The 132,274-nt window shown below is 40.4% G+C and overlaps 19 protein-coding genes and 1 long non-coding RNA gene across 24 annotated transcripts in view; 2 read left to right on the top strand and 18 right to left on the bottom strand.

Moving 5' to 3' along the window:
* Positions 1-2,733: 2,733 nt before the first annotated feature.
* On the bottom strand, positions 2,734-13,556 carry TSPAN14 (tetraspanin 14). 3 transcript variants are annotated; one of them, XM_053449867.1, is made up of 9 exons: positions 13,449-13,556; positions 7,161-7,258; positions 6,637-6,687; positions 5,356-5,502; positions 4,734-4,904; positions 4,525-4,650; positions 4,077-4,121; positions 3,573-3,692; positions 2,734-2,994 (listed from the first exon to the last, which is right to left on the bottom strand). In XM_053449867.1, the coding sequence occupies exons 2-9, from the start codon at positions 7,239-7,241 to the stop codon at positions 2,920-2,922; spliced, it is 816 nt and encodes a 271-aa protein (XP_053305842.1). In that variant the 5' UTR covers positions 7,242-7,258; positions 13,449-13,556; the 3' UTR covers positions 2,734-2,919. The 3 variants fall into 3 exon arrangements, with proteins under 3 accessions (XP_053305842.1, XP_053305843.1, XP_053305841.1); XM_053449868.1 differs by having other exon boundaries at positions 7,161-7,247; positions 13,449-13,554; XM_053449866.1 differs by lacking the exon at positions 13,449-13,556 and having other exon boundaries at positions 7,161-7,383.
* A 7,395-nt stretch (positions 13,557-20,951) lies between these two features.
* On the bottom strand, positions 20,952-24,553 carry PRXL2A (peroxiredoxin like 2A). The gene is made up of 5 exons (XM_053449880.1): positions 24,374-24,553; positions 23,456-23,547; positions 22,274-22,414; positions 21,737-21,901; positions 20,952-21,141 (listed from the first exon to the last, which is right to left on the bottom strand). Exons 1-5 carry the CDS (start codon positions 24,549-24,551, stop codon positions 21,037-21,039), a joined length of 681 nt encoding a protein of 226 aa, XP_053305855.1. The 5' UTR covers positions 24,552-24,553; the 3' UTR covers positions 20,952-21,036.
* An 8,318-nt stretch (positions 24,554-32,871) lies between these two features.
* Positions 32,872-35,972, bottom strand: LOC128468186 (DPY30 domain-containing protein 1-like). Its single transcript, XM_053449881.1, has 5 exons — positions 35,828-35,972; positions 34,650-34,813; positions 34,383-34,505; positions 33,778-33,885; positions 32,872-33,570 (listed from the first exon to the last, which is right to left on the bottom strand). The coding sequence occupies exons 2-5, from the start codon at positions 34,794-34,796 to the stop codon at positions 33,295-33,297; spliced, it is 654 nt and encodes a 217-aa protein (XP_053305856.1). The 5' UTR covers positions 34,797-34,813; positions 35,828-35,972; the 3' UTR covers positions 32,872-33,294.
* Positions 35,973-38,686: 2,714 nt separating this feature from the next.
* Positions 38,687-44,221, top strand: MAT1A (methionine adenosyltransferase 1A). The gene is made up of 9 exons (XM_053449859.1): positions 38,687-38,934; positions 41,190-41,267; positions 41,461-41,583; positions 41,940-42,052; positions 42,174-42,317; positions 42,446-42,664; positions 42,772-42,954; positions 43,051-43,184; positions 43,722-44,221. The coding sequence occupies exons 1-9, from the start codon at positions 38,841-38,843 to the stop codon at positions 43,822-43,824; spliced, it is 1,191 nt and encodes a 396-aa protein (XP_053305834.1). The 5' UTR covers positions 38,687-38,840; the 3' UTR covers positions 43,825-44,221.
* Positions 44,222-46,131: 1,910 nt separating this feature from the next.
* On the top strand, positions 46,132-50,839 carry LOC128468187 (uncharacterized). Its single transcript, XM_053449882.1, has 6 exons — positions 46,132-46,247; positions 47,510-47,574; positions 48,195-48,306; positions 48,412-48,530; positions 49,409-49,523; positions 50,129-50,839. Exons 1-6 carry the CDS (start codon positions 46,184-46,186, stop codon positions 50,302-50,304), a joined length of 651 nt encoding a protein of 216 aa, XP_053305857.1. The 5' UTR covers positions 46,132-46,183; the 3' UTR covers positions 50,305-50,839.
* LOC128468191 (uncharacterized) lies at positions 50,516-56,082 on the bottom strand. The gene is made up of 2 exons (XR_008345819.1): positions 55,686-56,082; positions 50,516-51,726 (listed from the first exon to the last, which is right to left on the bottom strand). It is a non-coding gene; the product is annotated as an uncharacterized LOC128468191 (long non-coding RNA).
* Positions 56,083-60,101: 4,019 nt separating this feature from the next.
* Positions 60,102-62,293, bottom strand: LOC128468182 (pulmonary surfactant-associated protein A-like). The gene is made up of 5 exons (XM_053449877.1): positions 62,266-62,293; positions 61,933-62,102; positions 61,545-61,664; positions 60,978-61,055; positions 60,102-60,706 (listed from the first exon to the last, which is right to left on the bottom strand). The coding sequence occupies exons 2-5, from the start codon at positions 62,090-62,092 to the stop codon at positions 60,330-60,332; spliced, it is 735 nt and encodes a 244-aa protein (XP_053305852.1). The 5' UTR covers positions 62,093-62,102; positions 62,266-62,293; the 3' UTR covers positions 60,102-60,329.
* A 3,759-nt stretch (positions 62,294-66,052) lies between these two features.
* On the bottom strand, positions 66,053-68,623 carry LOC128468181 (pulmonary surfactant-associated protein A-like). Its single transcript, XM_053449875.1, has 4 exons — positions 68,445-68,623; positions 68,219-68,338; positions 67,065-67,142; positions 66,053-66,679 (listed from the first exon to the last, which is right to left on the bottom strand). The coding sequence occupies exons 1-4, from the start codon at positions 68,611-68,613 to the stop codon at positions 66,303-66,305; spliced, it is 744 nt and encodes a 247-aa protein (XP_053305850.1). The 5' UTR covers positions 68,614-68,623; the 3' UTR covers positions 66,053-66,302.
* A 2,894-nt stretch (positions 68,624-71,517) lies between these two features.
* Positions 71,518-73,731, bottom strand: LOC128468170 (pulmonary surfactant-associated protein D-like). The gene is made up of 6 exons (XM_053449861.1): positions 73,684-73,731; positions 73,357-73,535; positions 72,550-72,666; positions 72,330-72,428; positions 72,026-72,106; positions 71,518-71,909 (listed from the first exon to the last, which is right to left on the bottom strand). Exons 2-6 carry the CDS (start codon positions 73,517-73,519, stop codon positions 71,533-71,535), a joined length of 837 nt encoding a protein of 278 aa, XP_053305836.1. The 5' UTR covers positions 73,520-73,535; positions 73,684-73,731; the 3' UTR covers positions 71,518-71,532.
* A 2,947-nt stretch (positions 73,732-76,678) lies between these two features.
* LOC128468171 (pulmonary surfactant-associated protein A-like) lies at positions 76,679-79,886 on the bottom strand. The gene is made up of 5 exons (XM_053449862.1): positions 79,713-79,886; positions 79,287-79,394; positions 79,004-79,084; positions 77,560-77,634; positions 76,679-77,161 (listed from the first exon to the last, which is right to left on the bottom strand). Exons 1-5 carry the CDS (start codon positions 79,873-79,875, stop codon positions 76,755-76,757), a joined length of 834 nt encoding a protein of 277 aa, XP_053305837.1. The 5' UTR covers positions 79,876-79,886; the 3' UTR covers positions 76,679-76,754.
* A 1,306-nt stretch (positions 79,887-81,192) lies between these two features.
* On the bottom strand, positions 81,193-85,159 carry LOC128468174 (pulmonary surfactant-associated protein A-like). The gene is made up of 6 exons (XM_053449869.1): positions 85,023-85,159; positions 84,752-84,929; positions 84,152-84,268; positions 82,617-82,697; positions 82,083-82,157; positions 81,193-81,733 (listed from the first exon to the last, which is right to left on the bottom strand). Exons 2-6 carry the CDS (start codon positions 84,909-84,911, stop codon positions 81,357-81,359), a joined length of 810 nt encoding a protein of 269 aa, XP_053305844.1. The 5' UTR covers positions 84,912-84,929; positions 85,023-85,159; the 3' UTR covers positions 81,193-81,356.
* Positions 85,160-86,925: 1,766 nt separating this feature from the next.
* On the bottom strand, positions 86,926-89,908 carry LOC128468168 (pulmonary surfactant-associated protein D-like). The gene is made up of 6 exons (XM_053449860.1): positions 89,730-89,908; positions 89,346-89,462; positions 88,807-88,941; positions 88,403-88,537; positions 87,940-88,020; positions 86,926-87,336 (listed from the first exon to the last, which is right to left on the bottom strand). The coding sequence occupies exons 1-6, from the start codon at positions 89,893-89,895 to the stop codon at positions 86,954-86,956; spliced, it is 1,017 nt and encodes a 338-aa protein (XP_053305835.1). The 5' UTR covers positions 89,896-89,908; the 3' UTR covers positions 86,926-86,953.
* A 3,511-nt stretch (positions 89,909-93,419) lies between these two features.
* LOC128468176 (mannose-binding protein A-like) lies at positions 93,420-97,223 on the bottom strand. 3 transcript variants are annotated; one of them, XR_008345818.1, is made up of 7 exons: positions 97,082-97,223; positions 96,796-96,995; positions 96,527-96,634; positions 96,285-96,311; positions 95,905-95,970; positions 95,352-95,781; positions 94,473-94,674 (listed from the first exon to the last, which is right to left on the bottom strand). XR_008345818.1 is itself a non-coding variant. In XM_053449871.1 (6 exons), exons 2-6 carry the CDS (start codon positions 96,983-96,985, stop codon positions 94,289-94,291), a joined length of 777 nt encoding a protein of 258 aa, XP_053305846.1. In that variant the 5' UTR covers positions 96,986-96,995; positions 97,082-97,217; the 3' UTR covers positions 93,420-94,288. The 3 variants fall into 3 exon arrangements, 1 of the variants encoding a protein (XP_053305846.1); XR_008345817.1 differs by having other exon boundaries at positions 95,381-95,781; XM_053449871.1 differs by lacking the exon at positions 95,352-95,781 and having other exon boundaries at positions 93,420-94,674; positions 97,082-97,217.
* Positions 97,224-98,777: 1,554 nt separating this feature from the next.
* Positions 98,778-100,762, bottom strand: LOC128468175 (pulmonary surfactant-associated protein D-like). Its single transcript, XM_053449870.1, has 4 exons — positions 100,522-100,762; positions 100,127-100,243; positions 99,682-99,765; positions 98,778-99,179 (listed from the first exon to the last, which is right to left on the bottom strand). The coding sequence occupies exons 1-4, from the start codon at positions 100,715-100,717 to the stop codon at positions 98,794-98,796; spliced, it is 783 nt and encodes a 260-aa protein (XP_053305845.1). The 5' UTR covers positions 100,718-100,762; the 3' UTR covers positions 98,778-98,793.
* A 2,160-nt stretch (positions 100,763-102,922) lies between these two features.
* Positions 102,923-104,853, bottom strand: LOC128469283 (pulmonary surfactant-associated protein D-like). Its single transcript, XM_053451104.1, has 4 exons — positions 104,673-104,853; positions 104,322-104,438; positions 103,817-103,900; positions 102,923-103,302 (listed from the first exon to the last, which is right to left on the bottom strand). The coding sequence occupies exons 1-4, from the start codon at positions 104,851-104,853 to the stop codon at positions 102,923-102,925; spliced, it is 762 nt and encodes a 253-aa protein (XP_053307079.1).
* Positions 104,854-111,208: 6,355 nt separating this feature from the next.
* On the bottom strand, positions 111,209-113,676 carry LOC128468180 (pulmonary surfactant-associated protein D-like). The gene is made up of 4 exons (XM_053449874.1): positions 113,478-113,676; positions 113,161-113,277; positions 112,966-113,040; positions 111,209-112,043 (listed from the first exon to the last, which is right to left on the bottom strand). The coding sequence occupies exons 1-4, from the start codon at positions 113,656-113,658 to the stop codon at positions 111,664-111,666; spliced, it is 753 nt and encodes a 250-aa protein (XP_053305849.1). The 5' UTR covers positions 113,659-113,676; the 3' UTR covers positions 111,209-111,663.
* Positions 111,209-129,199, bottom strand: LOC128468179 (pulmonary surfactant-associated protein D-like). Its single transcript, XM_053449873.1, has 6 exons — positions 129,162-129,199; positions 128,878-129,077; positions 128,561-128,677; positions 128,380-128,454; positions 126,904-127,427; positions 111,209-111,491 (listed from the first exon to the last, which is right to left on the bottom strand). The coding sequence occupies exons 2-5, from the start codon at positions 129,056-129,058 to the stop codon at positions 127,048-127,050; spliced, it is 753 nt and encodes a 250-aa protein (XP_053305848.1). The 5' UTR covers positions 129,059-129,077; positions 129,162-129,199; the 3' UTR covers positions 111,209-111,491; positions 126,904-127,047.
* LOC128469282 (collectin-46-like) lies at positions 116,500-118,200 on the bottom strand. The gene is made up of 4 exons (XM_053451103.1): positions 118,020-118,200; positions 117,736-117,852; positions 117,416-117,490; positions 116,500-116,888 (listed from the first exon to the last, which is right to left on the bottom strand). Exons 1-4 carry the CDS (start codon positions 118,198-118,200, stop codon positions 116,500-116,502), a joined length of 762 nt encoding a protein of 253 aa, XP_053307078.1.
* LOC128469281 (pulmonary surfactant-associated protein D-like) lies at positions 122,156-123,615 on the bottom strand. The gene is made up of 4 exons (XM_053451102.1): positions 123,435-123,615; positions 123,261-123,305; positions 123,051-123,143; positions 122,156-122,556 (listed from the first exon to the last, which is right to left on the bottom strand). The coding sequence occupies exons 1-4, from the start codon at positions 123,613-123,615 to the stop codon at positions 122,156-122,158; spliced, it is 720 nt and encodes a 239-aa protein (XP_053307077.1).
* Positions 129,200-131,678: 2,479 nt separating the features above from the next.
* Positions 131,679-132,274, bottom strand: part of LOC128468177 (pulmonary surfactant-associated protein D-like) — a 2,146-nt gene continuing 1,550 nt past the window's right edge. The window contains exon 5 of the mRNA XM_053449872.1: positions 131,679-132,274. This exon is cut by the window's right edge and continues 122 nt beyond it. Coding sequence (XP_053305847.1) covers positions 132,020-132,274 — 255 coding nt within the window. The 3' untranslated portion in view covers positions 131,679-132,019.

The raw sequence follows: 132,274 nt of genomic DNA, 5'->3' as shown, positions 1-132,274 counted from the left end.
TGGACACGGGCAGAGCTGGCCAAAGCCATCTCATTCCATCTGAATGTCCACTTTCCGCCATCTACAAACCTTAGGGGGTGGTAGACATGGTAGTAATCTCGTCAAGAGTCCACCAAGTTCCATTTTAGAGACATTGCCACCAAAAACAATACAATGGTGAAATATTGATAATTTGGCATAGAGACAATCAAATTAGACGCAGTGGGGGTTATGTATTAAAAAGTAATCTTGTTACTATAGCAACCGGTTGAATCTGCAGCAACATTCCTGTGGTTGCTATGGTAATAAGACCACTTCCCAAATCATAAAATTGATACCAGCAATCACAGTCATACATAAAAACAGACTTTATTAAAAAATATTTAGAAGGCATTTATTTTATAAAACAAAAACAAAAACACTCATATGTAGTACGTCGACTTCAGAAAACAAGTGCCTGCACCGGAGGGGGTACGCGTTACAATTTAGCAGGACTGGCACTCCAAAGAGCAGGAGGAAAGGGGTATTGAAGCCAGATTACAAGCAATTATACAGTGCGGTTTAAAGGGTTAAGTATTTTTTTATTTTTATTTTACTTTGTCCGCATATGCAAATGATTTGCATATAATACCAGCCAATATTATGTGTAAATGAATGTTTTTATTTCCTTTTGATCTATACAATCGGTTTGCGATTTGGTGAAATTTTGAAAAAAAGGTGCCAGCCGGCACTTCAACGTGAAAGGATTGGGTTAATCATGATGACATAAACGCTCCCTTCTGATGTCACAAACGTAAAAAAAAAATTGTAAACAGTTCTATAGAACACCTACATTTTCTATGTAGAAAAAAAAAAAAACTATACAAAAAGTCAAAAGGACTATAGCAACATTCACCGTTTTAGTAGAAAAACAAAAAAAAAAAACATAAAAAACACATTTACCTATAAGTTAGTCTATACTTTGCAGTAGAAAACATAAAGGACTTGCCATTATTTAACACACAGCAGCACTCCAAATTTTCATTTGGGTCTACATAAAAAAAAAAAAAAAAAATAAAAAAAAATTAAAAAAAAAAAAATGAAACGTTCAAATATTATTTGGGAAAAAAAAATTAAAAAATACATAAAAAAAATGAAATGTTTTAAGTGGTGTTCAAAGATTATTGCTTCGAAAAAAAAATAATAATCTTTAATTATCTCTTTTTTCAAGAAATTAGCATAGTTAAGGAAGTGATAACCAATATTATATATTCATTTCTTATGAATTTTGTCATCGCGCACAAGGAGAAAATCTAACCCGCTGGCAGTATTATCCAATGTGGGCCAAAAGGGGCAAAAAAACGAGTCGTCCTTGGTGGGATCCATTGAGCATTTGTCCTCGTGTAAAATGGCGAAAGAACGCGATGATAGGATGTCCTTAGACCCTGTGGGCTCCAGCTAGAACCTTCATGATCTACAATTAAAGCCTTGTCACGTTGTTAAAGATGGCTGCCATGGAGTCGGCAATCCCACCAACACGTTCATGAGTCAACAGACCCTCGGCTCATCGATCCAATTTCCGTAGAAGTCAAGTTGGCCATCGAGGCTCTTCTTTAAATGGGTCTCCCTCCAAATCTTAATCTAATACTGTTCAGTGAAGGTTGGCATGCATTGGTACCGCGTCCCGAGCCTCACCATCACGAGTAGACGAGGACTCATGGGAGACACGGAAATAAGTGATACATTTAGTATTTTGGGGAATTTGTGACCAATATCTCATGCATGTTCCTCACAACCACAGAAGAATAACTGAAAGGTGTGGTGGGAGCCCCCCCCCCTTTAACTGAAAATATTTTCTTTAGCTAATTAGTGACCTATACTGGAGAGGGAAAAAATAAGTGGATAAAAAGGTCTATCACTTGACCTGAAACGTTTTATTATTTTATTTTATTTTTTTCTTTTTTTTCTTTGTTTAGCAGTCTTTTCAAAAATCAAAAACATTTTTGGTAACAGTTATTTCATTATTTCACTTATTTTTAAGTTTTGTTTTTTTTTGTTTATGGAATAATAAAAAAAAATAGAAATAAATGTTACCAAAAATATTTCGATTTTGAAAAAGGTTGCTTAGGTTTCATTTAATTTAATTTTTTTATATATTCTTAAGAAAGTGACTCAATTAAACCAACTGATAGTAAAAAGGTAAGATTTTCAGAAATTTCTTGAATAAAAAAAAAATAATAAAAAAAAAAAAAAATTGGTTGTCTCCAAAAATACTATTCATAAAAGAGATCAATTCTGGGGCAAAACTCAACAATATGGAGGGGGGTCATGGAATGGAATCCGGCCGGATGCTACAGAACTGGTAGACTCCTTTTGGATTATAAACGCTTTCAAAAACAAATTGAAATTGTAGGTTCGGATTTGGTTCAACTAAAGGCTGCTTCTGCTCTACCAGATATAACATTTAGCTCGTTAACTATTATTTTACTTCTATAGGGAGCACAGCGGCCTCCATATCAATACGGAGACCGACCTCCCTTAAAGTTCCAAAAAGTCATCATCATTAACCAAAAAAACAGGGAAATACTGTCCATGGTCAACCCAGGGCACAGCCCGGAATACCATGCGGACAACAGAACAAGGCAGTTTCACAAAGAAAAGAAACTATAAAAAACCATAAGTTTCCATTCCTTTCCTGGCAGGAAAGACATTAAAACGAAGAGGACTACCGGAACCCCTTAACAGTCCAAAAGGGTACAAAAAAAAAAAAACATGTTTTGGAGTGTGTGCTTCTTCACAGGTACTTTGATAGTCCATCGGCGGCCCGTCTTAAGGTTTCTATCACACTATGGGTTCGCCATTGATGATGGCGGAGGCTCAGAGTCTTCAGTAGGGAATGATTCTAGAGGACCGAAATATACAACACAAGGGAAGGTGGCCTTCAAAAACCCCTCGAGGTTCTTAAGTGAAACGGTAGCCGCTCTTTACGGCGTCGATATCCGCCATCAGCGTCCGAGCGAGGTAAATGCCAAAGATCTGTTGGGAGGAACGAGACACGTTAACGAGTAAGCGTTGGGACACAAGTTTCGCGATGTGGTCTCCAGGGATGTCCACCTATCTTATACTTATGAAGACCACCTACTCTGCGAAGCTCCATCTTTTTATTTTCAGGGCTTTTACGTAAATGTTAACATTTTCCTAGAATCTCATTATTTCTTCTGCCATTAATATGTTATTCGAGTTAAATTGGTCATTTTAGTTGTTAAATTAAACATGAAATAAATAAATCAAACTTATATTAAAAAAAATTTTTTTTAAATGTATAAATCAATTAAATTAAAAATGAAATAAATTAATCAAATTTATATTACAAATGTTTTTGAAAAATTTTATATATTTCGCACAATGTGTCTTCTATATTTGAGTCTTTGGTTTTCTCATTAAAATCTTGGGAAAGGACTATTTTTTTTTTACATTGTAATAATCATAAAATCACATTTTTTTCCCCCATTTACGTTATAATTTTTATTTTATTTTTATGTAAATTTTATTTATTTTTTTATATATTAAAAAAAATTAAAAAAAAAAAAAAAAAAAAAAAAAAATCAACCTACCTGTAAAATTGAAATGACCAAGAAAACGCCAGCTACAATGTATATGTTCCTGGGTAGCCACGCCTCCAGCGCCAAAATACAGCCTTTCATATACGTCACGTTGACTCTTTCAGCCGCTGGCTAGAGAAAACAGAAAGTCTAACATATAGTGTTTGTAATATATTTCCATACAATCCCCTTTTTCTATTCATTTCATTTTTTAAATTGCGTTTTATGTTAATTTGCAAGTATTTTTGTCAAAAGGAGGCAGCCACTCCATTTAATAAAGCTTACCCCCCCCAGTTCTCTATGGAACAATCGATGATAGGAATATTTAGTACAACATATATAAAATCTAATAATGGCATGATACGATTAATATTAATGGCTTAAATATATATATGAAAAATTATGCAAAAAAAAAACCAAATTATTCCATTAAAACCATAAAAACATACCGCCTCTTTAAGAGATGTACCCAAACACCACCTTGCCCAACAGAAACGTGAAGTCCTGACCACTCACCTTTTTACGGACGTCGTATCCGCACTGCGTGTTTATGACCGTTTGCTGCGAAAAGAAATTTGACAATTCTGAAAATAGGCTTTAAAAAAAAAAAAAAAAAAAATTTAAAAAAATATGTAAAAATAAAATAAAAATTCAAAAAATTTTAAAAGTTTAAGGACCCCTTTTTGTTCTTTCCACGTTTGTACTGGAACATGAAGGATGTTTTTTTCTGCTGATATGGCAACAACCTTTTCCAACCTATGGGTCTCTTCTACTTCCGTCACATGACTAAAATTAAGGGACCTTTCAGAACATACGAATGGGTGAATATGTCGCGAAATTACAGAACCATAGACAAGGCGTCCCTGTATCTTAGACGTTCAAATGTTGTAAGGTAGGTGGAACGACACCCTTAAAGAATTGCCTATCGTCTGCCGTTATGGGAAGTGTGAATGATCGTACTCACAGCTGGATCAGCCACGCAGCAGGAGAAGGGGACACCGCATCGCTCCCGGCTGGGGTTGTCCATGGTGCAGTTGAAATATTGATTCAGGTTCCAGTCATCCGGACCTTGGGCCCCGCAGCACTGGTTCTGCGATCGAAACACAAGCAATGATGGCACGTGCAACGAGGACAGCAAAGGGTTAAACACCGCTACGGCGGGGCGCCGCTTACCGCTTTCTGTAGAGAGTCAATCAGGTTCTGAAGGTCGATATCATCCCGGTAGGACTTGATGTTGTTCTCGAAGAACTCCTTGGCTCTGTCCCTCACCCAATCTTGAAAGAGGAAGGCCAAGACGGCGACAGCCAGCTCCATGAAGAATATCAAGACTATGGCGCCGCAGAACTGTGCGGGGGGGGGGGGAGCGGGGGGGGGAGAAGAGAACTTGGTGAATTCAACAAAATCTTCCCCAAACTTTAGTAGAAAGCAGTTGTTTTGGTGCTTGGAAAACATCCGTTAAGTTGGTTGGAGGACAAAAAAAAATAAAAGTAAATTCTAGTTTACTTGACCTCACATTTATCAACCTTGTCCTTGAGGGCCCCTCACTCAATTAAAAAAAATATATATATATAAAAATATTTTTTTTTAATCCTTCAATTACGGTTTTACTAGAATAGGTGGACTTTGATTAAATTGTCTGAACCAGGGGCAAGGAGATACCAAGGAACAGGAGGAACCTTGAGGTCCACAGATGGTCCATGAGGACCATGACACTTCTATACATGGTGTGTATGTATACGTCTATGTCTTGTATGCTCCGTCACATCGATAGTAAATACAGTAGAGTCTCACTCACAAACTTCAAGAGGCAGATGTTCTCCCTTAGAGCACCAACGCAACCGGCGAAGCCCAGGGTGAACATGACGACGCCGACCAACAGGACCAGCCACACCGGGTCAAACCCGTGGAGTCTCGTCACTTTGGTGATATCCGACAAGGTCCCCTAGGAAGGAAGCAAAGCTTGAACATATATATCTGTCGACCAAGGGTTCCTCATACTTAGTACCCATACGTTCCAAATTCTATGACGTTATTAACCCTTTAATAGCCCGATCACCCAGACCCCATCGCGGTGAATCAAAGGATTCTTTGATTTTTCTCCATGGTATGAATCTTCAATGTCTTCTCGCGGGGGGGGGGGATGGGGGTGTTTGGGGGGTAGGCAGGGAGAGTCATACATACAGTGACTATGGTAAGTTGGGGGGAACAGAGGGACTGGCCAAACAAAACAGACACTTGGCAGGCAACTCAGAGGACGTATCCATTGCATATGTTATGTTTATTATAATAAATGTTATCGCATCCTAGAACCTTGCCTACAAGAGTGTGAATTCCTTCCTTCCTATACTGGCAGCAATCTGGGTAAATAACGATCGGTCAGCGGGTTCCTTGGCTTGGCTATAATAATCACCTTTTTTGATTTATTTACGGAGAAGCCGGTTACAAGAAACCAAAGCGCAGGAAACCAAAGAAGCGTAAATTTAGATTTCGTGTAACACAGGAAGCGCAAGGGTGTCAGCGAGTCAGGCTCTACACAACATTTTAGTAGGGAGGTCAAAAAAAGGGTAATGAACTAAGATTTTTTTCTGATGATTAGGGAAAAAAGGTTATTTACATTTTTATGTATATTTATTTTTGATTCTGACTTTTTTTTTTGATTCAATGTTTTAAACTGTTGGATTTGGGGTTCATATCAGTTAAGTCAGCGTTAAGTCCAGCAGGTTGGGCTAAATCCTCCACTGCTTTGCGGTGAGTAATAGAATGGCTCAGTCTTAATCACCAAGTCGGACTCTTTGGCTAATGAAAGTCTATGGAGGGACGGACTTCATTAGCATAGCCATAAAGCATCAGCTCAGTGCGGTTCTTATGCAGGGAAAGTCTAAATATCACATGACCGACAACAATGGCGGCCTTCAGGTTCGGTAGATAAAAAGGAGCGCCGGGGGGGGTATTATTGTGCACAGCGCCGGGGGGGGGGTTATTTTGATGATCTTTTGATCCACGTCAGTTCCAATTACATGACTGCACTTGTTGTTCCTCCCCTTTTATTCTACTGTAAAGAGACAGAATTACTCACTTTTTCACTCCATGCCCAAAGGCCGACTCCCAGAAGAACCATACCAGACAGCTGCATAAAAATAAAAAATAAAATTAAAAAAATTAAAAATAAAATGAATAATTTTGAGATTGCTGATTAATTTTAAAATTATAAAGTCCTCTGCCGTTAAGCTTTACAGAAAAAGGAGAAAAATTTACAAATTGCCTATTTTTCTATTTGTTCCTAAAGTTTTAATGAGAAATCAAACAAGATTTTTTTTTTTATAAATATTTTTTTTATTATTTTTATTTTCCACTATTTTTTTTTTAAAATTTACTTATTTTTGTATTTTTTTTTGAGAAACGGAATATCTTCCCTGCTTAGTCTACGGCACCAGTTACAGAAATATAATACAGAAAACGTTGGGTATGAAACCCAAGTTTTATTTAGAAATATGGGAGGCTGTTCCACTTTTTTTTTTCTTTTTTAAAGTAAAATTTCCTTATATTTCAAAACAATTAAAAAAAAAATAAATATGTACACAAAAAAACGGGGGAACTTACCCAGAAAATGATGTTGTAACTGAACAGTAGATATTTGTAGCAACAGCTGACCTCAGCCGTGCTGTACCGGTAATAGTGCATCTTGGCCTCCAATTGAACTATTTGGGGGAGAAAAATAAAATTTTAATTAAAAATTAACGCCTCCATGTTGCAACTTTTCACATAGTTTACGTATAATTAACCGCATCTTTACTGTATGTGTTTTGTGCCCCAAAAACCTGAGGCTTTTTCAGCATTTTGTTTTTAAGTATTTTTCATTGGAAATTTAGACCACTGCTTAGCGGCACTAATTCGGACGAACACCCTGTCTCTTCATCATACAATAGAATGGCTCGGCCTTAATCACCCAGTCGGACTCCCTGACTAATGGGAGTCTATGGAGGAACGGACTTCATTAGCATTGCCATAAAGCATCAGCTCAGTGTGGTGCATGGAATGTAACGCAAACATCACATGATCCCGAGAACAGGAAGTTAAGATGGGCCACTTCCATGGGACACACATAATGGGGGGATTCTAATTCATCTATATCGCTTAGTTTACCAGAATATCAGAATTATAGGACTGTTTGGGAAATGTGACAGCTCATTAAAAGGATGTTGACCAATTTTTGACAAGGGGCCCCATCCCTTTTATTTGGGCGCGTGCTCAACAGATATACAGAAAAGAGGAAGTTTATACCGGGGCAACAGGAAGTGGCACAACGTGTTAAAGCAGTGCGCCCCTTATCACAAAAAGGATGTGTTTTTTCTGTTCATTGAACCCATTATGGGGGGGAGGCTTTATTTTATTTAAGAGGATCCAAGAGATATAGGAACGTAGATCCCCGCCGGCCCAATCCGGCCCGTCCGGTCTGTCCGTTTCCCCTGCTGTAAAGACTCAATGTAATCGGTCGTCTTAGATTCAGGAGCCCTATGCCTATCTCACGCATGTTTAAATCCCCTCGCGGTGTTACCCTCTACCACCTCTGCTGGGAGGCCGCTCCACTTATCTATCAACAAGCTAAAAAAATATATAAGTTTAGCACCCTTAAACGAAATTAAATTCTACCGGTTGCCGACACATAAGTCTTCTTGCCCAAGACACCCTTCTTCTACAGAAAAAAAACAGGTCTGGTTACGCAACAAATGACTGGTAAGATGTGTAGCAACTGTTCTTGCGGCTACAAAATCAGCAGATAAAACCTTTTGGGCGCTGCTACAGCCTGCGTCATGGATTATACGTTATACATTATACAGGGGGCCGGCTCGCTGATTTATCTATACATTATACAGGGGCCGGTCGCTGATTTAACTATACATTATACAGGGGGCCCGTCACTGATTTATCTATACATTATACAGGGGCCGGTCACTGATTTATCTATACATTATACAGGGGGCCGGTCACTGATTTAACTATACATTATACAGGGGGCCGGTCACTGATTTATCTATACATTATACAGGGGGCCGGTCACTGATTTATCTATACATTATACAGGGGCCGGTCACTGATTTATCTATACATTATACAGGGGGTCGGTCACTGATTTATCTATACATTATACAGGGGGCCGGTCACTGATTTATCTATACATTATACAGGGGGCCGGCTCGCTGATTTATCTATACATTATACAGGGGGCCGGTCACTGATTTATCTATACATTATACAGGGGGCCGGCTCGCTGATTTATCTATACATTGTACAGGGGGCCGGCTCGCTGATTTATCTATACATTATACAGGGGAGGCTCACTGATTTATCTATACATTATACAGGAAAGCGCATAGTAAATATCAAGGCTATCCAAGTGTCCAAACATTCCCATTCTTCTTAATTTCTAACTCCCCCCCTCCCCCATCACGAATATAGGTTACAGGAAGTCCATTTCCTGCACAACACACACGCGCACTCTTACTTTAAGACACAGAATTCCCTCTTTTACCTTCACTGTCAGGAAACCCTTCACTTCCAACAATTGTCTGCCGTGAATTATTTATAATGGAAGATTGGCGGCTGTGAAGCCAAACCAAAAATAAAAAAAAATAAAAAAAAACACCAAAAAAAAGTCAACAAAAACAATTTAAAAAAATGAAGGCGTCTCAAAAAAAATGCTGAGTATTCAAAAATTTCTAATCTTTGGTTTAAAGATTTAAAACGCTCCAAAAAAACAAATATATATACAGCAACGTATGGAACGGCTGAATTAAGCCATCACATTCGGTTGGTTGCTATGGTGATAAGTCAGCTTTGGGGGGGGGGCGAATGCTGTGGTCCGAGTGAATGGTGAATGAATGTTGTGGTCCGGCACGCGGAAGGAGAGTAGCTTAAGTGTGAAGGACCACATCAAACGTCTTCCTGGGTCAGGATTTGGAGGAGACCCCCAAAACCTCCTAAAAAACAGCAAAGTGAAGGCGACCACTTTGGGAGTGGATCCACGGCGCGGCATGACCGGACAGTCTAACTCTCTGTAAGACAACCTCTCAATAAGCCATGACCTCTCTTGGAAGACCTCCGACCATGGACACGTTTAATGGCTTCTCTAGAACCTTTAGAAGACCCGATTGGTGACTTTCCTGTCCGACGTCACAAAACATTTAGAAGGTTCTGGTAGCGGATGCATAATCTCCAATCGGGTTTTAAGTCTGTGTAAAAGTCTGTGTTGTGAAAGCCTTCCTCGTAAAGCTCCTCAGGCTTCAGTAAGGAGGTCCACATGGTGATGCCAAGAAACGTCATGGAATGGAATCGCAAATCGGTCAAGAAGAACTCTACTCTGGTGTCCAGCGCTGATAAAATCCCAAAGAGATGGGGAGTCAACGCCTCAAAAGATTCTACTTTTAACCACAAACGTGTCATTTTACGCTGGTGCCTGTCACCTTATCTAATCCTGGTTCTCGAAACGTTCCTACTGGCTCGTAGCTAGAAGGTTAGATTTGCCCAGCCCCACCAGAGGTCTTTCATAATCTGAACCTAAACCTTTATGAACTTGGTTTATGAGCAACAGGCCTCTTCAACGCCCAAGCCTAACACCGAATAAAAGGATGGTTAGCGGGGGAGGGGTGAATGTGACAAATGTGTGTTATTGTGTTGGCCACCGAATGGCAGTGAATCTCTGCGGTGGGGGCTATTGTCCTGTGTGAATAGACGTTCTCAGTTCCAGAATCTTAAGGGGTGACCTCATCACAATCTACAGATACATTTAAGGTCAGTAAGAGGCCACTCATACTCAAATAAACTTAACAGCAGATAACAAGGGGCCACCTATGAACATTAAAGGAGATGTGGTTGCAACACTAACCCCAACATTTTTTTTTACACCAAGGACAGTAAACTTCTACGAACATTTTATAATCACTCGTTAGATCGCCCAGGTCCCCCTCTTATGTTGCTGCTGATAGAACAGGGTCTGCTTTTGTGTTTTCGCCTCCCAAGTGCATCATTTCACACTTATCAACGTTGAACTGCAGCTGTCGCACTCGCGACCATTCTTCTGACTGACCTAGATCTTCAGCCATTCGGCTTGTTCCACCAGGAATATCTACCCTACTGCAGATCTTTCTATGGCCTTCAAAGACGTAGGGGCTTACCGTCGAGACTTTTTGGAGATAGTTTGCGCTTTTACACCCGTTTTGAGCACGGCCCGTTAAACTTTTAAGTCTAAACAATGAGTTACTGTTGTGGTTTTCATGTCGCTGAGGCGAGTCACTCAACAGCTTTTCATACCATGAGACCGACCCACCAGCGTACTGGACAGCGCGTCTAGACAAATTAGGGACTTTCTATTGGTTGCTATGGTGCACCAATATTTCTCTATATAAACTCCATTATCTAAAAAAAGAAAAAAAACAATAAATTTGGTGAAGCGACCACAATTTCAGATTATGAGGAAAGTGTGGTTTGAGTCGGTTTTCTCCCTTTTTTTTTTGCACATTTTTGTAGGGTTCAGTAGTTTTTTTTGGTGCCAGGCATGGGAAGCAGAAGTTTCTTAAAAATGATAAGGATTAGCATGTCTAAGAGAACAAGATACGGGAACCACGCGTAGAAACATAAAATAAGTGAAACTGGGAGAAGTCTTACGAAACTTGAGGCTTTTTTGCCCGAAACATTGAGTTATTCACACCATTTACGTGGTGACTGCAGATGATATTAACCGATGATTACATTAATCCATCTCACGCGTATATCACAGGGGCAGCCATCTTACACCCCACCCAGTGGCATATTTTGGGCAGGTGTAAGTGTGAGGGTGGCCGTGTATATGTATAAGTGTATGGTGTGTGTGTGTGTGTGTGTGTGTGTGTATATGTATAAGTGAATAGTGTGTGTGTGTGTGTGTGTGTGTGTATAAATGTATGGTGCGAGGGTGTATATGTATAAGTGTATGGTGTGAGGATGTATATGTATAAGTGTGTGGTGCGGGGGTGTATGCGTATAAGTGTATGGTGTGAGGGTGTATGCGTATAAGTGTATGGTGTGAGGGTGTATGCGTATAAGTGTATGGTGTGAGGGTGTGTATGTATAAGTGTATGGTGTGAGGGTGTATGCGTATAAGTGTATGGTGTGAGGATGTATATGTATAAGTGTATGGTGTGAGGGTGTGTGTGTATAAGTGTATGGTGCGAGGGTGTGTATGTATTAGTGTATGGTGCGGGGGGGGGTGTATACGTATAAGTGTATAGTGTGAGGGTGTGTATGCGTATACATTTAGGGTGCAAGGGTGGCCGGATATGCGTATGTATGTGTGTATGCATGCATGCATGTATGTGATGGTAGAGGGAGTGTGCGCATGTTTGTGTATATGTGTAAGTATGGTGTTAGAGTGGCTGCGCAAGTATGTTTGTAAGTAGAGAGCGGCCCCGGACCATCATATCATACAAACCAACCCACCTTCCTAACATTCGATATACCCCAACCCCCATAGTCACCCCCCCACACCCCATCATTTCCATCCCACACTGCACCACAATCATCCTCCTCCATCTTCTCGCCTCCCCGTTCTTGGCCTCCAGGTTTTGCTCTGCAAGTCAGCCACCGGCCGGTTAACAGGGCAACCGCTGAGCTCCCCCAACGTGCCCATTAACACCACGGAGGGCTGTTTTCCGAGTCAGCGCTGCCCTCCGTAGTTTCCTTCCGCACCACGCTTCCATTAAATTTGGAGCGCCGGGATATGACATCATACCCCAACGCCCACTAGAAAGGACAGCAGCGCGGTGGGGTTAGGCCTGGGGCAGCGACACATATGCAGCCATATTGACGTGACAGGTCCAATTTAACTTTATGTTCTACAGGATCTGCTCGATTATTCCTCCCCTTTAAGTTATCTCTCCTATGTTGTAATGATGCGGAGTACAGGCCACATAACGGCAATGTTTCAGAAACCTAGAATTAAGGCCTGTTGGGCCCTCTCTGATCACCTGTACTGCCTGCTGTAAAGACAAGAGCCGTATGTCTAAATTCCCTCACTGTATTACCCTCTACCACTTCTGCTGGGAGGCTGTTCCACTCATCTACCACCCTCTGTAAAGTAACACTTCCTTACACCGAAGCTTCTGAACCCTCTGCTATCCCTTACAGGGTGACTGTCTGACTGGCATGTAAGAGGTTAAAGATAATTCTTTATTATTTCCCAGAACTAAAGATACCTGCAAACTGTCTGTGTGACATCACATTAACCCCTCAAGCCTACACACTGCCTGTGTGACATCACATTAACCCTTCAAGCCTACACTGCCTGTGTGACATCACATTAACCCCTGAAGCCTACACACTGCCTGTGTGACATCACATTAACCCTTCAAGCCTACACTGCCTGTGTGACATCACATTAACCCCACAAGCCTACACACTGCCTGTGTGACATCACATTAACCCCACAAGCCTACACACTGCCTGTGTGACATCACATTAACCCCACAAGACTACACACTGCCTGTGTGACATCACATTAACCCCACAAGCCTACACACTGCCTGTGTGACATCACATTAACCCCTCAAGCCTACACACTGCCTGTGTGACATCACATTAACCCCACAAGCCTACACACTGCCTGTGTGACATCACATTAACCCCACAAGCCTACACACTGCCTGTGTGACATCACATTAACCCCACAAGACTACACACTGCCTGTGTGACATCACATTAACCCCACAAGCCTACAAACTGCCTGTGTGACATCACATTAACCCTAAAAGCCTACAAACTGCCTGTGTGACATCACATTAACCCCAAAAGCCTACAAACTGCCTGTGTGACATTAAACTGCCCCCCACCCTGTCACATGATGCCCCAGGGACTTACCCCTCAGATGCAGGACACAGAGTGGGCCCAGGAGCCGGGGTCTGTGTCTGATCCACGCAGATGCCCCACTCCCACAGCAAACTTAGCTTTCAGTCCCTGGGACTCCTCCTCCACAGCAGCAGCACAGGAAGTAAATGCCCCAGCCCTGTGCAGCATGTCATAGCTGCACCTCCCAAAACAACCCCCCCCTCTGCCCCCACCCTATGTGTGTGTATGTATGTATGCGCGTGTATGCGTGTGCATGTGTGCATGTGTGCATGTGTGTATGCGTGTATGCGTGTGTGCTGGGGGCATGTAACACTACAGTGCCTCTCGCCGCACAAAAACAACCAATTCTATTACGCCGTCAACTAACATTTCTGGAAAAAAATTTCATTCCAAAAAGTTCCAGGCAGGAAGGATACAATGTATCAGCGGGGAGGAAAAAAAAAAAGGAAATGTATCCATAACAAACAGATACAAAGAGAATTTAACCCCCTTCAGGCCCCGGGAGTCGTTTTTCCATATTCGACGGACCCGCAAGAATTAAAATAAAATAAAAAAAATATAATAATTTGTAATAATATGTGAAAAAATTGTATTATTTTTAAATTTCAAAATAGGTGCCCATCTGCGTTATATATAAATACACTTATTTTTCACAATTTTTAAAAAATGTCATTTTTAAATTACATTTTTTTATTTATTTTTATTCATTACATTTTTTTGTTTTTTTGTATATATATATCCACCAGAATGCTAATCTATAGGCTGGTCTCTAGGGGGCAGGAAGGGGTTAAATGAACCATTCTCATTACCCAGTAGGGCGAACACAATAGGTTTAGGCACCCTGCGATCCCCTCCCCCACCTCACCCCCCCACACACACACGTGCACACACACAAGTATTGCTTTAATGTCTCTCTGCTGCTTGGCATGTAAGAGGTTAACTATATTATTTATTAAATATATACTATATTATAATTATTATATAAAAGCACTTTATATATTGGGTATCAATAAAATAACTCATTGTACAGCGCGGCGGAGTACGGCGGCGCTATAGAAATCAATAAATTATAAATAAATTATAATATATTGGGATTTTTTATCCTTTTATTAAATTTGGCAAATTCCTTTAATTGCATTCAAATATATATATATTTTTTTAAAATATCTAATTGATCTTTAGATGTTAGAAGTTTTAACCCCGTTTACCAGAATCTGTTTTTTTGGGGGTTTTTTAACATGTAATTTTCTTGTCCATTACTGAAAAAGTGGTGGATCAGTGGAGCCGCCTCCCGGCAGAAGTGGTAGAGGGTAATACAGTGAGGGGATTAAGCATGCATGGGATAGAAATACGGCTCCTCAATCTAAGATGAGACCGACGACTGATTAAGGTTCCCTTCCCCTTTACTGTAGAGGGTAGTAGATAAGTGGAACTGCCTCCCAGCAGAAGGTCTGGCCCGCTTAATGGTCTGTATTCCAATTTTTTTTTCCGGCTAAAATGGGGCAGCTGGTTAGCAGAACATCCTGTGATGTCATAATGACAGCCTTTAACCCATTCATGCCAAAGCCTGTACATGTACGGGCTTCCAATGCATTGTCCTCAATGGGTTTAAGGACAACCCGTTGCCCATAAGGGGTTAAAAAACAAAAAAAAACCCTCGGTATTCTCAGTTTTGTGATCCAGCAGCGCCTGGGGAATGGTTACTATGGTAACGTAAGGAAGTTTTTCTTCGGCCGAGAGGGTGGCAGATTGGTGGAACGGCCTCCCAGCAGAGGGGGTAGAGGTGGATACAGTGACTCATTGAAGGAAGGGATAACGCGCGGCGATATCGGATGGGGCGAGCGCAGGTCTCCCTCGCTGTGTCATCGACGTGATGAGTCACGCAGGTTTCGTTTAAACGCCATAAAACACGCCTGGGTCACGGCTTGCGGGGACGCCGTTATCTCTCCTTCCACATTAACTCTTTAATGGAAACAATTATTATTATTATTATTCCAGCGCTATCAACGACAGCAGAACATTCCGTTGGTTGCCATGGTGATTAGGCCACGTTCCAAATAAATAAATAATATATATATATTTATTTATTTTTTCCAGGCTCTTCCATAACGTTAGATCCACGAGCCGTATGTCTAAATCCCCTCGCTGTATTACCCTCTACCACCTCTGCTGGGAGGCTGATCCGCGTATCTACTACCCTTTAAACAGTTGAGGCCAGCCCCTACTTCGGAGATCTGGGGATGGCGCTGAAGAACTCAGCCCGTGGGCTAAGACCCCAGTGGAGTCTCCGCGAAATATTAACCCTTTAAAAGCCCATTATGGGGCCAGATGGCTTTCGTACCGGTCGTCGTGGAAACCTTGACTTGTCGTTATTTAAAGATACACTTAATGGACTCACCTGCATTCAAGCAGGGAGATCAACCGTAACACACAGGGAGCACTGGGCAGATTCTCAGGGTTTTTACCCCAGTCTTGGGGTGAAGGGGCAGATTCTCAGGGTTTTTACCCCAGTGTTGGGGTGAATGGGCAGATTCTCAGGGTTTTTACCCCAGTCTCGGGGTGAAGGGGCAGATTCTCAGGGTTTTTACCCCAGTGTTGGGGTGAATGGGCAGATTCTCAGGGTTTTTACCCCAGTCTCGGGGTGAAGGGACAGATTCTCAGGGTTTTTACCCCGGTTTCGGGGGTGAACGGGCAGATTCTCAGGGTTTAAGGGCTAATATTCGGGGTGTTTCCCTGCTTTTAGAAAGGAGAAATGCTAGAACAACAAGCCGTAATTTGCTTTACTGAGAGGGTGGTAGATAAGTGGAACAGCTTCCCAGCAGAAGTGGTAGAGGGTAATACGGTGAGGAGATGCATGGGATAGGCATTAAGGTTGGGGTCTTCCTGGCCGTAAGGAGAAGTAAAGGAGCGCGAGGTACGGATCGCCGTGTAAATGTATAATGTATTCATCAGCGGGTGCCTCTCAAACTCGCCACTGGAGGGCAGCAGCTTCACACCAAGTGCGTCCGATGGCTCCGAGTCTCCAACTTTACGAAGTGTACTGAGAGGGGTACCTGTAGGGGGTGTGGTAGGAGGTGTGGCAGGGGCGGGGTTATTTGTGTCCGAGTGGGGCAGCAGGGGAGGAAAAGACGGGGCCCCTGTATAATGTATAGTTAAATCAGTTCCCCCGGCCCCCTGTATAATGTATAGATAAATCAGTGACCGGCCCCCTGTATAATGTATAGATAAATCAGTGACCGGCCCCTGTATAATGTATAGATAAATCAGTGCCCGGCCCCTGTGTAATGTACAGATAAGTCAGTGACCGGCCCCCTATATAATGTATAGATAAATCAGTGACCGACCCCTGTATAATGTATAGATAAATCAGTGACCGGCCCCTGTATAATGTATAGATAAATCAGTGACCGACCCCTGTATAATGTATAGATAAATCAGCGAGCCGGCCTCCTGTATAATGTATAGATAAATCAGCGAGCCGCCCCCCTGTATAATGTATAGATAAATCAGTGACCGGCCCCCTTTATAATGTATAGATAAATCAGTGAGCCGCCCCCCTGTATAATGTATAGATAAATCAGTGACCGGCCCCTGTATAATGTATAGATAAATCAGTGACCGGCCCCCTGTATAATGTATAGATAAATCAGTGACCGGCCCCCTATATAATGTATAGATAAATCAGTGACCCGCCCCCTGTATAATGTATAGATAAATCAGTGACCGGCCCCCTTTATAATGTATAGATAAATCAGTGACCGGCCCCCTGTATAATGTATAGATAAATCAGTGACCGGCCCCCTGTATAATGTATAGATACATCAGCGAGCCGGCCCCTGTATAATGTAAAGATAAATCAGTGACCGGCCCCTGTATAATGTATAGATAAATCAGTGACCGGCCCCCTGTATAATGTATAGATAAATCAGTTCCCCCGGCCCCCTGTATAATGTATAGATAAATCAGTGACCGGCCCCTGTATAATGTATAGATAAATCAGTGACCGGCCCCTGTATAATGTATAGATAAATCAGTGACTGGCCCCTGTATAATGTATAGCTAAATCAGCGAGCCGGCCCCTGTATAATGTAAAGATAAATCAGTGACCGGCCCCTGTATAATGTATAGATAAATCAGTGACCCGGCCCCCTGTATAATGTATAGATAAATCAGTGACCGGCCCCTGTATAATGTATAGATAAATCAGTGACCGGCCCCCTGTATAATGTATAGATAAATCAGTGACCGGCCCCCTATATAATGTATAGATAAATCAGTGACCGGCCCCTGTATAATGTAAAGATAAATCAGTGACCGGCCCCTGTATAATGTATAGATAAATCAGTGACCCGGCCCCCTGTATAATGTATAGATAAATCAGTGACCGGCCCCTGTATAATGTATAGATAAATCAGTGACCGGCCCCCTGTATAATGTATAGATAAATCAGTGACCGGCCCCCTATATAATGTATAGGTAAGTTATGATGCTGCAGCAGTAGCTAGGAAGGGTTAACAGACAGGGAGAGTTCCAGATCTCCGGGTCGTTCTGACCTTTGAGGTCCTTCACGTTCCTGAAATCCGTCTACAGATAACAGGATGCACGGAGAGCACGTACAATCACATCGAGCATGCCTCATACTGCCCAAGTGGCCCCGGTTAGTTAGTTCAGTCCCTCTTTCCTCCCCTGATGCCCCTCTTTTCTAGGAGGTCAGAATGTTTGCTGGGTATGAGGGGATCGCAGGGTTCTACAGCCTAAAAGCCCCGATAATAAGCAGGAAATGGCTTTATCAACTAAACGGTGTAATTAAACCCCCAATAGCCCGTTCTTGAGATTGTGGTCAGAAATTAACCTCCACCCCCCCCTTCACCCCATTCAGCAGATCGCTCCCCTTCCCATGCCGCTCCCCCTCGTTACTTCTCTCCTTTCCTTTTTGATCCCTTCTTCTCCCTCCTTCTCTTGGGCTTCGTCCCACATGCTCGACCCCCATTGGAGGGCGAAGACACGGGGCGAGCGGTTCTGTGTACCCACCCTGTAAGTAAGGGAGGGAGGGAGGAACGGGGGCCTGGAGACCGTGGCCCCCCCTGCACACAGTCTTTAATTTCAATTAATAATAAAAATATCGCACTTTAAGTAGATCTGTGCAAAAAAAAAAAAATCTATACTTTTACTGCAAATATTTCAAGGACTGGACAAAAAGATTAGATAAAATTAAAAAGAAATAAAAATATAATAAATAATACTACTAATAATATAATAAATGATGTAATGGAGCCAATTGTTTGCAAGAGATTTGTTTCACCGGGGAAAAAAATAAAATAAAAATTGAATAATAAATTTAAAAAAAATATTTAATAAAGTCTCTTGTTCTCCTGTTCTATAAACTCTACAGTTTGTTGATTTTAACCATAAAAACTAAAAATGAGTCATTTTACTTGTTTATAATTACGCAAAAAAAAAATATATATATTTAAATAAATAAATGATGTCATAGGGCCAATTGTTTGCAAGAAATTTGTTTCACTGGGGAAAAAAAATGAAAAAAAAAATAAAAAAAAATGATGTCATAGGGCCAATTGTTTGAATGATTTGATTCAGTGGAAAAAAAAAAAAATTTATATTTTTAATAAAAGTCTCTTGATTTATGGACACCTCCCTGTTCTATAAACTCTATGGAAATGATCTTAGCCACAAAACATTTTGTTGATTTTAACCAACAAAATAAAAAATGAGTCATTTTACTTTTGTTTAAAAATTATGTAAAAAAAAAAAAAAAAAAAAAAAGTTTTAAATAAAAGGTGATAGAACACAGGGCTCGACGATCAAAAGACCTAAATTGCAGCCTGACAAGAATTATAAATGAGATAATTGCTCCTTCCATGCGCGGTATTTACTGGTCTCTAAGATAAATAATGCCGCAGGTACGCAAGTTGAAAAGGAAAAAAAAAAAAAAATATTTAGGAGGTTTTTAAAAAGGCAGAATAAATATTCACACGGAGGGATTGGACGAAAGCCCCCGCGCTGCCCGTACTTGCCAGAGAGGATCTGTGTCATTGTAAACATCCTGGGGCGAGTGTTTGAAGAAGGCGTTCCATGCGTAGCAAGTCACCCTTATGAGCAGGATTCTCGCTCTCGGAACATCTGTCTGCATCGCACGAGACGTTTCCATCCACGTTACGGACACGAGAGCCGCCGTTCCGGGACCCTGAGCTAAGAACGCGACGCATGGCTTATAATAAATAATAAAAATATTTAAAAAAAACAAAAAAAAAAAAAAACCACACACACACACACATGAAAAAATAAATTAAATACGCATGATGTCATAGAAAGACTGTCTACATCAAACGATACGTTTCCATCCATGTTACGGACATGAGAGCCGCCGTTCCGGGACCCTGAGCTAAGAACGCGACGCATGGCTTATAATATAAATATATATATAAAAAAAAACATAATATTAAAAAAAATATGAAAAAAACTAAATGAAATATGTATGATGTCATAGGAACATCTGTCTGCATCGCACGAGACGTTTCCATCCATGTTACGGACACGAGAGCCGACGTTCGGGGACCCTGAGCCAAGAATGCGACGTATGGCTTATAATAAAAATATTTAAGAGGAAAAAAAAAAAAAAAAAATACATCAAAAATTATATATATAAAAAAATATATGAAAACAAATGAAATATGCATGATGTCATAGGAAGATCTGTCTGCATCGCACTCGATGTTTCCATCTATGTTACGGACATAAAGCAGTCATTCAGAGACCCTGAGCCAAGAACGCGACGCATGGCTTATAATAAAAATATAAAAACTAAAAAAAAAAAAAAAAGTATATATAAAAAAATATATGAGAAAAATAAATACGCGTGATGTCATAGGAAGATCTGCCTGCATTCTGTCATTATGAGACTATGAGCTAAGAACGCGACGCATGGCTTATATTAATAAAAAAAATTATATATATATATATATATAAAAACATAATAAAATTTATAAAAATATATATGAAAAAATAAATGAAATTGAAAATGTTTTAAAAGTAGAAAAATAGAAAGTGAGGTTGATGAGTTCTGTTTTAAGAGAACTATAAAAATCACAGCTTTTGCTCCAGAAACAGTTGAAAAATATAAAAACGGTCTTAAATTTCAATTGATAACGGGTACATTAGATTTGCACAAAATATCTATATTTTTACTGCAAATATTTCAAGATCTGGACAAAAAAAAAAACCCGCATGACGTCATAGGAACATCTGTTTGCATACGCATGAGATATTTCCATCTATGTTACGGACATAAAAGCGGACCCTGAGCTAAGAACGCAAGATATAAAAATATATAAAATTTAAATAAAATCAATTAAAATGGAAAAATAGAAACTGACGAGGTTGACGAGTTCTGGAACAGGAACAGTCGAAAAGTATAGTTTTTTGTTTTGAGGGAAGGATTTGAAACGAAACAAAATATATTGGGACAATCAGAAAAAAAAAAAAATGAGTAGAAACTTCTCTCTTTTGTATTTTTTTTTTTTTTTAATTTATTTTTAAAAATTACTAGGACAAAAGATCACGGGAGAGAAATGCTACTCGGCTACTCCTCCTTCACACCATTTTTTATCTTTCGAGCTGCCTCAAGGACAGCCGTCAAGTTTGCTTTATCTCCAAATTCCTTCTCTCGGTGCTCAAGAAGAACGCCCTGCAGATTTAAAAAAAAAAAAAAAAAAAAAAAAAAAAAAAAAATTATTATTAGGGACAGAAATTGCATAATCTGGAGGAAATTTCAAAATTAATTTAAAAAAAAAATCATATTAATAAAATAAAAAATAAAATAAAAATGTAAGGGGAAAATTTAGCTCCGAGATTCTGATGAAAGAACAAGCACTTGATCACGCAAGGATATCGAGGGGAGGGCGAGGATTCTTGACCCCAATCTTTCATATTTAAAGTCAATATTCACATTCCCATGCCTTCCGTCGACATGGCTCCTTGCTAACCCAACATTAGAGACACTGGGTGAAGGGAGAGGGGCTTCTTCAATATTTGGGGGGGCTGTTACATTAAAACCGGCAGTGTGGTGGGAGGAAAAAAAATAAAATAATTTATATTTATTATTTTTTTTTTCTTTTTTTTTTTCTTTCTAGAAAAGGAGATAATCTAAAACGCTGTGGGGTTGGTCTGGACTTCAACCTTTGGCTATTGTGACAACCGTTACTACTTCTGCTTATTAGTTTCTATTTTTGGCAATTAAATCAAAAAAAAAAAAAAAAAAAAAAAATAGATTTCTTTTTTACCTGATTTCCAGCCCCAATCACAAAAATTCCCCCAAGAACATATCCTTCTCCTTCGAGGTTTCCCGTAAAGCCGTCGTTCCAAGCCCGGCGAAAGTTCTGCCACACGCCCAGCCGTATAAACCCCAGCAGCATCATTTTCCTTTTTTGAGGACCGTAGAAGCCTTTCTGAACAAAAAAAAAAGGAAAGGGAATTGGTTAAAAAAAAAAAAATATATATATATATATATATATATATATATATATAAACAAACAAAAAGAAATAAGGGGCTGACTTATGCTTTCATTAGGGTGTTACTTAATATGCTAATTTTGGATGTCATAATTCCCTTTTCCCCCCACCAGGGTTAGTTATACAAAGGCCACATTTTCCACCAAAATGTTCAAGAATTAAAAAGGTAAATATATATATATATATATAAATAAAAATTAAAAAAAAAAATGAAATAAAAAAACTAAAAATTAAAAAAAAAAAGTTATAAAAATTAAAATCTACGATCCCGTGTTTAAAATCCCACCACGGGAGGGTCTCGCCGATACCTTTGGATCAAGAAAGATTTCTCCCTTGAAGTAGGGTTGAAAATCCTCAACTTCAGTCCCGATCTTCTCTTTCACCACGGCGTACAGCGGAACCCCGAGCTGCTCCAGCTGTGGTTTCAGAGCAGACAGCCCCGCCGCCTCCTGCAACGGGATCACAATCGATGCGTTTCCTCACGGACATCCCTAAAGAGGTCCCAACGGATTGGCCGAGTCTACCGATTGGCTTATGCAAAGAGCCAATCGGTGGAGGGAACCGCTGGACCACTGAGGAGCTGCAACTTCTCCCTAAACTTTCTTCTGTAATCATTATTACTCTGCAGAAAATCTGACCACATCCCTACCATGTAGAAGACCAATAAAAGGAACAATATTGGGGATAAAATAAATATTAACAGGGGAAAAACTTACATAAATATTTAAACTTCTGTTCATTGCACACAAAAAAAAAAAAAAAAAAAAAAAACACAACCCACACAAATGTAAAAAATATCAAAAAAAAAATAAAAAAAATATCCTGGCATAATTTTGTGGATCTGCTTCTGTTTAATTTAAAGGTGCTGTGCCACCTACTGAAATTTGTTTAATGCTGTATTCAGCATATATAAAATTTTAAAGAAAATTCAATAAATAAAAATAAAAAATAAAAAAAGGCTGAAATCCAAACTCTCCAAATTTTGCTTTATTCATAATAAACTTTTTTTGGTGAATCGTAGAAAAGGCTCCACTTAACCGTGGGGGCATGTAATGATAATACCGCCTTAACACAACACGCGCGAAGGAGGGGAATTCCCTTTGAAGCAAAGTTTACAAAACACGCAGGTAAAAATCTCTTAATCGTCGCCTCCCGACGGGCGGCATTGTTTCTATAATCTCCGGGGTTTAAAAAACGCGTCGGGTAAAATCCATCTAAATATCTCCTGATCTGTCAGTCTTAATATAGAAAAGAGTGATAAAAATATAGGTTTTTGCCGAAAGGATTTGCTTAAAGGAGAAAAAAAATTAATAAAAAAAAATCTATTTTGCAAATTTACAGAAAAAAAATAAATTGTAAAATTAAAATATTCAATTTAAAAAAAAAAATTAAATTAAAGCACCAAATAAAATGTTTTTTCTATACATGTGAAGGAATTACAACATATAAATAAATAAATAATAAAAAAAAAAAAAAAAAAAAAACTTTACCTCTCTGCACAGAAAGCAGCCAGGCCGACGGACAGCCATAATTACAGCACCATTTTTTTCCCATAATTCCTTGGCTTTGAAAGACTTGGGCTCTGCGGAAGACAGAAGATGACATAAAATATAAAAAATTCTATATTTTGATACAAATATTTATTGGTTGGCAACGATTATTCCCCGCCCCCTTTTTTTTGCCTCCATTATTGACTCATTAGTAAACATTTTTTGGGGATAGACACAAGAAGTCAAGCTGGTTCTACAAGATGCCGGAGATATATCTTCGGTCTCCGGGTTCAGAGCCCGGCTGTCTACAAGAGGTCGGTTCTGCAGGTGCAATTGTTGTAAACAACAGCTGGGAGGGATGATTATGAGAAAATATTTAGCAATAACTAAAAAAATAACTCTCCAAAGTTCAAAGCTCCAAACCAGGTGGAGATTGGTTGGCTGGAAAAGCCTAGTAGAACGTTTAGAAAGACCATTTGGACACAAACGGGTCATCAACGAGGTACTAGAGCACCATGAATGGATGACCATGACAAGAAGAACACATGCCAAGGAACAAAGACCATGACGCTGCGGAGAAAGACTAGACTGGGACCTCAATGCTCCACCAAGACCTGAACGAGTGTTCCTCAACGTCTATTTACCCTCCTGGGATATGGAAGAAGAGATAGTAGGTTCCACCATGCGAAGAAGAGCTCCAGAACCCAACATTCTTGGTGTGATGCCTATGGAGAGCCCACAAAGACCTGTGGTATAGCTCCAGATTGGGTTTAACCAGAGAGTATAGAGGTCTCAGCCCATTTTGACCCCATCTTTAGGTATTGTCTTCTCCTTTCTTTAGATCATCTTGGTTTCTCTACAGCAATAAAACAAAAATAATAATTGGAGCCGGTCACCTCAGATCCTTCCACTCCTTACCATCACTAAAGGTTTTCAGGTCTATCTTCGCTAAATATTCCAAGGTGGCCTCTTCGGTTTTGGTGAGAAAATAGTCTGTGTTGGCCAGGATTATCCCGGCTACCGCGGCCCCTAGAGCGCCGATGCTGATGGACCACAATCCCATGGTGAAGAACTCAGACTCTGGAAGGACAACCATCTCTGAAATTATAATAGCCAATACAATTCTATTCATTAAATGTTTTTGGTTTTTTTTTCCCCGCCACAAAATTATGTATATTAGATTTTTAAAAAATAATAAAATAAAAAATAGAGATAAATAATAATTTTGTTAATTTACCAGCCTTAGCTGCCCCCTCCAAATAAAATTAAATTTAAAAAAAAAAAATTAAATATATGCCACCACAAACATAAAATAGATAAATAATAATTTAGCTAATTTACCGGCAAAATAAATAAATAAAAAAAATTCAGATTTTTTGGGGTCTGCTTCAGCATAGCTTTCACACAGAAGTTAAAGAGTTAAGCAGGGACCGAGGACAAGGCCGCCGAGTTACAAAGGTCGGGAACGTGCGGTGCAGGTCAGGGAGACGACGTTGTAAACGTTCAGTGATTGTTGGCTACCCGCCGGACCACGGCGACCCGGCAGCCGGAATAACGAAGACGCTTTTAGGGAAAATGACATTAATTGTAAAAAAAATTAATAAAAAAGGTAAAATATAATAAATAAATAATAATAAAATTACTATAAATTGTAATAAAGGGTAATATGTGGGATTTGGGAGAAGCTTTTCTGCATATCTGCCAAGTTTCCATGTTTAGTTAGGCCAGTCCCTCTACCAAACCCCTAATGCCCCTCTCTCTCCTCCCCTGATGCCCCTCTCTTTCCTCCCCTGTTGCCCCTCTTTTCTAGGAGGTCAGAATGTTTGCTGGGTATGAGGGGATCGCAGGGCCCTACAGCCCTAAAAGCTCGATAATGTGTATAGAAACAGCTTTATAAATTAAATGGGGTAAATAAACCCTATTATTATTCTTCTAAATGCCCCACTCTGTTAAACAAATAGCCCCGCCCAAGCCCCGCCTCTAGCCACACCCCCTAAACCAAAAAGTGCCCATCTTTGGCCATTTCAAACATCGGAGAGTCGACGAGTCTTTGGAATTTAACCGTTTGGTTTCCTCCGCTAGCCACCGCCCCCCCCCACCGATATCAACGAATGAAGTCAGAACCCGTCTAGCCCTCAGAAGTACACGGAAAACGTGCAATTTAACCCCGACGCCCCCAATGGACAGATTGCAAATCCTGCACCCACATAAGATCTGCACGTTCCAGCTGCTGGCACTCATCACCAAGCATCACCGTCCCTTTAATGACTTTACTGAGGCGGTAGTACATACATGGACCCGTCTCCCAGCGGAAGCGGAAGAACATGCACGGGACAGGCGAACGGCTCCTAAATCTAAGACGAGACCCACGACCGATTAAGGCTCGAGTCTTTACAGCATTCCATATCGTGGAAAACAGATAGGGGCATTAGCACAGCTTAGTGAATCAGCCCCCTTATTACCCAGCACTATTTTTTTTTGCACGGTGAATTTTTATCCCAATCCCCCCCCCCGATCGCCGATCGACAAATTAGAGATTTTTGGGTTCTTGCCTCGAAGAAAAGAAAAAAAAAAAAAAAAAAAAGCTTTTCAGAGAATCTGATCTGTTTCAAGTATTAACCCTTTAAAGAGCCAGGAAGGAGTCACACGCCCCAAGGAGCGGAGGCGAAACGCTACCTACGTCGGTCTGCGCGATATCGACCTAAGATCATAACCGCAACAAAATATACGTTTACATAAGGGATATACCCCCCCACCCCCCAAAAAAACAATAGATTGCAAGCTCTTGCGACGAGAGCCCTGGCTTTAAGCCGTCGACTGTCCTTTTGCGTAACCAACCGAGGAGAATGCGATCGGATCCTTTTACTGCCCCTGGGGTATCGGAATGGCCTTCAATGATTAACCCTTTAGAGGCCAGAAGGGAGGTTTGGGGGGGGCAGGGGGTGAATAATGACCCTCTCAACCCTCTGACAATTTAAAGGGGTTACTGAGAATGTAAGCCATAGAGTAGATTGATAGATAGGATTAGATTGTAAGCTCTTTGGGCTACTTACAGGAATGCTGGTTTCTGGAGGGCTCAGCTTTGCATTGCAGCAGCTCCCAGCGCTGGTGGTAAGATCCCAATAGAGTTCCTTCTCTCTCCCCCCTCCCCTCCTTACAAGGCACCTGATCTATGCACCAGTAACAATGTCACACAGACAAATGCATGGCACAAGCTGCCTGTGCATTTAATAGAGCACTTTCAGGGGGCGGGGCCTGCGCTCAGAGCGAGGCCGCCGCGAACCGGAAGTTCTCTCCATACATGTTAATGCCTCTCGCTCCTGAGCAATGAGCATGTCAGTTCCACTGCCTGGGCAGCAGATCAAAGAAAAAAAATCATCTAAATTCTAAAATTAATACATTTTCTTTAATTATTTATTTATATACTTCCGTAAAGTTTTAAGGGAAAAAAGAGTAGGAAATATACATTGTATTCTGGGGAGGAAAAACAAATGTATCCATGATAAAGTCTTTATAAATGTAATTATACATTTTATTCAATAAATCCAAAATAAACTTAAAATCGTTTATGTATTATTTAATAATTTATTGGCGTTATTATTTTATTGAAAATTTAGAAATAAATTGATTTTTTTTTAATTGTTGGGAATGTCGTGGAAAAATAATAAATTTAAAAAAAAGAAATCAATAAAAATCTAGATTTAAAAAAAAGAACTAAAAAAAATCTATAAAATAATATATAATATATATATTTTCCCCCTGGAAACCAACATCTGGCTCGGACCGCCAGCTGACGCCACTTATGTCATTTTTATGTTTTTTGACGTTAAATTTGTCCTCCCCGGAACGCACCCTTTGGCGTGCGCGGCCCTTTAAAGCCCTCGCATACCGATCTTCTTAATGGCGTTTACGAGACTCTCGGAATGTTCGGAGTCTCTAATTAGTAGCTCTCCTGCGTGACAGATGCCGATCATCGCCCAGAAAAATAAATATAATCACAGGATGCCTTTAAGGGTTAATGCGCCCCGTCTGACAGCCAATGAGACGCTTTGCACGTCATATGGATTGATGTGTCGGGATAGTCTGTAGGGTGTATTCGCCAAAGGACTAGGTTTCGGGAGAACGTTTCAAACTTTGATGAAGGACCCATCCCAGGTTAGTAACCCCCCCCCGCTAGGTCCCAAGTTTCAAGGAGATGGGTCGGGGGTCTCGGGATGAAGCCCCCAGAAGCCAGAAGAGACCCCATTAAGCTTAATCAAAAATCATTAGAAATGCGTTGGTTGGTTGATGTACAGAAGAATCTTCCCGTCGTTTTTTTTTTTTAGACAAATTCCGATTCGTAGAAATTTTAATTTTTAACAAAAATTTGCCAATATCGTTAATTATTAAGAATGTCCGGAAACGAGGAACTCCCCTCCCCCAGTGAAACAAACGGCAACGAAGCAGAGAGCTCTGAGTTTTCATTTGAATTTTGTTGCTTTTTTCACTCACGCTCTCTCATTCACTCTCTCTCACACTCTCATTCATTCTCTCTCACGCTCTCTCATTCACACTCATGCTCTCACGCTCTCTCATTCACTCTCACACTCTCATTCATTCTCTCTCTCTCATACTCTCAGATTCTCTCATTCACTCTCACGCTCTCTCATTCACTCTCACAGTCTCATTCATTCTCTCTCATACTCTCAGATTCTCTCATTCACTCTCACTCTCATGCTTTCATTCATTCTCTCACATTCACTCTCTCCCACACTCTCATTCACTCTCTCTCACACTCACTGTCTCATGCTTCATTCTGGAGTACTTCAGCAAAAGAGCAGAGCCACAGCACCCCCCCAGTGTTGGGAAGCAGCTGTTTGCCCCGTGACATTAAACTGCCCCTTTAGAAATAGATGCATTTTTTAGGCACAAAGGAGTCTGATTTTTTTAAAAAAAATTTAAGATGCAAGAATAAAAAATAGAATTTTCATTCCGGGACTGCAGATGTTCAGCGGTTTACGTGGAACTGCAGGTAGTCCGTAAATTACTTTTATCACCCGATATGAGAGAATAATTAGCGTAATTAACATTATTTAATCCTGTAAAGAGTCTCGGCTTAGCGAGTTATTAATAAGAGCCCCGCGGTCGGGAAAATAACATCTGTGGAGCGCGGATATAAAAGGACTATTTTACCGGACAGAATACACATGATAGATTTTTTTATATAACTTTTATGTATTTTATACATTTTTTAAAATATTTTCCGCACATAAATTCTGATTGTATCTGGGAAGTATCAGGATTCACTCCCCGAGCTTCAGGATTTTACCCCAATCTCAGGTGTGAAGGGGCAGATTCTCAACATTTTTACCCCAATCTCGGGTGAATGGACAGATTCTCAGGGTTTTTACCCCAATCTCAGGGTGAAGGGGCAGATTCTCAGGGTTTTTACCCCAATCTCAGGGTGAAGGGGCAGATTCTCAGGGTTTTTACCCCAATCTCAGGGTGAAAGGGCAGATTCTCAGGGTTTTTACCCCAATCTCAGGGTGAAGGGGCAGATTCTCAGGGTTTTTACCCCAATCTCAGGGTGAAAGGGCAGATTCTCAGGGTTTTTACCCCAGTCTCGGAGTGAACAGGCAGATTCTCAGGGTTTTTACCCCAATCTCAGGGTAAATTGACAGATTCTCTGAGTTTTTACCCCAATCTCAGGGTTAATGGGTAGATTCTCAGGGGTTTTACCTCAGTCTTGGGGTGAATGATCAGATTCTCAGGGTTTTACCCCAATCTCAGTGCCTTAGGTGAATGGGTAGATTCTCTGGGTTTTTACCCCAATGGTGGGGTCTCAGGATGAAAGGGCAGATTCTCAGGGCTTTATCCCAGTCTTGGGGGGGGCAGATACTCAGGGCTTTTACCCCACTTTCAGTGTTTCAGAGTGAATGGGCAGATACTCAGGGTTCTTACCCCATTTAAAGGGTCACAGGGTGAATAAGCAGATTCAGGGTTTTTACCCCAATCTCAGGGTCTCTGGGTAAATGGGCAGATTCTCAGAACTCTCCCTGCTGCATCACAGCTGGAATCCTCGCTGACAACTCACAGTTTCCATAAGGGGTGTAAACGGAGTCATTTGGCTTCCATCATTAGTCACTACAATAACATTTTTTTTTTCTCATGGGCTATTAAAGGGTTAACATTTAAAAAGTTTCAGGGTTGCATTTCGAAACCAAATTTAACAAAAAGTTGTGATTTTCTTTCTGATTTCACGGCAGGTAATGGATTATACCATCCTGGTTTTGCCACCTTTTGCCGATGATCCCAGCTCTAGGCAAGGCTATAATAAAATATATAAAAAAATAAATAAATAAATAAATAAATAAATAAAATGTAAAAAATACAATAAAAAAATAAAATAAATTTAAAAAAAAATTAAAAATACATTTAGAAAATACAATAAAAAAAATTACATTAAGAATAAAGAAAAAATGCAATAAAAAATAAAATAAATAATTACATTATAAATAAATAAAATTAAAACAAATACAATAAAATTTTATTTTTTAAAAAAAGGAAAATAAATCTATTATTCGGAGAGGACGGCACCCGAGGGCTTTTGGTTATCTCCAAATTCTATCGTCTGTAAATTTTGTTGAGTTTGCGTGATCTCGCGTGTCGTCTCGCGGACAGATTATATCTGTCTTAAGAAAACATACGTGTTTACATGGTTAGGAAACAAACACAAGATGCGGAATTGGCTCGATGTGGCTTCCCATTGTGTGTCTTGGCTCAGACCGAGACGTTTTTGTATATCTTGGTGGGCCTCCCGTGACTCATATCTATTTACATACCTCGGGGGAGGGGGGGTGAATAAATAAAATATTTATTGCTCAGACATGTCGCTCTAATTAATGGAAGGAAAAAAAACACGTTCCTTGATTAATCATCGGGGCTTGCCTATCGCTGCCTTCCATCATTTTTTGGATGGCTCCTGAAGTAATGGAAGGAGGGTCCAGGAAGTGGGCTACAACTTCCTGTTTGGGGCCGAGGTATTCCGATGGGGTCTACACCGAGGGATCATGGGAAGCGGACGGAAATTTGCATGAAATTCCACCTGTAGAGCTCTGAAGAATGTATTTTTTTTTTTGGTTATAACGGTCTTGTTAATGATTATTCCTCCCCTTTGGCTTACATACTCTGTGAATATCTCTCGAAATGATCTTCTGGTGAGGAAGTACGCGAGGCTCAACCTTGAGATAAGCGGGCCTTTGCTCTTATCCTTCATCAAGTCGTCTAAGGAGCAAAACATTCTACCAGAATTTTTGGGTTTTGATAATTTTTACTTTTATTAACTATTTTTTAAAATTATTATTAAAAAGAATAATACATTTTATTTTATAAAGCCGTTTCCTGCTGTTTCTATACACATTATCGGGGCTTTTAGGGCTGTAGAACCCTGCGATCCCCTCATACCCAGCAAACATTCTGACCTCCCAGAAAAGAGGGGGCATTGGGGAGGAAAGAGGGACTGGCCTAGCTCGGATGTCTTCTTGATCAGGTGAGGTCTGCAGCCATCGCAGCCTTTTGTGCGTGTCTCGACGTGACCTGCATCCTCCGTGATGAATAATATTAATAATAATGCATCGGTAGATCAGACTGGTGGCGTAACCACCACGCCCGGGCGACCCCTGCGGCCGCTTGCCCCCTTTAAAGTAGCTGTCTCTGCTCGCCAAGGGCCCGGCGGCTTACCACTCTGACCCCACTGCGTTCCGGCCTCACACAACGGGCACTGGGGAGGTAGAAATGCGGTGCGGCCACGTTACTCAACAGGCGGTAAAATTGAGGCCACAGAGAACGCTGCGGGCAAGGTGAGGGGTGTGTGAGTGGGAGGGAGTGAGTGGGAGGGCGTATGTGTGAATGTATGCTGGAATGAGAATGTATGTATAAGTGTGTGTGTTATAATGAATGTATATGGGTAAATGTATATGAGCATGAATGTATATGGGTAAATGTATATGAGCATGAATGTATATGGGTAAATGTATATGAGCATGAATGTGTAAATGTATATGAGCATGAATGTATATGGGTAAATGTATATGAGCACGAATGTATATGTGTAAATGAGCACGAATGTATATGGGTAAATGTATATGCGCATGAATGTATATGGGTAAATGTATATGCGCATGAATGTGTAAATGTATATGAGCATGAATGTATATGGGTAGATGTATATGAGCACGAATGTATATGTGTAAATGAGCACGAATGTATATGGGTAAATGTATAGGGGCATGAATGTGTAAATGCATATGAGCATGAATGTATGTGGGTAAATGTATATGAGCATGAATGTTTACCTGTGTAGGCGTTTGTGCGTGACCATGAATGTGTAAGTGTTTAAGGGCAAAAGATGTCACAGACAAGCTGTTTGGGGCCTACGATGGCACTGATAAGCTGTTTGAGGGGCAAAGGTGGCACGGTTGGACATGTTGTTTGGGAAGTTGGGGGGCCCCCGGGGCATTCTTCACACCGGGGCCCTGTGGTTTCTAGTTACTCCCCTGGTTCAGCCCCATTCGCCTGTCTAGCCGGTCCGTTTCTCCTGCTGTAAAGACTCGAATCAGTCGTTGGTCTCGTCTTAGATTCAGGAGCCGTATGTCTATCCCATGCATGTTTAATCCCCTCCCTGTATTACCCTCTACCACTTCTGCCGGGAGGCTGTTCCATTGATCCACCACCCTCTCAGTAAAGCTAAACTTCTTTCCATTCCATCTCAGCCTCTGACCCTCTAGTGTTAGACTAAAGCCTCTTTTTGTAGCGTTTCTCCTCCCTTGAAATGAGCTCTCAATATAATTTGGGGTGAAGCTGCCCCCTAGTGGGCAAATGTGATTAACACACTGGAGTAAGACGATAAAAAGGAATTAAACACCGGGTTTAACTATTAAGGAGAAAACCTTTAATGACGTGTTTAACCCATAAAAAATACACATTAACTTAATTTATTAAAACTAGGTATATCGGGGTAATTGTTTTTCGGTAACTGCAATTTACCCGGATTGCAGAATATTTTTATTCATATCAAAAATAAAGACTAAAAGTGTCAAGTTTGGAGAAAATACTCATTTCCATCAGTGTAAATTAACCCAAAAAGGGGTAAATAGGCTGAGTTTTAGCTTATTTGGTGCTTATCACTGAAAGGGTAGTAGATAGGCATAACCGCCTAACAGCAGAAGTGGTAGGAGCTAATACAGTGAGGGCAATTTAAACACGCATGGCGTAGGTTGACAAGGTGGGCTGAAGGGGGCTTGTCTGCGGCCAATAGTGGTGTCTATGGGTCACCTAGGATACCATACAGTATTATGGGGTGGGCGGTTAAAGCTGCAGTTCCACTAGAACTAAAAAAAATATATTTCTCTCCCCGGCACGTTAAGCAAATAAGACTTAGCAGATATGTTGTTTTATTCTTTCCTCTGAAGGTTTATTCACGGAAACATTTAAGATGCTCGCTTTGCCTGCTTTTGCGTCACGTGACAATTAAGTGTTCCCGGCAAAAAGGAGGAGTTATTAAAGAGTTACTTCCGAGAAGGGCTTGGGGGCGTTCAGCGGGACTGGGAACGATGTTTCTAATACCGCATTCAGTCATGAAAGAGTTAAGGTCAAGCGGAGTAGGTAAAGGGAATGCCCGATCGCGTTATTCGGGCATTCCTGTTATAACGGTGCACAGGCGCTCGCACCGTTACACGGCCCGATCTCGGTAACCAGCGGAGTTGATTTCTCCTCTAGATGAACAAATATTTTGCTTGTTGTCATAACAACAGGGGCCAGCGGTGGATAGGTCAAGCCGCTCAACGTATTATGGTCCGTTCTCAGATCTCGGCAGGCCCTTCTTCGTCTTGCGTCGCAGCTCCTTCTGCGTTTCTGCCGGCGTCGTCGCTCGGAGGTAGTCCAGGATCTGCCGGACCGGTGCGGTCTTCTTCTTCTTCAGGAGCTCCTGGCTCCGGCGGGCGTTCCTCCACGCCGACGGCGGCATCTGCTTTGAGTTCTTTTGTTTCCTCTGATAGGTCCTCGCCGGGCGGACGCTCCGACAGCTCCTCTGTCTCCAGAGCTCCCGGAGGTGACCCCAAACTCTTCCGTTTGCCGCCCTGGGAGTAGAGTTAAGATAAGAGTTGAGGTTTCCAGATGGCCACCACACTTTACTTACACAAGCGCCCCTCCCCCTCAGGAATCATAAGGTAAGGCGCGTGATGTCATCATAGGCCCGTTGAAGACCCCATGCTTACATCATGAGCATTACCTCGTGCTTCCTTCTGCCGGCACACCTTTAAGCACCGCAGTGATCAGATACATACAGCTGCCAGGGTCTCGTCATCCTCCTCCACGGTCGGCAGGTGCGGCGCCCCGAACTTTTCAGTCGTTTCCGCCAAAGTCTTTTGGGGAAAATGCTCGGAAACCGCCTTCTGAAATAATAATAATAAAAAAAAGATAATAATTATATATATATTATTATTATTATTATTAAAGTAAAAAAAATAAAATAATAATAGTAAAAAATATATAATAATAATAAAAATAAAATTATATATATTATTAAAGTAAAAAAAACTTTTATATTTACCACGGTATTGAGAAAAATACCAAATACAGTAAAAACGTCATATTTTATATGGAGCCTTCATTCATTATTTGGGGCACATTATATATTTATGCTTGGCCTGACAGTAAGGTTTCAATGCAGTCTGCACTAAAGGATTATGGGAGATTTACACAAGGTGTGATAAACATGTAAGAAGGTTTCACTTTACTGGGAGGGTGGTAGATACGTGGAACAGCCTCCCAGCAGAAGTGGTAGAGGGTAATACAGTGAGGGGATGTTAACATGCATGTGATAGGCATACGGCTCCTGAATCTAAGACGAGGCCGGGGGCTGATGAAGCCGTTTCGGGGCTCCTCTTACCCTTTGCTGTTCTTCAATCTTCTTCTGGATGAGGATCTCTTCTTGTTTCAGTTTTTCTAACGTCTCCAGCTCCCGCCGGGCCTCCTCTCTCTCTCTTTCCAGCGCCTCCTTTTCCAGCATCCTCTTGAAAGGAAAATAAAACACATATATATATATATATAAATATACACTTAATGGGGAGGAATAATCCTGCAGATCCTGAGAACAGGAAGTTAAGACGGCCGCTACCATATGGAGACGGGGGGGTTCTGCGCCATTAAAGCCTACCTTTTCGTATTCGTCTAAGTTGCTGCGGTACTTGTAAATAAAGCTCGCCAGATATTGAATGGGGTCCATTGGTCTTCTCTCTGCCACTTCGGCGAGTCCTTCCGCCAAACATTTCCCCAGAGATCTCTTCAAATATTCTGAGTCCATTCCGGGGTGAGGAGCCTCTGCCGGGAATATAATCGTCGTTAGATTCGAGAGCCTCATGCATGTTTTAAACCCTCCCCACCGTATTAGCCTCTACCCCCTCTGCTGGGAGGCTGTTCCGCCTATCCAATCACATGGAACGCTCATAGACGTTCAATGATACCAAAGATGACCGAAGCTGCAGCGGGTCCCACGTTCCTCATCACTGATTGGCTGCTTGAAATAACCAATGTGTGGCAGGGAGACATATTTGGACGAACGTGGAAAATAGCCGGGGGTAAGAAAAGGGGCAAATACACATGAGGGGGGAGGGGGGTAATTAATTGTAACTGGAAAAGCTTTCGCCCTCCCAAAAAATTCGGGGAGTTATGTATTTAAAAAAAAAAAAAGCAATTTTGGAGCAAACTTTAATAAGCAGTCTTGTTGCCACGGCAACCCACAGGATCTTGCTGCTGATTGGACCGTTGCATGTGCTGCGGAGTATGACGGTGATTATAAAAATCAATACATAATAATAGCAATCCCGTAAAAATAACAAACTCCGTTAAACTGATATAATGTATCAATTTAGAAAAAAATCACTTAAAATGATAAAATATAGCAATTTGGTAAGGGAAATAAATTAAAATTGGAAAATAGTTAAAAAAAATACAAAATATAGCAATGTTGTAATAAAAAAAATCGATTAAGCAAATTTAATAAAATTATATAAAATCTATGGAATGTATAATATTATAAAATATATTAATTTGGTAAGTAAAAAAAAATAAAGCAGTTTGGTAAAGAGAAACTATTAGAAAGTATAACAATTTCGTAAAAAAAACAATTAAATAAACTGTTATAAAATAAAGTTATTTATTGAACAGACAAAATGATAAAATATAGCAATTTGGAAAAGAAAATGTTTAATTTAACATAAAACAGTAATTTGGTAAAGAAAACAGCTGTTCCGAATACAAATCCATACCCAAACACACATATATGTAGATTTAGGGTTAAGTTATGATAATTTCTCATTTTAATGCTTTTTTTACCTGGAAATATCACGTTTCTTCCCTTTTTCCAGGCGATAGTATGCGTCCTTTTGGTTGCTAAGCGACCGCCCGGAAGTGTAGACGCCACGCGAGGCGTTTATTCCGGCGACTTCCGGAGACCACAGTTCCACACACTGCAGGCTCCAGCAAAATGGCAGCTTCCTATATAACGCAGTCCAGCAATAGCTTTATTTAAAGTGCACAAAACGCCCTGCGATCAGCGCGTTGCCTAGCTACAAGCTGAATGCATTTTATTCGGGACCTTTATTATAATTCCATGTTAATGTCTGAGAAAACTAAAGAAATTATACTAAAAAAATAAAAATAATATATATATATATATATATATATATATATATGTTATTCACCTTCCCGTAGTTCTTATTAAAATGTAGTGTTTTATATAGCACCATCATATTCCATAGCGCAGTACATGCTTTATTATTTTTATGGAAAGTTACGGCTTTACGGCACACTTATTCATATATTTATTATTATTATTAAATATTATTATTTAAAAAAAATATACATTTAATAATCAGAATCAGTTTTCTACTTTTCATGAATTTGTATTTTGTTATTAAGTTTTAGTGATTAATACATTAAATAAATAAATATATATTAATGATGATCCATTTCTTAAGGAATTGACAAATGAGTGAAAAGATTAATTCATTTATTAAGATGATAAATTAATACATTAAATTATTGGTTAATCAAGTTCATAATTAATTGATATAAATTTTACCAAAACATTTATAAAATAATATTTATTGCAATAATGTTACAAAATAATATATTTTAAATAAATAAATAAATAATAATAATAATAAATAAAATAGTCTCCTGCCTATATATATATCTGCTATCAAATTACATCCATGCCGACTCAGATATACATCATATTAACTTCATTTTTATTGTTTTTGGTCACTAAAAGTAAAGCCCCCCCCCCCCCGCTGGATGAGTTAATACAGCTGATTAAGCACCGTGTGGATGGGAGAGGGGATGGGATAGAGACATTTAACTACAATCAGGGTGGTAGATACGTGGAGCAGCCTCCCAGCAGAGGTGGCAGAGGGAATTTAAACATGCATGGGACGCTTGAGAACGAGATTTCCCATAAACCCACTCGATATAAGCGCCGAGGACTTCCGCGTGTCCGGGAATGTAAGTGATCTGCTTTAATTGATGTAATTAACCCGGTTAGTTCATATCTAGAAAGCTTTTAAATATTTGGCACTGCAGACATATCCGGAGAGCCTGGCCTTCGGCACGCGCATGCCGGCCAAGAGGCAGCAACAGGTGGCAGCGTCTTAGATTCAGGAGCCATATACCTAGCCCATGCATGTTTAACCCCCTCTACCGCTTCTGCTGGGAGGCTGTTCCACTTATCTAATACGCCCTCGGCAAAGGAGGGAAAGCGTACTTATTTCCGGGGTAGTCTAAGGATAAATCAGTTATGGAACACCTTAAGAAAGCAGAAGAAACAAAAACTAAGAAGCTTCCAGTTATCCCTGCCCCTCGAGGGTTAAAATAAGTATTTTTTTTTATTTTTTTTTAATGTGGGCCAGTGTCTCTTGACCAATAAGAATCTCTTAAAGCTTCTCCACCCTTCGGCGAGACTCAGCTCCCGACCCCATTGGCTATCCCTGACACGCCTCCACAGATGGAGTGTTTACTACTGATACGCTTGCCAAGACGTTTGGGAACCTCGAGAGAAGAACGGTGCAGCTAAATATTTATTCAGTGACGTCCAATCTTACAGGTGGAAGACCTTCAGCCTATCAGTTTTGAATAATATAGTTTGTTTTTTTTAAAAAAATATGATATCCAATATTTTTTTTAATAATTTTTTTTTTATAATATTTACTCATTTTTTTAATATCATATATATATATTTTTAATAATATCAGATGTTTTTTTAGTAATATCAGATTTTTTTTATTTTTTTTTAGCAATATCAGATTTTTTTTAATTAAAAAAATAATACCAGATTTTTTTAAATATGAGAAAATAGAATTTCTTTTAATAATATCAGATTTTTAAAAAATATCCAGTGAAGTATTTTTTATTATTATTATTATTAGTGGAGATAAATTGATTGATTATTAGTGGAGATAAATTGATCTCCAACAATTGACTGTGGCTCCAGAAAATAGGAAAATCTGATTTTAGTTGCATTGAAATATTTGAAGACATTCGTATTAGAGATTTTTTTAATTTAAAAAAAAATGTTATTCTGTTTTTAGTCTAAAAAAAAAAAAAAACTAGGCATTAAAATTAAAGGTTTTCCAGTATTTCCCGATCTTTGGCGGTCCCCCCCCATAAAAACTGTAAAAAATGCTAATTTCCCATTGTGCAGCGCTGCGGAGTATTATTATTAATAATTGTTATTTTTAGTACTACAGATGACTTGAGTTTGAAATGTGACAAAGTGACAAAAAAAAGCCAGACTATGACATCACAGCCTAGCGAGCCATCCCTTTAATGAATACTCTAATTTGCATGTAAGGGTTCATGATGATGTCATGAAGGGGTGGTGCTGTTATTGTTAACGTCGATGTTATGATGTCAATTATATATGTTTACGTACATTCAAAAATTTCCAAAAAAGTTTAAACATTTCCCCAAAATTTGGAATTTGTAAAAAAACAGAACCCCCCCTCCCCAGGAAGCTTGAAAACAACAATCATGTCCTCGATCAGTAACAATTGTTATTGGGTTAATGTGCAGTCATACGCAAACAAGCAAAGGCATGCTGCGTTCCTCTGCCAAACAAGACACGTCTTCCCAGTCTTCTCCCGTGGTTATTCATAAACCTTCGCTCCCCGTATATATAGAGCAGCCCCAGCCTGACTGACGGGTCAGTGTGAGACACGGCCGTAAGCGGACACTTCCTACAAAACCCCGCAGCCACCACGTTACAGTCTACCTGCCGGCGACTGCTGGATCCCACACGGTCGCCTCAGAACTGTCAGCTGTCGGCCCGACCGTGGAGAACGAGGACACCATGAATGGACCGGTGGACCGTTCGACCGAGGAGATGTCCCCAGGGGACGTCACCTTCATGTTCACTTCGGAATCGGTAGGAGAAGGTCACCCGGGTAAGTAAAAGATCGACGTCTGGAGCCATGTGTCGTCTAAATCCATATGGGAACCCCGGTAGCCTCCTCCGACCCTCTCGTAATTCTAGAATGTAGACCACAAACTGTGGACGTAGAAGAACATCTGATCAATTTCTTCTAGATGTCTCCAAATGGACCAGGGTCTTACGTTTAGAACACAGATTAAATGTTGAATACAGGTCCTGTAATTCACCGAGACGCGTTGTGGATTGGCTCCGCGCCCAACAATCTGTTGTACAAACTTCTATGAATCCAGTGTAACATTCCTTCGAGCGGGTCAACCGCGGCGTTGATAGCCTCCAGAGATATCGGAGCAGAGGTCTACCGTTGTCCTGAAATGGCATTTACGCATTCAAACGTGAAATGGGTATCTCTCAAATCTTTTTGTTTAAATTTTAAATATTAAATAAAAAATAAATAATTTTAGAAGGCATCTCAAATTGTCGACAAAAAGAATAGAAGATAGCAACCAAAATATAAAAAAAATTATATTTTATATCTTTTTTTTTTCCCATTTTTGTATCTGCTAACATATGTTGACTTGAGACGGTCCCTCTATAGATGGTCATAGACGTAGGTGCTGGTCTCCTGTGCGTGTGATGATCAGGGTTCCTCATTAGAACCTTGAAAACCTTACGTTTTTGGTCTTCCTGCTTGAAATCTTGTGATCAAGAATGTTTTTTTTGTGTGGGGGGGGACATCGAAACATCAGACTCTCTGTTGTGCTTGTAGGCCATTTTAAATGTAGTACGAGTTGTTAAGCAGCGTGTATGCGTTGAAGGACTTTGAGCGTGTTGCAAGCGGAGGCTCTGTGACTACAAGCTTCTGTTTACCGAAACAGGAGCACACAACACTTTGCTAACTTTACAGGTGCCCACGTCCCTTATCCAACGCTGGACTCTTACCACACACCGAGGCCTTGTAACGCGCACGCGTGCGGCTTATCACGAGCGAGAGCAAATATCTCAGTTCTGAATCAGAAGGCAAATACCACGTAAAGAGAAAAAAAAAACAGGAGTGAAGGACACCTACAAACAAGGCAAAAACGCAAAGCTAATCTGTTTTTGGAACTTGGTAGAACAAATGGATATTTGCCGTGTTAGCTCAAAGAGGACACGGAGTCTTTAGTCGACGTTGATGCTTTTTATTGGGCCAACGTAGGAAAATACGCAAAGTTGCATGAGCTTTTAGAACTTCAGAGGTATGTTCTTCAGATGGAATGGTGGATAAAGGGAGTCTTCTTCTGGTGGACCTCAGTTGAAGAAGATTCCTCAGATGAAGTAGAAGTGACCCCAAAGGTCCCAATAGCTTATGAAACATCATATCTTCCTCCACATTGGCCCAATAAATGATATCAACTTCCAGTGAAGATTCAGGAACTTAGAAGGAGTAGAAGGTTTGATGGTTGTCTCAGAAGGACTTCTCCGCTTTAACCCCCACCCCCCCCAAAAGTCCTTAAATGACATCCTCATAAGCTTTCTCTCAGGACAGTCAGTTGTCACGCGTGAGAGGAATAGTTCGGACATTCGGCTTTGTAACCCCAGATGGGTTTATTTATAGAATGGATTATCCCGTCACTTCCAATGAACGTTACTCGACCCGCTGCATCGAAAGCGTCTCTTGATCACTAGAAAGAGGAATAAACTTTCATAAACATTTCTATTTTAACTTAGTTTTTTTTTATGGAAATCTTTAAAATATTTCTTCTTAGTATTTCTTTTTGTAATTTATTTAGTCACCATAGAGTGTTGATAATAATAGTTAAAATAGATCAAGTGATTATTAAAACTCACTTCTCCCAACTATCTTAATCCAAAACCCCAAAACATGAGATATTAGACTTAAAATAATGAAAAATTCTTAATTCTATAAATTTACGTTGTCCCAGGTCACACTCCCGGCCATATATAATGACAACTTAGTAAAGGATACTTCCTCTAAACCGATTCTACTCAAGTTACCTCCTATAGACCCATCACTACAGACCCCCAACAGTCTGGTTTTGGTTAGAGGCACCATCATCTTGGAGTGTAAACCACGGTTGGGGCAACAGTAGCTTCCTGTAACTTTCATCAACCAAGTGACATGAGGCTGCTGGGTTTAGACGCAGAAAAGGTCTTTGACCAATTATTGCGTAGAAAAAAATTGGGGGGGGTATTGCGTAGAAAAAAACCCCAATGTTACGCAGTTGGCTGCTTTCAGCAGTGTTTAATGAAAAAAAAATCTCTTTTTAGATAAAATCTGTGATCAGATAAGCGATGCTGTTCTTGATGCCCATCTCCAGCAAGATCCAGATGCCAAGGTTGCCTGTGGTAAGATTGTCCATTGAGTCCATAAAACTTGTGAACCAATGAAACACAAGTTTGAGCCTTCCTCGTAATCTCCTCCTACTTCCAGTTTCAAAAATTGGATGGAAATGAAGCAGCCAGCAAGGAGGTGGTGAGGTGCACGGTGGGAAAGCTTGGTTTCCCCATCTTCAGCCGTATCTTCATCTTCTCCTTTTAGAGACGGTCTGCAAAACTGGGATGGTCCTGCTTTGTGGAGAAATCACGTCGAGGGCAGTCGTGGATTACCAAAAAGTTGTTCGAGATACCATTAAATATATTGGATATGACGATTCTGAAAAGGGTGAGTTGGCCGGGATGATTGGATAAAAGGGGGGCAAAAATATAGCAAAATCTGCCTATAAGCTCAGTTGGACTTCCAGTTGTCGGCTTCCGACCGCTTGTTCCATCATTATGTGGCTTTTCTATAGAAGTAGATTGTAGATGTTTCTTAAATAATGGCAAAACAACTTCAATTTAAACATTTTGGGTGAATGAGGAATGAATGCTTTAATTTAGAGGCTGTCGTCACTGGGACGCAGTTAAACTTGAGGTTCTCCTAAGAAACGTTCTTTGGCTTGTAGGCTGGTTTACTTTCGGGTTTCATCAGGTGTGTCCTGCATCGGAACGAAGGAATAATTGTTGGTTTTGTCGGAACAGGTTTCGACTATAAGACGTGCAATGTCCTGGTAGCTTTGGAACAACAGTCTCCTGATATAGCTCAAGGGGTCCATTTGGACCGAAAAGAAGAGGATATCGGAGCTGGAGATCAGGTTATTCATTCTTCACCTGTTCTTCTAGATGCATCAAGGACAACAGTTGATCTAAATGTTGTCATGATTCTGTGTAGTAATACCTTACCCCCAATACTCCCTCCAACCATTTGTTTTGTAGGGTCTCATGTTCGGGTACGCAACCGATGAGACGGAAGAGTGTATGCCCCTGACCATAGTCCTGGCTCACAAGTTGAATGCAAAATTAGCAGAGTTAAGAAGAAACGGAACGCTTCCATGGCTCCGACCGGACTCCAAAACCCAGGTGATCAAGACTGAAATGTCTGTCCACCTACGTTTTTGAATCGTCGTTTCTCTGCCATGCTGTTGAGCCTTTATTTAACCCATTGGTTGAAGAAAAATGTTCTTGATTGGCTTTCCGTCCTAAACCAGGTGACCGTTCAGTACATACAAAGGAACGGAGCGGTTATCCCCGTCCGGGTCCACACCATTGTCATATCCGTACAGCACGATGAGACCATCACGCTTACCGATATGAAGGAGGCCTTGAAGGATAACGTCATAAAGTCTGTAGTACCTTCTAAGTACTTGGACGAGAAGACCATTTACCACCTCCAGCCCAGTGGCCGTTTTGTCATTGGTGGGCCACAGGTAACCTCAACGTCCGCCATTTTTATATTGACCTTTATTTGTTCTACCATATAGGTAAAGTGTAGCCATTGGATAAAACAAATTAACTTTTTTAACGTATATTTAAGGGGGATGCTGGTGTAACCGGTCGAAAAATTATCGTGGACACGTACGGGGGTTGGGGTGCCCACGGAGGAGGGGCTTTTTCCGGGAAGGACTACACAAAAGTGGACCGATCCGCTGCTTACGCTGCCCGTTGGGTAGCTAAATCATTGGTACATGCCAGGTTGTGCCGCCGGGTTCTCGTTCAGGTATGTACTGTTTTCTAGAAAAATCAATAGAATCCAGAAAAAAAAAACATTTGTAGTGTTGTCATGTTGTAACGATACTTTAATTTATTCCGGAAGGTCTCTTACGCCATCGGGGTCGCCATTCCGCTGTCAGTATCTCTTTTTACTTACGGGACCTCGGAGAAGACCGAAAAGGAGCTGCTGGATATTGTTGAACGCAACTTTGATCTACGACCTGGAGTCATCGTTAGGTAAGGATTTTTTTTTTAAGCATTCGACATTCATATCTTGTGTTATTCTAGAAAGTCGATCTCCAGACAAGACGGCGCTCATGGATACACCAGAACCTTCTACTTAACGCCAGACAAAGTCGTTGGACTCACAACTGGAGACAGACAGCCAAGAGTCCTTAAATTTGACTTATGGTGTCTACTGGTGGTTGAGCCAACACAGGAGCTCCATGAGCCCAGCTTGTGGAGTCAGATCACACCAAGTCAACTGTCCATCAATAAATGTCCATCAATAAATGTCCTCTCATTGGCTCGGTGGCTTTTTAGTTTAGTTTTCCAGATCCCCATTGTTTCATTTGATTAAAATAATAATGGGGTTCAAACATGATACATTTTTGTGGCTACCCGGTCCTAAAGACCATCATCAAAAGTTGAGGTTTGTGCATTATTATTTTTTGGGGGGGGTTGGATGACCAAAATTAATCTCACGATTTGCAGACTTTCTATCCCATGTTTGGACAATCTCCTCACGTTTTTTTTTTTCTTGATCCAATGCAGAGATCTCGATTTAAAGAAACCAATTTACCAGAACACGGCGTGTTACGGCCATTTTGGAAGATCCGGATTTTCCTGGGAAGTTCCCAAAGAGCTGATTTTTTAACACTCGGCACACGAAAGAAGCTCCTGTCAATGAAGCAGCTCCCCCCCCCACTTAGAAATTCCAAAAGGACTGCGAAATAGAATGTTGTTCACCGATAATTCCAAAGGTGAAAGGAATTGCGAAAGAATGAGCTCGGGAATTATTTGCCTACAAACACGGAACGTAAAAAGCTCTCGAGCCAAAGTCAACACTACATCCCCCTACCTCGTGTTCCAGGAACCCGAGTTGGGTTTATATTATTGGCATCTGGATTACAGCCATTCAGCTATCACAATAGTCCAAAAAAATATTTATCAACCCAATAACCATTGAATTCTCCCCCCCCCGCTTTCTTGTTTCGACCACGTTATGTAAAATTTTTGTCAAGATGTCACAAAATAACAATTATTATGGAAAATTCGATGTCCGATATTCTCATGACTTAACCCAACTGGACTTTTTGTTTTATGGGTTGTATTGTTCCACAACAATAGTGAATGGTTTTCTGAGTATAACGTGAGGGCGGCCATCTTGGCTTCCTGTTCTCAGGATCTGCATGATTATGCCTCCTCATTGTTACCCTTCCCATGTTGTTGAGTTGGAGTGGAGGAGAAGGCCGAGAACTTCGGGACAGGAAATACAGATAATGCTACTTCTGCCACAGGCTGCCACGGGCCCCAGCTTCCTAGATGTTAAATAGTCCACTACTGTCCAAGTTTTGTTTTTTCATGAACCCAACGAGAAGGCTTCGGTATATTTGAATATGTGCCACCCACCACCCCGCCCTTCTAGATTCCATAAAGTGTTTCCAAATCCATAATCCATACTCATAGAGGAGACCTATATTATTTTCCAAGAGTAGACATTTTAAGTCTCATTTCAATTAGTATAAGCGACAACCTCCAATGTTTTCCTTCAAGGACCAACACAAGCTTTCTACCCGTAAGATCCACCATAGGTCTCGTCTAGAGTGTCTCCCGTAGAGACTCTTCAGTAAACGCCGTTAAGCAGAAATGTTTCGAACCCACAATGGCTGCTATTTTCAGGGACGCGATCTACCTTGGGTTTGATTGATTTGATGTCGCGGCGTACGGAGGTCGTCCTCGCAAACTGTCCACAGAAATACAGACTTCTTCGTCTTTATGCTGCTGTTTCCTAATTCATATTTGCTTTTTGGTCAGACCATAATTCGGTACGAGGACTAATTTGAAGATGTATTCATAAGCAATCCAATAAAAAGTATTTCGCCTTTTTGACTTTATGTTGCATTCGTGATCTCCATGGTCCATGGTCGAGCCAAAAAATCTAAGTGATGGTGTCCACTGCTATATAAAACAATAAAAAAATAATAATATTCAATATTTTTTGGGGAAGGAGTATGAATCTTGTAAATCTAATTAAAAATATTATCATTTATTTAAAAAAAATTAACAATGATGCTATTTATATAATGGACACCATTTTCATGGTGTAGGTGCAACAAAATGCTATATACAAAGTGACCAGAAGGTGGCGCTGTGGTACTACTTATTAAAACACAGTAGCCTTTAGCCAATTAAACCTTTTATTACGCTAATATAGGATATAGGATTTACAATATATATATAAAAAAAAATTAATTAGATTTTTGTATCGACTGTCACATGCATTCATCCTTAAAAACACAAGCACAAGGAAGAAAATAAGTCAAAATTCAATTATTTTCGTTATTTCACCCACAAAGTAATCACAACTCAGTAAAAAAACATCGTCTGAGTCATAATATTGACCAAGTATAGCAAATATTTACAATTTTTTTTTTTTAATTCCAGTATCAGATTTTAAATAAATATTTTCAAAAATATAATAATATAATGTTTTCAGGCAGCTGCCTATCAGCCTATCAGATTCTCGCTCTGTTATCTGATCCCCGATCTACTGAACACCCCCGACTCCTTATCATACTGCCTGTGGGGAACAATAGAATGGCTCGGGCTTAATCACCCAGCTGGACTCTCTGACTAATGAAAGCCTATGGGGAGCGGACTTCATTAGCATTGCCATAAAGCATCAGCTCAGTGTGGTGTTTGAGCCGGGAAAGTCACATGACTGACAGCAATGGCAGATAAAGGGGGTTTATTGGGACAAATTGAGATAAAACCAGGTTTTTGTCAATCCCTCTACTTTCTGTTTTTCCTCCTGTATCATTGATTTATTTTTTCAGCTCAGTGGGTTAAAATTCACTTTTTTTTTTTTGCGTTTACGGGAAGTCACACTGCCTAAAATATCAAGCATTGGGCAATAAAGGTCAACCGGTCAAGGGCAAACATAACAGCATAAAGAGTAAGAGCGGAGGTAAAATGCCCCACAGCTACTCCGTGCCACGTCCCCAGCCACAGCCATGGAGTCAAAATTCATCCTGATCGGCGTTTTGATTTTTCTTAGCGTCAGCGTCTCTAACGGAGGTGAGTGGACTTTCCCTTTCCTTTATTAATACTGAATTTTAGATTCAAAGATCTGAAGATCCTCCATGGTTTATCTCTACCACTTCGGCTGGGAGGCTGTTCCACTTATCTACCACCCCCTAAGTAAAGTAAAACCTCCATAGCCTCTGACCCTCTATTGTTAGATTCTGGCCCCTTATTCCAGTGTTTCTTCCCCCTTCTCTCCTGTCCTTTGTCAAATCCCTTTAAGCATTTTAATGTCTCTCTCCCAACCCCTCTCTCTCTTCTCTCCTCCTGGACATTTTGAAATCCTTTAGCCTTTCCTGATCCATTTCCATTTTAGTCGCCCTCCTCTGAACCAAAATGTTAATATCCATCGGGAGAACGAGGGGGTCTCTAGAACTGCCCCCAACTCTAGATTAAGTCTGATCAGTGATCCGTAAAGGGGCAGAACCACCTCCCTCTCCATGCCCCCCCTCAGTATACAACCCATCACCCTGCTTGGTTTCTTCCGGCCCTTTGTGCCATGCCTAATGACCTTTAACCCCTCTCTTCTGTTGTCGACTTTGAATTTTTACGTCCCAAGTGCATTACTTTACAATTAAGGTGAAGCTGAAAGCATCGCATGCTATGTTAGCTCACCGTCTCCCTCTATTGGTCAATGCCAGTAACTGCAATTGTTCTAAGAAAGCAGCCTGTAACTTCAAAACTGAAAGCTGCTTTCTTGGTATTCTAAAATGCATAAAATATTATTTATTTTTTTTTTAATTTTAGTCCATTTGAATGCCACACATTTAGAGTTTTTTTTTTTTTTATGTGAAAATTGCAAAATATTATTATTTTTGTTATCATAACAATTTTTCCTTGGGTACTTTTAACAACTCGATAGCCGCAAGAAAAGATATGAACTGAAATAATAATTATGGGGAGGATCGCAAGGTCAAGAAGCAACAAAGGTTCCTCTGGAAAGCTTTTAGCATAATTTAAAAAAAAATAAAAAAATCTATCGGACTCGTTAATTACGAGTTTAATCTCCCGAGGACCTAATTAAGGATTATTCTAGGTTCTCTAATTCTTCCATTGTAATCAATGTTGTCCACGAGAGGCCATAATCTAAAGATAGAGGACATTTAGTTGGAATGGAAGGAAGTTTTACTTCGACCGAGAAGGTGGTAGATAAGTGGAACAGCCTCCCAGCAGAGGTGGGATAGACACATGGCTCCTGAATCAATCGCTTGATTTATTACTCATTTATTACTTATTATTATTTGCTTTTCTTTTAGCTTCTGTTCACCTCAAAGGAAACACCACGGCAAATATTACAGAAGGTTTTACCAATAAAACAGAGGTAATTTCTAAAGCTGTGGTTCCACCTCTTTTTGTAACTAAATACAACATTTCAAACACTATTCCTAGTCCTGCCGAACGCTCGAACCCTACCCAGAAATAACTATTTAATAGAGTATTTTTTTTTTTTTTTGCCGGGAATGCTTTATGATCATGTGACATAAAAGCAGGTGCTGATAGGCTGTTGGCATAGAAACGGGAAAAAGGTTGGCCAATGTTTCTGTGCTGTTCTTATGTGACTAAAATGTGAAAGGAAAGAATAAAATAAAAGATCTATTCATTAATAAAGGTTTATTAGCGTAACATAGCTGATTTTACGGCGATGCTAATGAAGTCCGTCCTCCATAGACTTTCATTAGTCAGAAAGTCCTATTGGTGATTAAGACTGAGCCATTCTATTGTTCCCCACAGACAGTATGATAAGGAGTCGGGAAGGGGTTAGTAGATCGGGGATCGGATAACAGAGCGAGAATCATACAAACGGCTGATATGCAGCTGCCTGAAAACATTATATTATGGGGCAAAAACTAATATGTTGAAGATATATTTTAATCTGATACTACAAATAACATTTTTGGGGGGAGAACTTCCCTTTTACTTTGTTCCTTTCTCCTTTTAAAGCCTTTCGATGACCTTCTCGATGCGTTCGTAAATCTCATCAGAAAAAAGGTTAAGATGTTCATTGGGACCATTCAAGAAAATCTTGATGTGAAGAAGGGCAACTTGACGAGAGGTTCGACCCCCCCCCTATTTCTTATAACCCCCCCCCCATTTGGTTCTTCGGCATTGAAATGATTTCTTATTTCTTCTTCATCTAAAGTATTTTCCTCTTTTTAAGCCTTTTGGCAGGTTTTGACTCCAAGCAGTTGCCCCAGGCCTTTGGTTCCCAAAAATGGAGGGTTAGTGTGTGTGCACGCAGAACACGTCGCATTCTACTGCAAACCCATGTGCAACCAGGTATTCAGCTCTTTGCTTAGAGGTTCTATATGTCTGTGTTTCAAGGGGCAGGGCCGCCATAAGAAATATCGGGGTACAGCACGAACCAATAGACAGAGCCCTCCTGCCCTGCCCCCCCATGCTCTCTCAGCTGCCCCATCCTGTGGTAGCAATGAGGCCAGTAGGCTCTGGGGTACAAAACCCCAATGCTTTGGAAGGTGCCACCAGGCCCCTATCTTCAGGAAGGGACTGCCAGGCCCCTATCCCCACAAAAGAGCCCCCAAACCTCTGACAAAAGCCATCTAACCCCACAAGGTCTGCATGGGCACAGCCCAGAAAGGTCCACTCCTGGGGGTGACGGTCCACCATGGAGATTGGACCCGCTTTCTTGAATATATGTTTCTATTTTATTCAATTATAACTATATTTATATATATTTTTATATATATATATATTTTTTTTATATTTAGTTATATATATTTTTTTATATATTTATTTTTTTTATATATTTATTTTTATATATATATATATATATATTTATATTTATATATTTATATAAATACGTTTTATACGTACTCACTGGTGAAGGTGAGGCAGGACGCCAAAAGGTTGTCGAACGGGATTTTCGAGGTAATTTAGAGCAATGGCCTGGTAATGTTCTGCTCCCTTCGGATTATGACCTTTGACCCCTGGTCTAAACCTTTTCTTAAGGCCCACCAAGCCTGCCAGAAGTGTATACAGTCGCCTTGAGCACCTTTCTGTTTTTTTTTTGAGGAATTAGTTCATTTTTTGTAGAATAGCCCTTAACGCCCCTTTGGAAGAATTTTTAAATTTGGTTAAATTAATAAAATAAACTAATAATAAACAAAAACTAATTTATGTTTTACCTTCGCTCTAAGGGGTACGATTTCGCCTTCTTGAGACGGAGCAGGTTGTATGAAGAATGCGGAAGGCATACCGACTTTTCTTGGACGACCCAGTATATCGGCGGCAACAGATTAGCGGAATGCGTTGGTAGGTTCCGCGTCCTCGTCCGGCGTCCATTTTTAAATAATATTCTGGTTCCGTTCACGTAATTAAACGAAACTTCAGCTAATGGCGCTTACCGTCATTTACAAAAAGATAGAAGATGGTTTCTACGGCTCTTTTGTGGAAAAAACAAAATGGCCGCCAATTTACTCTACCAGGTAATTAAACAATAACGTTTTTATATTTCACATTCATGATGCTATGGCAACAAAATATTTTATCCTGCTACTGCCTTTTACTTTTGTCACATGACTAGATGTCATTGAAAATGATTTCTGCCCAAAAACGTGGCCATTAAAGGGAACAGAAGTTTGGACAGGTTAGATACAATATGTAGGCCGAAATGGCCCTAAATGCATTATGGGTATTCAGCATTTATCCTTGTAGCAAACTTCCTACTCTAGTAACCCTGCTTAATCAGGGAACATGTAATTTGGCATTAGATAGAAAAGCAGGCCCTGATAGGTTGTTGCCATAGACGCTCAAAAAGCTTCTGTGCTCCTTTTCTGCGATTAACCGTTCAGAGGAAAAAAATAAAATGCAAGTTCCGTTAAAATACTATTTTTGGATTTTATTTTCATTCTTTCCAGACTTTCCTTCTGCTGTCGCCGGAAATTCCTCCGCTTATTTTACCGACGAGACATGTCAACAAGCCACCAGCAAACCAGAAGCGAGGAGGAAATATAAAAACGAATTCATAGAGGAACTGAAGCAAAAGAATATCAAAGTGAAGCATAAGGAGGCCTTCATAATCTGCGGAGAATAAGAAAATTCTAAGAAAATAACTCTTTTCGTGAGGGATCGTGGGAAACAAAGGATAATTTCCCGATTAAAGCCAGAAAATATAAATACCAATAATTAAATAAGTCATGGGTGGTGTCTACCATTGGAGTCTACCACCATTAATCTGGGTATTCTTATTATTGAGGCTAAGCAGGTTCACGTGAAATCCACCTGAAATACATTTTTGCTCCATACCAGCGAAATAATATTTGATCTATACCTTTACATATCATTTTTAGAAAAAAAAAATTAATGTTTCTGCTCTATACTTTTAGATTACTGCTTGTTTGGGTCCTCAGGGGACCTGGAGAATACAACACAAGCGCTTCCCTCAAAAGATGTCTAATACTTTTATATACGTTTATAACGTTTTTATCGTTAGTCTTCAAGCTCACGTGTTATTACCAGACGAGGGCAGGTCGATCAGAGTATTTTATATGGTGAGGTGCTCTTGAGACTATCATCCAATCACAGATCATCACGGAGCAAAGACAATAAATGTGAATAATACCATCAAATCAGGTGCCCACACTGTCGATGTGCTCAAATGTCAAGTTTCTGCGTTACATCCTAAACAACAGGCTATCTGTACGAGTTATGTGATGACGTAGAGTAGCAGAAGAACCAACAAGCTATTCATGGTCAAGCGATCCTACATCTGTTTGATGTATGGTGTGGGCTTACAAGAAGCCAAAAGTAGTGGCCAAGAGTAGGCGTCTTGGATGTCCCTTATACATTTATTTATCATTTAGTTGATGGAATAAGGAGGTCTTGTGTTCCAGACGGTGGGTGAAATTGTACTCTGATGGACCATTATGTTGAGTATCTGGAGTCGGATGTCTCCAGATGCCTTGTGAACCCGGGCTAGAAGGCATGGCAACAAAAATAATGCATACAGCCTACTAGAAAAGTCTGAAATTTAATAGAAACCTACATGTCTAACAGTGAGGTGTGGAACTCCTTAGTCTGAAGCCATAGTTAGTGTAGTAACCACTGGTTTTGTTAACTGGCTGGTCCTGCAGGATCATGGAATTAGGAGGCCATTAGAGCTTCAAGGTCTATGGAGTCCAGCCATGCCAGATTATCTAGGGCTGCTTCCATTTTGGCCATAGAGCATCTCTATAATCCTTAAATTCGTGAAACGGAAGAACATCCTTCTTTCTCTTACTGCCCCCCCTTTGGGGGCTTGTCTTGGGTTTAAGTCCATCAAGGTCTCTGGAATGGTCCATCGTGTTCCATTAAACAGTTCCCGTTATGGTGATGTCCGGCATTCGTTTTTTCCTCCATATGATAACAACTCCAGCGGGGAACAGCATCAGGAAGGACATTATGAACACCGTGGCCAGGATAACAAGGAAAATAGCCCACAGTTCCAGTACTGCCCCCATATTTCCTTCTTAGGGACCTGTAAAAAAACAAAAATAGTGTCAGCCATAGACGCAAGCGGACAATTTTCTTTTTGACCGCCCTTCAACGGACCACAGTTGCAAACAGTCTCAATTTGATCTATACCGTTGGCAAGACCTGGCGTTGAGCATGCATGTCACACGCGTCCTTCTCTTCACATCATGCTTTTGTTGAAGACCAACATGACAACATCTGTTCTTTAGACCCGAACTAGGTATTATTTTTTGTTGCCTTCAGCTTTGTAGATCCGTGGCGACAGCGTTTTGAAATCCCACGGCCCTGTAACAATTCATGCTCCGTTGCGTTTTCACGTACGTCCTGTTCCCTTTCTATTGTATTACCGTTCCCCGAACAAACATTTTTTTTTTTTTGTAAAGCAAATCTATTTATAAATAAACAGAATCCCAGGTGATTCTAATTACTTCCTGCTATGCATTTCCCTGCAGAAGCAGTACATGCGTAGCCTCTGGCCGTTTCTTCAACGGATAACTTAACTGATTTCATTTCCACGTCTGCTAACAATTATTAGAATCATTCTGGTCTGAGAGAATCTCTTGCCCCGGCCTCGTAGGTTGATGGGAAGTTCATTGGGGTAAATAATATTATATTGGGAACTTCAAAGACAACGCACGTCCCCGTGCCCACCCTTTACTAAGTAATTATTATTAAAAAAAAACATGGCAAAAAACAATGTTACGCATTTGGCAGAAGAACGCCATCTCGTAAATATGGAGGCCACAAATGGGACCCAACATCTACTTGGAAGCCATGCATTGCCAACGTATCTGGATTATAGAGATAAGGTGTATTCCACACAAAGGGACCCCTGATATTATCGGAGGAGAGGACCGCCTCATTTGGTCCGAGGTCCGGCTGGTATGTAACATGGACATGGCATGATTAGAGGTGGAAGACCCGACCCATGGCATGACACCAGGTCTGTTAAGCTATATTAGAGTTGTCCACAGTCTAAGGACCTCACAAGGACCAAAATACTAAACTAGAGGAGGAACTTGAGCCAGTTCAACTCTTCTACTGGCAACGTCCAGCCTGATGTCTTGATGGCGGTGGGGCCATTTTTACACTACTGGAGTTTGATATGATGTCATAACTCCACCCAGCAAAAAGGCAGGGCAACATAATATTGGCAACCACCCTATCTCTTGACAAAGACTAATTGAAGCGTCGGACCCAATGATCAGGAGAACATATTCAAATTTATATATATTATTTTATTTTTAGTCCTCTCATATTAAGATACGTGGGAGGAACATTGTGAAACACAAAGGGAACGGGCTGTACTAGTTGCCCTGGGGCAGAAGAACTTAGACAACCTTTTTGGTGTGCTAGCTGACAGATTCAGTGGCTTCCATTCAAATTCCTGAATGCAAAAATACTATTTTGATAATGTAAGGTAACCCCATTATTCCATTTAGGACCCACCAGGAGGTCACCATCACTGGTGATCCCTCCAACTGGCCCATGATGCCCACTGCCCGGGACAACATGACCGTACCTGCGAAAATGGGACTGTTGGGAGGTATGAATTGGTCTTCCCAGAAGGGAAGGAAACCCATCGTAGCTCAGTGACCTCGGAAAAGATCATTTCCATAAACTTGGCTTTTTTTTTGTCCTCAGTAGACCGTCGTCAGCTGCGCACGCCTGCGATGATCGGTGATGACGAAATGTTTTTGTTTTGAATCATTGATACAAATCTTGGAATGAACGTTGCGACATGGGCCTGAGAATTTACCAAGATCAGATTCTTATTACATTGGCTTCCTGTTATTTCCTACGGATTCCTGCAACCAATGGACCTCGCCGGCAAGTTCAGCCCCGTTCTCCTATCTTATCTGCCCGTTTCTCCTGCTGTAAAGATTCAAACCTTAATCAGCCGTTGGCCTCGTCTTAGATTCAGGAGCCGTATGTCTATCCCATGCATGTTTAATCCCCCTCGCTGTATTACCACCTCTGCTGGGAGACTGTTCCACCTATCTACCACCCTCACCGTAAAGTCAAACTTCTTCCATTCCTTCTAAGCTTCGGACCCTCTAGTGTTAGATTATGATCTTTTGTTGTAACTTTTCTCCTCCTTTGAAATAAACTTCCTTCCTTCCAAGTGTATTATTTTACATTTATCAACGTTAAACTGCAGCTGCCACAGCCCTGTTGCAGATCCTTGTATCGTCTGCAAAAAGACATACCTTAGCATTTAGATCTTTTTTAACATCACTAATAAAATATTAACCAATTACGGGTCCCGATACTGATCCCGGAGGGGCCCCACTAATCATATTCCTCTGAGTATACACCACTAACTACAACTTCCTGTCTCCCAGCTGGCTGCTGTGATCACTTAATAATGAAGTGTTGGAGTCCCCAAAGGCACAGTGAAGGGGGGGGGGGAGTGTGTGTGTGCATATGATCTAACCCATGAGATTAAAGTCGTGCTGGCCCTGCACAATGCATAGTTAAATCAATTAGATTATTTTCCAGAAAGACTATGAACATTAAATAAAAAATAAAAATAAAAAAAATTCCGAGTGAGAAAATAAAACATATAAAATAGTCAATAATCAGAAAAAAAAATCTTAAAAAATTACAGTTTATTAGTATTTTAAAAAATATATTTTTGGGGATTTTTTCGCGACATCCTTCCCCATATCCCCCAAAAAAACGGTTTTTACATTTTTTAAAATATTAGAGCCAATTTTTGGAAACAATTTCTAGAAATAAATAAATAAATGTCCAATATTACGCCGCTGGTTAATAATTAAGTGAAATTCTAGTATATAATCTGATTAAGTAACGATTATATGTAATTACATTAAATTACATTTATATGGTACTGATATAGTTAAATACATACCTTTCGACAATGACCTTGCAGAATGTAAAGTTCAAAAATTGATTTAAGGTTCCCTGTTCCGGGGCTGGCAATGATATATATGTACAGAGAAAAGGAACCCTGTGCTTATATACCGGTATTTATAAGGTTTTACCGGCCAGTTTCTTGAGTTGACGGGACTGTCCGGCAACTGGTTTTGCCTCTTCGACCAGTCAAAAGGTCCAGAAAATTACGATTCTGCACTGGACATGTTCTTCTCGTGTAGATTTAAAGTGGGAGGCCATGGAAAAACACTCTTTGACACCATAGGGGCTAAAGGGAAAGCTCCCTTGTATGACTCTGTCTTCTAAGTCGGGGGGGGAAAGGGACGCGGAGTCCTGTTTTGTACGCCGGGGCAAGGTTATTTTTAGAGAGCCTTCGTCACGCAGGGAAAAGGAGACAGATTAAGGCTATAGAGAGGTTATCATTTTCCTCTGTCCCCCTAGGCTGCATAGGATAATCCTTTTACGCAATTATTATTAAAAAAAACACATGGCAAAAAACAATGTTACGCATTTGGCAGAAGAACAATGAATCTACAGACGATACGGTCTCGAAAACGAGGAAAACGGCCGATCTGGCTGTACATCAGGTTTTAAAAAAAATATATACAATGACTTAGATACTCCTTAGCGACGGTGATCACTCAGGAATCGCCTTCTGCCCTGGACAAGTTGTTTATGATAATTAAAGGGTAATTAACGTGCCTTTCCTTGCTTTCCTTCAGAGATAATTTTCAGTTTGGGTTAATAATAGCCCTGGACTGAGCATTGTGACATAAGAGTTTTAAAGTGGAAAATTATGTCAAATGCTTTTTTTTTTTATTCATACCTCCCAAGTGTTTTATTATTATTTTTTTTAATTTTTTTTTTGTGGTGGTAGGATTTTTTTTATTTTATTTTTATTTTTTAATTTAACATATTTTTTTTGTTTTCCAATTTTTTTCTCATTTTGCTTTTTGGTAAGAAAAAGCCTGAAAAAAATAACCCAGAAGAATAAAAAAACTAAAATACATACAAAAATAACAAAAAAATAAACAAAAAAAAGATTAATAATTAAGAGTCACCTACTGAAAATTCTCCGGTTCTCCTGTTCTCTGGATCCCGTTGTTTCATCTTCTTTCTTCCAATCTCTCGACATGATCGTGAACGATGTTCTTAAACCACAAACGTTCAAAAATACCAGCCAAAAAAATCACTTTCCGTCTTAAAACACCCCCGTTCGTTAAAAAAAAAACGAGCGTAACGAGCGCCTTGGTTGACGAAGGAACAGAGCGATTGTGTTTTTTCTGCTGTGTTGCAACGTTAAATATCTCTGGCAGTTCCTGCTGTGATATAATCTCTTGGAAAGGGTTCAAGCTCTTAATGACAGTCTCATTTCTCATTCTGAATTCCTTCGGCTCGGGCTGAGATTAAAAAGTGACAGCGATAATGCCGGGCGAACTCGCCAGGTAAACAAAAAAACGCTGCGTTAACCATTTGTTTGCCCAAAAAAACCCCAAAAGGGCTGACCTAACCCTAGACCTAACCCACTGCAGAAGAAATGTCCCCCATCGGTCAGCCGTAGGCCTAGACGCTGAGACATGACATCATCTCCCGGTGCTCCACCTTTTAATGACACTCATCTCCAGGCAGAAAGGAACTATGGAGCCCTCCATGGTGTTAGCTGGCCAGCTGGGAGATCTCTAATCTCCCTTCTAGGTTGTCCCAAGAGGACAATGAGCTCCCTGCCACCGCTTCAACACTCGTTCCTCATTGACGATTAAGGTTCTCCTGCTTTTGTTGTGATTGGGTAAGAACTTAATTAGGGCCCCATGTTGGGTAGAGTCACGCAAAATGGAAGAAGGTTAGGAAGACATCTGGTTGCTCCTGCCTACCCCCCCTTTGGTCCACACACCACCAACTTTGAGCAAGTTCTAGTAACTTATTTTTACACCTAGGGTAGCCTAAACTGCAAATTGAGGTTTCAGAATTCATGTTTTTAGATCTTATCAACATTTTACGCAAAAGAAGTCAACAGTTGGACACAGAAATATGAAGCCCAAGGCCACGTGGTGTCCGGACACAATTCAGCTATGGGTGGGTTGTACAGGGACAACATAGACCAGCAACTCTTCGACTTTGCTTTGTCTTCCTCAGGCCAGAGCTAGTCGTGTCGAAACATTGGCTGACTCCTCGATGGAATAAGAGTGAGTGTCAATTTCATGGATTCTCATCCAAAAACTAGAAGTTTAATGATTTTTTGGGTTGACTTTCCTATGACCAAACAAAAAATTGTGATGAGGACTAGAGATGTTCACCAGTGGACTAAAGCATGGACCTACATGTCTTCTCCAAAGCCACTTCCACCCTTACCGCTGATGTAACGCGTACTAGAACTTTGAACTCTAGAAAAGCAATCTTTTCTCAAGCTCCAGAAGCCCTCCGTCCGAAGCCGCCAGCTAGAGACCTCTGCATGCGCAGACCACATATAGGGAAGAACTTCCTGATGGAAATCTGTTGAACCTCCAACACGTATTTATTTGGCAGGCATAAGAAAACCTTGGCCCTGTTCGATAAATAGATATTTGTTTACACAGCGACAAACCCGCTTTAAGCATTCCTGGAACTAAATTGCGAACCAGACCAGGGCGCCGGGAGGCGGCAACTAAAGCTTAATTGTGTAAATGTTGACGATGATCCCATTGTCTCTTGGCGTTCGTCCGTGCGTGATTTTTTTTTCTTAAGCTACTGATTGTTATTGGAAACAAAACAGGGAATGCATAATTTTTTGGGTACAATTTCTGTATTTTTAGGTGCTTCAGCTATGGAAAAGAAATTGTGTAAGGACATTCGTTAAAAATAATAAATTATTATTGAATAAAATTATTAAGAACATTTCTTTTACAGATAAGTAGAAACCGTGAGCAGATCCTTTCCACCTTCATAGGTTTGGGGGAAATTAGGTTTTTTTTAGGCATTGGAATTTGTATTATTATTATTATTTGTATTATTATTATTATTATTATTATTATTATTATTATTTCTGTTATTATTATTTATTACTTTTTAACCGGATCTATGTTTTTTTTACAATATTTTCTTACATGATATTAAATTAAATACTCCCACAAAAAAGGAGTGAGCCAATCAAAACACGACTGTGTGTCACGTAGTAAAATTCTTATCGCTATAAACATTTTTAATTCATTCATTTTTATTTATTTAATATTTTTTTTTACAGACCCTCCCCCCTCCTCCACGACTCCCCACCCAGACTTTGCCTTTAAAACCTTTTTCTCTCTCCGTTCATGACCTTTTTTAATCAGCTGATACCCCAGAACTCTTTTGCGCTTAAGTTCCGTCTGGTAGCCACTCCAAAAATTTTATTTATTTTTAAAACTTTAAAAATTAAATTAATTAAAATTATTTAATTATAATTTTTTTTATTTTCATTTAAAAAACAAAAAAAAAACAGGTGTTTTTTGAAGCATAACCGAAACCAGTTGAATATTAAATACTGACCTTATTCTTTGCGCATGCGCATACGGGGGGCGTCAGTTACGGGGTCCGAGGTTCGATTCTACAGGAGACCCGTCAGGTAGCACCGAGCTGATAACCGATCTCCTTGGAATAATTTGTAGAACAGCAGATGGAGAATGAAATAGGTATAAACATTTGATATGATCGACGCGCATGTTTATACACCTGGATATTTCCCAAGGTTTTTTTTTTTTTCTTCTTAAAGGGGCAGGGACATTGTTAAAATCCTGACGTTGTAATGCAAGTTCGAGACGCGTTAAATGGGTCGGAAAGAGCTAACAACGGGGGGGGGGGATAAACATCTACAAAAAAAAGAGACTTAGGCAGAAATTAACCCTTTAATAGGCCATCACGCAGGCCATCACGCAGATCTTATTGCAGTGACTCGCAGCCAAACGGTCCTCATGGAGACAATATATAAATATATAAATAAATATAAAAATTAGAAATGAATTAGCCAAATAAGGAAAACAAATAAAAAAAAAATAAGAAATATCTACGGGAACCAGCACCGCAGCTAAATGGTTCTTATAGTCCTTATGGAAACGAAGATAGGTGAAGATATTCTGAATGGAGTCACCTGTATTCAAGCAGGGATATAGCAGAGAGAAAAGCACCAATCGGGAAGCTCAGATATCATTAAATTAAAGGGGTATATGAAGGATTCAGCTCCAGATTGTCTGACCCTGAGAATCTGCCCATTCACCCCAAGATCGGGGTAAAAGCCTGCAAATCTACCCATTTATCCTGAGATTGGGGTAAAAATCCTTATACTCCAGTAAACCAATAACAAAGCACGAGTTTTCCCAAATGAGAAGCAATCTAGGAGTCATTTGGTCATTAATGGGACACTCCAGCCATCACATCCACTATGTTGGTTGCATGTCCCTCATGGTCCTCATGGTGTCCCCCTTAATTATCTATGGGGGGATCTGCAGACCCCCCCAAATGCATCTGCCCCTTCACCACACTGAAATTTAAAGGGACCTCTTAGATACATTAAAGACAACTGAGAACTATGAAGAGATGACACATAGAGACCACACACTCTTCCTTCTCCCACCCCCCCACCAGTCCTTCAATCGACCTCACCGATGGGTATCTCGTTAAAAACACCGAGTCTCTCTCCTACTGGATGGCTGTTACAAGAATAAGCTGCTTTCTCAAGGTTCTAAGTGTGTCGCCAACATTTTATTTGAGGTTAAATGCCTTTTATTGTTGTAAAGTGAGTATTTCATCTGCTATTTAACTGAGCCGACCAATGGGGCTTTGTCACCTCTGATTCACAAACCACAAATTACAGGCAATGGGTGTTAAAATCTGTCACCGGCATCGCACATGTCAATATATATATAAAAAAAAATTAAAAAACCCCCCCCAAAAATCCGAGAAATTAAATATTGATGTTTTTGAAAGCGGAATTTTAAATAAATTTGCCACCAACTTACCTTTTTAGCAATTATTTCTGTTGTGTTTTTGTATTTTATGCTTTGCGGCAGGAATTTGGTTTATTTTATACCATAGAGTACCGAGACATAGACAAAATATTAAAAGAAATTGTGAATTTTGCTTATGGTTCTCTTCTGCCACCTGCTGGACAAACAGGATATTGTCCTAGCTTAATGGTAAATACCGCCCACCACTTACTCATATATAAAATGGAAAACTATCTCAATAGATTAGTTTTTTTAGCTTTACTTTTGTAATCCCCTACCCTAAATTGAGATCTTTGGATCAGGAGGTTATTGTAAAATTTCAGGAATTTTTGAATGTTCCTATTAAAAAAATAAAAAAATTTAATTTTAAATTATTATTTTTTTTTATATTGATAATTTTGAATTTTTTTCGGAATTTGTAATTTTTTTATTTTTTGTGTAGGGTGCAATTTTGCATATCAAATAGCAAAACATGTTAGAATGCCTTAAACGGTATAAAAAATAATGCAATAAAGAAGTTATATGATGCTTTTCATGAAATTTTATTTCATTGTTCAAGGGCATGACAATTTCAGTATTTGATACATTTTGTTATAACAAGAAATTTTGATCTCACAATATGGTCTGCGTTAGAATAATATACGCCAAGAACAGATTTTTATTTTTTATTCAAGATACCTTTGGCCGGCTTGTTGGGAAGAGCCGGACTTGATGTTCTCCTAGGTCAAAATGTACAATAATGAATATTTTTAGGACTTTAGAACTCACAAATGGTGAGACGATTTTGGTTGCATGCCTTGTCGTTCCAGGTCCCATCGGTATACATTTCAACGCAGTTTTCTTTTCCTTTACCGTTGGGTTCGTTCTTTCTCCAACGAGTGTAGGTAACCGGAAGCCCGTCTAGGTTTTGGAGAACCCCGGGAATTGCTCCCTCCCTGATTCCCAAATACGCGTATCTGTTGTGTTCTTTCACGATACTCAAGATGGCCTTGTTTTCCGCGTCGTTCGTAGGAGTGGCGAGTTTTCCACCGGCAGCCTTACACGTGTTTTTAGAGACTTCAAAATCCACCTCCTTGCCGTTGGTCGCGAATATCTTCTTTCCGACTGCTTTAATTTTGCCTTCCATCATAAGGACTGTGTAATACATAATTTGTATTGGTTATGTGTTCTAGTTCTGATATTCTAGCCCAATCTACATCATGACTCCTTATCATACAGTGGTAAATAGAACGGCTCAGTCTTAATTACCACTCAGACTTTCTATCTAATGAAAGTCTATGGAGGGACGGACTTCATTAGCATCGCCATAAAGCAACAGCTCAGTGTGCTGATTAAGCAGGGAAAGTCACCCAAGATATCACATGACTGACAACAATGGCGGGCCTCCCATTCAACAAAACAATACCTCCTTCCAGTCTGGATACGCGACGATCTATCTGTGACAGGCGAAAGAGCAGTAGCTTGTCCAACAAGGCTGGTGTACCTGGAACGTGACAACAGAAAACTATTTAAGCTGGTAGATGTTTGTTCATTTTTTTTTCTTAAATTCAGTGATTTTCATCAACACTACAACATTTTTAATTTTTGTAGAGTTGGATATCCATATTTCGACTACTCAACAATATGTACTTTCTAAACATGCTGAAACACATCTCCTAGGGATGAGCTTCTCCAAACCCCAAGTTTAGCATTGACAAGGAATTCCAAGTTAAGTCTTTAAGGGGAACAAACTTAACCCACGGGAAACCTCAGGGTTTCCAAGCCGCTGTTGGTTCCCCACCACTCGAAGAATGTTGATGGATCTTGCTGATAGGTTAGGTTTTGTTAGACCCAACTGAAGTTCCTCAACAAGAAAGGCCAAATTAGCCCTTTAAAATTAATGAAGAGTAGAATCCTAGTAAATAGAGCCCTTACCATCAGATTAGAACCAGACGCATTAGTTTTATTGGGTAGATATTTTTAGGTCTCTAACCTGGAAGTCCAATGTCTGCCATTTTCCCAATTGGGCCCTTTATTCCTGGTGCATCAATAGGTCCTGGAAGTACATCACTTCCTAATGGTCCTTGGTTGACTTCTGGTGGACTTTGTAGGCCTACATTTTGAGAGGACAAAAAGTAAAATCAAACAAGAACATGCTGTTGTATGTCATTGATATTGCTGATAGCAAGATGGCGGCTCCCACATACAGCACAACAGGAGATGTAAAACTACAACTAAAGTAAGAAGATGGAAATTATGATGGAGAATAATCTGGATTGTGACAGCTCCCCATTAAATTTTGATAGGAGAATCACCAACTCAAAAGAATAAAGAGTTGGCTTGATCTTAAAGGCCTACTTGTAGAATAAGTCGGTCAGTACCTGGCAGTCCAAGATCTCCTTTGACGCCGTCTGTTCCGGGGACTCCGATCTGACTAGGCGTCCCAGGGAGACCTGGGACTACAGCACATGGATTGGGTAGCGCAGCAAGGCACGTCACGTGCAGCGCTACCAGCAGGAGCAAAGTCTTCTTCCCAAGCATTGTCTCTCGTCTGCTTAAAAAAAAAGAACATAAAGAAAACCATTAAAAAAGAATGAAAAATGAAATAATAACTTGCATGCCCTCGCCTCTTACTTAGTAAATATACCGAAATAAAATTGGAAAATGGGGTATAAAGATAGAATGAAGGGAATGAAGAAGGCTGGTGGACCTACCTTTGGTGCTTCAGTAGAGAATGGTGACAGCCTGTATTCCACGTCCCTTTTTATAAGGAGAAAATCCACTTGATTAATTAGACTAAGTGGACATTCGATACCTCTTCAGTTTTGTGGGGTACTTTTCTCCGTGGCGACACTCGTCCGTAAGTACCTTGTGTAACTTTGACGTTTTATGCATTTACTAATGGCCTAATTTTGCATGGAGAGGTATTTGACATTACAAAAAAAACGTAAAAAACCCATTAATCGTGATTGTAAAATGCCATTTCTCGCAGGTTGCGCAGGTCAGTGATGCAATGGCCTCTCCAAACAAGCAGTCTAAGAGGAGAGAGCCTACAAATGGGGGGGGGAGGGGTTGTTGTTTGTCAATTAGAGCAGGGGGTTATTATGGTTTAATGGAAATTTTAAAATTTTTGGGATTTTTTTGGGATGTCTTATATGGAATAATAACTTTGGTCTTTTTTGTCAAATTCATTGTAAACACAAAAGTATATCAGAAAGTTACATAAAATTTACAAAAATATGAATTATATATATAAATATTAGTTACTGCATATATATATAAATATAATTTTACATTTTTTTTTAGAATTTTATAGAGTTAAATTGTGAAAATCCTATCTTTTCTTGAGTACCGTGGCCAACGCTCTACTAAATAAAAATTATGATAATGAAAAAGTCCACAGCCACCAAATTTCAATCATTCCACAGCCCCAGGTCACCACGCCCCAGCCACCAACTTTCCACTCCACTACAACCCCCAAGTCACCCCTCCACAGCCCAAAGTCACCCCATCCATAGCCCATTATTCCTACCTTGGAGCTACGAGCATAGTCCTCTTTTCCTCCTCCTGTGCGGGGTATATACCATGATGACATGACATGGCCTCTTTAGGTTGTTAGAAAGAACATATGTGTAGCCCATGTATAGATCAATATATATATATATATATAAATGCAGTTACGGTTGCTGGCAGGTGTTTTTTTTCTCATTAAGCCTTGCTGCGGGCAAGCAGCAGGGTTAGGATCCAGATCCCCCGCAGCGCTGCAGAGGAGCTGGATCCTCCTCTCCGGCAGCCGGTGGACATCTGCGCCCCTGCGAGGTTGTCTGAGCGCATCGTGCATATGTTCACCGACAACCTCTGCTGCTGTCTTTCATTTTTTTTATTCTAATTATTTGTTATACATTTTCTTTTCATTTTTACTAAACAGTTTGTTTAAACTTTTTTCTTCTTGTTGTTTTTTATACAATTTCTTTTCATTGTTTATTCTAATTATTTATCATAGAGTTCCATTTTTTTTGTATTTAAACAATATTAGTAAAACCAAAGAACATTTTAAAAAACTCCTTAAGGTTTATTAACATACCAGGTAACAAAAAAAGCCCTCTAGAGGACCAGGCTGGAGTGAAGATTGTATTAGTGATTATAAAGAGAAGGCTGTGAGAGGACACAGCAATCTCCCCTTTGTCACCAAGAAGCATCGGACGGTGTATCAGAGACCATGCAAACGCTCCAAGGCCCTGCTGGGGTTTCTAATTATACCCTCTTTGACTTATCACACAAGGTGCGACCAAGAATCCAGGGCTGTTGTACCCTGAGTCCTGATCACTGGACATTGAAATGGACTCCAGTGATGTAATCATGAAATAACCAGTTTACCCTATACTTATAGTCACCCGGAGTCAGGGACGGATCCAGAGCCTGACCTTGGAAGGGGCACTCACACTAACACACATCCAGACACTCACACTAACACACATGCACTCACACTAACACACATCACGACACTCACACTAACACACATGCACTCACACTAACACACATCACGACACTCACAGTAACACACATGCACTCAAACTAACACACATCACGACACTCACAGTAACACACATACACTCACACCAGCACATATCCAGACACACACCCAGACCCTCACACAAACATACTCTGGCCCTCAAACTAGCATTTCCAGGCAAACACATTAACATACCCAGGCGAAGACCCATGTTCACACACTAATATACCCCGACACACACACTAACATACCCCCACACACACTAACATACCTAAAGACACATGTTCACACACTAATATACCCAGACACACACACTAACATACCTCCACGCACTAACATACCCAAAGACACATGTTCACACACTAATATACCACCACACACACTTTCACTAACACACCCAGACACAGACACACATAATACTCATAATAACATACACAGACACACACACAATAACATACCGAAAGACACGTACACACGCTAACATACCCAAAAGGTACATGTGCACACACTAAGAGTCGTGGCCAAAGGTTTTGAGAAGGACACAAGTATTGGTCTTCACAAAGTTTGCTTCTTTAGCGTTCTTAGATATTTTTGTCAGATGTTACCATGGTAACACTGAAGTACAATTACAAGTATTTCATAAGCGTCAAAGGCTTTTTATTGACGATTACATTAAGTTTATGCAAAGAGTCAATATTTGCATTCAATTAGCTTCTGGACCACATCCTGACTGATGGCCGGCCCATTCTTGCATAATCAATGCTTGGAGTTTTGTCAGAATTTGTGGATTTGTCCACCCGCCTCTCGAGGATTGACCACCAAGTTCTCAATGGGATTAAGGTCTGGGGAGTTTCCTGGCCATGGACCCAAAATGTCGATGTTTTGTGCCCCGAGCCACTTAGTTATCACAAAAAAAGGCATTGTTCGTCACCAAACTGTATGGTTGGATGGTTGGGAGAGGTTGCTCTTGAAGGATGTGTTGGTACCATTCTTTATTCATGGCTGAGTTCTTCTTGCCCACTCCCTTGGTTGAGAAGCAACTCCACACATGAATGGTCTCACAGGACCGATGTTAGCCCTCACCTTGTCTTCTCCGGATAAGCTTTTTTCCGGATGCCTCCCAGCAGAGGTGGTAGAGAGGCTAATACAGTGAGGGGATTAAACATGCATGGGATAGGCATATGGCTCCTGAATCTTAGAAGAGACAGGATCTGAAGCCGGCAAATTCTTTGTTTCTATATTTAATAAAGTAATTAAAAATAAAATAATGGATACTCGCATGCCCTCGCCTCTTACTAAGTAAATATACTGAAATCCCTGTACCCTTTGCAGAATATCAGTCTGATATTTCATCCTGGTATTTAACTGAGCCAAGCAACGGGGATTTGTCACCTCTGATAAATGTATAGGTGTCAATAAAATAAATAGATAAAACAGCAAAGAAACCATATCAAGAAATACTTGATGATTTCAAAATGACTTTGCCTGGGTAAATGCGGTTCTTTAAAGTTATTTGTATTAATCTTTTGAAAAAATCCTTATAATTATTTCTATTATGTTTTTGTATTTTATGCTTAACGAGAAGAATTGGTTCATTTTATACCATAGAGTACCGAGAAATAGACGAAAATAGTAAAAGAAATTCTGATTTTTGCTTATGGTCCTCTTCTGCCACCTGCTGGACAAAAAGGTATTTTCACTAAATTATTAATAGATATTTTTATATTTTAACCCTTACCATAACTCCGTGTTTTTTCCATAAGATTATTGTTAAATTTGTTGGAATTTTGAAGGAATTTGAAATAATGATTTTTTTTGTGACTTTCTTTTTTATATTTTTTTTGTAATTTGCAATCTTGTATTTTTTTTTAATGCACTATTTTCTGTTTTTCTGTAATTTGTTATTTTGTATTTCATATAATGGCGAAACGTATTTGAATGCATTAAAAAAAGTTTAGAGAATGAAACAAAGTGGTTATTATATGCTTTTCATGAAATTTTATTTCGTTCTTTACAGGCAGGAAAAAAAAAATTCAGTATTGAATACATTTTTGTGATAGAAACAGATTTTCATCTCAAAATCTTCTCTGCATGAAGAACATTAAGAACAGAAATGTATTTTTTTATTCAAGATACGTTTGGCCGACTTGTTGGGAAGAGCCGGACTTGATGTTCTCCTTTAAATAAACAATAATGGAGGTCAAAATGTACAATATTGAACAATATATTTTTAGGACTTTAGAACTCACAAATGGTGAGACGATATTGGTTGCATGTCTTGTCATTCCAGGTCCCATCGGTATACATTTCAACGCAGTTTTCTTTCCCTTTACCACTGGGTTCGCTCTTTCTCCAATGGGTGTAGTTAACCGGAAGCCCGTCTAGGTAATGGAAAACCCCGGGTATTTCTCCCTCCCTGATTCCCAAATACGCGTATCTGTTGTGCTCTTTCACGATACCCAAGATGGCGTTGTTCTCCTCGTCGTTCATAGGAGTGGCAAGTTTTCCGCCGACTGCTTGACACGTGTTTTTAGAGGCCTCGAAATCCACCTCCTTTCCGTTGGTCGCGAGTATCTTTTTTCCGGCTGCTTTAATTTTTCCTTCCATCATAAGAACTGAAAAATATACGTTGGCGTTATTCAATTTCAACAAGTGTCCTTGTGTAATATATCATTTCCGGTATTTTAGCCCAATCTACTAGATAAACATCTCGACTCCTTCGTATACTGTTTGTGGTAAGCAATAGAATGGCTCAGTCTTAACTACCACCCAGTCTCTCTGTCCAATCAAAGTCTATGGAGGATTGGACTTCATTAGCATTGCCATAAAGCATCAGCTCAGTGTGGTGTTTGAGCCGGGAAAGTCACCCAAAATATCACATGACTGACAGCAATAGAGTTTATTTGGAGAAAATTCGATAAACAGCATTATATTAAAGGCTAAGAAGAAATGAGAAGAAAAATTATTATAAATTGGGCCTCCCATTCAACAAAACATTACCTCCTTCCAGTCTGGATATACGGCGATCTATCTGTGACAGGCGAAGGAGCAGTTGCTTGTCCAACAATGCTGGTGTACCTGAAACATGGCAGAAGAAAATTATGTCAGATGGGAGATGTTGATTTGTTCATTATTTTAGGACTGGGTATCCATATTTCGACTACTTAATATGTACTTTCTAACCATACCGAAACACATCTCCTAGGGTTGAGCTTCCACAAGGAATTCCAAGTTAAGTCTTTGTTGAGGGGAAGAACCTTGGGAGCTCAACCCATGAGAAACTCAAGGTTTCCAAGCTGCTGTTGGTTTCCCACCACTGGAAGAATGTTGATGGGTCAGGTTGTGACATTGGCATATCCAGGAGGGCAATGGGGCAATTACCCACCCATTGAGATAGACAGAGGCATGCTCTGGGAGTAGGGATAAAGAGGTAAGTCTGAAACCCAGATTTACCTATTTATCTCCCTAATTTCCTGGAGGAGTTGAGGTTGAGCAGGGTCAGCCAACGCAGCATTGCGTGACCCTGTGGAAGTGCGCTAACTCACTGGACGAGTTGCATCAAAGACGGCTGAGGCTAGGTAAGGTAAGTTAGGTGCATGTGTATGTATATATGTCTGCCTGAGTATGTTAGTGTGTGTCTATGTATGTATGTGTATCTGTCTGGGTGTGTGTCACTGTATGTGTTTTCGGTATGTTAGTATGTGTGTATCTGGGTATGTTTGTGTGTATGTATGGGTATGTAAGTGTGTGAACGTGTTTTTGGGTATTTGGTGTGTGTTTGGTCTGGTTGTATTAGTTTGAGTATCTGGGCATGTTTTGTGGCTGTCTGGATGTATGTTTGTGTGTGTTAGCATGAGTGTCTGTGTGTGTATGTTAATGCTGAGTGCCTGGTTGTCTTGGTGTGTGTGTTAGTGCTGGGTGTCTGCGTGAGTGTGTTTCTGGATGTGTGTGTGTTAGTGCGAGTGTCTGGATGTGTGTGTTAGTGTGAGTGCCCCTACCGAGGACAGGCTCTCCATCCACCCCTGAAGTTCTTCAACAAGAAAGGCCTTTTAAACTTCACCAACTAGAGTATAATCCCAGTAAATAGAGGCCGTACTATCAGTTTAGGTCCAGACCCATTTGTTTTATTGAGTAGATATTTTTACATCTCTAACCTGGAGGTCCAATGTCTCCCTTTTGCCCCATGGGGCCCTGTATTCCTGGTGCACCAATAGGTCCTGGAAGTCCATCCCTGCCTGGTGGTCCTTGGTTGCCCCCTGGTGGACCCTGTGGGCCTAAATTTTGACAAAAGTTAATATTTTTAGTATAAATCAAACAAGTACGTGCTGTTATATCTCTTGAACAAAGCATATTGAATAAGTAGAATAAGCCGGTCAGTACCCGGCAGTCCAGGATCTCCTTTGACGCCGTCTCGTCCGTCTCTTCCGGGGGCTCCCATCAGACCAGGCGTCCCAGGGATACCTGGAACTCCAGCACACGGACCGGGTAGCTCGGCATGGCACGTCACGTACAGAGCTACCAGCAGGAGCAAAGACTTCTTCACAAGCATTGCCTCTCGTCTGCTTAAAGAAACAGAAAATAAACCATGAATAAAGAGAGCTTCCTAATGTATAATGTATAGCCAAATCTGTTTTACTTTACTGAGAGGGTGGTAGATAAGTGGAACAGCCTCCCAGCAGAGGTGGTAGAAGCTAATACAGTGAGGGGATTAAACATGCATGGGATAGGCATATGGCTCCTCAATCGTAGAAGAGACCAAGGACAGCAGGATCTGAAGCCGGCAAATTCTTTGTTTCCATAATTAAGAAAATAAATAAAAATAAAATAATGGGGACTCGCATGCCCTCGCCTCTTACTAAGTAAATATACTGAAATCATAATTGGAAAATGGGGTATAAAGATAGAATGAAGGGAATGAAGAAGGCTGGTGGACCTACCTTTGGTGCTTCAGTAGAGAATGGTGACAGCCTGTATTCCACGTCCCTTTTTATAAGGAGAAAATCCACTTGATTAATTAGAATAAGTGGACATTCGATACCTCTTCAACTTTGTGGGGTACTTTTCTCAGTAGCGACACTCGTCCGTAAGTACCTTGTGCAACTTTGACGTTTTATGCATTTACTAATGGCCTAATTTTTTGGATGAAGAGGTATTTGACATTACAAAAAAATTAATCATGATTGTAAAATGCCATTTATCGTAGGTTGCGCAGGTCGGTGATGCAATGGCCTCTCCAAGCAAGCAGTCTAAGAGGAGAGAGAGCGTACGAAGGAAGGGTTTATTTATCTATTAGAGCATGAGGTTATTAAGGTTTAATGTTCTATGTCATTGGAAAGGTTTAAATGTTTGGGGATTTTTTTGTTTAATTGTGAAATTCCAAAACCTTAAAAAGTTATTAAAACAATTAAAAACAATGACCTCATTTAAAAAAATTATAATTAAAAAATAAACCCTTAAAAATACCCCACCAAATCCAAAACCATTTAACAAGTAAATCTCTAAATAAAAATTATTTCGGACAAAAGCCCTACAATATATAATTTACATGAGAAAAAATAGAAATTAGGGTTGAAGCAACACATAAATATATATTTTAATATAAAATAGGAATTTTATATGAATAGGAATAAAAAAAAATGTATTCTTTTTTTATAATAATGAGAAAAAATATTTAATGTCTATGGGAATGAGGGCCACCATAAAAAATGTTGGGGCCCAGTAGAAACCTCAGAAAAGGGCCCTCCCTGGGCTGCCCCGTGCTCCTTCCAGTCCCCTGCCTCATTCTCACAATGGGGCCACTAGGCCCCAAGGTCCTGTCACCTGGCCCAAACTCCCGGAAAAAGGACCATCTGGGCCACAAACCCTAGGAAGGGACCATCTGGTACCCAGACGCAGGTAAAGGGCTCAAAGGGTCCAGCTTTGGGTGGCAGGCCGCAAGGGCCAATGAGGGGGCCTGTAACAGATCACTGAAACTGGGCCCTCCCAATAGCCCAGGACTGGTTGTACCCTCTTGATGGTGGCCGTGACGTGAACGATTAAAAACTTTACGGTGTTCTAGAGGGTTAGCGGTACAAACTACAAACTACAAACTGTTGAAATCTGAAATCGTGTCGCAACGTTGACACAAAGATGGAAATTTGGACCTAAAATTATCATAAATATTCTTCCTGTTCTCTTGAGAGCCTTCTGAGGAGCTAAAACCGGTTTTCGAGACTTTTTCAGTGCGGTACTTTGCATAGTTGTGATTGAGCAATAGGTAATATTCGCCCTTTCGAGTCTCCTTGACTCCTCTTGAATCCAAGACGCGAGGATCTCCTGCCAGATGGAGGCTGAACGCGCTCCTTGTTCTAAAGGAACGGAAAACTTCAGAGGAACTTCAGAGGGAACCTCTTCGCAAAATACACACTTGAATAGGTTTTATCTTTTTTTTTTCATTAATAGAAATCAAGAAAACACATTTTGTGCTCCTTCTGTAAACGGAGACAGAACATCCCGGAATTCCCATGAACGTTTATTTTTAGTTTTTTAAAAAGTACAAAAAAACAATAAATATATATATTTTCAGGTGAAGCAGGGCCCTTGGATTTTTGGTCCGACTGATGCCATCTGCTACTAAACACATCTGCCATTATTTATTACTAGGTATAACAACCACCCCCCCCTTAGAATGTCCAAACCCTTCCCAGAAATAATTCTTTGATTATGTAAATATGTTTTCATATTTTTGCCGGGAACAGTTATTTGTCACATGACAGAATATCAGGCACTGATAGGCGATTGCCATATTCTCTGAAAAAAAACATTCATAAAATTCTAGTTCTTGCTTAAAATAATGATAGGTAGAGCCCAGAGTCATCTTTTTTCCCTGTAAATATTTTGTTACAAATTATAGATTGGCCTCCATCCCATAGATTGGCCTCCGTTCCCGTAGATTGGCCTCCATCTTCTTTGGGCAAGACCTAATGGTAGCCCCGCTCTTCTCCTTGGCCCAACATTGGAGGCTTCCATCGAGCTACTCATCATCTAGTTTCTACTAATACATGTCACATTTTACCCCAGTAACTTAATTTCTTTCTTCTATTTTTTCTGTGATTTTTGAAATGGGAGGACATTTTTTATTATTTTTTTTATAATTTTTTTTAATTTTTTTTTTACATTTTACCTGGAGGGTATTTATTATTCAATTTCTATTTGTATAGTACTATGGGCTATTTTTGGCCCAAATCTTAAATGCATAATAGAAATCCTAAATTTCTAAATAAATATAAAATGAAATAAAAATTATTTTTTTTAAAAAAAAAATGTTTATTCAAATACACAGTTTTTGCTTTAACAGGAAATTAATTTTCCAAAAGTATAAAAAAATAAAATAAGAAGAAATTTGATAACATGAAAGTAAAATTAGTAAGCGGGCTCAACGAATAACGATTCTAAAACAAAATGGTAATTTTCTAGTAACGTGGTACGTTCATAAGCGGAATTCACAGCCAATGGTATTCTTACGATCGCATACGCAGTCATTCCATCGCCCGCTCCCTGTCATCTCAACGCAGTTTTCATTTCGTCCCCCGTTGGGTTCCTTTGGCTCCCAACCTCGATAGCCGGTGCTTTTTCCATCCTCGTCCACCCAAGCGTCTTCATTTTTAATGTCGTTTATACCGAGGAACATGGTTTTCGCCTTGGACATCTTGAAGATGGCGGCGTTTTCGGCGGCGCTGAGTGGAGTCGGCAGTACCCCTTGATAAGAGTTGCACAGAGCTTTTGCGTTGCCGTAGTTACCCTCCTGGGTAGTGGCTACATATATCTTATTCCCGAGTGTGGTCACTCCAGAATGGGCGTAGCAAACTGTTAATTAAAAAGAGTTATTTGCAGTTAATTATTTTGGGTGAATTTTAGGTGGGCCTCTGAATCCAGATGGGCCAACTGCTTAACGCGCTTCGCTTACTCCGGAAAAAATGTACCTCGTCGGAGGACTGCGATACTCTTCTCCAGGTCGGCAATTTTGTTTTCCAAGTTCGCGACTTTTATAGCCATAGAAGCATCTAAAATAAAAAAAATAATAAAAACAACAATTTATTTGAAGTTTCCGCAGGAAATAATACTTCTCGGCCGTGAGCCAATAAGATCAGTTCTTATTCACAGCCTCACGCATGCTCCAGCGATGAGGACCTAGTGCTTTTCCTACTAAGACTCATTCAGTCATTGACAAGAGGTTACCTCACGTATATTTATTGGGAAGGACGATTTTGTAGTCATTTTGGATACCTGGATCTCCTTTATCCCCCCTGGCACCAGGAGAACCCATTTCACCCTTGATACCGGGAGGTCCTTTTTCTCCAGATGACCCCTTTTCTCCCTTCGTTCCTAACACAAAGTTGAAAGAAATGTAAACATAAGCTTTTTAGTGTAAGTTGGATTAATACTTGGGCTTTTTGAGGTCAAGACTAACCATAAATGGCTTCACAAACTAGCGGTTACCATTTACCTTGAGTACCAGTTGATCCTTTGTCTCCTTGGATTCCTGTTTGACCCGGAGGTCCTACTTTACCTGGGGGGCCGTTGATGCCTCTTAAGCCAGAAGGTCCAGTTTGTCCCATTAGTCCTTTCACGTTTTAATTAAAAAATATATATCAGTCAGGCTTAAACAACACTGGATCGAGGAATATCATTTGCTACAACGTACAACCCACAACATAAGCCTTTAAATATGTCACAATGAGAATATAATTTCAGAGACGGGTTGTGTATCTACTACTAAAACCTGGTGGCCACATTGGGGTCACAATAAATTGATTAGATTTAATAATTCAATAATCTAATTCAACAATCTATTATTGAAACAGGAAGGTTTCCAGAGAAACGAAGAGGACTAATGAATAAAGGATTGATAAAATGGTATGGTCCACTATTTGTGAGCAGAAGATATCTTCAACGTATTGCTCTTCAGGAATGTCAGAGCTTTAGGTTGATTCCTAAACATGTTTTGTCCCTAAAGGTAGACAGTAGATATGTTCAGTGCATACATGTGATGGACAAAAGGTCATGTCAATGTCATATTTTAGAGCACATACATGTTCTACTCTGAGGAACTAGACTCTTCAACCAAATGTATTATGAAATTGCAAACCAAAAAACAAAAAGGACTACCTAAAAATTAAACCTTCTAGACAGAGCCATATATTCCTTTGTATTTCTTAGTATTTATGGGCAAAAGTGCTTCATGTTGGTTCCCAGAACATAAACTGGGTCAACGTGATCTACACATCTAAGGCTGGAATTTATCATGAGTTACCTTGGTCGCCTTTTTGACCGTTGACCCCGTCTCGTCCATCTCTTCCATTAAGACCCGGAAGCCCTTGAACAACTGAGCAGGTGGGTGTCTCGGAAGGATCACAATGTGAAAAGCGCAGAGCCGCCAAAAATGTCACAATTAACCCTTTAAAATAATGAGGCATGTCTACTGTGTTGGACCTGTAATGACAAGGATAGACGGGAAGGAGGTAGAAATTAAACATGAGATAAAACAGGACATGCTAAACTCCTGAGAACTTCTCCCCAGCTTCACGCATAATTCATATTTCAGAAATGATAAGTTATATAAAGTCCAAAATAAGCTTACCGTATTCGTCACAAAAGTTCTTGTTTATCAGAGAGCCACCAGAGAATGCGGCTCCTAGAAGACAACGTCTTTTATATTAACGGTTATTGATTACTTTCAGAGGTATCTCATTGGACTTTCGACTTTTTCCCGGAATGTCAGTTTCAGAATTCATCTACATTATTGACATTGGAATGTTTTAATAGCCGCGTAAGCCTTTTCAGCCATGTAGCGGCCATCTACGGTCATCCTCGATTTGGCTGGTTTTCATGGTGGAACTTCACGGGGAGAACAATCACGTTTCGTGGTTTACGTGAGTTTCAAGACCATAAGGGTTTAGTCTACGAATATTCCTGTCGCACCAGAATCTGCAAATGCTGGAGTTGTCACAGAGTGGCCTTCCCAACTAGGCGTGATTGGTATAAGACGAGAGAGACATAAAGCTAGAAAGCTAAGAAACATTCCTTCATTAACCTCTAAGCTGCGGCTAGGGTGCTTTCAGGTCTACTTTGAACCCAGGATTAGGTTTGGAGAACAAGAGCAGAGGATAATCCAAAAGCGATGTCAGGAACAGTCCAATAAATCAGGGTAGGCGGCAATCAGGAATAAACAGTAATCCAAGCTAAGGTCAGGAAATAGAGAAATGGGGTAGTCCAACAGGAAAGCCAAAGGTCAGGTAACAGATAATCCAATAGAGGGTCTGTAGCAAAGCGAGTGAAGAAGAACTGGAATCTGGAGTCCTAGAACACACAGGAACCAAAGCTCTGGAATACTGGAGTAAAGTGGTAACAGTCTGAGGGGTTTTTATAGTGCTGTAGGTATCTACTCCTCCCCAGTGCTGAACAAGCTCCTCACTGGATTGGTTACCAGAGGGGAGTGCTTCCACAGCACCTGGCTCACTGTTTCTCTGCATGAACATCATTGGTGGATAGCCGATGGTGGAGGCGGGCTTCACCTCCCCTCCACAGGTGTACAACATTATGCTGAGTTCTAGGTAACACCTGAAATATTTTCTGGGGTCTCTTCTAACTTTAGGCCACGGCTGTGGCCTACCACTCTGCCGCAATTATGATCCCGGGTAGACAGCTGGGGAGAACAGGTAAGGGTGAGAGGGGCATGACAGACGCCAGGTGCCGTCCACCTCTTTTATTACACTCTATTAACCTGTGTGTGGACAAAATATCTGAACTCTTGTATCTATACTGGGCATGTTGAACATCAGGCCTATTAAATAGATAGATCTTCATAATGTGCAGAATAGCCATTTTATGATCCACACGGTGTGTCTATTTCACAAGCACTGTTTACAGTACAAAGAACATGTACATATCGTGCCATGCCTAGAAGCAGACGAAGGCACACTGACGATGGATCCAGTTCAGGGCTACTCTACACTTTAGCCCTAGTCTTCCTCTTGGGTGCCATCTCTAAGAGTTTTGGGCAGGATATACACTTGGGGGGACAAGCTTAATAAAGGCAGGAAACAGGTTTGGAATAACAAGCTCTCAGTGGCTGGGTTGGTGCGGAAATGGAAGCACACTGGCAGGGCACGAGGAAGGAGCACGGCTGGTAGCCCTCTGGCAGGGCACACAGCAGGTGCGTGGCTGGTAGCCCTCTGGCAGGGATGCTGGCAGACCGCAGCAGACTGGCATGCGACAGCAGACCAGCAGGAAAAGAACAGAAAGTAGCAGGCCAGCAGGCGGTAGTGGGTGCTGACCAATACACAGTACAAGCCAAAGTCAGAAACCAGAATATCGTGATCAGCGGCGTACCAAGGAACAAACACCAGAACGAGGTCAGAGTCCAAAGCCAAGGGTCAAACACAGAAGACGGATCAGATGCAGCAAATCAGATGCTCAGTATACAAGGCCAAGAACACAAAGCTCTAGCCCTGAGGCTCAGATAATGCCATGTGTCAAGAGCACGGAGGAATAACATGGCCAAGGAGAGGCAGAAGTAAAACCGTAACCCAAGATCCACCTGGTGGGGTAGTGTATGGGTCATTCATCTGGAATCCACCAGGGTGTGAAACAGTGCTTCACCTGAAGAGTCCAAGTTAACCCGGGAGAGTTCTGTGACACATATTGGGGCTTCAGAATTCTTGGATTCTATTAACATTCTACTCAAAATAATTAATTTGTTGGACAAGGGAACATGTAGCTCGAGGCCGGATGTTGTCTAGATATATTTTAGCTATGGGTGGGTTCTACAGGGACAACATTGACTAACGTTTTGACTTTGTTGGGTCTTCTTCAGGCCAGAGGTAGTCATGTTGAAACATTGCCTGACTCATCAATGAACTAAGAGTGACTTGTTGATCTATGATAGTATTATTTTTTTTGTTTGATTGGAAATAGCCTATCAGTGCCTACTTTTGTGTCACATGGCAATTAAATACAATTTTGTAGAACCACTTCAGTCCTCGAGGGGTACAAAAGGGACAGTAATTTCATTTCGTCCAAAAACTAGAAGTTTAATGAATTAAAAAAGCTAAAATATCCCACCAAAGGAACTATATCCATAAATAAATATCAAATATAGAATTTTTTTTAGAATTTGAAATATTTCTTTTAACATAATTACATTTATTTTTCTACATTCTAAGTTTTTGGTCAACACAATATTTTAAAAGCTTATTTGTATTAGAATTTTTTTTTTAATTATTACTAAATCTTTTATTTAACACTTTATGGTACAATAAGGCACTGAGACCAAAAAAATATTCTATTTTAATAGTTAATTTCTCCTACAGCTCTCTTCTGCCACCTGTTGGACAAAAAGAAAAATCCACCCTTTTAATAAATTTGTAATTTTTTTTTTGGTTATTCGTAATTTTATATTTTTTTCAATGGGGAAATTGGCTTAAACAGTATAAAAATGAAATAAAGTGGTTATACAATGATTTTAATGAAATTTTATTTCATTGTTCAACGGCATGAAAATTTCAGTATATTTGATACATTTTGTATAAAAAGAAATTTTGATGTCACAATATGGTCTGCGTTAGAATAATATACGCCAAGAACATAATTTTTTTTTATTCAAGATACATTTGGCTGACTTGTTGGGAAGAGCCGGACTTGATGTTCTTGTTAAAATAATATTATATTATTTCTACGAGTTTGGAACTCACAAATGACGAGACGGTAATAGTTGCACGGCTTGTCATTCCAGGTCCCATCGGTATACATTTCAACGCATTTTTCTGCTCCGTTCCCACCAGGTTGAGATGGGCTCCAATGAGTGTAGGTAACCGGACGCCCGTCTAGGTAATGGAAAACCCCAGTTTTTTTTCCCTCCCTGATTCCCAAATACGCGTAAGTGTTGTGTTGTTTCACGATATCCAAGATGGCGTCGTTCTCCTCGTCGTTCATAGGAGTGGCAAGTTGTCCATCGGCAGCTTCACATGTTTTTTTAGAGTCTTCAAAATCCAGCACCTTTCCGTTGGTCACGAATATCTTTTTTCCTGCTGATTTCAATTTTCCTTCCATGATAAAAACTGAAATATATATAACATAAAGTGTCCTTGTGTGATATAACATTTATCATGGCAATGTGGTCTAGGTCTGTTATTTGAGTCCAATCTACTAACAACCTGGTCCCTTCTCATACTACTTGTGGTAAACAATAGAATGGCTCAGTCTTAACTACCACCCAGACTCTCTGACTAATGCAAGTCTATGGAGAAAAGGACTTTATTTGCATTGCCATAAAACATCAGCTCAGTGCGGTGTTTGAGCCGGGAAAGTCACCCAAAATATCACGTGACTGACAGCAATGGCGGCCTCCAGGTCTGGAGATTGGTGCAGGTATTTATTTGGACAAAAGGGAGATAAAAAACATTATATTAAAGGCTAAAAAAAAGTGTTTCTGGCCTCCCATTCAACAAAACATTACCTCCTTCCAGTCTGGATATGCCGAGATTTAGCTGTGACAGGCGAAGGTGTTGCTGATCCAAAAATGCTGATGTATCTGAAACGAGACAATATGAAATGTTTTCAGAGGGTCGATGTTGATGTTGCGTGTCTTCTAGATATCTCCTAGAGCTGAGCTTCACCATAGGTTTAGCATCAACAAGGAATTCCGAGCTCAACCTACGGGAAGCGCAAGATTTTCAAGGTGCTTTTGGTTTCCCACCACTAGAAAGATTTTGATAGATCTTTCTGATGGATGAGACCTGGAGAACCAACAAAGGTTCCTCATCAAGAAAGACCTTCATCATCTTGAGTATAACCCCAGTGAATATGTCTCTACCCTGGAAGTCCAAAGTCTGCCTTTCCCCCATTGGTCCCTGTATTCCATGGAATACCAGCAGGTCCTGGAAGTCCCGTAAGGGGGTTATATCCAAGCTATTGAACCAGCCAAGGAAATTTGGAATCATTTCTTATTTCTTTACTTCTAATCAGATTTTAAGGTTTTATTCCTTTAGGTTTTGTAACTATTTCGATGTGCCACATGTGTGAAAATAATTTTCCTTGATTCTACTACTCGGCTTAAAATTTATAATTGTTTTTGTCTAAATTTTTCCTGTTGAGGCCTGAGGGAGAATTGCTATTTTCAGAATAACAACATAGTGTTTTTTATTTTCATAATAATTTTAAGACCCCCCTCCCCCCAGGTAATAGAATCTAACTTTGGAACACTTTGAAGTGCATTAGATATATTACAGATGATGTTAAGCAGAGGACCCACGTTAGTATCACCTGTGTTGACATCATCTTCAAGGTTGCCTCCTGGAACCACTGGCACGCCATTGGTCATAAAGGGGTTAAGTTTTTATATTTATGCATGAGAAGTGTATTTAGTAGCCTTGCGCTATACATTTTTTTATGGTTATGTTTAACAATACACGTACTAGAACACCGATTGTTATGGCTACGCCATAACACCGTAAGTCACGCTTTCACTGAAATTGATATGTTTTTAGGACCTGTATTCACTGATTTTCTTTCTGTGTGTAATGATGTGATTATGGTCTCCACCAAGACCCTGGTTCAGCGTTTGGGTGAGATTTCTCACTGTGTTTTAACCATGAGTTGGCCAAGTCCCCTTCTGAATGCCTTTGAATGGATGCGCTACCGCCATTTTGTATTTGTTGTTCAATTTAACTTTTTTATGTTTATGTACTATTTCATTCACATTTTGATGCATAATTTTTTATTGGATAGACTTTGCCTCACACTGCTTTAGTATAGAAACACAACAAGTGGCCATGCATATTCAGCCGGTGGCCGTACTTTGGCCAGCCCTAAACTGCCAGGGACGCCTAGCGATCCCCAGTCTGGCCCTAGTCCTGTTCATTTGCAATCCCTAACAACAAAGTTTTTGGATTATATTTTACCTTGTTTGAGAACTGCGATACTCTTCTCTAGATCAGCAATTTTGTTTTCCAAGTTTGCGACCTTTAGAGCCATAGATGCATCTAAAATGAAAACAATTTATACACGAAATTTCCATGGAAGAGGCAGGGGAACAACGAAGGCCATACCCCTGAAACCCCCTGACAATGGCATGGTAGGGGAAATCATCTGATCTCCCCGACCAGCCCAAAAGGATGAAAAGGCAATAGAGGTCTAAACTATTAGTTAATTAATGGGTTCAACAATTCGCTTTTAACCATTTACCTGGTAAACCAGTAGACCCTTTGTCTCCTTGGATTCCTTGCTGACCCGGAGGTCCTATTTTACCTGGGGGGCCAATGATGCCTCTTAAGCCAGGAGGTCCAATTGGTCCTTTTATGTATGAATAAAGAAAAAAATATATATCAGTCCAGCTTAAGTGATATTTAATCGAGGTATAATGATGTCTCAATACATCATTTGATCTGAAATGGTATGGTCCACTATTTGTGATCAGAAAATATTGCTCTTCAGGAATGAGAGAGCTTTAGGTTGATTCCTAAACATGTTTTGTCCCTAAAGGTAGACAGTAGATATGTTCAGTGCATACATGTGATGGACAAAAGGTCATATCTTAAAGCACATACATGCCTCAGTGTTCTACTCTGAGGAACTAGAACACATCTAAGGCTGGAATTCATCATGAGTTACCTTGGTCGCCTTTTTGACCGTTGACCCCGTCTCGTCCATCTCTTCCATTAAGACCCGGAAGCCCTTGAACAACTGAGCAGGTGGGTTTTTCGGAAGGATCACAATGTGAAAAGCGCAGAGCCGCTAATAATGTCACTATTAACCCTTTATAATAATGAGGCATGTCTACTGTGTTGGACCTGTAATGACAAGGATACATGGGAAGGAGGTAGAAATTAAACATGAGATAAAACAGGACATGCTTAACTCCTGAGAGCTTCTCCCCAGCTTCACACATGATTCATATTTCAGAAATTATAAGTTCTATAAAGTCCAAAATATACTTACCGTATTCGTCACAAAAGTTCTTGTTTATCAGAGAGCCACCAGAGAGTGCGGCTCCTAGAAGACAACATCTTTTATATTAACGGTTATTGATTACTTTCACAGTATCTCATTGGACTTTTGACTTTTTTCCTGGAATGTCAGTTTTGGAATTCATCTACATTATTGACGTTTTAATAGCCATGTAAGCTTTTCAGTAAGTTATAAAGAGCCTTTTAATAAAAGAGAGGAATTAAAAATTCTAGAACAGCAAGGGCCTAGGTGATAGTCACAGGTATTCAAGAGCTGTTTGGAGCAGGAACCATAAGGATGGCCCCGAGGATGAGCCTGATTGAAAGAACTTTATTATGGAGTTGGGCAACAGTGATGTTTATAGGGTTAATTTCAAAAGAAATAATCCCAGACCTTAAGGGTTTGTCAAATTCAGTCTATGAATATTCCTGTTGCACCAGAATCTACAAAAGCCGGAGTAGTCATAGATCGGCCTTCCCAACTTGGCGTGATTGGTATAAGAAGACGAGAGAGATGAAGCTTAGAAAGACTCCTTCATTAACCTCTAAGCCTAGGCTATGGTGCTTTCAGTTCTACTTCAAATAGAGAAGCACTTCCAGGTGGAAATCTTTTGCTTGTTGAGGAACGGCCAAGCTTCAAGGGATCCGATGGTGTCTTGGCGTTCCTCAGAACGTGGATTACTACTGTTTGTCATTAGAAATAGTGGGGAATTCATAATTTTGCACAATTTCTATATCTTGAGGTGCATTAGCTATCAAAAAGAAAGTGTGCGTGGCCAAATATATGAATTAGTTAAAAATAATACGCTATCTTTGAGGATCATCGAACCCAAAAAGGCTCAACCTCAAGGGGAACCGGTTGGAGGGTGAAAAACGCTTCTGAAGCCGACAGGTTTTCTCTTGTGGGGACACAGTGTCCTACCTTCTTCTCAACTATGGGTATCTAGTAAGTTACTGCCTCCTACTGGTTGGGTATTACAAACATAAACGGTTTTCTCAAGGTTTTAAGTGTGTCGTCAACATTATTTTTAAGATTAGTGGCTCTTTCAATACATTTCATCCTGGTATTTGATGGGGAAACGTGTTAAAATGCCTTAAACGGTTTAAAAAATGAAATAAAGTGGTTATACAATGCTTTTAATGAATTTTTATTTTATTGTTCAAGAGTATAAAAAATGTAGTATTTTATACATTTTGTTATAACAAAAGATGTTGATCCCACAATATGGTCTGCGTTAGAATAATATACGCCAAGAACAGAAATGTATTTACGAGATACATTTGGGCGACTTGATTTTTTTCTACCAATTTAGAACTCACAAATGACGAGACGGTAATAGTTGCACGGCTTGTCATTCCAGGTCCCATCGGTATACATTTCAACGCATTTTTCTGCTCCGTTCCCACCAGGTTGAGATGGGCTCCAAAGAGTGTAGGTAACCGGAAGCCCGTCTAGGTAATGGAAAACCCCGGGTATTTTTCCCTCCCTGATTCCCAAATACGCGTAAGTGTTGTGTTGTTTCACGATATCCAAGATGGCGTCGTTCTCCTCGTCGTTCATAGGAGTGGCAAGTTGTCCATCGGCAGCTTCACATGTTTTTTTAGAGGCTTCAAAATCCAGTACCTTTCCGTTGGTCGCGAATCTCTTTTTTCCCGCTGATTTCATTTTTCCTTCCATCATAAAAACTGAAATTTATAGTATACATGATATATAGTGTCCTTGTGTGATATATAATTTATCATGGCAATGTGGTCTAGGTCTGTTATTTGAGTCTAATCTACTAACATTCTGGCCCCTTCTCATACTGCTTGTGGTAAACAATAGAATGGCTCAGTTTTATTTACTACCCAGACTCTCTGACTAATAAAAGTCTATGGAGAAAGGGACTTTATTTCACATGAGTGACAGCAATGGCGGCCTCCAGGTCTGGAAATAGGTGCAGGTATTTATTTGGACAAAAATGAGATAAACAGCATTATATTAAAGGCTAAAAAAAGTCTTATCTGTTTGGCCTCCTATTCAACAAAACATTACCTCCTTCCAGTCTGGATATGCCGTGATTTAGCTGTGACAGGCGAAGGAGTTGCTGATCCAACAATGCTGATGTATCTGAAACGAGACAATAGGAAATGATTTCAGATGGTGGATGTTGATTTGTTCATTTTCACATTTTTTTCAGTAAATTCAGACAGAAATTGTGTGATTTTCATGAACCCTACAGCATTTTGAAGTTTCTTTACTGTTAGATAGCTATATTTTGATTACTCAAGAATGTGTGTCTTCTAGATATACTGAAACACATCTCCTAGGGCTGAGCTTCACGATAGGTTTAGCATCAACAAGGAAATCCAAGCCTTATGTTGAGGGGGATCAAATGCCGGTGCTCAACCTACGTCAAACGTAAGATTTCCAAGGTGCTTTTGGTTTCCCACCACTTGAAAAATGGATGACGGATGAGGTCTGGAGACCCAACAAAAGTTCCTCATCAAGAAAGACCTTCATCGTCTTAAGTATAACCCCAGTGAATATGTCTCTACCCTGGAAGCCCGATGTCATAAAATAATTTACCTTGTTTGAGAACTGCGATACTCTTCTCTAGTTGGGCAATTTTGTTTTCCAAGTATGAGACTTTTGTAGCCATAGAAACATCTAAAATAAAATTTATACATGAGATTTCCAGTGACAGGGGAACAGAATGTCTCTTAAAGGGAGAAAAAAGGTCATACCCCTGAGACCTCCCAACAGTCCCAATTTTCTAGTGCTGTCCTGTTGTCCCAGGTAGCTGCCCCAATGGACCCTTTTGTGTGCAATGGGGGAATGGCATGGTAGAGGAGATCCTCTGATCTCCCTGACCAGGCCAAGAGGATTGTAAGGGCACTGGGTGCTGGATCAGGTAGGAATCTCGATGTAGGGGCAGGCTTGGATTCAGAGCAATGCCGAATTGAGGCTAACGATGGATCCAGTTCACTTTAGCCCTAGTCTTCATCTTGGGCGCCATCTATAGGTGTTCTGGGAATAAGCAGGATATAAACTTGGGGTGACAATCTTAATACATGCAGAAAACAGGGTTGGAATAAAAAGCTCTCAGTGGCCCGCTTGGCGGGGAACTGGAACCACATTGACAGGGCACGAGGCCGGAGCACGGCTGGAAGCCCTCTGGCAGAGCACGAGGCAGGAGCATAGTCGGAAGCCCTCTTGCAGGGCACGAGGCAGGAGCATAGGCGGAAGCCCTCTGGCAAGCCATGAGGCGGGAGCACAGCTGGAAGCCCTCTGGCAGAGCACGAGGCAGGAGCATAGTCGGAAGCCCTCTTGCAGGGCACGAGGCAGGAGCATAGGCGGAAGCCCTCTGGCAAGCCATGAGGCGGGAGCACAGCTGGAAGCCCGCTGGCAGGACACGAGGCAGGAGCACAACTGGAAGCTCTCTGGCAGGGATGCTGGCAGATCGGTAGTGGATGCTGACCAATGCACGGTACACAGGATGATCCGAAGAATAGTCGCAGTCCAAGCCAAAAGTCAGAAACCAGAATATCATGGTCATCGGGGTACCAAGGGACAAACACTAGAACGAGGTCCCAAGGCAAGGGTCAAACATAGAAGATGAATCAGATGCAGCAAATCAGTAGCTCAGTATACAAGGCCAGGAACACAATGCTCTAGCTTCAAGGACAATGCCCGGTTTATAATTGCCAAACGAGAGGCAGGTGTGTGAAGAGCACGCAGGAACAACATGGCCAAGGAGAGGCAGAAGGAAAGAGCAACCCAAGATCCACCTGTTGGAGTAGTGGATAAGTGATTCACCTGGAATTTTGAGGTAGCCTCTCAGGAATAATACCTGAAGTTATTCATTTTTGTGTCCAGAAGCTAATTCGTGAAATGAAGCAAAAAGTCGAGTTGAAGGGCTCCACAGATGTTTGAAGCTCTAAAAAAAATAATTATGACTATTTTTTTTTTAGAGCTTCAATTATGGCTATTCACTCTACATGGGAGTTAAAGCATGGCTAAAAAAATATGGAGGCCTGAGTGGTCAAATACCGGTATATATATTTTTTCATTTTTGTTAGATTTCTGTTTCTCAAACTTCTAGTAAACTTTTAACCACTTACCTGGTAAACCAATCGATCCTTTTGCTCCTTGGATTCCTTTCTGACCCGGAGGTCCTATTTTACCTGGGGGTCCGTTGATGCCTCTTAAACCAGGAGGCCCAGTTTGCCCCATTGGTCCTTTTATTTTTGAATAAAGAACAAAAAATATATCAGTCAGGCTTGAACAATATTGGAACGAGGTATAATGATGTCTGGATACATCATTTGATACAACACACAACCCATAGCGTGAGCTTTTAAATATGATGCAATGGGCCTATAATTTCAACCAATTTGTGTATTTTTTAGTACTAAAACCTGATGGCCACAATGTGGTCATAATAAATTGGATTTAATAATTTAATATTCAATACTAATAATTAAACAATCCATTATTGAAATAGGAAGGTTTCTTGAGAAGCTAAGAGGACTAATGAATAAAGGACACCTAAAATGGTATGGTCCAGTATCTTCAAAACAAAAATGACTAACTAAAAAATGAAACCTTCTAGACAGAGCAATTTATTCCTTTGCATTTCTTAGTCTTTATGAACAAAAGTGCTTTATGTTGGTTCCCAAAACATTAATTGTCTCAACCTGACCTGTCATATATTATGTTACCTTGGTCGCCTTTTTGACCGTTGACCCCGTCTCGTCCATCTCTTCCATTAAGACCCGGAAGCCCTTGTACAACTGAGCAGGTGGGTGTCTCGGAAAGCTTGCAACATGAAAAGCCCAGAGCCGCCGCCACCAACGTTAGTACTTTTAGATAACGAGGCATTGTCTGCTTTCGTCCGGCCTGTGATGAGATGGATAGACCGAAGGCCGGAGATACTAATTAAAATAATAAATAAATTAAAATAATCTGGTTCAATCGGGTCAGACTACTCACCTCTTGAGATATATTTATTCCACTAGCTCCTCACTCGATAGTTAGAAACTCTGTGTTTAATAAACTCCAAGGTGACCTTCTGATGTACGTTGAGAAGGTCCTGGCTCTTCAGAGAGCCAGCGCAGAACACGGCACGCAGGAGTCAGAGCCTTTTATATTAGCAGTTATTGATTATTCGCGGTATTTCATTGGACTTTTGACTTTTTCCTACGCGAGGTAGTCGCTTATAGGATTCACGTTGTTGACTTTATAATGTTTTCATAGCAGGGTAAGCTTTTTGGAGGAACTTGAAATCTACAGAACTAGGTGAAATTTGAAAATGAATTATATATATTTTTTTATTTTTGAATATTATTTTTATTATTATTATTATTATTATTTTTATTTTATTTTTTTGTAATTTTGATTATGGGATAGGGACCTCTGCAGAAAAAAGCCCAGCATCTACCCCCCTACTTTTAGAGGGGAGTCAAGGTTTTATAAATAAAATAATATTTTTTTTTTCTAGTGGTATGGCTTTGAGGCGTTTCTAGTCTCTTTTCTTATTGTTTATATTTTTATATTTTTGCACTGCTGACACTATGACCTCCACTGTAGCAGATCACACAGTGATCACGAAGCAGGGCACTGCAGTCCTGCATCTCTGACCAAGGCGAGGGTTCCTCAGACATCTCCGCAGTGTCTATATGGATCCCCTTGGATCTCTGCTCCTCCAATCAGTGCTTCCAGCGATGTCCACGCTGATACCAGTGTTAACGGGAATACCCAATCCATTTTATGGCCCCCCGAAGGGGCTTTTCCTATTTACATCACGCTGTACTATACTGAGTTTTTGTGGAGGGGATTGACCTCTGCAGGTTATCTGATCTTCAGTAAATCCCACTGAACAAACACAGGCTCCAGCCATAGTTTCACTTCTCCTCCATTGATAAACATGTACCATCGCTCACTGTAACAGGATCCTGAGAGGACAAAGACCCAGAACATACCCCTTAAAATAAACATAAAAAAGTACAAGCCGGTCATATAGAAACTGAAAGCAGAAAAGAACCATTCGGCCCAATCTTTATCCAGTTCATATTTTATTTGTACAGTGATACAGACAAGAAATGTGCTTTAATATCCACCCTTCACAATTTGTAGGTCTCTTATAGTCCCTCCAAAAGGATAACGTTCCATTCAACAAGAACAAATTCCCAGGATCTCCAGGATTCATCCCCATTAAGTTATCCCTCCCCTGTTGTTAAGTTGCTGATTGTTGTTGTAACGGCCCTTGTACCGGTGGGGCGAGGAGAAGTGAGAGAACTTCAGGAGAGGTGTAACGCTGAGTGTTGGTAGCTGGAACCCTGATGTGGAGACTGGACAGCGGAGAGGCCAAACGCAGAAGCAGGCCGGTCAGAACGAGGTGACCCAGGACGACATAGGTAGAGACTAGGTCAAATCAGGCCAGGAACCAAGGAACAAACAGGCAAGGTAGTCAAACAGTAGCAACAGGAAAGTTGTAGGTCACAGCTGGGTCAGGAATCAAAAACACACTGGTCACAGGAACAAGCCGAGTCGGGAATCAAGAAGCTAAAACTCCCCGGCTTCACCAGCAAAGGGCGAGGAAGAAGTGTAGGCCTGAAGCCTAAATAGAGGAATCCACCAGGAAACTAGGTCAACCTGAGCTTAAGAGGTCACCATAAAGTGCTGGCGACATGGTTCTTGCCCGCGGTCATGTGACTGCGTTATAAAAGGAAGGCCTGGACGCGGGTCTACTTGTGACACGGAGGAAGGAGCGGATCGTGGTCGTGCACCATGATGGAGATAACAGTAATATGTTGAATAGATGATGGTAGAGGCTGTGAAGTTCTCCTTTATATTGTTAATGTAACAACAAAGTCATCGTATTAAATCCTTAATGTTTTAAATTTAAACTAATAATGTAGTCATCACACTGAAAATTCACATAAGACTATGTTCCTAGCGCCACAGGCCCGGTCGTTCCACTGTCCAATTTCCATCATCTCAGCGCAGTTTTCGCCCCTTTTTCCATCCGGTTGTTTCGCGTACCAGTTTTTATAACCAATTTTGTTCCCATTGAGATAAACAAAAACCTCTTCATCTTTAATGTCATTGATGCCAAGGAACACTCTCCTGTTTAAGGCTTTCGTAATCTGGGCGATGGCCGCGTTCTCGGCGCTGGTTTGGGGAGTCGGCAGCGTCCCCTGGAACTGTTCACAGTTGGCTCTCGCAGTCGTGTAATCAGCTTCCCTTCTGTTGCTCACGTACACTTTGTTCCCAGAGGAGATCGCTCCAGCTTCGAAGTAGAGAACTGCCAAACAGGACAAAACTATCTTAATAGCCTCAAAAAAAACCACTGTGAAGGTCAAACATCGGTGGGTTTCTCCAGAAGAAGCGTTGGGCCGTGCATAGCCAAAACAGATAATTTAACTGTTTAAACTATACGTTATTTAGGTCCTTCTCTCGGGAGAAACCAGCCAACATTGACCTTTCATAATGTATCGTTTATTAAACGAAGAGATATTTCAATTGATGATTTGGTTAAAAAAAAAACCTTTGGAAAAAATATTCTTGGAAAGAACATCTGAATTGTTATGACATTAAGGAACGGAAACAGTCAGCAGAGTTGACTGGCAACCAAGGGCCATAACAGGAGGATGGACCATGTGGTCAAGACAATCCAGAATAAGTCACACCAGAGAGCAGCAAGGTCAGGACAAGTTGGGTTGGATACCAGAGAGCGAGGTAAAAAAATAGAAAACATTACTGGGGTGACTCTTAGGAGTAAACCACAAAAGGCCATCATCCAGGGAGGGCATAGTATTAATATAGGCTGAAGGGCGCAGACTGATGATGTCAGAATATGACTACATGGTTTCCGGGTCTCAGGTGGGTCTTGAAGCATCAAACTTACCCTTCTGGAGGGATGCCAGCTTCTTCTCTAGAGCAGAAATCCTGCTCTCCAAACTTGTAACTTTTGTGGTCATGGTCTTATCTGCAATTCAAAATGAGTTTTGTTGATGGACCAAACTAAATCATGGATAGGGGTGCACTGAGAAATATGTGTAAGAAGTGATTCTGACGCAAAATTAGAAATGTCATCTTCTCACCCAAGCAATCCCAAATAATGCCTTTTTACTACTTTAAACCATACTTTAACTCTTTAATTTCCATCTCATAATGCAACAGTCTTAAGAAAAAAGAAACACACAAATGAAGACTCTCTGACTAATGAAAGTCTATGGAGGAAGGGACTTCATTAGCATCGCCATAAAGCATCAGCTCAGTGTGGTGTTTGAGCTGGGAAAATCACCCAAAACGTTATATGGCTGACAACTAGTGAAACTACTCATATCTCATAATCAGATGTAGTTTACCTGGATCTCCTTTATCCCCCTTCACGCCAGCAGCTCCTTTGGCACCCGAAACTCCTGGTGGCCCAGTTGCGCCTGAAGCCCCCTTAGCACCTTGGATTCCAGCAGGACCTGGCAAACCCCTGTCCCCTTTTAGCCCTGATTTAGATATAAAGTAAAATAAAGAGAACGTATGTGGTTCAGTAGGTGACCTTAGCTGGTAATTCAATTAAATATTTAAAATTATTGAGAATAGTTGGCACAAAGCCAAAAGAGTTGACCTGGAAGCCCAATAACCAGCTGTCATTGGCTAAGCCTCTGGACCAAACCAACCCTCAAGGAACCACCTTGACAAGATGACAAGACACATAATCTAATGCATAAAAGTCACAATAACACTTGTTCAAGTACAGTATGTATTTTTATACCTGGATCTCCTTTATCCCCCTTGGCACCGGCAGCTCCTTTAGCGCCTGGAATTCCTGGAGGTCCAGTGCCACCTGAAGCCCCTTTGGCACCTTGTGTTCCAACAGGACCAAGTGACCCCTTCTCCCCTTTTAGTCCTTTAAAAAAAAAGAAAAAAAAGATTGAGACAGTGCAGTAGATCTGAAATATAAATTCCATAGACCACCATACAATGTGGCAAACACAATCATGTCACGATAATACTTTCGAGGTCTCCCCATTGGTGATCCATTAATAAGGCATAAAGATGCCACCTTCTCAGATATGCATCTTTAGACCTAGTTGGCCTAAGCTACAATACAGAGCTAATCATGATTCACAGGGGGCAGTTTGTAGAATAATAAGTCCCAGAGATGCCCGGACTGGCCATCAGAACAGCCCATGTGCGCTTATGTCATCGGGCGGCCGCTGGCCTTAAAGTGCCGTTGCTACCTCTTCATCACCGGTCCAAACCTGGTCCTAGAGGTGCTAGTAATCTAAGATAGAAGAAGATCTTTGTTACCTTGGACACCTTGGGTTCCTTTGTCTCCTTGGTTTCCTTTCAGCCCCTGAGGTCCTGCTTTACCTGGAGCTCCTAAGCTCCCTTTCAAACCTGGAGCTCCAGCTGGTCCAGGAGGACCTAAGAACAGAAGGTCAGCAATTATGAAATGATTAACTCTTGGTCAAATTTAAAATATAGGTAAGAATGTTTGACCACCAGGCGAATTTTAATCCAGTAAGTGGAACAATCTGGCCAAGGTTTGAACATACCTACCAAAACTTGGGTTCCCAGATTTGTAACATTTTCAGAGAAAAGCAGCCTTGTGTATAATTATAGTTTAAAAAAAATAAAATGAAATGAAATTAAAATTGAATTATTATTATTATTTTTTTAAAATGATCTTACCTGGGTCACCTTTTAAACCGTTGGCCCCGTCTCTTCCATCGCGGCCGTTGAGACCCGGCTGCCCTTGCACAATCAGGCACTTGTTGTCTGTGTCTGAAAGCACGCGGTGCGATAACTGCAGAACCACCAAAAATGTGAGAGTGGCCACGTTTTTGGAAATGCCCATTTCTGCCGTTCTCCTGCCTGTAAGGAAATAAAAAGTGTGGCTTATTCTAAAATATTGCATTCAAATTATTAAAATGGTTGCAAAAATTATTAATGTAGCAAAATTATTATTATTATTATTTAATACATATTCTAAATAATAATAACAATATTAATACTCTGATAAAACTATAATAATAATATTCTGGAATAAAAAAAAATCATTATAGATTAAAAATCAAAGTAGGGTTTAGTATATTTTATATTTAATTTAACCCCTTAAGGACAACAGGTCAAAACGTTGGCTTTTTTTTGAGCGGGGGGGGGGGAATGTAACCTTTAATTTGCTTATTACCACTATACACACTTATGCCTTCCATACGGTTAATTTTACCATTATTTCGATTATGGATCTGGGGGGGGGGGCGTTGGAAGGAACATACAACACATACAAACATACACACACATACACACATACTCACACCTTTTTTTACCGCTGTATCGGAGCTCACAACTGAGTTTGCAGCTAGACGTCGCACACCTATGACGTTAAAATGATCAGGGGGGGCACCAGAGAAGTTTCTAAATTCTCTGTACTTTAAATATTAACCCTTTAATAGCCCATCATACAGATCCTATAAGGATAGACTCACTGATGATGTCAGCCAAATGTCTTCATTCACCCCGAGACTGGGGTAAAAACTACAATTTATAAGAAAGCAAAAAAAAAACACCAAACGATCCTACCTTCTTAGATGACTTGTACGGTGATCTAATTGTTAAACTCTCCCGTGTAGAAAGTTGGGTTCCTTGACCGGGAGCCTCCAGAAGGAAAGTGCAGCCGTCGGAAAACAGGCCGTCTTATATCAGAACTATCTGTTTATATCTCAAAGAATCCGTCGACATTTCCGAAAACCCCAGATGCTGAAATATGTGCAATTCTTGTGAAATGTGTTAGTGCTGATGAAAGCCCCGGCTGCCGGCAGGGACTGGAACACCGTGTTTCCTTTTAATGAGTTCAGCGTGACCGAAGCTACAAACTCATTCGCTTGCCAAGGAGATCAAAAACCATGTCAAAGAAGAGTAGACTTACCTAGACTTACCTACAATGACATGCTTACCTAGAACTGGGAAAAATAAACATTTTTTAAAAAACAGGACTGTCCCGGGAAATTCAGGACTGTTGGTAGGTATGCGGATGGAAGAAAGTGGGTCAAAAACTCAAAATCAGCTTAGAGTTATAGGGTTAATGTTAAGGATAACAGTGCACCTGATTGGTTAAAGATCTATAATTAATTTATTATCGCATTTTATTTATAATAAGGGTTATTAAAAATAAGGGGTTAATTTCTTCTTATATTATTAACTGTATTTAATTTTGTTTATTTATTTATTCTACCTATCTACGTTTGCATACCTATTTTATCGGAATTTGATGGGACAGGACTGGAAAACTAAAAAAACACAAAACAGCACTGTCCTGGGAAATTCGGGACTGTTGGTAGGTATGCGGATGGAAGAAAGTGGGTCAAAAACTCAAAATAAGCTTAGAGTTAGTGTTAATGTAAGGTTAAGGATAGTAGTAGTGCACCTGACTGGTTACATATCTATTTATTATCTAATTTTAAAGGTAATAGGTGTTACTAAATGCGTGATGTCACAAGAGCGAGCTGATTGGACAAACGAAGACCAGCGCACTCAACCCTCTTTCAAGAAACGGCGGGCGCGATGTGAAAACGAAGATGAACGCGAAGAAACGGAAACTCTTTGCGTTGTGCGTCTTCGTCTTTGTTTATCCGCCGCCATATTCGTTTATTCGCTTTGAACAACGAGAACGCATCATCCGTGTTCGTTATCATGACCTCCCGAACGCACAAGTCTAGTGAATACCCACCTGAGATGTCACAATGACCTCTTGACAAGGTCGTGTGGTCAAGAAGACTTCCTGTCATGTCAACGTCTGGACGCACATCAGGTTAACAAGCTGGGGACCTCAAACCACTGGTGTTCCCATGTGGTGGAAAGTCCTCCTTCCCACCGCTTCTTAGAACATGGAACATTTTCGATTACCTCTGTGAACTGGGCCAAGGAAGGCGGTGATGGAATTGAGTGGACCGACCTTCATAGGGTTAAACGAAGAGTGACATAATAGAGAGTCTTGGAGGTCCGTTCTTTTTGAGGGACACGAGAAGACACTTCATCTCCCCCTTTTATAATGTTCAAACATTATCACTGATTTAACTATACCTTATACAGGTCTCACTGACTTAACTATACATTATACAGGGTCGGCTCAGCCGATCTTGCAGGAGAAGCTTTCTGGGGTCAAGGAGGGTGAAGTCATGGAGCTGGAATGCTGATGTTTCTTCACCTGATCTCCTGCAGAAGCTTTTCTAAACAAAACGATGGCGTCGTTCCCCGCCCAGTCCTGATAAGCACCAGAAATATTTTAGAATTTACGATGTATTTCTGATATCCAGCTGGAAGAAGTAGCCGGGGGAAAGCCCCTGTATGTTTGCGTAAGCCAAGAAATTCAAATACTACGAAATAGGAATTGCCGTAAACGTCGGAGTACGAAATGCAGAACGCGCGTCTTAGGCATGGCTTTTTGATTAAGAGCTATTTGTTATTTAAGTACCCTCTCGAACTATCTGCCTCAAACTCGGCAGGAGAGTGTCCACATGCTGAGACTTAAATGTTATTTTTTTAGTATTGTCAAAACAGTTAAAATGTGCAGTAACCACGGACTGTCCATCTGGCACACTGGGCTTATCCCCTGGGTGTCTTCCTAACTTTCCCTTAAAATAGGTAATAAATTAACGTAACTGATTGCGTTGGAACGTTAAAACATTCGGACCTGGGATATTCCTTGCAGTACCCGTCCTGGCCACTAGAGGCCACTCTGTCACCGCCATGCGTATAAATTATAGAAATCATTCGGAAACACCCGTGTTTCTGCACATATGTGTTTACTAATGCAGAGATCAGCCTGGAACAAACCCCAGTACAATACAGTAATTTACCCCCCCCCAGCGCTGTATACAGTAATATAACCCCCGCGCGCTGTATACAGTAATATAACCCCCCAGCGCTGTATACAGTAATATAACCCCCAGCGCTGTATACAGTAATATAACCCCCCCAGCGCTGTATACAATAATATAACCCCCCAGCACTGTATACAGTAATATAACCCCCCCAGCGCTGTATACAGTAATATAACCCCCAGCGCTGTATACAGTAATATAACCCCCCAGCACTGTATACAGTAATATAACCCCTCAGCGCTGTATACAGTAATATAACCCCCAGCGCTGTATACAGTAATATAACCCCCAGCACTGTATACAGTAATATAACCCCCCAGCGCTGTATACAGTAATATAACCCCCAGCGCTGTATACAGTAATATAACCCCCCCAGCGCTGTATACAGTAATATACCCCCCAGCGCTGTATACAGTAATATAACCCCCCAGCGCTGTATACAGTAATATAACCCCCCCCAGTGCTGTATATAGTAATACACCACATGGGACAGCTAAAATGAAGCAATGCAGACTTTTTTCATAGTATCTTATAGATAATGTTAAACACAACTATTTCAGTCATAATATAACCCATGCCACTTTTAGGGTGATCCTTCCTAAGGAGGAGTCTCTCCAAGTTACCATCACCGTAGATTTCTCATGACACCAGATAATTGGAGCTGTTCGAAAAAGCCACAGTGTTCCATCACCATATTTTCATTGAGCTAGAAAGTCATTATTTGGAATGCGGATGATAACCCAGACAAAGAAGGCTTTTTTTTTTTTTGGACAACCAGTTGCTTCAAGAGTAGACAAGGACAACTCCATTAGATTTTATTCTAATGTGTGCGACATTTCTTTTCCAGGCCATCTCATGTGGCTTTCATTGACCAGACCACCCCGACCAACTATTTTTTGGATAAAGCACATGACGTTAACAGTGAAAGCCACCTCCACTTCCTTACCATCCATCAGTGTTGGTCAAAGTTGACCAAGCTTCCACTGGTGACCACTCCAACATCCGACTGGTGGTGCTTTGGGGCGAATACCTTCAATAATGGTGCCGCTCCGATCAATTTGTGAGATATGGGCGGGGGGAAAGGTAGGAGAAAAGTCACTCGTAACTCTTCTAACAACCTTTTGGAATGCCGAGGAGCTCGTGCGATCGTGTAACGATGGAGTGATACCAGCTGGAGAAGATCAGAATGTCAGCTACCACACTAAGAGACTGCAATGAAACACTTTAAGGTCCCTTGTATGTCCATAGTCCATGGGTGGACAAGGGCATTAGCACATTTCTTTGTCTTTTTGTTTTTTTTTCCCCAATCTAATGATAATTTTATGGCATTTTCCCCAAAAAAACACAAATACACCTAAAATTTCATCCTCATAATTTAAACTCGCAAATGACTTGTTTTACACTGTTACAATTAACATCAATCCATTTCCCTTCCAAATAGATCATTACACAATTCTCTATTTGACCCCCATTTGGCTCCGTGGCTCTCCAGTTCACGTAGGTCGCTTCCGTCCCGTCGGGATGCACATAAGTTCCTTCTTTCTCCCTGTCGTTTACTCCAAGGTATATTGCCTGTCTTGGTATTTCCTGTGCCAGGACGTGCAAGACCCCATTCTCTTCGTCGTTCATTGGAGAAGGAACAATCCCCCCGTGTCTCTCACAGATGGACTTCACTGTTACAAAGGTACCGGTTTGTTTGAGTTTCACATACATTTTGTTCCCAACGGTGACTAGATCATTTTGTAACACAAGAACTGCAAAAAAATAAATAAATGCTATTTTGAACTTTACAACGAATAACAAAATAACACAACTTGTATTAAAAATTACAATATAGGGGTATGGGGGTAAGCATTATTTATGTTTATTATATTATTATATCTATATTATTAATATTTATATATATTTTGCAATTTATTTAACGGATGAGTCTCTCCAAGTCCAAAAAAGTTGTTGACATCCCTATGGACTTAATAATATGTCCACAAAAAGCTGTCAGAAGGCCCCTTAGGAGATATTATTGATATTGCGCAAGATATGAGGCTGCCTATAGATGACCAGGACTCTCTTCGGTCAGCAGGGCTGGGTCCATCATGGAGGATCCGACGTAATGGCGATTGGCGCGAAGAGTAGTGTCAATGGCTGGTAGGCCCAGACTATGCTGTGATCTCTGATCATCACTCCCAGGGCTTCCTGATCACAGCGTAATCATTACAGGGCTGATCAGAGGGAAAGATGGGAGAAACTTTGTTTCTCTTCCAAAAGATAATAAAGCATCAATAAAAAAAACAAAATGTTATAGGGAACTCAGGGGCCTCACCATAGCGTCCCTGTCGTCCACGAAATGCAAGAGAGATCCCCAAGTCGGCTCACCCATGAAGAGGTAGACCATGCACACTCATAGAGTGGGGGCCAGTGAGTGCTAAAGTACCTAGCTCTGTCCTTTGTAGCATCGCTCACCACAGAGATCCAGACTGCCCCTGAAAGCAACATCAGCACAAGCGTTGTGCATCGAGAACTTCATGAACTGGGCTTCCACGGCCGAGGAGCTGCACACAAGCTGATCGCTGTGCACAATGCCAAGCATCAGCCGGAGTGGTGTAAAGCCACCGCCACTAGACTCTGGGGCAGTGGAAACATCTTCTCTGGAGTGATAACTCACACTTCACTATCTGGAAGTCTGAGGGATGATTCTGGGTTTGGTGGATGCCAGGAGAAGTCCTGACCTCAACCCCATCAAATACCTCTGGGATGAACTGGAATGGAGATGGCGTCCAACATCATCGTCTGGCCTCACAGGCACTCTACTAGATGAACGGGCAAAAATTCCCAGAGAAGCTCCCCAAAATCTTGTGGAAAACCTTGCCAGAAAATTGGAAGCCATTAGAGCCAAAGAGGGGTTGCCAACTCCATTTTAGAATAGGGTTCCCCCCCCCCCACATTAGCACTAGAAATATACATTCCGATACTCCGATCACACTTACCATTCTTCAGCACGGAAATACTATTTTCCAATTGTATTACCCGATTTCTCAAATCATCAGTCGAGCCTGGGACGTACAGAGAAAAAAAACATGTAGTTCCTCCCAGAATCTTCATGAAGAGGGACTACCCAACACAAACAGGGACACTTGGCAGGTATGCTTTAACGACGCACTAAGTAAATATTAAGTAAGACCTTACAATAGCCAAGTTTTAGCTGTGTCCCAACGAAAGAATTCACATTTTTATCCGTAACGATTAATAAATATTAAAATGCTGTAATTAATACGGTAATCCCGGTAAATAAAATCACGTGGGGTTTTAGACATTTTAGTTGTTTTTAGAAATTTTTGAAATTTTTAAATCGTTTAATTGACCATACCTGGATTTCCTTTTTCTCCTTTTAAACCTCAAAAAAAAAAAAAAAGTAATTTATAAAAAGTTATACACCTTCATAAAATATTATTTATTTTATATATCTCTTATATTTACATATAATATTTTTTTTATATATATATTATATATACAGTCTATATATGTAAAATGGGATTTTTTTTGTAATTTTTTGTAATTTAATTAATTTTTTTTAAAAATTCTTTAAAAAAAATAAAATATTTAAAATACCTGGAAGGCCGTTTGTTCCCTTTTGTCCCTGTTCTCCTTTTGGTCCGACTTTTCCAGGGGGTCCGACCATACCCCTGATCCCTGGATTTCCTGGTTGACCGGGAGCTCCTACGTTGAGTAGATTTAGTGTGTTACAAACTGCAAAGCCCTTAAATAATGATAATCAACGCTTGACTCTGGCTGTCCTAACAGCCACCGCGTTGTGTCTGAGTGTTAGAGATGTTGTTGAAAATGTTCAAGAACACAGATTTCCTTGGTTTCTGCCGTACCTGGTTTTCCTTTAGGTCCATTGAGTCCATTGAGTCCATTGAGTCCGTCTCTTCCGTCTCTTCCATTAAGACCTGGTGGCCCTTGTACCGCGGAGCACGTGGTGGTGGCATCTGACATAACCTCAGGGAACGACGTTATCAAAACCAAGATAGTTATGACTATCACGCTCTTCAAATATCTTTCCATCATAGACCTCTACCTAGGGGTAAAAACATTATCTGTGGTGCTATAATACAGATAATTCTTCACAACAATTATGATTAAACCACCGCACGCAACGCTCACCTTCTTCAGTGGCCAGATAACCCGTATGAAAGTAGACAGTGAAGCACAGCAGAAGACAAACCTTTATCTGTCGGTTTATATTGATTACTTTTTCATGCTGAACTTTAGTCTGTCCCAACAGGTTCATTGGCAATATGTGTAAACACCGGCTTCATCTTATGTACGTAGCTTCATTTGGATCCTTTCCTACAGGGCCGGACTGGAGATGACGAGGCGGCCATGGCACTTTAAAGCTGCACGACCCCTCTTTATGCTCTGAGCAAGAACTACACCATACGACCAAAAGTATGTGGACACCGGGCCATCACACCTACATGTTTGTTGGACATCCCATTCCTTATGGTTATAACAGCCTCTGCTCTTCTGGGAAGGTTTTTGCAATATATGGAAGTGTTTCTGTTGGTATTTTTGCCCGTTCAGCCAGTAGAGCGTTTCTGAGGTCAGGCACTGAGGTTGGACGAGAAGGCCAGGCTCTCAATCTCCGTTCCAGTTTATCCCAAAGGTGTTGGATGGGGTTGAGGTCAGGTCTCTGTACGGGCCGGTCAAGTTTCTCCGCACCAAACTCATCCAACCATGTCTTTATGGAGCTTTGGGGCGCAGTCATGCTGGAATAGAAACAGGGCCTTCACCAAACTGTTCCCACAAAGTTGGAAGCATTAAGATGTCTCTTTACTGGAAGTAAGGGGCCCAACCTCTGAAAAACAGCCCTAGACCATTATCCCTTCTCCACCAAACCTTACAGTGGATGCTATGTAGGTAGCGTTCTCCTGGGCTGCTCAGCCAGGGAAGCTCTTTTCATGAAGCTCCCGACACACAGCGCTTGTGCTGATGTTGTCTCCCTTACTGTCCCCGCTTTTATGAGCAGTGAAGACCGTGGGCTAGTTAAGTTTGTCCCAACTGGTCCAAGGAGACAAAAAGTATGGATCTCCTGTCCAGTTCCCATTTAAGGTTGCTATTCAGGTAAGCTGGGTGACCACACTAGTTGCCCCACCCACTTTCATGCATGGCTCCACCCACTTCTCTTGTCACATCACCCAACACAATCATCCCTTTTTTGGACACTTCAAATGTTGGGAGTATGGGTCACCCAAGAGTTCCTTCAGATCACTCACTGATCTCCATGATGCTGAGGAGCGCATTAGGTGAATCTGCAGCTCCAGAGCTTCAGCTGAAGGCTTGAAGCAGCCAACCATTGGCTACTGATTGAATTTTAAAGTTTTGTTTTCTCGTACGCACCACCAAACCCTGGGACTTATTAACAGGAGTGTATAGAAAGTTCAATGCTCTCTAAAATATCGACATATTCCCCGTTCACCTCAGGTCACCAACCTTTACACCTGACTCTAAAAGCTCTCTTCACTTTTAAATGTATCTCGTTACGAAGTAAAGTAATAGTTATTAATTTAATGAATAAAATAATGCATTTATGGTAATTTTCATAGTTGCTGTAACGAGTTGTAGAATTCAAGTTATTCAGATAGCCTTCTACAAGAATCAAAAACTATTACTTATTAGATTATACAATAAAAAGTTCATTTTTCTGAATATTGGATTTTTTTATAGAATATACTCATATATATCGCTAAACAACAACAGAAATAAGTGACTTTCTCATTATTTTTAAGCTTGATTGAATGAAATGAATCGACAAAAAAACTTTCATGAATTCACCACCGTTTTGGCCCCGGAAAAAGAATAATTAGGACAAATATTTATTGGAATTCACAGATTACCAATCTCAAAAGAGAACACGGAATGTCATTCCATTTTCCGTTGTCTTGTATCTCAACACAGTCTTCGTTATCCTTGCTGTTGTTGGGTTCGCCCAAGTTCCAGTTGCTGTAGTCGATCTTGTCACCCCCGGCGTATTTGAAGATCCCTTCCACCTGCAGGTCTGATATTCCCAAAAACGCCTTTGGGTTCTCGCCTTTGGCGTGGAGGATCTCCTGGGCCGCGCTGTTCTCGGCCGCGTTCCTCGGCGTGGCTATGTTACCCCCGGCTTCCTTACAGGTCCTCTGCACGCTCTCAAAGCTTTCCTCCAGGCCGTTGGTTACAAAAACCTTGTCGCCGGCTTGTTTGCCGCCATGGAAAAGCAAAACTGAAATGGACAAGGATACGTTGGCTTCAATAATGAATGGCAAACATGTCAAAGTTGGGTTCTGAAATGGGTTGGGTTATGAAATTGATCAGATTGATGCCAAAATATATCGACGATGCTATCTACCTAAAGTATATATAGCTTCTTGAGGTCTACCATTTGTCCTCAGTCTTGAATGTTCCACCTCTGACCCTATCGTAATATCGCTCCATTAATCTTATTTGAGACCCAAAGTTTCCCATTGTTCTTGGGGATTTTTTTTTTTACTTGATTTTATGACTCATGAAATATCTGTTTAACAGAATAAAAACGTATGAAAATCTTGCTGTCCTTTGGATCCCTTTGGATTTCGAAGAAAAAAATATTCTACGTAAAATATCTCCTAAAATTAGGGGAAAAAAACCTCCCAAAAAAGGAATTTAAATTTTATTAAAATAAAATTTCACACAATAATTAAAAAAAAATAAAAAAATTATACAATTATTGTAAAAAAGTAGCTTACTTTTAGCGTACTTGTTTATGTTTGCTTGAAGCTTGAGTAGTTGCTCTTCTAAAGTCTTCATTTGTCCAATTACGACCTCAACCTCTGACGAATAGAATACTTATTAGTAGAATTTGGAACTCACGGAAATAAAGAATTGTCAATAATTTTTTCAAAATAATCACTAGATTTCAATTGATCACCACCTTGATTTTAATAGGGAGAAAATGGGGTGGAATTACAGGTGCCTAGCAGAAACACTTAATATGTTTTAGAGGGATTTGCCAAGGAACGAGGAGACAATGGATAGTGAATCTCCATCAAGAGTCCATCAAGATTGAGAGTCATCAAGACTCTCTTGGCTCTTCTCATTCATGAGAGAGTAACTGAAGTGGAAAGTTTGACTCCTCTTAGCGACTGTGTCCACCAGTGATGAGACGTCAAGACATTACAACAGTAGCGTTACCTGAAGTAGCACTTCTTCCTTGTTCCCCTTTTTCGCCGACAGAACCCTTGTCGCCCTTAACTCCTGGAGGACCGAGTTTTCCAGGAGGTCCTTGACTACCCCGGCTTCCTTGAGGACCTGTGATATAGGGCAACAAGCTTTATTGTGATTTTCTCTGCAAAAAAGGAAGACATAATCATGGCTTCCAAGATATTTTGCTATGTTCTTTCAACCTTGGAAGGTATAGGTGGAAATGAAGAACCCGGAGAACATAGAATTTGAGGGCCCATCTGGTCTGCCCATTTTTGAAAGACCCAGAACTTAATCAGCCCTTGGACTTAATTTTAGGAGCCATATGCCTATCCCATGCATGGTTAAAGGATAAAATGAAGACCTTTTTTTGGCCTACGTCCTACCTCGATCTCCTTTTTCTCCTTTCGCTCCTTCTTTACCGTCTCTCCCATCTCTTCCGGGTTGACCGCCCGAGCTATGCATCCCGCACGAAATCACCGCGCACGTGTTGGTATACTCATCACATTTTCCCGAATCTATAGCGAGAGCCCTCAAAATCACTCCGAAGAGCAACACACTCAGGAGCTTTAAAGCATTCATTGTTCACAAGCTTAACCTACAAGAATAGACATTTTCAGAAGACATTTTAACCAGGAAGACATTTTAACCAAGTCTATGGCAACAGCCTATCAGTGACTGCTCGTGTGTCACAGGACAATTAAGCATTCCCTGAAAAAAAAATAGCATGAGGCACAATTTTAAGGACTTGGACATTCATTTACAGATCTAATCAAATATATCATGTTTCAATTCCACAAAATACAGTTCTTTTGTACAAAAAAAAGAGCTTCTCCAGCTCACTAACCTTTACAACCAATAGGCTGTCAAACAAGTTATATTTGAAAGGGGACAAAATACAAAAATAATTAAAATAGTTCTTAAAAAAGCACAAAAAAATTCTGAAATTGGAATGACGTTATACAAAGGGTCAAGGTTTGGGATTTAAAACGTCCTCATTATATATCTGTTACAAATATTATCTTAAAAAAATACAGTATAGAAAAGGTTAAATTCATCAGGTTTTTTTGCAAGTTGTATTTTGTTGGAGATTTTTTTTCTGAATTTTTGAATTTTGAAAACTGATATTAAAATATTTGTAGTTCATTTTGATTTTATGCCTTCAAAAAAAAAAAATACAGCATATAATATAATAAAGACAGATTTAATTTAAAACTAAAACAAACAGAAAAAAACCTTATATATTTTTTACTGTTATTTTGCATTTCCATGCTCACGCACTTTAAAAATAAAAAAAATTGTGACCATAAAAACAAAGATTTTACAATATTCAAAATTAAACAAAAAATAAATAAAAAATTAAAACATTAAAAAATTCTATGACTTGAAGATGTGCCAGTTATTTGACTTTTAATCACTTAATTTAAAAATATATATATATCAAACCGTTCAAAAAATACGCGAATAATGAGATTTTGATAATTCAATTCCTAAACAATTTAAAAAAATGTAAAATAAAAAAGCTTAATTTACTTACCAGAATTTGTAGATCTTTTCAGATTATTAAATTTATTCTTTATATTTAAATTCCCAATTTTACGAAGGATTTTTGTATTTGGATTCTACCGCTAGCACGGCTCGTACATTCTAACGAGAACGCAAAGTTTAATTGTTTTTAACTTTAGCAAATAAAAATCTATTTTAGCTGTGTGCTTGTGCTTTCAGCGGCGAGTACGGTTATGCAACTGAACTTTGACATTTAAAACTTTGCTCACCATTTTTTTAAATTCTTTTTTGTTAGCTTGCTTGAGAATTGATCTTTTAAAAAAATAGAATTTAAAATTTTTTTTTATTTATTCTGTATATTTGCAAATTATATTTGCATATCCTTTTAAGATTTAGTGATGAAAATACCAAACTATACAATTACACTCATGTCTCATCAGTCATTTATTGAGGATTCATTTACTTTGATTTTTAATGGAATCTCTTCATAGGCGTACAGCGGTCACTCCCATCACTCCTGTGTTCCAATGGCCCTTTATCACTCCCATCACTCCTGTGTTCCAATGGCCATTTATCACTCCCATCACTCCTGTGTTCCAATGGCCCTTTATCACTCCCATCACTCCTGTGTTCCAATGGCCCTTTATCACTCCCATCACTCCTGTGTTCCAATGGCCCTTTATCACTCCCATCACTCCTGTGTTCCAATGGCCCTTTATCACTCCCATCACTCCTGTGTTCCAATGGCCCTTTATCACTACCATCACTCCTGTGTTCCAATGGCCCTTTATCACTCCCATCACTCCTGTGTTCCAATGGCCCTTTATCACTACCATCACTCCCGTGTCCCAATGGCCCTTTATCACTCCCATCACTCCCGTGTCCCAATGGCCCTTTATCACTCCCATCACTCCCGTGTCCCAATGGCCCTTTATCACTCCCATCACTCCTGAGAATGAGAATGAGAATGATAAAAAGTCTCCTTAAGAGCAATAAAGAGTAATTTTAGGGAGAAAACCAAAAATAATATACATAAACATGTAGGAATCTACTTTTTTCTGTAGTTTTTTTTCCGCCGTAGGTAGTTATGTTCTGTTAAATCTTCATTTTTGCCACCTTAATACTTCATATTATTTTAATAATGACAACATTTACATATATATATATATATATTTTTTAAATATTTTTATTTTGCAGACATTCTTATTCTATTTTGATTATATTTTAGGTTATTGGTGAAATATGAAATCAACGTGGATCAATAACCGCAAAGATTCACAACTAAAAGAATTCACAGATAACAAGACGGGTTTTGTCGCAATTGGAATCGTTCCATTTTCCGGTATTATACATTGTCACGCAGTCCTCAACCCGGAGGTTATCGTTGGGTTCACCGGGATACCAGTTTGAGTAGCCAATCACCTGACCGTTTGGGTAACGAAAACTTCCTTCCAACTCAATGTCGTTTATTCCCAGGTAAGGTATAGTATTTTTTTCCAAAGAGATGGCCAACACGGCGTCATTCTCCGCGCTATTCTGAGGGGAAGCCAACTGGCCTCCAGCCTTGGAACAAATTTGGACGGCTTCTCCATAAGACAGTTCTAAGTCATATACCATGTAGATTTTGTCCCCGCTGCTCTTTCTTTTAGCAAAAACCAGACCTGGAATAAAGAATGAATACACGAGTCATGTCCAATTTTACTTATAAGGATACAGAGGTTTTTATGGTTTCTGTAGCTTGTGGAGGTGGCAACCTTCCAAAATCTATGGACTCCAAGCCAATGACCAGACTGGTCAAAATAGGCGACGGGTACGTAACCGATATAGAATTTCAATTGATAATCAATCTCAAACAAGGCTCATTGGAAACAAACTTTTTATGATGTTAAATTCATGGAGTTTTTTAAATTAGGCAAGTTTTTTGAGAAATAACTAATTTTTGTAGCTTATTTGCTGGTTCTACTTAAGATATGCTAATATATTTGGAAAAGCATTTAATATATTGACATGGGTTCTTATCAGACATAATTGCATGGGTATAAAGGAAAATCGAAGGTATTCGAACACAATCCAACCAAAACGGGACAAATCCAACCCAAATACGCGCGGTCATTGGATATGCTTGAGGAGAAGCCAAGTAAATTGCACATATATGGTATTTTCCAAACTACCGACCTTTCTTCTGAGCTTCTACGGCAGTTTTCAATGATCTGAGTTGTTGCTCAATTGAGCTTACTTGACCTTGGAGAGCTTCGAGAGCTGAATGCAGAGATAATGGTGATAATATTATAAATTCGTAATCTAAACATTATACATGAAACGCGTGTCTGTATTCTAACAACATTCCCCTTTTCATAGTCATCGGTAGCTCACTGTTTAGTTATTCTCCACTAAAAATACGTGGTTTAGAATGTTAGGAAGTCTATTAATAAATAAAAATAATAAAATAATAAAATAACATGATATATAAAATACACAATTGCTTATTTAATTGTTATATATATATATGTATTGTATTTAATATGAAGGATTATTATAATTCCCCCCCGTCATCAATTGGTGATATGGGATTGAGGAGTCCTTGGAGAGTATGCCTTTAGGAGAGTATTGTTCTTTTTTCTTATATATTCTGTATGTTAACTGAGAACAAATTGGTACAAGATATGTTTCTTCTACATACCTGATGCCCCACTGTCACTTCTGTCCCCCTTTGGACCTGGTGGTCCTTGCTGTCCTCTTTCCCCGGGTATCCCTGGAGCTCCAGGAGGTCCAACTGGACCTACAAATCCTCTTGGACCTTTAATGGAATTTGAGAGTGTTCAGAAATTACTCAAGTATGAAATGCCTTTGTCTACTTATAAACTCATCATTTAATATGACAAGTTTACTCTTCAGATGTCCAGGCATCTTCTGAGAACATTGAGAGCCTACTCTCCTTCAGGATTCCAGTGGAGAGCGCACAAAAGAGAAGGCTTTTGAAATCAGATCTTGGATGACCTACCACCAAGGGTTTGTAAAGTAGGTCACTTACCTTGATCTCCTTTTTCACCCTTAGGTCCAACGTTACCATCTTTTCCAGGAAGACCGTCTTTCCCAGGCGACCCGCATGTAACAGTACAGGAGTTTTTATCGGTGTCTTGGCATATCTGGACGGTGCTTCGGACGAGGTCCACACTCAAAGCCATGATGCAGAAGATATAAAGCCTCTTCATTTTGACCAAGTTTTTAGATCTTTTTGAGAAGAAAACACGTTAATGACCTGGTTGTTGATGATATTTGCACCATTAGAAAGCAGCCATATACAAAAGATCTCGCCAAATTAATATCTTCTTCTTCTTGCCTCTTGTGATGTAGCCAATGGTTTTCCTAAAGAAACCGAATGTGGAGATCGTCTACCGGGGAGGATATATATATATTTAGGCGGTCTATTTTCCATGGTAGTGGTGACTCACCTTTACCGGTGTATTAATTATACATGAAGTGGAATGCCAAAAAATCTTTTGTCTTGTGATTTTGATCTGACTACATTGGAAGTGAACATTTCCTGCATTTAGCAAACAAATGTATTCGTTTTGATAGTTCAGTAAACATACATTTATTTTATTTTTAATTCCAGTTTATCCAGGATTATCGTATTATTTTTCTGTTAGCAGAAGACGTCTAAATAACATAGAAACATAAAACATGGAGTTTTCCGGGAGAGCAGACCCATTCGGCCACAGCTAGCCTGCACGTCTTTTCCTTTCATTCAGTCCTTGGTCTCAGTCTGTTTATATTTATGAAGATTTATCAATAGGAGCCATGCTGTTGTTAGGCGGCTTTTGAATTGCTGTCACGTTTAGAGGAGTGAAACCCATCTACGGATACATCTGTAGTGAGGATGTAAGGAGTTTGAGACTTTTTGACAGAGGAAAAGCCTATAGACGTCTGATGGAATTTAAGGAGTTAACAGGTAACAGAGTTATATAGCGATGAATATGCGGAGTGGCTGTAGTGGGAGGTTAAAAGGCAAATCATCTCATCAAGCAAGTGGGGTGCCCCCACCCTCGGGGGCCAAGGGGAACACCCGGGGGTCAGCAGTTGGAGCAGCTTTGGGTGACAAGGTAGAGAGCGGCAAGAAAGAGGACTTACTGGGTAGTGTTCTGGAAGCAGCAATGAAGACAGCTTATGTGTTCTCTGCCAGGCTCTTGAGGTGTACTTAAAATTTGAGGTGAATGAGAAAATATGGAAGGGGGAGTGTGCCAAGTTATTTTCCTTGCTTCTTCTGGAGATGGGGGCGGGTGTCTCGGCGTAACTTGAAGACCATGGCAGCTTCCCCTGACATGAGAAACTGGCTGAGGAGATCTGCCTGGGTTGCATGGCCGGCTGGTGGGCTTTCTGGTCTCTGGCTTTCCTTGCAAGGAGTGGTGCTCGGAACCTCAGGTCCAGGTTGGGGCATCCTGGTATGTCCCCTCCCAAATTGGTGTGTGGTATGGTACCTGGATAACTTGGCAAGCTAGTTTGATAAAACGGCTGTGGCCTTTTCAAACCCATCTTGTGTTTTGGTGTTTTATTTAATTGAGCAACTGAGCTGAGCCTGGCCTGTGAGTCGAAGCTACATCTGTCATTGACTTTACATTCTTTCGGGTAACACGGTTTGGCCGGTGCAATGTGTGCAGGCATTTTTGGAGAAAAAACCATCGAACGGGATGTCACTTTTGGTGCATAAGGACCACTTAACCACTGGCAACGTTTCAGTTTTTGCCGGTGATGCATCTGGGTTTTGGACATTTGGGGTTGGTGGCATTTAGAGGAGGATCAAGGCTGTTACGGAGGCGGAAAGGCTATGCTTGAGTGACGAGGTGGTAAGATGCATCAGGCATGCTTTCGGAGGTATGCCAGGCCCCATAAGTTGTTAAGTTCAGTTTTGGGGTTAGTTGTGGAGGGAGGTGTCAGCTATAGCTTCCAGCTCTCCCCATTATTTTCTTTAATTTGTTGCAGGTCCACGTTTTGTTGTATGGATTATTGGCCATTCCCATGTGTACCGGGCCTTGGTTAGATTCAACGGCCTGCAGCAGGGCTTCTCTACAGACCTGGTCCATGTGAAATGGTTTGGGGTGCTGGATATGTTGTGGGAAGGGGTAATATTGTCAGTTATCAATTATCTCTGGTTGGGAGTGAGTCCCAACATTTTGGTTGTTCATGCTGGAGGGAATTCCAGGAAACAAATTGCAAACCTGATATTTTATCTACAACTTTATAAAACCCATTTGTTATTATAATACGTTAAAAACAAATAAAATTGGGGAGCTTAAGTATATTAAAACCTATAAGACGTGCAATAATATATATTTTTATGGGGTAGTTCACGGTGCAAATAACTAAAATGATGACATTCGGGTATATGCATAGACTTTTTATTTTTGCATTCAGAGATTCGTTTTCCATTCCGATTATATTTTATGTAATTGATGTGAGACGCAATCAACGCGGATCCATAACTGTACTGATTTAGGATTTGAGGAATTCACAAATGACGGGATAAGGTATGTCACAACTGATATCATTCCACTCTCCGCTGTCGTACATCGTCACACAGTCCTCATTCCTATAGTCATCGTTGGGTTCACCAGATCTCCAGTTTGAGTAGCCAATCACCTGTCCATTTTGGTAACGGAAAGTCCCTTCTGACTGAATGTCGTTAATTCCCAGGAAAGGCCAATTTTTCTTCTGCAAAGCGAAGGCAAACACGGCGTCATTCTCCGCTCTACTCATCGGGGAAGGCAACTGGCCTCCAGCCTTGGAGCAGATTTGGACCGCTTCTCTATAAGTCGCTTTTACGTCTTTTGAAATGTAGACTTTGTTGGCGCTGCTCGTTCCTTCAGCAAAAAACAGAGTTGGAATAAAAAAAAATACATGAGTCATGTCCAAATTTATTTCAGAAACATACAGGGGTCTTTAGTGTTCCTGTAGACTCTTGAGGGGCTAACCTTCCAAAACACATGGATTCCAAGGCAAAGACCAAAGTGGTCAATATATATTCTATAGACTGAACCTAGCGTGACCAGATGGATCATTTTTTGAGGTTTATCTTCCTGGTTCCTCCTGTCCTGAGGAACGGTCCCTCAAGTCTAAAGGTTAAATATGTTTTGGAGCAACACATATTTTTGCTATGAATGTCATTAAAGGTGTTCCTCATAACCAAGTTATTGGATAAGCTTGGGAAAAAAAGGCAAGAGATGTTCGGCCTCCATGGTTCCTCAATAACCCTGAATGTAAATTATATGAGATGTTCTCCAAACATTTACTACTAACCTTTCTTCTGAGCTTCTATGACAGATCTGAGTTGTTGTTCAATTGAGTTTACTCGACTTTTGAGAGCTTCGAGAGCTGAATGAAGAGATAATATCACTCCATCATACATTAAGCTATAATATTCTATTCATTCTCATAGTGCATCTACAAGTATGTTAACAATCATCACATGAACATTGAAGGACATTTGAAAATGAAATTATATATAAAATACACAATTGCGTACATGTTTTCTATATAATTGGTACTTAATGTAAAGCTGTAAAGAGATATATAAAATCAGATATTTTACGGATAAATGGGGTTTTAGAAGCATCAATGAAAGCAGAATTTTCACTGTTTATGAGAAAAAGTTAGAATATGATCCAATATACACATACCTGATGCCCCACTGTCACCTGTGTCCCCTTTTGGACCTGGTGGTCCTTGCTCTCCTTTTTCCCCAGATACTCCAGGAACTCCTTGAGGTCCAATTGGACCTATGATTCCCTGTGGACCTTCAATGAAATTTGAAAATGTTCAGTAATGACCCACATATGGTATGCACCTTATCTACTGGTTTGAATAAGTCATACGTTGGCTCTTCAGATGTCCCAGTATCTTCTGAGAACAAGGACACCCTTCTCTAAGTGGACTATGTACCAAAAAGGAAACTTTTGAAATCCTACCTACCACAAAGTGTTTAACGCAGGTCACTGACCTTGATCTCCTTTATCACCCTTGGGTCCGTCTTTACCATCTTTTCCCGGAAGACCGTCTTTCCCAGGCGATCCGCATGTAACAGTACAGGAGTTTTTATCGGTGTCTTGGCATATCTGGACACTGCCTCGGACGAGGTCCACACTCAAAGCCATGATGCAGAAGATATGAAGACTCTCCATTTTGACCAAGTTCTTAGACCTTTTTGGGAACAAAACTGTTACTGACCAGGTTGTTGTTGATTATTACCACCAGGAAGCAGCCATATACGAAAGATCTCACCAAATTAATATCTTCTTCTTACCTCTTGTGATGTAGTCAATGGTTTACCTGAAGGAACCGAATGTGGAGATCGTCAACCGGGAGGGATATATATATAGGCGGTCTATTTTCCGTGGTAGTGGTGACTCACCTTTACCAACTAATATCATAATGCGTTTAGAAATTTAACGAGATTTAGTTCAACCAAAGGAAAATATGTGATCGGGGTCTGGCATCTACGTATTAATTATACATGAAGTGAAATGCCAAAAATTCTTTTGTCTTGTGATTTTGATCTGACTACATTGGAAGTGAACATTTCCTGCATTTAGCAAACAATTGCTTGGTCTCAGTCTGTTTAGATTTATGAAGATTTATCAATGATTTCCATCAGTCCACTAGGAAAATAAATAGAAAATAGTTTCATAAGTGCCCACCTGGGGGTGGGGCTTAGAAGCCGGTCTCATTGGAGCCATGTTGTCACGTTTAGAGGAGCGGAACCCATCTACAGATCTGTAGCGAGGATGTAATGAATTTGAGCCTATAGGCTCAAACCAATTGTTTTGGTACGCTGGGTATGTTGTGGGAAGGGATAATATTACATTTACTTTTTTAACCCCTTAAGGACAATGGGCGGTCCCTAAACCCATTGAAAACCATGCATTTTGAGCCCGTACACGTACGGGCTTTGTCATTAAGGGGTTAAAAGTGGTTGTGGCCTTTAGAACCCATCAAGTGTTTTCTGTATTAACCCTTTGCGGTCCTTTAAAGTTTCACTAAGTGCGCCAATAAGCAGGTCCAATTTAATTTTCAGAAAAAAAAACACATACTTTTAAATTTTATACAAAATAGTTATAGTTCCTTCAAAGCAATTTATTAATAATAATTAATAAAATACTATCCTAAAACCATATATTATTTTAGCCTCAATATTTTTTCATTGTATGAAACTTTTTTTTATAATCATCTTCATCACCAAAATCACATTCAGAGTCACTCTATACTAATAATATGTCTAATTCTTCCTTAGCGACATCTAGTGGTCACTAGGAAATTAACAATTATCTTCACCTATAGATAACGACATTACGAAACTAATAGTTGGCATCACATCTTCTCAACATATAGATAATGACGTTACGAAACCAAAAGTTGGCCTCACATCTCCTGGGCCTATAGATAATGGCGTTACTAAACAAAGTTGGCATGGCATCTCTTCAATAATGATAGATAGTGACGTTACGACGTTTAGATCTTTGTGAGAAGATAAAACGTTAATGACCTGGTTGTTGATGATATTTGCACCATTAGAAAGCAGCCATATTCAAAAGATCTCACCAAATGAATACCTTATTATTATTATCTCTTGTGTTGTAGCCAATGGTTTGCCTAAAGGAACCGAATGTGGAGATCGTCTACCGGGAGGATATATATATACATGGTCTATTTTCCAAGGTAGAGGTGACTCCCCTTTACCAACTAATATCATAATGCGTTTAATAATCTTACTAGTCCTACAACAAACTTGGGGTCTGTTATCTACATATTTATTGCATGTGAATATGAAATGCAAACAGTTATTTTGTATTGTGGTGTTGATGCCTGACTACATCTGAACGGTACGTTTCCTGCATCCTGCTAACATTTCCCCAAAGTGTGTTTATTTTGTGTTTAATTTAATTTGCATTTCCTTTTCTTAATTCCAGTGAATGATTATCTCACAGTCTTCCTGGAGCCTGTTAGAATTTGCCTCCTGAGTTTTTACCCCAGTCTCAGGGTGAGTGGGCAGATTCTCACATAGAGCGAAGTCAACGTAAACCAACTGTCTCAATACCCCCCCCCCTTAGGTGTGAGGGTGATCATCTGGTGCTGTTATGGAGACATTTGGTTTATCTGGACGTTATGACAAAAGATTGTACTGATGTATTTCCAGTTACCGAACTCTTATTCCCCATGGTGTCCGACCTGTTTCCAAATCTTAAAACTAGATTAGTCCCGACAACCCAATTTTGGGTCATTCGGCAGACTTTCCGCTCTCCGGAGCGGTCTCTCAAAAACAGCACCCCTGACGCCATGTGGTGCTTCCTGGGTTCTGATATCATAGTAAAGGCAGAGACACACAGACCCCCTCCCCCCACATATATCCGGCGGCCGGTGCCGGGTCCCACCGAGAGGCCGGGGTCACCAGTCTTTTCTTTGCTGTCGGAACGTAGATAGTCACGCCATTGAGGGCAGGTAAGAACCATTGGGTCCATCGTGATGCTTTTCTGCTATAAAGATTGACAGATATATATTAAAAAAAAAAAATTAAAATAAAATGAAAACATAAAAGATTTTATTGAGGGAAACAAATTACAAGCCTGACAATTCATAAAACTCACAAATTTATCATTATAATAAACTGGAAATCAAGGATTTTTTCCCCAAAATATATTAAAACCTATAAGATATGCAATTATTTAAAATACAATTCTTTTTATAGATCTCTGTAAGGAAAACAATCATTTAGGGGAAAAACAATCTAAAACATGTAGGGTTTTGTTTGATACGAGTAGAATTCTACTTGATTATTTTTTTATAGTGAATACATTTTTTTCTCTCTAGAAACGTTATTTTGTATCTTCTACATTTCTTCTTTTTCTCCACTTTAATAATTAATGGCATTATTGTAAAAAAATTTTCGTGTCTACTTTGATGAAATTTTAGATTATTGAAATAATGTGAAATGAAATCAACCTGGGTCAAAAATGGTCAAGATTAAAAAAAATTCAGGAGAATTCACAGACGACGAGACGTTTTTCCTCACAATTTTGATCGTTCCAATTTCCGTTACCGTACATTTCCACGCAGTCTTCAGCCTGCTTATAGTCGTCGGGTTGATTGGCATCCCAGTTTGAGTAGCTAATCGGCTGTCCGTTAAGATAACGGTAACTTCCCTCAAACTGAATGTCGTTAACTCCGAGGAAAGGATCTTTCTTCTTCTCCAAAGAGATGGCCCTCACAGCATCATTCTCCGCGCTATTCTTTGGGGTAGCCAACTGGCCTCCAGCCTTGGAACACATTTGGATGGCTTCTCTATAAGTCGCTTCTACGTTGTTTGAAATGTACATTTTGTCCCCGCTGCTCGTCCCTTTGGCGAAAACCAGAGCTGGAATAATGAAAGTAAGCGTGAGTCACGTCTTATTTTATTTTAACAAAGGTCTTTAATGTTTTTTTTGCAGAATGTTGAGGTGCTAAGCTTCCAAAATCTATGAACTCCAAGACAAAGACCAGACCGTTGATTGTATACGTCATAGATGCATAACCATCATAGAATTATATTTAATTCTAATCTAAGATGACCAGATGTGCCCGTTATTAAGGTTTCTCTCTCCATTTTCCAAGAAGCTGCATCCTATTTCAACAAATGGATAATTCCTCAAGGTGCTCAGCCAGTGTTCTGGCTTGACCTTCTGATGCCTCACCCCAATCCAACCTCCACGTCTGCTCCTGCTGTTGTCCAGTTCCTAGTCCCCAACCTCTCTCCACTCTCTACCCTATCCATGACCCTCTGATACAAAAGCATTGTGTATTTTGACCTTCCTTATTGCCTGACCCCTGGTATTTTAGATTGTCTTCTGGTTGGGCCCTGGCCTGATCCCTGACCATATTGTTTGGATCTGCCTAAGCCGCCTGCCGAGAGACTCTGCCCTGCCACTTGACCAGAGCCACTTGACTCAGGATTCTCTATAACACAATGGTATTTAAGCACAATAATAGGGAAAATACTGCAGATGATACTACGGTCTGTAACAAGGTAGACATCTCCAAGGAACGAGTCAAATTATTTAAGTATATTAGAAGAACATTTGAGAGTGTGGCTGCCATAGTTTAATGTTGATAAATCTAAAGTTACGCACTTGGGAAAAGAATTTCAAAGGCAAAATGTAACTTTGGAGGGCCTGTTTTGACAACAGAAGAGAGGGACTGAGGTCAAATTTTATTTTTATGTTAAAAACCTAGAATCCCTCAGGGTTTCTCAAGTAATTGTAGCCAAGTAAATTGCATAATATATTTTCCAAACTACTAACCTTTCTTCTGAGCCTCTAAGGCAGATCTGAGTTGTTGTTCAATTGAGTTTACTTGATATCTGAGAGCTTCGAGAGCTGAATGAAGAGAAAAACACGATAATATTACACAATAATGTTAATAGAATGAATTAATATTATGATAAAAAGTAATACAAACTATCCGATGTATGCTTCTTTTACTGGTTATACACATACCTGATGCCGCACTGTCACCTCTGTCCCCCTTTGAACCTGGTGGTCCTTGCGGTCCTCTTTCCCCAGGCACCCCAGGAGGTCCTTGAGGTCCAGTTGGCCCTGTGATTCCTTGTGGCCCTTTAATAAAAATGAAAAATGGTTAGAACGTTTTTTAATCTTCTAAAATATTTATTACGTAATATGACACGTTGACGCTTCAGATGTCCAGGCACCTTCTTAGAACATTGACACCCTTCTCTCCTTCAGGATTCCAGTGGAGAATTCACACAAGATCTTGGCTGAGCTACCACCAAGGGTTTGTAACGGAGGTCACTTACCCTTATCTCCTTTATCACCCTTGGGTCCAACGTTACCATCTCTTCCTGGAAGACCATCTTTCCCAGGCAACCCACATGCGATAGTAAAGGATTCATTTTTGGTGTCTTGGCATATCTGGACACGGCTTTGGACGAGGTCCACACTCAAAGCCATGATGCAGAAGATATAAAGACTCTTCATTTTGTCCAATCTTTTAGACCTTTTTGTGAACATAGTGTTAGTGACCTGATCATTGATGGTCATTTTATGTTAAAAGGTTAGCAGTTGGATATGGAAGATCTTACCTCTTGTGATGTAGCCGATGAATTACCAGAAGGTAAAAGCCGAATGTGGAGATCGTCTACCAGGGAGGATATATATACATGAGGTGACTCCCCTTTACCAGATAATATCATAATGTTGTTATAAACTTTACTAGATTTATTTAAACAAAGGAGAATATGCCATCAAGGAATGTTAGCTACGTGAAAGTGAAAACCAAACAACATTTTGTGAAAATTACCTTTTCTTGCATTTCTTTATTTTTTTTATAACTTGCGAAATGGCTGAATTACTGGTCTTGGGATGAACTGGTCTTGAGATGGATGGACATATCCTCAGGGTCACACAGTCTAAAGCCAACTCCTTCATATTCTCCTCTGATTTAATGATATCTGAGCATCCCGATTGGTGCTTTCTTCCCTGCTTTATCACAGCTGGAATCCCTGCATCATCATACAACAGAGGTCCTGGGCAAACAAGTGGGTAACATGAACCTACACATGTTTGAGTGATGACCCTAACTCTCAGTGGTTCGGCGATGATATGTTTTCTTCATTTATACACCTATCTCTCACAAATCTTAATAAATGATTACATAGTTATACATTAGACTTATGCATTCTAATTCATACGAATTGCAAATTTACAGAATTTTGGTAAATTCAGTGATTCCTATGAAAACAATTCCAGATCCCCAAGAATCGGACGAAAACTAAGCAAAAAGTTCAGAATTTTCATGGGTCCACATTCATTCACACTCCCTCACACTCTCAGTTGGTGTAAGGGGAAAATGAAGGCGCTTGTGGTGACGTCCTCTCCCCTGACTGGAGGATTGGAAAGGACATCACCGCAGCGCTGCCATTTTGGCGGAAGTTGCCGGGTTATGTCCGCGGAGATGCTGACAGAGAAAGAAGATTAAGGATTGAAGGCAGAATAGAGAAGAAAGAAGAGAAGGGAAAAGATAAAAAATAGAAGATAAATGAAGATGCGGAAGAACAAATGGTCGACAGAAGAGGAAATGGTCGGGAGAGGAGGTATGGAAACACTTAGAGAGCCTGAGAGTGAAAGAGATTTTATTTCCAGTAAGAGTGAAATTTAAGAAGAATAGTGTGTAGGAATCTGCTGTGTCTTTAGGACCCACTGAATTCCACTCAACTCGTTTTTCTAGAGTGAATATTTTAACTTCTGTTTCATTATGGCCATTTTTCTTGTTTCTTTAACAAAAACCATTATTATCCACTTTAAGTCAATACATTTTATAAGTCATTTTAACTAATCCTTTTTCCACGTGAAATAACATAATGTTTTTATAAACGTTACTAGAAAATGTGAGATCGCTGAATGTTATCTACATGAAGATAAAACAAAAACAACTCCTTTGTCTCTCGATCTTTATATTTGACAACATTTTGTGAAAATTGCCTGTGTTTGCATTTTTTTTATAAAATTGCGGTGTAGGATTATCTTATAACTGGATAACTGGGGACTGTCTCAACGTCTCGAGTGAAATGGACAGATTTTCAGGGGTCTTAAACCACTCTTGGGATGAACAGCCTGATTTTCAACTTTTTTTGCACCAACCTCGAGGACTCGGGGTGAATGAGCAGATTACTCCAGTCTCAGGGTCTTGGGATGGATGGTCAGATTCTCAGGGTCTCACAGTCTGGACCCAATTCCTTCATATTCTCCTTTGATTTAATGATATCTGAGCATCCTGATTGGTGCTTTTCTCTCGGTAATGAACGGCCTGATTCTTAGGTGTTTTTGCACCAATATCAACGACTTGTGGTGAATGTGGTTAGAACATTATGTAATCTTCTAAAGGACTTAAGTAATATGACGCGTTGACACTTCAGATGTCCGGGCACCTTCTTAGAACATTGACACCCTTCTCTCCTTCAGGATTCAAGTGGAGAACGCACACAAGATCTTGGCTGACCTACCACCAAGGGTTTATAACCTAGGTCACTTACCTTGATCTCCTTTATCACCCTTGGGTGCAACGTTACCATCTCTTCCTGGTAGACCGTCTTTCTGTCTACCAGGAACCGGATCCTCCTCTCCGGCAGCCGGTGGAGGCCTGTGCGATGCGCGCAGGCAACCTCCACTGCTGCCGGGGCTTCTATGAAGGAGCTCTGGCATCACATGACCTTCCGGTGCTCATTCATAGAAGCCCCGGCGGAAGTGCCGGCAGCAGCAGCGGAGGTTGTCTGTGCGCATCACCGTCTGCCCCCACTAGACACCAAGGAATCTGAAGCACAGGGAGAAGTCTAGGGAAGCGCTGGTAAGTCGGGGAAGGGTAAGAGTGGCATATGGGGGGGTTAAAAGGAATATCAGGGAGGCAGACTGGTATATAGGGGTTAAAAGGAATATCTGGGGGAGCAGCGTGGCATAACTGGGGGGCAGGTTGGCAAATAAAAGGAAATAAAAACAAAAAATGCATTTTCTGAATCATAGTTTTTATTAAATATGAAAAAATTGTTTACATGTGAAATACTATTTACTCGTAAAACTTTTCTCCTATAGGGTCGTCTTATATTCAGGCTTTTTCTTTTTTCCTAAATTAATACTCAAAATTTGGGGGGTCGTCTTATACATTATTTTAATTTTTTTCCCCCATAGCAGCCGTGTGAATAAATAAAATGACAGCATTTCCATACGAGTTTATATTTTTATTTGTAGACATTCTTTTTTAATCATAATTTAGATTGTCGCCGTTATCTGTATAATCAATCAACGTGGATGAATAACTGTAAGGATTTAAAACTGAGAGAATTCGCAAACGACGGGACGTCTTTCATCACATTTCCTATCATTCCACGCTCCGTTTTCGTACATTTCCACGCAGTCCTCGATCTCGAGGTAATTGTTGGGCTCTCCGTCTCCCCAGTTTGAGTAGCCAATCACCTGTCCATTGAGATAACGAAAAGTTCCTTGTGACTGAATGTCGTTGATTCCGAGGAAAGGCTTTACCTTATTCTTCTGCAAAGCGAGGGCCAACACGGCGTCATTCTCCGCTCTATTCCTCGGGGAAGCCAACTGGCCTCCAGCCCTGGAGCAGATTTGGACGGCTTCTCCATAAGTCCCTTCTAAGTCGTTTGTAACGTAGATTTTGTTTCCGCTGCTTGTCCCCTCAGCGAAAACCAGAGCTGGAATAAAAAATTAAGAGTGAGTCATGTCCAATTTTACTTAAAAAGAGACAGTGGTCTTGGTGGTAACCTTCATAGACCAAGACCAGACAGTTAAAAATCCATACCACAGATACGTAAACATAGACCTCAATTAATGATCCAGTCTAGGTTGACCAGATGGACCTGTTACTAGGATTTCTCTGCCCAGTTTCTATTTGTCTCTAAGAATGGTCCCTCAAAACCTCAAGTCTAAATTCAACCCGTTGGGTTTAATATTATGTCCTTGCAAAGCAAAACCCAGGACAGATCGTTGCTGTGACCCAGGCAGATCAGTAACAGCCAACAGGAGATATTGTCCATGGCATTGTCCAGATGTCATGGTATGCTGAAGGGCACACACCAAGACATTTTTAAGAATGCTTCTCTTCCAACTTTGTGTTGACAGTTTGGGGAAGACCCTTTTCTACTCCAGCATGAGTCCTCCGTGGCTTCTCAATAAACTCAAATCAATCACATAATATATTTTCCAAACATGTACTACCTACCTTTCTTCTGAGCTTCTACTGCAGATCTAAGTTGTTGTTCCATTGAGTTTACGCGACTTTTGAAAGCTTCGAGAGCTGAATGAACATATAATCATGATAATATTACTCCATCATACTTAATTGCTTACATGCTTTCTATATCTTTGAAATCTATGTAATTGTGCCCTAATGCAAAGGATTATCGTAACGTCCATCTCTTGAACAATAGATGTAAAGAGATATTTTACAGATAAAGGAGATTTTAGTTAAAAAGGATACATGAAATGAGAAAAAAGCAATACATTGACCCAATGTATTTCTCTAAGCCAGGTTATCCATACCTGATGCCCCACTGTCACCTCTGTCCCCCTTTGGACCTGGTGGTCCTTGCTCTCCTTTTGCCCCAGGCACCCCAGGAGGTCCTTGAGGTCCACTTGGACCTGTTATTCCCTGTGGACCTTCAATGAAATTGAAAAATGTTCAGAAGTTACCCAAGTATAATATACATTTATCTACTTATCTTCTGAGAACAATGACCCCCTGCTCTCCTTCAGGATTCCAGTGGAGAACACACACAAGATCTTGGATGACCTACCACCAAGGGTTTGTAAAGTAGGTCACTTACCTTGATCTCCTTTATCACCCTTGGGTCCAACGTTACCATCTTTTCCCGGAAGACCGTCTTTCCCAGGCGACCCGCATGTAACAGTACAGGAGTTTTTATCGGCGTCTTGGCATATCTGGACAATGCCTCGGACGAGGTCCACACTCAAAGCCATGATGCAGAAGATATGAAGACTCTTCATTTTGACCAAGTTCTTTTTGAGAAGGCAAAATGTTAATGACCTGATTATTTGTACCATTAGGAAGCAGCCACATTCGAAAGCTCTCACCAAATGAATATCTTCTCTTACCTCTTGTGTTGTAGCCAATGGTTTACCTGAAGGTAACTGTGAAGATGTGAAGATTGTCTCCCGGGGAGGATAGATATATACCTGGTCTCTTTTCCGAGGTAGAGGTGACTCACCTTTACCAAATAATATCATACTGTGTTTAATAATCTTACTATTTACTAATAATCTTACTTAGGGTCTGTTATCTACATATTTATTGCATGTGAATATGAAATGCAAACAGTTATTTTGTATTGTGGTGTTGATGCCTGACTACATCTGAACTGTACGTTTCCTGCATTTAGCAAACATTTCTCCAAAGTGTATTTATTTTGCTGTTTAATTGAATTTATAATTTCTTTTTTTAATTCCAGTGAATAATGAATTATCTTACAATCTTTCTGTGGGTGAATTACATAGAATTTGATGGCAGATAAAACTCTAGTCCTCCTCACTGGACTGGCTTCTAGACTTATGCAATCAGATTCGTACAAATTGCAAATTTACAGAACTTTGGCAAATTCTAGGAACCCATCGAAGTCACATGAATGCATGTCACATGACTCTGCTCACTTCCTTCTACCCCTGGGGGCGGGACAAGAGAATTTGGTCGCACAGCAGGGCCCCTGCACAAGTCTGCGAGTGAAAGAGCTGCAGTTCAGGTAAGGGGGTGGGGGAGGGTTATGAGCAAGTATGCGTGATTAAGGGAATGAATGAGTATATGAATGAGCGAATGAATGTTTGTGAATGAGTGTGTGTGTGATAGCATGGATGTGTAAGTGTGTGTGTGAGGTGGATAGCGTGGCATAGGGAGCCTGTAGTCACACTCCTATCATGCCCAGGTTCTAGCATGTACTGGCTGTCTAGGCATGATAGTTGATTTTTTTGTCCAATTTTGGTGTGTTAATGTATGAAAGATCTCATCAAATGAGTATCTTATTATTATTATTATTATTATTATTATTATTATTATTATTATTATCTCTTGTGTTGTAGCCAATGGTTCGCCTAAAGGAACCGAATGTGGAGATCGTCTACCGGGAGGATATATATACATGGTCTATTTTCCAAGGTAGAGGTGACTCCCCTTTACCAACTAATATCATAATGCGTTTAATAATAGTCTGTTATCTACATATTTATTGCATGTGAATATGAAATGCAAACAGTTATTTTGTATTGTGGTGTTGATGCCTGACTACATCTGAACTGAACGTTTCCTGCATTCAGCTAACATTTCCCCAAAGTGTATTTATTTTGAGTTTAATTTAATTTGCATTTCCTTTTCTTAATTCCAGTGAACGATTATCTTACAGTCTTCCTGGAGCCTGTTAGAATTTGCCTCCTGAGTTTTTACCCCAGTCTTAGGGTGAGTGGGCAGATTCTCACATAGAGCCAAGTCAACGTAAACCAACTGTCTCAATACCCCCCCCCCAGGTGTGAGGGTGATCGTCTGGTGCTGTTATGGAGACATTTGGTTTATCTGGACGTTGTGCCAAAAGATTGTACTGATGTATTTCCAGTTACCGAACTCTTATTCCCCATTGTGTCCGACCTGTTTCCAAATCTTAAAACTAGATTAGTCCCGACAACCCAATTTTGGGTCTTTCGCCAGACTTTTCGCACTCCGGAGCGGTCTCTCAAAACAGCACCCCTGACGCCATGTGGTGCTTCCTGGGTTCTGATATCATAGTAAAGGCAGAGACACACACAGGCCCCCTCCCCCCACATATATCCGGCGGCGGGTGCCGGGCCCCACCGAGAGGCCGGGGTCACCAGTCTTTTCTTTGCTGTCGGAACGTAGATAGTCACGCCATTGAGGGCAGGTAAGAACCATTCGGTCCATCGTGATGCTTTTCTGCTATAAAGATTGACAGATATATATTAAAATATATTTTGACCAATCGTTTAAACCGTTTTGTGAACATAGTGTTAGTGACCTGATCATTGATGGTCATTTTACTTTAAAAGGTTAGCAGTTGGATATGGAAGATCTTACCTCTTGTGATGTAACCGATGAATTACCAGAAGGTAAAAGCTGAATGTGGAGATCGTCTACCGAGGAGGATATATATACATGGTCTATCTTCCAAGGCAGAGGTGACCCCCCTTTACCAGATATTATCATAATGTTGTTATAAACATTACTAGATTTAGTTAAACAAAGGAGAATATGCCATCAAGGAATGTTATCTTCGTGAAGATGAAACAAAAACAACTCCTTTGTGTCTCGATGGTGGTATCTGACAACAGTTTGTGAAAATTACCTTTGCTTGCATTTCTTTCTTTTTTTTAAATTGCGGTGTAGGATTATGTTACAAAGTTTCTGTTCCCAGGAAGTGGCTGAATTACTGAGTTTGCTCCTCAGGTTTTAAAGCCGCGTCTCAAGGGGTCTTAAACCTGTCTTGGGATGAACGGGCTGATTGTAATGGGGTTTTTTTTTGCACCAACCTCGAGGATTACCCCAGTCTCAGGGTTTTGGGATGGATGGATGGACATATCCTCACGGTCACACAGTCTAAAGCCAACTCCTTCATATTCTCCTCTGATTTAATGATATCTGCTCCCTGCTTTATCACAGCTGGAATCCCTGCATCATCATACAACAGAGGTCCTGGGCAAATAGGTGAATAACATGAACCGACACATCTTTGAGTGATGACCCTAACTCTCGGTGGTTTGGTGATGATATGTTTTCTTCATTTATACACCTATCTCTCACACATCTTAATAAATGATTAAATAGGTATCCATTAGACTTATCCATTCTAATTCATACAAATTGCAAATATTCTACCTGACAATTATCTGGTCTGACTTTCACCTGAACTTACCTGATTAGCAGGCCTATATCTGGATACTGCCCTGTTTGCTAGAGACCTTTGCATTAAAATTAGATTATGATGCCCTTACAGTCGTGCTGTGAGTCTGGCTCCTGAAATCCTGTGATTTAACCTGCACTCACCCGAGTAAAGAAGTGGAAGTCCAGGTTTAAATAGGGAGAGGAGGAGGCGTGTCCTGCATGAAGAGGTCACCCGAGGTTATAAGGGCATGTTATTAAGTTTTGACCACACGGTGGCAACTGTTTGCCGCGTGGTCGGCCATGCGGTGAAGACGCCGACTGGGTAGCGGTGGTACTCGCTGCCCGGGAAGCCGCCCGAGGGGGAAGCGTCGCGGGAGCAGCCATGGAGCGGGACTGGAGGTAAGTGCTTACAGTGTTGCTTGAAGATATTTTGCGTAGAGCTTCTACCTGGGGGTGGTAAGTGACCACCAGCGGCACACGGGTTCCAGTACGATGTTCTTTGTACGTTAGTCATTTTTTTCTGGGAATGTTGGTGGCCTTCTGTATCTGGCTGTCAATTATCCTGACCTTGTAGCCCTGGTTCATAAAGTCTCCCCTCAGAACAGACGCGGCTGGCTGGATATGATAGAGTTTTTTGCATGTTTGGGGTGGAAGCTGTTGGTTTTAAGGTAAGTCGGTCTGTCTGTTGGTTTGCGATACAGGGATGTGTGGATGGAATTGGATGGAAGTTTATTTCTGTGGGCGAGTGGCTGATTGTGAGGTTGATGGTGGGGTGGAATGTGTTGTAGTTCTCATGGAAGGTGAGAAGTTCCTCTTTGCTGGCGGTCCAGATGATTAAAATATCATACACCAGGGGTTATATTTATCATTATAATACACTGGAATTCAAGGATTTTTTTCTCAAATATTTTAAAATATTTGCATGTATATTATATGTAGGGATTAGCCTTTTGTTTTATACGAGTAGAATTCTACTCGATTCTTTTTTATATTAATTACTTTTTTCCACCAAAAAACTCTTTTTATTATATTTTTATTAAACATTTTTATTGATATGATATAAAATCAACGCGGATCCAAAACTGTCGAGATGAAAAATTCACAAATGACGAGACGCTTATCCTCGCAGTTCTTAGCTTTCCATTTCCCGGTTTCGAACATTTCCACGCAGTCTTCGACCCCTGACGCGTTGCTGGGTTCACGGAGAAACCAGTTTTGGTAGCCAATGGCTTTTCCGTTTATATACTGGAAACTTCCTTCCGACTGGATGTCGTCGATTCCGAGGAAAGGACGTTTCTTCTTCTCCAAAGCGAGGGCCAACACGGCGTCATTCTCCGCGCTATTCTGTGGGGAAGCCAACTGGCCTCCAGCACTAGAACAGATTTGGATGGCTTCTCTATAAGTCACTTCTGAGTTGTTTGAAATGTAGACTTTGTCCCCGCTGCTCCTGCTGCTAAAAAACAGGGCTGGAATAATGAAAGTAAGCGTGAGTCGCGTCTTATTTTATTTAAAAATATACAGTGGGTTACTAATTTTGGACTTTATGTCAACTGGAAAAATAGAAATCTTGAAAAATAAATTATTAACTCATAAATAAATGAAATAAGTTAAAATAAATAACATTTACTGAACAGATATGGTACAGCATAACTCCTATCACTGTATACTGAACCAGACATTGACGGTAGTGCAGCATAACTCCTCTCATTATACACTAAGACAGACATTGACGTGGTAGGCCTCTGCCCCTAAAACAGCCTGTGCCACCACTGCCCATTTAGTAGCCTGCCTGTGCCACCCCTGCAGGCAAGGTGGTTGTGCCACTTTACAGATCTCTGGTCAGACAGGCAGACTAAATGGGCTTAATATTTATCTGAGGTCAAATTCTATGTTTCTATGTTAAAAACCTAGAATCCTTCAGGTTCTCAGTAAATGGTATATTTTACAAGCATTTACCAACCTTTCTTCTGCACTTCTACTGCAGTTTTCAATGTTCTGAGTTCTTGTTCATTTGCGTTTACTTGAGCTTTGAGAGCTTCGAGAGCTTCGAGAGCTGAATGAAGAGATAATCACGATAATATTAATATTACTTTACAATTTCATAAGAATAATTAAAAAAAAGTAATAAAAATGATCCGACGAATGCTTGTTTTACTGAATATACACATACCTGATGCCCCACTGTCACCTGTGTCCCCCTTTGGACCTGGTGGTCCTTAAAAAAAATTAAAAATGGTTAGAACGTTATTTAATCTTCTAAAGGACTTATTAAGTAATATAACAGTGGAGAACGCACACAAGATCTTGGCTGACCTACCAAGGGTTTGTAAAGTAGGTCACTTACCTTGATCTCCTTTATCACCCTTGGGTCCAACGTTACCATCTCTTCCTGGTAGACCGTCTTTCCCAGGCGACCCGCATTCAATAGTAAAGGTTTCGTCATCGGCTTCTTGGCATATCTGGACACTGCTTCGGACGAGGTCCACACTCAAAGCCATGATGCAGAAGATATGAAGACTCTTCATTTTGGCCAAGTTTAACACCTTTTTGTGAACATAGTGTTAGTGACCTGATCATTGATGGTCATTTTATGTTAAAAGTTAGCAGTTGGATATGGAAGATCTTACCTCTTGTATGAAGGTAAAAGCTGAATGTGGAGATCGTCTACTGAGGGGAATATATATACATGAGGTGACTCCCCTTTACCAGATAATATCATAATGTTATTATAACTAGATTTAGATAAACAAAGGAGAATGTGGCATCAAGGAATGTTATCTATGTGAGAGTGAAACACAATCAACTCCTTTATCTCTCGATGTTGATATCTGAGAACATTTTGAGAAAATTGTCTGCGTTTGCATTCCTTTTGCAGGAAATGGCTGAAAAACTGGAAACTGTTATAATTTGCCCCTCAGTCTTAGGTTTTGAACCCCGTCTCAATGGAAATGGACAGATTTTCAGGGGTTTAAAATAGTCTTGGGATGAACGGGTGGATTCTCAGTCTTTTTTTGCGCTAACCTCAAGGACTCGGAGTCATTGGGCAGATTACCCCAGTCTAGGGGTCTTAAGGCGAATGGGCAGATTCTCACATTTTTTTACCCCAGTTTCAGTATCTCGGGTTAATGGGAAGATCCTAAGGGTTTTTACCCCAGTCTCGGGGTCTTGGGGTGGATGGACAGATTCTCAGGGTCACACAGTCTGGATCCGACTCCTTCATAATCTCCTCTGATTTAATGATATCTGAGCATCCCAATTGGTTCTTTCCCCCCTGATTTTTCACAGCTGGAATCCCTGTGTTATCATACAATGAAGGTCCTGGGCAAATAGGTGGGTAACATGAACCTACTCATGTTTGAGCGATGACCCTAACTCTAGGTAGTTCGGTGATAATTTTGTTTTTTTCATTTATACACCTATCTCTCACAAATCTTAATAAATGATTAATTAGGTATATATTAGACTTGCGTATTTCGATTCATATGCCCCGGAAAACAAGTCCAGATACCCCACGAATCGGACAAAAACGAAGTCTGACATCCATTGGTCCACATTCATTCACCTTCTCTCACACTCTCAGTTCACGTGAGGAAAAAACGTGAAGAAGACGCTTGCAGTGACGTCCTCTCCCCTGATTGGTGGATCGGAGAGGATGTCACTGCAGCGCTGCCATTTTGGTGGAAGTTTCCGGGTTATGTCTGTGGAGATGCTGACAAAGAATGAAGATTAAGGTTTGAAGATAGAATAGAAAAGAGAGAAGGTAGAAGATACAAAATAGAAGATGACGAAGATGCGTAAGAGGAAGTGGTCGACGGAAGCGGAAGTGATTGGCAGAGAAGGTAGGGAAACACTTAGAGAGAGCGAACTGAAAAAATATATCCGAACCATTTTTGGTCCGTTTGCACATGTCAATTATATATTCTAGGGGAAATTTTCCTAAAAATACTGTACTTTAATGGAGAAAAAAAAATAAAAAAATACATCATTGATAAACCCTGTGTCATCTTTGGTGTCAAAAGACCAATTTCAGATTTTTTTCCAGTAAGAGTGAAATTTGAGAAAAATAGATTGTAGGAATCTGCTGTGTCTTTAAGACCCACTGAATTCCACTAAACTCGTTTTTCTAGAGTGAATATTTTAACTTCTGTTTCATTATGGTCACTTTTCTTGTTTCTTTAACAAAAAACCATTATTATCCTCTTTAAGTCAATACATTTTAAGTCATTTTAAGTGATCCTTTTTCCACGTTGTGAAATAACATAATGTTTTTATAAACGTTACCAGAACGTACGAGATCGCTGAAGGTTATCTACATGAAGATAAAACAAAAACAACTCCTTTGTCTCTCGATCTTGAGATCTGACAGCTTTTTGTGAAAATTGCCTGCGTTTGCATTTTGAAAAAAAAAATTCTGGTGTAGGATTATCTTACAAACTTTCTGTTTCGAGGAAATGGCTGAATAACTGGGGGCTGTTGGAGTTTGCCCCTCAGTCTTAGGTTTTTTAGCCCCCGTCTCAAGGTCTCGAGTGAAATGGACAGATTTTCAGGGGTCTTAAACCAGTCTCGGGATGAACAGCCTGATTTTCAACTTTTTTGCACCAACCTCGAGGACTCGGGGTGAATGGGCAGATTACCCCAGTCTCAATTCCTTCATATTCTCCTCTGATTTAATGATATCTGAGCATTCCGATCGGTGCTTTTCTCTCTGCTTTATCACAGCTGGAACCCCAGTCTCGGGATGAACGGCCTGATTCTCAGGTGTTTTTGCACCAATATCAATGATTTGTGGTGAATGGGCAGATTCTGAGTGTTCTTACCCCAGGCTCAGTGTCTTGAGGTGAATGGGCAGATTCTCACGTGGCGCGATGTCAAGGTAAACCAAATGTCTCAATAACTACCCTAGGTATGAGGGTGATTGTCTGGTGCTGTTATGGAGACTTTGGGTTTTCCTTTTAAATTCCATAAATTGTGATGCTAAGATGCTGGGCGAGCTGTTTATATAACATTCACAAAACACCTCAGATGCCAGCACACCAATCAGAGGGCAGGGACTGCCCAGCAACAGGCCTGGTGTCCCCTAATTGACCCCTTTGCCCTCATCTGGTGCTTTTATGGAGACATTGGGTTTATCTGGATGTTGTGCCAAAATATTTTACTGATGTATTTCCAGTTATCAAACTCTTATTCACAATGGTGTCCGACCTGTTTCCAAATCTTAAAACTAGTCTTTCGCCAGACTTTTCGCACTCCACAGCGGTCTCTCAAAACAGCACCCCCATGTGGTGCTTTGTGGGTTCTGATATCATAGTAAAGGCAGAGACACACAGGCCCCCTCCCCCCACATATATCCGGCGGCCGGTGCCGGGCCCCACCGAGAGGCCGGGGTCACCAGTCTTTTCTTTGCTGTCGGAACGTAGATAGTCACGCCACTAAGGGCAGGTAAGAACCATTTGGTCCATCGTCATGCTTTTCTGCTATAAAGATTGACAGATATATATTAAAAAATATTAAAATAAAATGAAAATATAAAAGATTTTATTGCGGGAAACAAATTACAAGCCTGACAATTCATAAAACTCACAAATCATTATAATACACTGGAAATCAAGGATTCCCCCCCCCCCAAATATACTAAAACCTGTAAGATATGCAATAATTACAATAAAATACAATTCTTTTTATAGGTCTCTGTAAGGAAAATAATTTAGGGAAAAACAACCTAAAACATGTAGGGTTAGCCTTTAGTTTTATCCGATTAGAATTCTACTTGATTATTTTGTTTATAGTGAATACATTTTTTTCTCTCTAGAAACGTTATCTTGTATCTTCTACAATTCTTCTTTTTCTCCACTTTAATAATTAATGGCATTATTGTCTACTTTGATGATATTTTAGATTATTGATATAATATGAAATGAAATCAACGTGGGTCAAAAATTGTAAAGATTAAAAAAAATTCAGGAGAATTCACAAATGACGGGTTTTCTTTCCTGACACCATATATCGCCCCATTTTCCATTAACGAACATTTCCGCGCAGTCTTCGGCCTGGCGATAGTCGTTGGGTTCACCGGATAACCAGTTTGAGTAGCCAATCGTCTGTCCATTCAGATAACGGAAACTTCCCTCAAAGTCAATGTCGTTAATTCCGAGGAAATAACGTTTGTTCTTCTCCACAGCGATTGTCCTCACAGCGTCATTCTCCGCGCTATTCTTCGGGGTAGCCAACTGGCCTCCAGCCTTGGAACACATTTGGACGGCTTCTCCATAAGTCACTTCTACGTCGCTTGAGATGTACATTTTGTCCCCGCTGCTCGTCCCTTTGTTGAAAACCAGAGCTGGAATAATGAAAGTAAGCGTGAGTCGTGTCTTATTTTATTTTAACAGAGGTCTTTAATGTTTTTTTTGCAGAATGTTGAGGTGCTAAGCTTCCAAAATCTATGAACTCCAAGACAAAGACCAGACCGTTGATAGTATACGTCATAGATGCATAACCATCATATAATTATATTTAATTCTAATCTAAGATGACCGGATTTGCCCGTTATTAAGGTTTCTTTCTCCAGTTTCCTAAAAAGCTGCATCCTATTTCAACAAATGGATAATTCCTCAAGGTGCTCAGCCATTGTTCTGGCTTGACCTTCTGATGCCTCACCCCAATCCAACCTCCACGTCTGCTCCTGCTGTTGTCCAGTTCCTAGTCCCCAACCTCTCTCCACTCTCTACCCTATCCATGACCCTCTGATACAAAAGCATCGTGTATTTTGACCTTCCTTATTGCCTGACCCCTGGTATTTTAGATTGTCTTCTGGTTGGACCCTGGCCTGATCCCTGACCATATTGTTTGGATCTGCCTAAGCCGCCTGCCGAGAGACTCTGCCCTGCCACTTGACCAGAACCACTTGACGCAGGATTTTCTATAACACAATGGTATTTAAGCACAATAATAGGGAAAATATTGTAAAAGGTCTTAAAGGTAAGATGATACTGCAGATGAAACTACGGTCTGTAACAAGGTAGACATCTCCAAGGAACGAGTCAAATTATTTAAGTATATTAGAAGAACATTTGAGAGTGTGGCTGCCATAGTTTAATGTTGATAAATCTAAAGTTACGCACTTGGGAAAAGAATTTCAAAGGCAAAATGTAACTTTGGAGGGCCTGTTTTGACAACAGAAGAGAGGGACTGAGGTCAAATTTTATTTTTATGTTAAAAACCTAGAATCCCTCAGGGTTTCTCAAGTAATTGTAGCCAAGTAAATTGCATAATATATTTTCCAAACTACTAACCTTTCTTCTGAGCCTCTAAGGCAGATCTGAGTTGTTGTTCAATTGAGTTTACTTGATATCTGAGAGCTTCGAGAGCTGAATGAAGAGATAATCACGATAATATTACACGATAATGTCAATAGAATGAATTAATATTAACAAACTATCCGATGTATGCTTCTTGTACTGGTTATACACATACCTGATGCCGCACTGTCACCTCTGTCCCCCTTTGAACCTGGTGGTCCTTGTGGTCCTCTTTCCCCAGGCACCCCAGGAGGTCCTTGAGGTCCAGTTGGACCTGTGATTCCTTGTGGCCCTTTAATAAAAATTAAAAATGGTTAGAATGTTATTTAATCTTCTAAAATATTTATTAAGTAATATGACGCGTTGACACTTCAGATGTCCAGGCACCATCTTAGAACATTGACACCCTTCTCTCCTTCAGGATTCCGGTGGAGAACGCACACAAGTTCTTGGCTGACCTACCACCAAGGGTTTGTAAAGTAGGTCACTTACCTTGATCTCCTTTATCACCCTTGGGTCCAACGTTACCATCTCTTCCTGGAAGACCATCTTTCCCAGGGAACCCGCATGCAATAGTAAAGGATTCATTTTTGGCGTCTTGGCATATCTGAACACGGCTTTGGACGAGGTCCACACTCAAAGCCATGATGCAGAAGATATAAAGACTCTTCATTTTGTCCAATCTTTTAGACCTTTTTGTGAACATAGTGTTAGTGACCTGATCATTGATGGTCATTTTATGTTAAAAGTAAGCAGTTGGATATAGAAAATCTTACCTCTTGTGATGTAACCGATGAATTACCAGAAGGTAAAAGCCGAATGTGGAGATCGTCTACCGAGGAGGATATATATACATGAGGTGACTCCCCTTTACCAGATAATATCATAATGTTATTATAACTAGATTTAGATAAACAAAGGAGAATGTGGCATCAAGGAATGTTATCTTCGTGAAGATGAAACAAAAACAACTCCTTTGTCTCTCGATGGTGGTATCTGACAACATTTTGTGAAAATTAGCTTTGCTTGCATTTCTTTCTTTTTTTTAAATTGCGGTGTAGGATTATTTTACAAAGTTTCTGTTCCCAGGAAGTGGCTGAATTACTGAGTTTGCTCCTCAGGTTTTAAAGCCCCGTCTCAAGGAAAATGGACATAGTTTCAGGGGTCTTAAACCTGTCTTGGGATGAACGGGCTGATTTTCACAGGGTTTTTTTTGCACCAACCTCGAGGATTACCCCAGTCTCAGGGTCTTGGGATGGATGGATGGACATATCCTCAGGGTCACGCAGTCTAAAGCCAACTCCTTCATATTCTCCTCTGATTTAATAATATCTGAGCATCCTGATTGGTGCTTTTCTCTCTGCTATATCACAGCTGGAATCCCAGTCTCGGGATGAACGGCCTGATTCTCAGGTGTTTTTGCACCAATATCAACGACTTGTGGTGAATGGGCAGATTCTGAGTGTTCTTACCCCAAGCGGAGGAGAGAAGAGAGAGTGGGAATGGAGAGAGACATCTAAATACATAAAAGGATTTAACAAAGTACAAGAGCGAAGTTTGTTTCAAAGGAGGATACATTTCATAAGACGTAGATGTCTAGAAGGCCAGAAGCTTTGATGGAATGTAAGGAAGATTTACTTTACTGAGATGATGGTAGTAGGGAACAGCCTCCCAGCAGAAGCAGTAGATGATAATACAGTGAGGAAATTTAAACATGGACGGGATTGGCATAAAACTGTCCTGAACTTAAGACAAGACCAACGACTGATTAAGGTCTTTGCATCAGGAAAACCAGCAGACTGAATGGGCTTCATAGTTATCTGAGATCAAATTCTATGTTTCTATGTTAAAACCTAGAATCCTTCAGGGTTTCTCAGTAAATTGTATATTTTACAAACATTTACCAACCTCTCTTCCGTGCTTCTACTGCAGTTTTCAATAATTTGAGTTGTTGAGTTGTTCATTTGAGTTTACTTGAGCTTTGAGAGCTCCGAGAGCTGAATGAAGAGGTAATCACAATAATATTAATATTACTTTACAATTTCATAAGACTAATAAGAAAAAGTCATAAAGATGATCTAATGTATGCTTATTGTACTGGTTATACACATACCAGATGCCCCACTGTCACCTGTGTCCCCCTTTGGACCTGGTGGTCCTTGTGGTCCTCTTTCCCCAGGCACCCCAGGAGGTCCTTGAGGTCTAGTTGGCCCTGTGATTCCTTGTGGCCCTTTAATAAAAATTAAAAATGGTTAGAACGTTATTTAATCTTCTAAAGGGCTTATTAAGTAATATGACGTGTTGACACTTCAGATGTCCAGGCACCTTCTTAGAACATTGACACCCTTCTCTCCTTCAGGATTCCAATGGAGAAAGCACACAAGATCTTGGCTAACCGACCACCAAGGGAAGACCATCTTTCCCAGGCAACCCGCATGCAATAGTAAAGGATTCATTATTGGAGTCTTGGCATATCTGGACACTGCTTCGGACGAGGTCCACACTCAAAGCCATGATGCAGAAGATATAAAGACTCTTCTTTTTGATCACGTTTTTAGACCTTTGTGAGAAAAGGGTGTTAGTGACCTGATCGTCGATGGTCAATTTATGTTCAAGTTAGCAGTTGGTTATTGAAGATCTTACCTCTTTGTAAAAACCAAATGTGGAGATCGTCTACCTGGAAGGATATATATACATGGTCTATCTTCCAAGGCAGAGACTCCCCTTTGCCAGATCATTTCATAACATTGTTATAAACTTTACTAGAATTAGTAAAAGGAGAATATGCGATAAAGGAATGTTATCCCAATTGGTGCTTTTCTCTCTGCTATATCACAGCTGGAACCCCAGTCTCGGGATGAACGGCCTGATTCTCAGGTGTTTTTGCACCAATATCAACGGCTTGTGGTGAATGGGCAGATTCTGAGAGTTCTTACCCCAGGCTCAGTGTCTTGAGGTGAATGGGCAGATTCTCACATGGCGCAATGTCAAGGTAAACGAAATGTCTCAATAACTGCCCCGGGTGTGAGGGTGATCGTCTGGTGCTGTTATGGAGACATTGGGTTTTCCTGGACATCGTACCAAAAGATTTTACTGATATATTTCCAATTATCCCATGCATGTTTAAATTCCCTCATGTTATTCCCTACCCACTTCTGTTGGGTGTCTTATCCACTTATTTACCACCCACTCAGTAGGGGACCCTTCTGTAGGGTGGCCCCACTTTGAAATAATTTTACAGACTGCAGTGGAAACCGTTGACAGATATATTAAAAAAAAGATAAAAGAAACAATGAAAATATAAAAGATTTTATTGCGGGAAACAAATAACAAGCCAGAGAATTCATAAAACTCACAATTTATCATTACAATAAACTGGAATTCGAGGAAATATTCAATTCTAAATTGTATAAGTAAATTAAATGTATTGATTAGCCTTTTGTTTTATATGAGTAGAATTCTACTCGATTCTTTTTTATATTAATTACTTTTTTTTCCACCATAGGTAGTTATCTTGAATCTGGTACAACTCTTATTTTTATTGTTACTGTTTTTCAATTTTGATTATATTTTATTAAACATTTTTATTGATATGAAATCAACGAGGATCAAAAGCTGTCGAGATGAAAAAAATTCAAAGAAATTCACAGATGACGAGACGTTTTTCCTCGCAATTCTTATCGTTCCATTTTCCGGTGTCGTACATTTCCACGCAGTCTTCAACCCCATAATCGTCGTTGGGTTCACGGGGATACCAGTTTGAGTAGCCAATCGCCTGTCCGTTCGGATAACGGAAGCTTCCTTCTAACTGAATGTCGTTAATTCCGAGGAAAGGACGTTTCTTCTTCTCCAATGAGATGGCCAACACGGCGTCATTCTCTGCGTTATT

The sequence above is a fragment of the Spea bombifrons genome, chromosome 11 (genome assembly GCF_027358695.1).
Source record: "Spea bombifrons isolate aSpeBom1 chromosome 11, aSpeBom1.2.pri, whole genome shotgun sequence".
Classification (NCBI taxonomy): Eukaryota; Metazoa; Chordata; class Amphibia; order Anura; family Pelobatidae; genus Spea; species Spea bombifrons.
This window is presented reverse-complemented; position numbering and strand designations above follow the sequence as displayed.

Coding starts and splice junctions, on each gene's coding strand:
- LOC128468187 (XM_053449882.1), top strand. CDS start 46,184: ATGGAGTCAAAATTCATCCTGATCGGCGTTTTGATTTTTCTTAGCGTC. Junction 48,307..48,411: donor GAAGGGCAACTTGACGAGAG/GTTCGACCCCCC, acceptor CCTCTTTTTAAG/CCTTTTGGCAGGTTTTGACT. Junction 48,531..49,408: donor GCAAACCCATGTGCAACCAG/GTATTCAGCTCT, acceptor CTTCGCTCTAAG/GGGTACGATTTCGCCTTCTT.
- LOC128468176 (XM_053449871.1), bottom strand. CDS start 96,985: ATGATGGAAAGATATTTGAAGAGCGTGATAGTCATAACTATCTTGGTT. Junction 95,971..96,284: donor AGGAGAAAAAGGAAATCCAG/GTATGGTCAATT, acceptor TGTACGTCCCAG/GCTCGACTGATGATTTGAGA. Junction 94,675..95,904: donor TATTTCCGTGCTGAAGAATG/GTAAGTGTGATC, acceptor ATTTTTTTGCAG/TTCTTGTGTTACAAAATGAT.
- LOC128468171 (XM_053449862.1), bottom strand. CDS start 79,875: ATGCCTCATTATTATAAAGGGTTAATAGTGACATTATTAGCGGCTCTG. Junction 79,085..79,286: donor AGGGTCTACTGGTTTACCAG/GTAAATGGTTAA, acceptor TTTTCATTTTAG/ATGCATCTATGGCTCTAAAG. Junction 77,162..77,559: donor CATATCCAGACTGGAAGGAG/GTAATGTTTTGT, acceptor TATATATTTCAG/TTTTTATCATGGAAGGAAAA.
- LOC128468180 (XM_053449874.1), bottom strand. CDS start 113,658: ATGAAGAGTCTTTATATCTTCTGCATCATGGCTTTGAGTGTGGACCTC. Junction 113,041..113,160: donor AGGTGACAGTGCGGCATCAG/GTATGTGTATAA, acceptor CTCTTCATTCAG/CTCTCGAAGCTCTCAGATAT. Junction 112,044..112,965: donor CTTAGAGGCTCAGAAGAAAG/GTTAGTAGTTTG, acceptor TCATTATTCCAG/CTCTGGTTTTCGCCAAAGGG.
- LOC128468181 (XM_053449875.1), bottom strand. CDS start 68,613: ATGCTTGTGAAGAAGTCTTTGCTCCTGCTGGTAGCTCTGTACGTGACG. Junction 68,339..68,444: donor AGGAGATCCTGGACTGCCGG/GTACTGACCGGC, acceptor GTCAAAATTTAG/GCCCACAGGGTCCACCAGGG. Junction 67,143..68,218: donor GGGAGACATTGGACCTCCAG/GTTAGAGATGTA, acceptor GCCATGTTTCAG/GTACACCAGCATTGTTGGAC.
- LOC128468182 (XM_053449877.1), bottom strand. CDS start 62,092: ATGCTTGGGAAGAAGACTTTGCTCCTGCTGGTAGCGCTGCACGTGACG. Junction 61,665..61,932: donor AGGAGATCTTGGACTGCCAG/GTACTGACCGAC, acceptor CTCAAAATGTAG/GCCTACAAAGTCCACCAGAA. Junction 60,707..60,977: donor CGTATCCAGACTGGAAGGAG/GTATTGTTTTGT, acceptor TGTATTACACAG/TCCTTATGATGGAAGGCAAA.
- LOC128468179 (XM_053449873.1), bottom strand. CDS start 129,058: ATGAAGAGTCTTTATATCTTCTGCATCATGGCTTTGAGTGTGGACCTC. Junction 128,678..128,877: donor GGGTGATAAAGGAGATCAAG/GTAAGTGACCTA, acceptor TTTTTATTAAAG/GGCCACAAGGAATCACAGGT. Junction 128,455..128,560: donor AGGTGACAGTGCGGCATCAG/GTATGTGTATAA, acceptor CTCTTCATTCAG/CTCTCGAAGCTCTCAGATAT.
- LOC128469281 (XM_053451102.1), bottom strand. CDS start 123,615: ATGAAGAGTCTTCATATCTTCTGCATCATGGCTTTGAGTGTGGACCTC. Junction 123,144..123,260: donor AGGTGACAGTGGGGCATCAG/GTATGTGTATAT, acceptor CTCTTCATTCAG/CTCTCGAAGCTCTCGAAGCT. Junction 122,557..123,050: donor AGTAGAAGTGCAGAAGAAAG/GTTGGTAAATGC, acceptor TCATTATTCCAG/CCCTGTTTTTTAGCAGCAGG.
- LOC128468170 (XM_053449861.1), bottom strand. CDS start 73,519: ATGCCTCATTATTTTAAAGGGTTAATTGTGACATTTTTGGCGGCTCTG. Junction 72,429..72,549: donor AGGATCAACTGGTACTCAAG/GTAAATGGTAAC, acceptor ACTTTGTGTTAG/GAACGAAGGGAGAAAAGGGG. Junction 71,910..72,025: donor TATCGCAGTCCTCCGACGAG/GTACATTTTTTC, acceptor TTTAATTAACAG/TTTGCTACGCCCATTCTGGA.
- LOC128468175 (XM_053449870.1), bottom strand. CDS start 100,717: ATGAATGCTTTAAAGCTCCTGAGTGTGTTGCTCTTCGGAGTGATTTTG. Junction 100,244..100,521: donor AGGAGAAAAAGGAGATCGAG/GTAGGACGTAGG, acceptor CCTATATCACAG/GTCCTCAAGGAAGCCGGGGT. Junction 99,180..99,681: donor CATAAACAAGTACGCTAAAA/GTAAGCTACTTT, acceptor TGTCCATTTCAG/TTTTGCTTTTCCATGGCGGC.
- TSPAN14 (XM_053449867.1), bottom strand. CDS start 7,241: ATGCACTATTACCGGTACAGCACGGCTGAGGTCAGCTGTTGCTACAAA. Junction 4,651..4,733: donor TTGACTCTCTACAGAAAGCG/GTAAGCGGCGCC, acceptor TTTCGATCGCAG/AACCAGTGCTGCGGGGCCCA. Junction 2,995..3,572: donor TGGTCATTTCAATTTTACAG/GTAGGTTGATTT, acceptor TCCTCCCAACAG/ATCTTTGGCATTTACCTCGC.
- MAT1A (XM_053449859.1), top strand. CDS start 38,841: ATGAATGGACCGGTGGACCGTTCGACCGAGGAGATGTCCCCAGGGGAC. Junction 42,053..42,173: donor ATATCGGAGCTGGAGATCAG/GTTATTCATTCT, acceptor TTTGTTTTGTAG/GGTCTCATGTTCGGGTACGC. Junction 42,318..42,445: donor GACCGGACTCCAAAACCCAG/GTGATCAAGACT, acceptor GTCCTAAACCAG/GTGACCGTTCAGTACATACA.
- LOC128468174 (XM_053449869.1), bottom strand. CDS start 84,911: ATGCCTCGTTATCTAAAAGTACTAACGTTGGTGGCGGCGGCTCTGGGC. Junction 82,698..84,151: donor AGGATCGATTGGTTTACCAG/GTAAGTGGTTAA, acceptor ATTTTATTTTAG/ATGTTTCTATGGCTACAAAA. Junction 82,158..82,616: donor TATCGCAGTTCTCAAACAAG/GTAAATTATTTT, acceptor GTCTCGTTTCAG/ATACATCAGCATTGTTGGAT.
- LOC128468186 (XM_053449881.1), bottom strand. CDS start 34,796: ATGGACTCAGAATATTTGAAGAGATCTCTGGGGAAATGTTTGGCGGAA. Junction 34,506..34,649: donor ACTTAGACGAATACGAAAAG/GTAGGCTTTAAT, acceptor TTTCCTTTCAAG/AGGATGCTGGAAAAGGAGGC. Junction 33,886..34,382: donor AGATTGAAGAACAGCAAAGG/GTAAGAGGAGCC, acceptor TTATTATTTCAG/AAGGCGGTTTCCGAGCATTT.
- LOC128469283 (XM_053451104.1), bottom strand. CDS start 104,853: ATGAAGAGGCTTTATATCTTCTGCATCATGGCTTTGAGTGTGGACCTC. Junction 103,901..104,321: donor AAGTGACAGTGGGGCATCAG/GTATGTAGAAGA, acceptor CTCTGCATTCAG/CTCTCGAAGCTCTCCAAGGT. Junction 103,303..103,816: donor CGTAGAAGCTCAGAAGAAAG/GTCGGTAGTTTG, acceptor TCTTTATTCCAG/GTCTGGTTTTTGCTAAAAGA.
- LOC128469282 (XM_053451103.1), bottom strand. CDS start 118,200: ATGAAGAGTCTTCATATCTTCTGCATCATGGCTTTGAGTGTGGACCTC. Junction 117,491..117,735: donor AGGTGACAGTGGGGCATCAG/GTATGGATAACC, acceptor ATGTTCATTCAG/CTCTCGAAGCTTTCAAAAGT. Junction 116,889..117,415: donor AGTAGAAGCTCAGAAGAAAG/GTAGGTAGTACA, acceptor TTTTTATTCCAG/CTCTGGTTTTCGCTGAGGGG.
- PRXL2A (XM_053449880.1), bottom strand. CDS start 24,551: ATGGTTGTCCTTCCAGAGTCTGAGTTCTTCACCATGGGATTGTGGTCC. Junction 22,415..23,455: donor GCTGCTTTCTGTGCAGAGAG/GTAAAGTTTTTT, acceptor ATCCCGTTGCAG/GAGGCGGCGGGGCTGTCTGC. Junction 21,142..21,736: donor TGATTGGGGCTGGAAATCAG/GTAAAAAAGAAA, acceptor TTAAATCTGCAG/GGCGTTCTTCTTGAGCACCG.
- LOC128468168 (XM_053449860.1), bottom strand. CDS start 89,895: ATGGGCATTTCCAAAAACGTGGCCACTCTCACATTTTTGGTGGTTCTG. Junction 88,538..88,806: donor GGGGGATAAAGGAGATCCAG/GTATAAAAATAC, acceptor TATCTAAATCAG/GGCTAAAAGGGGACAGGGGT. Junction 88,021..88,402: donor GGGGGATAAAGGAGATCCAG/GTAAACTACATC, acceptor TTTGAATTGCAG/ATAAGACCATGACCACAAAA.